The following is a 127,823-nucleotide window of genomic DNA, read 5'->3' as shown; positions in this document are numbered from 1 at the left end:
TCTGGGTCATCGTAGATTAAACCTAGAGCTCTGAAAAATTCATCTACCGACCAGAGGGACTGTGATCCAGTTGGCAATGAAAAAGCCCAAGACTGAGCGTCACCTTTAAGTAGCGAAATTAGTATACCCACTCTTTGACTCTCGTCCCCAGAAGAGTAAGAACGTAGTCTAAAATTTGCACAACTCCCTGAACCAAATAAAGTTGTCACTTCCCCTGGAAAATCTATCCGGGAGAGCGACCTCAGGTTCAGGGCAGGCCTGATTCCCGCTGCCGGAACCAGCCGCCTGTGGTCTCTGGATCTGTGAGACGATCGTGCAGAGATCAGCTACCTCCAAAGACAGCCCCTGCTGTTGCCTGGCCAGTGTAGAAATAGTATCCATCGCTGCACTGACACAAACAAAATGGCAGTTTTTCGGCGGTTGAAAATGTCACAAATGTGGATGAACGATGAACCCAGATGAACGAACCAGCGTCTCCCTGAGGCCTAGTAAACAACGAGCAAATGGGAACAACAAAATACAAAGAGAAGTATACCTATCTTTAATAGAAAATAGATGAGCAGGAAAGATGAGAACCACACACCAGCTCTTCCAACTCCAGGCAGATAATATCAACCGCATAGTAAGAAGTGTGAGTCCAGACTAAATAGAGGAGCAGTAATGACCACAAGTTACACCTGAGACAAGAGGTGTGGTCATTACCAACAACATTGCAACAAATGTCAGGTAACCTCACGTGCAGCCAGTCTCTCAGATCTTCTAACCTCTGTCACGGGAGGGATCGTGACAGCAATGTGTTGTGGCAACTAGAAAGTTAGAATTGGAACTAAACTGTTGGACACATCTGACAGGAAAGTGTCTATTTTCATATTTTCAAAGGCAACAAGCAAAATTTAGAAAGCATTTATATACTATTTATAAACTGAGAAAAGATCATGAAATAACTCAAAATTCCTACACCAAAAGAGCATTTGCAAAGCCATTACATTTTTGGCAGATCTAAACTAAACAATGTTGATAAAAGCAGAATGATGCTATGTAGTTACTAAATGCATAACATTTATCCATACATTATGTTTTTTGCATTTTTATAACTAAAATAGCATACCTTAACTAAATCTAGTTGCATGAATTGATCACTTAAATTTAGACTTCTTCTAAACCTGACTCATTTCCTTCTGTATATTGTTTGTGCCATATTTTTTGCATAAATCTGCAGAAAAAACTGCACAGTCTTTTCCTGCTTAGGGAAAAAGTCACTCTATAAACAGGAGGCTTAACATGAGAGTATCTGACCATACAGCTCAAGTTCTTGACTTTTTTGGGGAGTTTTAGACACATGACTCTATTAAAAAGTCAAAGGGCTAGTTACTAAGATTGCGGAACCTTCAATAACACAGTGATAGCCAGTCATAAACTGAAAGCTGGCATTCTGCCGCAAATGCCGTATAGATTAACATATTATTAAAACAAGTGTAAAACATGCTATTATGATGATTATATTGGAAAAAGGTTCCTTATGATGTAGGAAATAGAAGTGGAACAAGCTTTCCTGGTACATAAAGTAGGGGTTTCAACATGCTCCAATGTAACTGGTAATGGCATATGGACAAGGATAAGTTATGAGCTTTGACCCTTGGCATATGGACAAGGGTAGGCTATGAGCTTGGACCATTGTTGGAAATGTGTGACAAATCTCTGAGACATTCATAAAGGGTTTAGGTTCTTTAAAGCCCCATCGTCCCTTTCATTGGGAAATCAGTAGTGTTCGAGCTCAGGGTCACCAAATGATAACATTCAATGATGAATGATATCAGTAAACAAGGGATAACTGTTGGTTAGCTTGCAGGATTTTCTGCATACTTCCATATTCAGCTGTGATACGGCTGATGGAGCGGGGTTTATGCAAGAGGTTATTCAACTGCTTAACTGGGTGATTTTTTGTGATTATGTTTTTTACTATTTGCCTTCCCAGAGCAATAACGTTTTTATTTTTTCATTCTCATAGCCATATTAGGGTTTGTTTTTTGCAGGATAAGTGTTGTCATGGCTTGGAGGTAGTTTGCCAGGACACTTTCGCCGCGAATGCTTGTTGCTGGTGGCAACGTGTTGTTGTATTGCATGCGTGTGTGCTTTCCCTTTAAGGCTGTTGCTCTTCCTTTCTGGTGTGCACGGCGTTAAGGTGTGAGCAAGGTGGAGCTGGGTGTGGTCTCAGGTCTCTTCATATACTGTTGCTGTGAGATTGAGAGGATTGTTATGTCTGCCTTTGTATGAGAAGGAGCTTGCTCCTTTCTTGGATGCTGAGGGCCATCCTAGTTTGACATCGATGTCATCTGTGATATAATCCCCTTGTCTTCCCTTTGTTTCTATTCCTTTTCCTATCCTCACTTGTTGTTTTGAGTATGGTGTGCGATGTACAGGGTGTGTGTTGTATGTCATTTGGTGTTCCATGTCTGGTCTATTTGGTGTTTGTAGTACAGCATGGTTGTTTTACATTTCCCGTTTGTCTGAACCTCTGGAAGGGGTTCCCTGGTGTTTCCCAGAGGGGGAACTACAACTCAGTTAAGCAGTGCTGTCTGGGTCTGCCATGGATCTTGCCGCATGGTGGTCCAGGCAGTTACTACTGCTCCTGTGTTTGGTGTTGGTGTAGTGTCCCACTAGGTAAATGTGGGCACTACACAAGGGTCAATTGGGCCACCTTGTTCTCCACCTCCTGTGGAACAGTGGCATTGTATCTAACAGTCCATTTTAATGTACTTGTATATGTTTTATGTTCATTTCTCCCCTGTTAGCTGTGTATCAGGCCTGTTAGGGTGTAGTTCCTCCTCCTAGACATTAGAGGGAGCTAGGGAACCCCTAGTATAAATAGTCAGGTCTTGTTCAGGGAAGTTAGTCTGTGTGGTCAGGAGTCTGTGTAGAGACAGAAGTGAGAGTGCACCTTAGCCAGAGAGAAGCTGAGGGCCACCTCCTGACATCGAGCCAGAGTTAGCTCAGAAGATAGTCACCAGGAGAAGAGTTGCCTCCTGAGAGAAACCTGAAGTTCCCATAACCAGAGAGCAGAGCAGAGCAGAAGTGTTTTCCAGCTAACCTGAGAGGAGCTGAAGGGCAGAAGGATCTTAGTGAAAGCAAGGATAAATATATACCTGAGGAAGTTTTTGGTGACCAAGGATAAAGCCAGCATTAGAGCATACAGGCCTTGGGATCAAGACAGACATGAGTTCTGAGGAATAGTGTACAGGATTTCTGAGGAAAAGGTGCAGCCTGGTCTGTAAGTGTTTTTACCCTCTGAGTATCTTGCAAAGAACAGTGTAGCTGCCATTGTTGTGAAAGCCTGCTTATAACTGCTGCTGCCATGTGGAACTGAACTTAGTCTGTACAAAGTTGATGTTTCCAGTAAAGGAAGTTTTGGTTCACCACAACATCGTGTTCCTCAATTATTCCTATCTTCAATCGGTGTGCCACTGTTACAGGCACTGGTGTCCCGAATCTTAAAGGGACCTTGCCCCCTGCATATTAAACACCTGCAAAATCCAGGGCACCTCATCTACCATCAGGCCTGGTCCCTATACACTGAGACTAAGTAACCGTGACCTCACTATCGCAATACCCTGCAGGGCTGCATACTGCATTGGTACCAAGTCCAGATTTGTGTGTTTGGGCTTCAGTGCTTCTCACAGGATCCAGTGGTTATGATACGGACGACTCGTTCCTTTTAGTGTTTGTGGGCAGCTAAGTGTCCTGTAGTCTGTTGTCATTCTGCCACAGGACACTTACCTGTCGAGTTTGTCCTCTGCTTACTGTCTGCTCCGCCTCCAATTCCACCCAAATTTTATGGGTTTAGTTTTCACTGAGTTTCTTTATGCAGCGCACTGACCTGTTACCTTCATTCTCTGGGTCAGTCTGATTACAGTTATACCACAGTTATTAAAATACGAGAAAAACTATATACTTAAAAAAAATTGAAACTTTGGAAAAAATGTTTTATTTTTCATGGTCATATTCTGACCCCCATAACTTTTTTATAATTATGTTTATGGAACTGTCAGGGCAAATTTTTTGCAGAGTGATTTTTCTTTTGTTCCGTTATGCTGGTGATCGTAGGGGATAAATGTTGATCGTATGGTTGTTTTTTGATGTGGCGGTGCCTATGATGACTATTTTTTTATTGTAAATTTATGCAGAAAGGAGGATGATTTAAGTGTTTTTTTTTTTGGGGGGGGGGGAGTTTTCACTTAAGTCCACCTAGGAAACTTTAACATGTGATCATCCAATTGCTTCTTTAATAGACTGCAATGATTTAACATTGCAGTATATGGGAGATTTGCTATGTTCCTATGGAGCCCTGTCACAGTGACTCTAGAATAGCTTAAGGCTACCACAAAGGAGGAACAGCTCATCCGATTGTCTGCTGTGTAAAATAGCAGTAACCTGGAACCATGTTTAAAGACCCTACTGCCGATGTATATAATGATGTGGTAGTAGGGAAGTGGTTAATAATATCTATGGCTTATCGCTGCAGCCTCTTTAGGTTACAACACGTAACAGATTTTTCTGCATTAAATCCATAGTTGAAAGGAAATCTGAAGCAGCAAATCTGCATCATAACATGAGTTTACATAAAAAATGTATGTATCTAATGGATGAGATTTCTACAATTCTCATTCACTTTGATGGTACTGAAATCCACTGTTACAGTTTTCCCGGCGCTGCTGCCTCCGTGTGGCCGGCCGCTGCTGCCTCCATGTGGCAGCAGTATCCAGTTGCCAGAGTAACCAGGGCAACATCGGAGCTCCAGGCCAATGAGGCGGCATGCCGGGGCTCTAGAGCGTCAGGATGTACTGCTGGCAGCTCTATCCGGCTCACCTCACTCAGCATAAAAGGCCGGTGCAGGCAAATTTTGGGTCCTCTAGTTCCCCCTGCTGTTCCCTTGTGGTACTGAAGACTCCTTTGGCTTTGGATTTCTGGATTGGTATTGTGACTGCTTTTTTTGGCTTCTGGTGCTTTGTTATTGATCTCCTGGTTCTGACTTTTTGTCATGATGGGTTTCTTGCTTGTCTCTGGCATTTTTGTACTTCATTGTCTGACTGGCGTTTGACCCTTTTCCGTACAACTACTCTTTCTGTTTGTTGTTCCCTGTTTTTGTGTCGCCCTCACATTTATTCCAGCATAGGGACTGCTGCCCAATTATGGGGTCACTGCCTAGGGTGGCTAGATGTGATAACTCACCAAGTGTGTGTGTTACCTCTTGTAGAAATTCTTGTAGCTCTCCCTTACTAGTCCCTGCATAAGGAGTGCTGTTCCGTTTGTCTGCCCGTGCACCAACCTCTGCCTTATTCCTGACTCTTACTTTTTACCACCTGCACTGACCTCGGACCTGTTTCACGGATTCAAGCAAAATCTGCTTGCCCTAACCTCGCCAAAGGCCAGATTCCTGTATTAGAAATTAAAAGATGAATACCAGGGGACTGTCAGGATAACGCCTTTAAGTTTAGCCCAAAGTCAAACTGATCAAACTCTAATACCTGCCTTTCCTTAATGTGGTCTATAAAACCTCCTAATAACTATAATCACAAAAATACTAGTGTTGTAAGGGGTTTAGCCACAGAGATATTATATAGCTAACAGATATATCCCTTCGCTTCTTAGACCAGCCAAATTGATAACTCAGTTTAGTCTCTCCACCCTTTCTCCCTAATAACTGTTGAAATCATATGGCCATGCCTACGCATTTCTACTTCAGATAGCAGTATCTTCCCATTGCATAATACATTATACGCCTTTTTATTCTGCATACTCACTATTTGCTTTGTGGAAATGCTTTAATTCTTTGACATTTATTTTCTTCGTTTATAAAATGGATTCACCCTCCTTTCACTGTTTCATGCCTTTTTGCCGGACAACCTTGAAACATCTGTATCCCTACTGACACTAATATGACTTTATTTCTGTAACATATACTGTATAAAACACTTTGCAAACCTCATGAGATATGTCTCTGATACAGTTCTAATGCTGGCCATACACATCTCCCCCATGACGATGCATGTTTGGAGCATGGATGTTTCTATAAAAATTTTCAACTACATGAGATCTGCAGTCACAAGCCAATCCATTTCTCTTTGGTGACACCTACGTTTAAGGGTATTTCATTTTTATAAAATTAAAGTTACTCTTTTTATTGCAACCTTATACAAATTTCCATTATACAAGTTGTGCTCATAAGTTTACATACCCTTGCAGAATTTATGATTTCTTAACCATTGTTCAGAGAATATGAATGATAACACAAACACCTCTCTTTCACTCATGGTTGGGGGTTGGCTGAAGCCATTTATTGTCAAACAACTGTGGTTACTCTTTTTAAATCATAATTACAACACAAACTACCCAAATGACCCTGATCAAACGTTTACATACCCTGGTGATTTGGCCTGATAACATGCACACAACTTGACACAAAAGGGTTGCAATAGCTATTAGAAGGTAACCATCTTCACCTGTGATCTGTTTGCTTGTAATTAGTGGGTGTGTATAAAAGGTCAATGACTTTCTTGACTCCTGACAGACCCTTGCATCTTTCATCCAGTGTTGCACTGATGTTGTTTGGATTCTAAGTAATGGGGAAAGCAAAAGAATTATCAAAGGCTCTGCGGGAAAAGGTAGTTGAACTCTATAAAACAGGAAAGGGATATAAGAAAATATCAAAGGACTTGAGAATGCCAATCAGCAGTGTTCACACTCTAATTAAGAAGTGGAAAATAAGGGGTTCTGTTGAAACCAAACCATGGTCAGGTAGACAAACTAAACTTTCAGCCACAACTGCTAGAAAAATTGTTTAGGATGCAAGGAAAACCCCACAAATAACTTCAGGTGAAATACAGATGAAGTACAGGACTCTCTGAAACAATTTGGTGTGGCTGTTTCAAGTTACTTGCAGAAAAATGGGCTGCATAGTCGAGTTCCCAGAAGAAAGCCATTACTACGCAAATGCTACAAAGTATCCCGCTTATAATATGCCAAACAGCACAAAGACAAGCCTTAAACCTTCTGGCACAAAGTCATTTGGAGTGATGAGACTAAAATTGAACTGTTTGGACACAACCATAAACACTACATTTGGAGAGGAGTCAACAAGGCCTATGATGAAAGGTAGACCATTCTTACTGTGAAACATGGTGGTGGATAGCTGATGTTTTGGGGATGTATGAGCTACAAAGGCACAGGAAATTTGGTCAGAATTGATGGCAATATGAATGCAGTAATGTATCAACAAATACTGGAGGAAAATTTGCACTCATTATCCCGGAAGCTGCGCATGGGACATACTTGGACATTCCAACATGACAATGATCCAAAACACAAGGCCAAGTCGACCTGTCATTGGCTATAACAAACTAAAGTGAAGGTTCTGGAGTGGCCACTTGGACATTCCAACATGACAATGATCCAAAACACAAGGCCAAGTCGACCTGTCATTGGCTATAACAAACTAAAGTGAAGGTTCTGGAGTGGCCATCTCAGTCTCCAGACCTCAATATCATTGAGCCCTTCTAGGGAGACCTCAAACGTGCAGTTCATGCAAGACAGCCCAAGAACTTAGGGGAACTGGAGGCTTTTTACCAGGAAGAATTGGCAGCTTTACCATCTGAGAAGAAAAAGAGCCTCACCCACAACTACCACAAAATACATCAAGCTGTCATTGATGTTAAAGGGGGCAATACATGGCATTTGATCAGGGTCATTTGGGTAGTTTGTGTTGCGATTATGATTTAACCCCTTCCTGACTAGCGTCGTAATAGTATGGCACAGCGGGACGTGACTTGCCGCTCAGCGCCATACTATCATGGCGGGCTGATCGGGAGGGGTGCAGGAGCTGCGCCCGCCCGATCGGTGGCAGGGGTCCGGCAGTGACTGATAGCTGGACCCCTGCTGTATGCCCCGGCATCCGTGAAAACACAGATGCCGAAGCATGTATGGTGAGGGAGGGGGCAGCCATCGGGTCCCTGCACTGCTGTGACGGGGACCCGATGGCAGGGAAGGCAGCTCAATGCCTTACTTAGGCATCGTGGCTGCCTTCCATGAGAGACTGTGAGAGCCAGCCCCCTGGATTTCACAGGCAAGCAGGCTGTAAGTGTATTACACTGGTAATACACTTACAGCCAATGCATCACAATACAGAAGTATTGTGATGCATTGCAAAGATCAGACCCCCAAAACTTGAAGTCCCAGAGTGGGACAAAAAATAAAGTGAAAAAAAAGTTTTACAAAAAAATTAAAAGTAAAAAACAAACAAACAAATAAAAACAACGCCCTTTTCCCAAAATAAAGTAAAAAAAAAAAAAATTGGGAAAAAAAAACAGCAGACATATTAGGTATCGTCGCGTCCGTATCGACCGGCACTATAAAAATATCACATGACCTAACCCCTCAGGTGAACACCGTAAAAAATAAAAATAAAAACAGCGTCCATAAAAGTCATTTTTTGTCACCTTACATCACAAAAAGTGTAATAGCAAGCGAAAAAAGTCATATGCACCCCAAAATAGTGCCAATCAAACAGTCATCTCATACTGCAAAAATTATACCCTACCTAAGACAATCGCCCAAAAACTGAAAAAACTATGGCTCTCAGACTATGGAGACATTAAAACATGATTTTTTTTTGTTTAAAAAATATCATCGTGTAAAACTTACATAAATAAAAAAGTAGACATATTAGGTATCGCCACATCCGTAACGACCTGCTCTATAAAAATATCACATGACCTAACCTCTCAGGTGAACATCGTAAAAAAAAAAAAAATATAAAATTGTGTCAAAAAAGCAATTTTTTGTCACCTTACATCACAAAAAGTGGAATACTAAGTGAACAAAATGTCATACGCACCCTAAAATATTACCAATAAACAGTCATCTTACACCGAAAAAAATAAGCCCCTACAAAAGACATTTGCCCAAAAAATACAAAAAAACTATGGTTTTCAGAATATGGAGACACTAAAAAATATTTTTTTTCAAAAATGCTTTATGTAAAACTAAAACAAACAAGCAAAAAAAGTAGCCATTGTCGCATCCGCAACAACCTGCTCTAACCTGTCAGATGAACATTGTAAATAACAAAAAATAAAAACTGTGCCAAAACAGCTATTTTTTGTTACCTTGCCTCACAAAGTGCAATATAGAGCAAGCAAAAATCATATGTACCCTAAAATAGTACCAACAAAACTGCCACCTTATCCCATAGTTTCTAAACTGGGGTCTTTTTTGGGGGAGTTTCTACTCTAGGGGGTCTTCAAATGTGATATGGCAGCTTAAAATTATCCCAGTGAAATCTGCTTTCCAAAAACCATATGGCGTTCCTTTTCTTCTGCGCAATGCCGAGTGCCAGTACAGCAGTTTACGACCACATCGTTTCTGTAAATTACGGAATCAGAACAATAAATATTGACTTTTGTTTGGCTGTTAACCCTTGCTTTGTAAGTGGAAAAAAAACTAATTAAAATGGAAAATCTGCCAAAAAAGTGAAATTCTGAAATTTCATCTCCATTTTCTATTAATTCTTGTGGAACAGCTAAAGGGTTAACAACGTTTGTAAAATCATTTTTGAATACCTTGAGGGATGTAGTTTCTAAAATGGGGTTATTGTTGGGTGGTTTCTATTATGTAAGCCTCAGAAAGTGACTTCAGACCTGAACTGGTCCTTAAAAAGTGGGTTTTGAAAATTTTCTGAAAAATTTAAAGATTTGCTTCTAAACTTCTAAGCCCTCTAAATTCCCCCAAAAATTAAATGACATTCACAAAATTATCCAAAACATGAAGTAGACATATGGGGAATGTAAAGTAATAACTATTTCTGGAGTTATTACTATCTATTATAAAAGTAGAGAAATGGAAATTTGGAAATTTGGAAATTTTTCCAAATTTGTTGTAAATTTGGTATTTTTTTTATAAATGAAAATGAAATATTTTGACCAGTGTGATGAAGTATAAGTTTACCAGTGTGATGAAGTACAATGTGTCATGAGAAAACAATCTCAGAATGGCTTGGATAAGTAAAAGCGTTTTAAAGTTATTCACATAAAGCAAAAAATGGCCTGGTCAGGAACGTGAAAACTGGCCCGGGGTTGAAAGGGCTAAAAAGAGTAAACACAGTTGTTTGACAATAAATGGCTTCAGCCAACCCCTAACCATGAGTGAAAGAAAAGTGTTTGTGTTATCATTCATATTCTCTGAACAATGGTTAAGAAATCATAAATTTTGCAAGGGTATGAGCACAACTGTACCTTCAGTATCAACTCCCCACCGTTCTTAAGATTCCTTAGGGAACTTTAACTGTTTGCTTTCAGGGGATAGAAGTTGTAAAAAAAACGATTACCTGTGTGTCCATCACATGAGCAGGACAGATTTGTATATTCTAAGGGTAAAAAATGTGAGTTCCTAGTAAATTACTGCAAGCAGAGATCTTGAGAGTTCTGCAGCTAGCCTTAGGGCCCTTTTACACGGGCAGATTCACAGGGTAATTATCAGGAATTAACTGTTTGTTCCCAATCATTGAGCCACAGTAAAGCCGCATTTATGTGCAGCAATCATCCCCAGTCGTATGGGGACGAATGATCGCTACTGCATGTATTACTGTGCTACAGCGATCATTGGTCACCATACAGATTCAATGAATGTCACCGGCACAACCTTGTTCACACAGGATGATGTGCCACCCACAAAGGAAAGATGCGATCAACCAACTAATAGATATATCTTACAATCCAAGGCCAAAGTGGGTCTGTCAGGGTATGAAGGATTGTTTCTAGGATTGGACATCTAATTGGATGAACTAGCACTCTGCTGACACCTATCACATTCACACAACATGGTTACATAGATTTTTTTTTGTTATAGAGCTTCTTAATAAAATTTAAAATGCGCCAGTTGTGCTACTATTTTGTAAAAATAGCAAAAATACCTGTAACATGAGTGAGGTTGTCAGGGGTTGTCTGAGATTTTGATATAGATGGCCTATCCTCAGGAGAGGTCATCAGTATCAGATTGGTGGGAACCCCTGCCGATCAGCTGTTTGAAGAAGCAGTGGTGTTCTGGTGAGCGCTGCAGCTTCTTCCTAGGTCAGTGATGTCACTGTCATTAGTCACGTGGCCTAAGCGCAGCTCAGTACCATTCAAGTGAATAGAGCGGAGCTCCAATACCTATCGAAGCCACTGTCCAAAGGTTGGTGCTGTGCTTGGTAAGCCGCAAAGAGGCCGCCACGGCCTCCTCAAACAGTAGATTGGCGGATTGTACACCTGTCGATCTGATAGTGATGACCATCCTGAGGATAGATCAATAATAATGGGTGCCAGAAATCTACATGATGTAAGAGTCTGTGGATCCATGAGTTACAGTTGGTAACTTGAAGGCTGTTCTAGAGGCATCAGAGCTATCTCTGCTACCATGAAATCACACATGAATAATGCAACCAGTGACATCACCAGCTCCTGTCTGGGAATCAATGTATTAGAAAGTGTGCTCTTAGCTTCCTCCTATTATTAAGCAACATCTCTATGTGTTCAGCTGCCATGTCATACCTTGTACTCTGCACCATATCCAGCTTACAAAACTGTTACCGAGAATTTCGCTTCCGTCTAGTAAGAGTTGATAACATTTAAGGTGGAATGGAGAATGCAGAGAATTGGAACCTTTTCAATGGACAGTATATCTCTAATGTATGGAGAACATCTGCAGGTTTTTGATCTATGTATAATAACAGAAATTAAAATAATGGCACAATTCTTACTAAAAAAAGATTGCAGGTTCATACAATGGTACACATTTATCAGACTACATATTAAAATTAGAATAGGGTCTAAACAAGTAAAAATGGAGGTGGTGTAAGGCTCCCTTCACGTACATCCGGTGATCTGCTCCGGTTCCCCTCTGGCAAAGAGCAGAAAATGCTGGAGGGGAACCGAAGACAGAACTGATCCCATAATTTTCTATAGGATCGTTCTCATGTTTCCGATGCATTCGTTGTGATACCGGATGTCAAATTGTGCCAGACTGGTGCACTGAAGTGCAGTACACATATATCAGTTGTGTCCGGTTTCAGCGTGAAACAACTGGCTGGGCACAAATTATATATACAGTACAGACCAAAAGTTTGGACACACCTTCTCATTCAAAGAGTTTTCTTTATTTTCATGACTATGAAAATTGTAGATTCACACTGAAGGCATCAAGGAAAGGAAGACCAAGAGTCACCTCTGCTGCGGAGGATACGTTCATCCGAGTCACCAGCCTTAGAAATCGCAGATTAACAGCAGCTAAGATTAGAGACCAAGTCAATGCCACACAGAGTTCTAGCAGCAGACACATCTCTAGAACAACTGTTAAGAGGAGACTGTGTGAATCAGGCCTTCATGGTAAAATATCTGCTAGGAAACCACTGCTAAGGACAGGCAACAAGCAGAAGAGACTTGTTTGGGCTAAAGAACACAAGGAATGGACATTAGACCAGTGGAAATCTGTGCTTTGGTCTGATGAGTCTAAATTTGAGATCTTTGGTTCCAACCACCGTGTGTTTGTGCGACGCAGAAAAGGTGAACGGATGGACTCTACATGCCTGGTTCCCACCGTGAAGCATGGAGGAGGAGGTGTGATGGTGTGGGGGTGCTTTGCTGGTGACACTGTTGGGGATTTATTCAAAATTGAAGGCATACTGAACCAGCATGGCTACCACAGATATCTTGCAGCGGCATGCTATTCCATCCGGTTTGCGTTTAGTTGGACCATCATTTATTTTTCAACAGGACAATGACCCCAAACACACCTCCAGGCTGTGTAAGGGCTATTTGACCATGAAGGAGAGTGATGGGGTGCTGTGCCAGATGACCTGGCCTCCACAGTCACCGGACCTGAACCCAATCGAGATGGTTTGGGGTGGGGTGGACCGCAGAGTGAAGACAAAAGGGCCAACAAGTGCTAAGCATCTCTGGGAACTCCTTCAAGACTGTTGGAAGACCATTTCAGGTGACTACCTCTTGAAGCTCATCAAGAGAATGCCAAGAGTGTGCAAAGCAGTAATCAAAGCAAAAGGTGGCTACTTTGAAGAACCTAGAATATGACATATTTTCAGTTGTTTCACACTTTTTTGTTATGTATATAATTCCACATGTGTTAATTCATAGTTTTGATGCCTTCAGTGTGAATCTACAATTTTCATAGTCATGAAAATAAAGAAAACTCTTTGAATGAGAAGGTGTGTCCAAATTTTTGGTCTGTACTGTATGTGAAGCAGTCCTCAAAATGAAATGTGCAACCAGTATGCCAGGTATTCACCAGAATCTATCATGCATGGGCAGGTTGGAAACTTAAAGGGTTGTCTCACTTCAGCAAATGGCATATATCATGAAGATAAAGTTAATACAAGGCACTTACTAATGTATTGTGATTGTCCATATTGCTTCCTTTGCTGGCTTGATTCATTTTTCCATCATATTATACACTGCTCATTTCCATGGTTATGAAAACTCTGTAATCCAGCAGTGGTGATCGTGCTTGCACACTACAGGAAAAAGTGTCGGCCTCTCTGGTGGCTGGGGCGGTGGGAGCGGACATAGGCTAGTGCTTTTTTCTATGGTGTGCAAGCACGGTCACCGCTGATGGATTGCAGGGTGGCCGTAACCATGGAAACGGGCAGTGCATAATGTGATGGAAAAATGTCTTAAGCCAGCAAAGGCATTATGGACAATCACAATACATTAGTAAGTATTAACTTTCCCTACATAATAAATGCCATTTGCAGGAGTGAGACAGCCCTTAAAAAAATGGCCACATGTTGTAGGCGTATTCAAATTGACAGAAGGTGGGACAACAGAAGTAGGCAGGACCAGCTATATTGTAGTGCAGAACAAAATACCACAGTGCAGGACAAAATACTGCCCCAGCAGAACAAAATACCACAGTGCAGGACAAAATACTGCCCCAGCAGAACCAGATACCACAGTGCAGGACCAAATACTGCCCCAGCAGAACCAAATAAAACAATGCAGCACAAAATACTGCCCCAGCAGAACCAGATACCACAGTGCAGCACAAAATACTGCCCCAGCAGAACCAGATACCACAGTGTAACACAAAATACTGCCCCAGCTGAACCAAATAAAACAATGCAGCACAAAATACTGCCCCAGCAGAACCAGATACCACAGTGCAGCACAAAATACTGCCCCAGCAGAACCAGATACCACAGTGCAACACAAAATACTGCCCTAGCAGACCCAGATACCACAGTACAACACAAAATATGGCCCCAGCAGAACCGGATACTACAGTGCAGCACGAAATACGGCCCTAGCAGAACCAGATGCCACAGTGCAGCACAAAATACTGCCCTAGCAGAACCATATACCACATTGCAGCACAAAATACTGCCCTAGCAGAACCAGATACCACAGTGCAGCACAACATACTGCCCTAGCAGACCCAGATATCACAGTGCAACACAAAATACTGCCTCAGCAGAACCAGATACTACAATGCAGCACGAAATACGGCCCTAGCAGAACCAGATGCCACAATGCAGCAAAAAATACTGCCCCAGCAGAACCAAATACCACATTGCAGCACAAAATACTGTCCTAGCAGAACCAGATAGCACAGTGCAGGACAAAATACCGCCCCAGCAGAACCAAATACCACAGTGCAGCACAAAATACCGCCCCAGAAGAGCCAGATACTGCCACCCGCACCACAGTATGAAACTGTACCTTTGTCCTTAGGATGGCAGTTAAATTTAGGAGGGCACCTGACACTCCTACATTAATTAATTAATGCTGAAGGCATCCGATCTTTATGTACCTAGCTGGCATCAAGAGGAAGGATTGCGAGGACCTCTAGACATCAGCCATCACCAGGAAATTTCCCTGTAGGGTCAATGGCCATTCTGCCCATGCTATCATGTAGCATGAGTCATTTTTATAAATTTGGCACAATTGCACCAGTTTACAACATGCTCTCCCACTGAAGTGCGTCATTCTTACATCTACTGATAAATGTGCCAACTAATGTACATACTGTAATCTTCATATAAAGAGGAGCAAATGTAAATCTTGCCAGAAGACTGCACTAATGGAAGTCTGTTTCCTTAAATTCCCATGGAGTCTCCAATCCAAGCAGTTGTGGAGCTTTGTAAAGTGCTCAACATCTTGGCAAAACGAAATGCTAACAGAGACTTATTCTGAATCTTTTTCCACAAAGTTCATCCTGCTTTCTAACTGTTTGCTTGTACATTGGGCAGTATTTTCAGTGTTACCAGTTCAATTTGAAGGGGTATTTGGGCTAAAATGTTATCTTCTGTCCACATGATAGTGGATAACTGTTAGACGGGTGCAGGTCTGACCTATGGGGCCCCTACCAGTTCCAAGAATGTGGGTCCTGTACCCTTTTCCAAATGGAGGAGCAAGTCTGGCATGAATGCTGAAGATCAGTTCATTTTGTATGGGACTTCTAAAGCACTTGGCTATCTCCAGCAGTCACAAAGAGAATAAATAAAGTGGCAGAAAGTATGGTCAGAATCTTACTGATCTAAGGACAGCCATACACATTCAACACAACTATTCCGACAGCTACAGTTGCAAGAAAAAGTATGTGAACCCTTTGGAATGATATGGATTTCTGCACAAATTGGTCATAAAATGTGATCTGATCTTCATCTTAGTCACAACAATAGACAATCACAGTCTGCTTAAACTAATAACACACAGAATTAAATGTTACCATGTTTTTATTGAACACACCATGTAAATATTCACAGTGCAGGTGGAAAAATTATGTGAACCCTTGGATTTAATAACTGGTTGAACCTCCTTTGGCAGCAATAACTTCAACCAAACGTTTCCTGTAGTTGCAGATCAGACGTGCACAGCGGTCAGGAGTAATTCTTGACCATTCCTCTTTACAGAACTGTTTCAGTTCAGCAATATTCTTGGGATGTCTGGTGTGAATTGCTTTCTTGAGGTCATGCCACAGCATTTCAATCGGGTTGAGGTCAGGACTCTGACTGGGCCACTCCAGAAGGCTTATTTTCTCTTTTTTTTAAGCCATTCTGTTGTTGATTTACTTCTATGCTTTGGGTCATTGTCCTGTTGCAACACCCATCTTCTGTTGAGCTTCAGCTGGTGGACAGATGGCCTTAAGTTCTCTTGCAAAATGTCTTGATAAACTTGGGAATTCATTTTTCCTTCGATGATAGCAATCTGTCCAGGCCCTGAAGCAGCAAAGCAGCCCCAAACCATGATGCCCCCACTACCATACTTCACAGTTGGGATGAGGTTTTGATGTTGAATATTTTGCCAGTACTGCTGTGGAACATCCAGGTGCTCTTGTGCAAACTGTAAACGTGCAGCAATGGTTTTTTTGGACAGCAGTGGCTTCCTCTGTGGTATCCTCCCATGAAATCCATTCTTGTTTAGTGCTTTACGTATCGTAGATTCGCTAACAGGGATGTTAGCATATGCCAGAGACTTTTGTAAGTCTTTAGATTACACTATAGGATTTTTCTTCACCTCATTGAGCAGTCTGCGCTGTGCTCTTGCTGTCATCTTTACAGGACGGCCACTCCTAGGGAGAGTAGCAGCAGTGCTGAACTTTCTCCATTTATAGACAGTTTGTCTTACCGTGGACTGATGAACAGCAAAGCTATTGGAGATACTTTTATAACCCTTTCCAGCTTTATGCAAGTCAACAATTCTTAATCGTAAGTCTTCTGAGAGCTCTTTTGTGCGAGGCATCATTCACATCAGGCAATGCTTCTTGTGAAAAGCAAACCCAGAACTGGTGTGTGTGTGTGTTTATAGGGCAGGGCAGCTGTAACCAACACCTCCAATCTCATCTCATTGATTGGACTCCCGTTGGCTGACACCTCACTCCAATTAGCTCTTGCAAATGTCATTAGTCTAGGGGTTCACATACTTTTTCCACCTGCACTGTGAATGCTTACATGGTATGTTCAATAAAAACATGGTAACATTTAATTCTTTGTGTGTTATTAGTTTAAGCAGACTGTGATTGTCTATTGTTGTGACATAGATGAAGATCAGATCACATTTTATGACCAATTTGTGCAGAAATCCATATCATTCCAAAGGGTTCACGTGCTTTTTCTTGCAACTGTATTTCTCCTGACTCCCCCATAAACATACCCATTCTGTTTGGCTGAACGTGTATATGTTTTCAATGTTGAGGGGGTCAGAAAGCTGCTACCAGATACCTCCTGGAAGAACAAAAGGATTGGGCAAAATATTCATGAGCTCCCCACACACATTAGACTGTTGGCCGAACCCGCTGTGAATCGGAGCCTTGCTGCAGTAACCAGCATTGACTACTATAGTGGTTGAAGCAGTCTAGGTCCGGTGCAAGAGCTACTGCAGAATAGCTGGGTATAGTTCGGAGGATAGGCCATCCTGGATAACCCCTTTCCAACTGCCCCATGTAAATTTATGTTGGCAGTCGGGAATTAAAAAATAGCTGCCGGACACAGTAGACACCCGGAACTAATGTATGCGATTGACGATGACATCGATCACATACAATTAACCCCTCAGATGCCATGGTCAAATGTGACCACAGCATCTAGGGGGTTAAAGAGCGGGAGTGCGCACTCACGGCTGTGTACTGGCTCCCCCCACTGAAGATCGGTGAAGCCGGATGTAGTGTGTGCGTCAGCCTCTGTAGTCAGGCGTGGAACAGGGCTTCCGCACATTAGTTGCTATTGAGAGCCTGCCTGTGGCAGGGCTCCATAGAAACACAGTGTAAGGGCTCATGCACGTGACCGTATGTATTTTGCGGTCCGCAAAAAGCGGATCCGCGTGCATTCTGTATTTTGCGGAACGGAAGAGCTGGCCCCTAATAGAACAGTACTATCCTTGTCTGTAATGCGGACAATAATAGGACATGTTCTATTTTTTTGCGGAATGGAAATACGGACATATAGAAACAGAATGCACACGGAGTAACCTCCGTTTTTTGCAGACCCATTGAAGTGAATGGTTCCGCATACGGTCCGCAAACGGACCTAACGGACACGGAAAGAAAATACGTTCGTGCGCATGAGCCCTAATTCTCATAAACTTCAATGCTAACGCATTGGAGTCTATGAGCAAAGCAATCTGATGATTGCTTGTTATAGTTCCCTATGTAAACTATTAAAAAGAGTAAATCAAAATATACTTAAAAAAATACATAAAAAAATTAACATCATGGGCATTGCCGTGTGTGAAAACAACTATTAATTTTTTTAAATATTTATCCCATATGCCAACCAGCAAAATGGAAAAAAAAGCCAAAATGGCAGATTCACCTTTTTTAGTCACTTCACCTCCCAACAAAAATGGTATCAATGAAAAGTACAGATCATCCTAAAAAAATTAGCCGTACACATAAAAATAAAAAAGTTATGGTGGTCAGAATATGGCAATGCAAAGAACAAATTATTTTTTTCCAAAGTTTTCTATTTTTTTTCAGTATTAAAATGGAAGAAAAACTATACATATGTGGTATCATTGTAATCGTACTGATCCGGAGAATAAACGTAACAGGTCAGTTTTACCGTATAGGAAATGGTGCAAAAGAAAAACAAAAAAGTGGCAGAATGGTGTTTATTACACTCCATTTGGAATTTCTTTCCTGCTTCCCACCACATTGTATACAACTGTAAATGGTGCCATTAGAAAGTACATCTTGTCCTGCAAAAAACAAACCCCATACGGCTGTGTGAATGAAACAAATTTAAAAGTTCTGGCTTTGGGAGGGCTGGGAGGAACAAAAGAAAACAGGAAATCACCCGGTCCTGAAAGGGTTAAAGCCTTCTTCTCAGCCATTTGATAACTCCTAAATACCTTTAGTAAAAAGGATGACGTGTTTTAGACCACAGCTTTATAAATTAGAGCAGAACGTCTTTTGAAGTAGATGCAGAGTAGACAATGGAACTTGCATCTACACCATATTTATAAAGCGTTGGAGCCCAATATTTTTGCATGTTTTCCTGGCAGCTGGCATTTCCTTCATCTGCTGTAATCATGCACAACATATACAAAGTACATCGGATATTTTCCACATCAAAAAGCTGTCAACCAGCCAGCACCAGGTCACACCCTATTAATTCCATTTTATAGCCAAATGAAAGGACATTTTGTGACACATCAACTGCATATGTGTTATTGTCAACCCTAATAATAAATATAGAAACTCCAGCGATTGTATTGCAAGAAAATGATTTTTTTATTGGTATTGCGGCTGTATACAATGCGACATTTCGGCCACACATTGGCCTTCATCAGACTTGTTCCGCTAAGTTAAATGAGTGTCCAAGTGGGCGTCAGGATAGGAGTGCAATAGCACTGGATAGGAAGCTATTGCACACCTATCCTGACCCCTGCAACTTGGACACTCATTTAACTTAGCGGCACAAGTCTGATGAAGGCCAATGTGTGGCCGAAATGTCACATTGTATACAGCCGCAATACCAATTAAAAAATCCTTTTCTTGCAATACAATCGCTGGAGTTTCTGTATTTATTATAAGACGGGGTGGGAACCCGACTTCCAGCAACAAACAGACGGCAGAGTGCTACGAAGTTTTGCTTATTGTCAACCCTGTGATGGACTTCAACCTCATGGATGAGATCCAGCTGAACTGATTTCCTCCAACACATCATTTCAGTGTGGTATCTGGCTTCCACAGCTAGTCATCGAGCATACCTAGCTGCCATTGATGTATCATATCAAGGCATAATTCTAGGAGCACCCACTTAATAATGATAATCTTTATTTATATAGCACCAACATACATAAAACAACAAGAGCCAGGTACCCAGACAGTATCTGTGTATAGATAGACTTGTCTAAAAAGGTGTCTTTTTAGGGCACATTTAAAATCAAGGATGTTGAAAAATAACCTGATTGCATGAGGAGTTGCATTCCCAATGCACTGGTGCAGCATGAGAAAAGTTTTAATGACAGAGGAGGGAGGTTGCGATTATGGAGGATCATCATGGACCATGGAGTTCACATGCGGAACACAGAGCACAGGTAGCATGGTAGAGATGAGGAAGGTAATGTTCGAGGTGCAGCACTGATAGTGGTTGGACAGAAGGATGAGCCTGGCTAATGTATTCAGGATAGACAAGAAAGAGGAGAGTTTAGTGAAGGGAAGATTTGAAATGGCTTACAGTATTCAAGGTAGATTCTAGAGATGTTTTTAGGCATGACATGAGTGAGCAAGTGACAGAAAATAGGGAATGAAGTCCCACAAGACAGCGGGCGTCCTGCCTAGGAGTCATGGTAGTGCCACACACTTATATGGAAAAACATCAGTTATAGGTAGATCAGTAGACGATGAGAATGTAAAAAGTTCAGTTTTTAACAGATTGAATGTTACATAAAAAGAGAGGACATAGAAGACAAATAATCACTAGTGTTTTGTAGTAGTGTAGGGGTGATGTAATGGGATGAGGTATAGAATTGGGTTTCATCTGTGTGGAGATGCTTCTGAAAGCCAAAAACAGAGGAGAGGAACTAAGGCTTATCGCTGAGGAACTCAAACAGGGAGAGGAAGTAGAGTCATAATATTATACAATGAATGAGCGATGAGAGAGTTAGGAAGAAAACCAAGAGAGGGGAGTGTCCTTAAATGGTCACTAACTTTTCAAACAACTTATTCTCAGTGGACACTTTAGTTAAACATGAACAAATCTGCAAATTACTTTGATTTAAAGTTTTAATGTTATTCACCCTAAACACCTTTTTGAAATCCCTGTTACTAGGGGGTCTCCCTTCTAGGTATTTTGCAGTCAACTCACCGTTGCTATGTTAATCGTGTCCATATCAAAAAGGAGACCTAGACGAATTGCAGGAAGTGAGGAGGAGCGTTTCATCACAGGCTTCCTCCTGAGCTCAGTGCAGAGGCCCTTCCTCATCTAGAACTCAGTAATGGAAAGCCTTAAAACCCCTAAGCATCCCCCTCATTCTCCTGTGCTCTGTAGCATTATCCTGCCTGTGCTGTCATTATCATCCTTCTTCTGTGCTCTGTATCCGTCTCCTGCCTGTGTTGTCATCATCATTTTTCTGTGCTCTCTATCAAAAGGGGGATACTTTCTTCTCCTTATCCCAACTTTGAAAGGCAGTGAAGTAAAGCAACTTTATTTAGGATCCATGTGTGCAGATGATCAGGAGGAGTCTATCACTTGGTTACAGTACATTGCCCGAAGCATGTAATCAGCCTGAGCCAGCTCTAAGGGAAAAGGGTGGGGAATATAACAGGGCTTTCCACTGATTGCCAATGCCCCGTGAGCTCTCCTGAATGAGCAGCACAGCAGAATGGGAAGTCTGGAAATGGAAGTCTTGACCAGTAAAGCACTGGCAGACTGCACAAATGTGGACATGCCACCAAGATCTGAAAGAACAGCAGAATGTGGTTGTTGAACAGCAAGGCAATTAGCAGACAAGAACATGGAGCCCGAGTGCTTGAGGAAGCTTGAGTATGCTCCAAACCATGTCATCAAGCAGAACACTCTTTTTTTGAGGAACTGTTGAAAAATCAGTTACCTGTAGTACTCCAGACTTGGGGGGAGGAGGGGGGTACTGCAAATTGTAGATTGTTGTGTATTATGTATTTTACTTCTGACAGTAGCTACCAGCAAGGAAATGATGGAAAATGTTGTTAGGAACAGGGTTAACCACCTTGTTCCTCCCCTCTTGGTAGGAGTGGGCTACTCCTGCTCCCTGCCAAGAGGGGAAGTTCCTGTCTAGAGACAGAGAGGAGAGGAAGCAACCTGCAAAGCTCCTGCTCCTGTTACAGAGCCTTAATAATGAGCACATATTCTTCAGCCTTAAGTAAAATCTTGAGAAGCTTGACAGCAGAATGAGCAACTCAAACCAGCATCTACAGACACTGCTGTAAGGTGAGGGTCTACTGCTAAACACCAATCACCCATAACGTTACAATGCCAGTATGACCTCAGTGTTTAACTGCAACGATCCAACCTGCCTCCAGAATCCTTCCTGTTACCAGAGAGAATTGCACTTGGAAATTGCTGTTATTGAATGTATTTGAAGTTCCATGTTGCACGTAGTATAAAAGCCTTAGTTAGGTTTAACTCTGGCATTCTTCTTCAGTTCTATAATTACTCTGCACCGATCCCAGGGAGCAACGGTTCTGAGGGAGTAAACCGTGACACAACACTTCATCAGCGCCAGAACCATTCCTATCCTCTACACCAGCTCCTCAGGGGGTTGCTGTATACCCTTTAAGACCAACAGTTTGAAGCATACAGAGTAGGAGCTGGTGGTCTACTCTACAGTGTTGAACGCTGCAGAGAGATGCAGTAGAATCAATAGAAACTAGCTGATGTTACATTTAGCCATCAGATCATTTGAGACTTTTGTAAGGGCAGTTACTGTAGCATTTAGATTGCAAAATCTAAATTGTAGGAAGTTGAAGAGAGAGTTGGCAGAGAGACAGCTGACAGGCGACACTACACCCAGCATCTCAGGAGTTTAGAGATAAAGTGGAGGTTACAGAAAAGTCAGTATTTGGCCACACAGCATCAGGGTCAGGAGATATTATTTTTCAGTCATAGGATAGTAACAAAATGTTTAAAATAGGAGGGAAAATACCAAAAGAAAGAGAAGCTACAGCATGTAATCCAGTTAGGTAACTGCTGACCGGCGAGAATAGAGACTGAACAAGATGAGGGATAATATGCTCCCCAATACAGGTCGCAGGGCAAGAAAAAAAGGACTGAAACATGTCTGATATGGTTCTTTTTAAATTTGAAATAAGTGGCTGCTGATGGAGGGTGCTCACTCAGTCTCCTCTATTCAAATACACTGAATCTACCATCTGCACTGTTGGGGGTTTAGTGTGTTTGAATGGAGGAGACTGAGCGATATGTCTGGTCATATAACCCTCTCTCAGTGGCCATCTTATGGACAGGACCACTATGCGGACAGCTCAATAGATTTGCCCAACAAGGGGACATGGCATATGAAATATAACAGATGGCACATTATATCAACAAAGACTAAATTAGTAGGCATTATATAGTCATCTTGCATACACATTGGTCAACAGTAGCCAGAAAGTGGCCAACCCCTTTAAGTGATAATTCATATATGCAACATTTCAGGTAATTAACCTTTCATGAGGCATTTGCTGGGTCTCCCCTGAAGACAAACTAAAGGTATTTGAGAACATCATGTTCCAGGAGGGACCTGTAAAGGTTGCTAAACACTTTCAATAGCTATCGGCGGAAAGATCATTTGGCAACAGCTATCTCCCCTGTCCCCCCACACACAATACACATATCAGTTCAGCTGGAGATGTATGTGCCGTCAATGGGTAGAAAGCCAAATATTCACTTCGCCCAATCCTTCTCACTCCTGACATCATCTGTCGAGGAAGAATTGGGATTTCCCTATGCACATCAGACTGTCAGCCATACAGCCAACAATGCACTGTGTATGGGGGCCGTATGAAATGAATATTGGTGTAGACTGAATGGGATCCATATGCAAATTCTTATAGGACCCTGCTAGGACATGATCTTCTTTGATGCCTCTAGATGTTGTCCCCAATTGAGGCCTTGCATCTGAAATGTTAAATAAAGCTCCCATTATCAAAAAGCAGTGTACCTGAGAGATCTGAAGCAAATGGCGAGAGAATGGCACGTAAAGCAAGACAAGACTCGTGTGTGGTTCTACTTCTTTTCTTGGATACTGATAGGATGAGAGTGGTCAGTCCCCCTTTTGAATGTGCACCCTACCTCGAAATCCATACCTGACCTACAGTCATGCTAACCTACTGTATGTAAGTTAAAAAGAATTAGGGGCAAATGGAATGGACTTTGAATACAGGATCAGACTACGGGGTCTGTTTGTAGTCTGTAACCATGGATACACACAGGTGTGTCTAGTGAAGAAACAGCTCAGTACCACATATAATCCAAAAGAAAGACCTACACCCACACTGGATTAACATGGATTTACTCCAACTTCAAACAGCATCAACATAATAATCATTATACATTTTGACTCCCACTGAGCGCTTTTGAAATGTTTGAAAAGGGCTTAGTGTTAGTGTGAGCCAAAACGCATCCCGATTCCTATGTTTATGCCGTATGAAGTTGGAACAAACCTTTCTTCTGGATTGCCTGGGAGCTGCTCACACATAACAGTGGTGTACTTTCAATCAAGACTATTTACAATTTGCAAAGTTATTCCGCTTTTTATTATATATGGTTTAGAGTCATAAATAATAGTTTCAAATAAAGCGAATAATGTACAGTCGTGGCCAAAAGTTTTGAGACATACATTTAGTTTTCAAAAAAACTTTGCTGCTTCAGTGTTTTAGATGTTTTTATCAGATGTTTCTATGGTGTACTGAAGTACGATTCTAAGCATTTCAGAAGGTTTTTTTTTAAACTTTTATTGACAAATGCATCAAGTTTATGCAAAAACTCAATATTTCCAGTGCTGACCTTTCTTTTATCAATAAGAAGCTTGCTCAGGAATGGCACCAGCAGGTGTGAGTGCTGTACAGGGAGGTGAAGGCTTTTGGAGGATGGCCTGGTGTCAAGAAGAGCAGCAAAAAAGGCACTTCTTTCAAAGAAAAAAAAAATCTAAGACAGACTGACATATTGCAGGAAGTACAGAGATTGGACCGCTGGGGTAAAGCTATTTTCTCCGATAAAGCCCCTTCAGATTGTTTGGGAAATCTGGAAAAAATAATTGTCCAGAGAAGAAAAGGCGAGTCCTGTGTCATGCCAACAGTAAAGCATCCTGAGGCTGTTCATGTGTGGGGTTAGGGTACTTTCACACTTGCGGCAGAGTGATCTGGCAAGCAGTTCCATCGCTGGAACTGCCTGCCGGATCCGTCAAAACATATGCCAACTGATGGCATTTGTAAGACTGATCAGGATCCTGATCCGTCTTACAAATGCATTGAAATGCTGGATCTGTCTTTCCGGAAAAACGGATCCGGCATTTATTTTTTTCACCTTTTTTTCAGTCTGCGCATGCGCAGACCCGAAGGACGGGTCTGGCATTCCGGTATTTTGAATGCTGGATCCAGCACTAATACATTCCTATAGAAAAAAATGCCGGATCCGGCATTCAGACAAGTCTTCCGTTTTTGGGCCGGAGATAAAACCGTAGCATGCTGCGGTTTTCTCACTGTATTTCTCACTGTATTTCTCACTGTATTAGACATCCTGATGCATCCTGAACGGATTGCTCTCCATTCAGAATGCATGGGGATAAAACTGATCAGCTCTTTTCCGATATTGAGCCCCTAGGACGGAACTCTATGCCGGAAAAGAAAAACGCTAGTGTGAAAGTAGCCTAACTTCTCATCCAATGGAGTATGCTCACTTAGAACACTGCCATGAATAAAGAATGGGATCAAAACATCAAAGTTAAAAACTGAAATGCTTATAGTGTACTTCAGTACACCATAGAAACATCTGACAAAAAGATCTAAAATCACTAAAGCAGCAAGTTTTCTGAAAACCAGAATTTGTGTCAGTCTCAAAACTTGGCAGCAGCTGTATAATACACTTTAGAATACATACCTCACCTGCTGCAGAACTTCTTCTTGAATAGAATGTAAGAGGTTGAACGTTTTCCCACAAATAATTTTCATACCATAAAGGAAGTCAGCAGATTTGTACCTATAAAACTGTCTGACCTGTTACATGTGCACTTGGCAGCTGAAGACATCTGTGTTGGTCCCATGTTCATACGTGCCCACATTGCTGAGAAGAATTAATTTGTAATATATGCAAATGAGCCTCTAGGAGCAACAGGGGCGTTGTCGTTACACCTAGAGGCTCTGCAACTGCCGCGTCCTCTGCACTGATTGACGGGGCCAGGCAGTGTATACGTGATCACGCCTGGCCCTGTCAAGTAAAGTGCAGTGGCCACAGCAGTTGCAGAGATAGCAGAGACTCTAGGTGTAACAGTAATGCCCCTGTTGCTCCTATAGGCTTATTTGCATATATGAAAACATACATTTTCTCAGCAATGCGGGCACATATGAACATGGGACCAACACAGATACCTTCAGCTGCCAAGCGCACATGTAACAGGTCTGTCAGTTTCATAGGGACAAATCTGTCAGCTGACAGATGCCCTTTAAAGGGGATATTCAGAATAGGTCATCGATATGACATCAGAGCCCATGATGGTACCCACGCCAATCAGTTGTTTGAGGAAGCCACTGAGATCACTGGAGCTCCAGTGGGCACCTCGGCCTCCTCGTAGCTTACCAAGCACAGCACCGTACATTGTACAGTGTCCGTGCTTGGTATCACAGTTCTTGAATGGGAACTGCGCCTAGGTCATGTGACTGATGAAGGTAACATCACATGGTCTAGGAAGAGTCTTAAGCGCTCACAGAGTGCCGCGACCTCGTCATACAGGTGATTGGGAGTTTGACTCCTGCAGATATCGTATTGATGACCTATCATGAGAATAGGCAAACAATATGAAAATCCTGGAAAACTGCTTTAATAGCGGTTTTACAGTCATTTGCAGTGTTTACAGCTCAAAGATGTTGCTTCCATGTGTCTCCCTTGGTAATGCTGCTAATCTCTGCCCTAGACCAATTCAGTCTCCTTCCTGCTCTTTCAGCTGACAATATACTGCTACTTACCACCCCTGCAGAAGGAGTCTTCTCAGATATACTGAGATACACTGCCATGCTACTACAGGGGCGATTCTCTGAGTTCTGGCTGTAAGGAGAGTGAACGTGCACATTGCTATATACTTTGAACACCAGGTGGCGTCATACTAAATAAGTAAAGTTAGGTGACAGCATGCAATGTAAAGTCCTTAAAAAGCCAATATGCTTTATTTTTGTGATTTACTCAGTGCTTGGACAACCCCTTTAACGACAAGCACTGACTCAATGACATGAAAAGATTCTTCAGACCAAGGGTCTACATGGCAGCTAAAGTGAAACCCAATACAGCTCCAGCGATATAGTGTCAGTGTGCACCTCATATAGTACTGAATGCAGTGTCCCACATTTACTAGTGTGATTGCATCTGAAATGAGGTGTAAAATGCGCCAATTTTGGCACATCTGTGGTACAAAATGTTGGAACAGTTTTTAGACATATTAAAGGGATTGTGCAGTGGTGTAAAACTGATGACCTATCCTCAGGACAGGTCCTCAATATTAGATCGGCATGGCCTCAACTCCCAGCACACACAGATAAGTGACAATATCTCCACACAGGCACATATAAGTGACACTATACCGCCTACACACACGCAGAGATAAGTGACACTATACCGCCTACACACACGCAGAGATAAGTGACACTATACCGTCTCCACGCACACAGATGTGATGCTTCACCATCTTCACACACAGATAAGTGATGCTACACAGTCTCCACGCACAGACATAAGTGACGCTATACCATCTCCACATAGAAGTGATGCTATATCGTCTTCACACACACACAGAGATAAGTGACGCTGTACCATCTCCACACAGAAGTGATGCTATATCGTCTTCACATACACAGAGAAAAATGATGCTATACAGTCTTCAGACATGCAGAGATAAGTGACACTATACCGTCTCCACACACACACAGAGATAAGTGACGCTGTACTCACTCCATACAAGCAGGGATGACTGATACTATGCAGTCTTCACACACAGAGATAAAGTGACGCTATACCATCTCCATTCTCCACACACACAAAGATAAGTGACGCTATACTGTCTTCATGTCCACAGAGATAGGTGATGCTATACTGCCTGTACACACGCAAAGATAAGTGACGCCATACCATCTCCATTCTCCACACACACAAAGATAAGTGACGCTATACTGTCTCATGTCCACAGAGATAGGTGATGCTATACTGCCTGTACACACGCAAAGATAAGTGACGCCATACCATCTTCATAAACCAGAGATAAGTTATACTATACCATCTCTACAGAGATAAGTGACACTATACCATGTTCACACATACAGAGATTCGGGACGCTATACTGTTTTTACTGACACACAGATAAGCGACTGTATACCGTCTTCATGTCCACAGAGATAGGCAACGCTATACCGCCTGTACACACGTAAAGATAAGAGACGCTATACCATCTCCACACATGCTGAGATAAGTGATGCTATACTGTCTTCACACACACACATAAGTGACACTGTACCGTCTCCACATATGCAGAGGTAAGTGATGCTATACCATCTCCACACATACAGAGATAAGTGACGCTATACCATCTCCACAAACAGAGATAAGTGACGCTATACCGTCTCCCCACACAGAGATAAGTGATGGCATACCATCTTCATGTCCACAGAGATAAGTGACACCATACTGTCTCTACACATGCTAAGATAAATGATGCCATACCGTCTTCACACACCAGGGATAGATGACACTATACTGCCTGTACACACGCAAAGATATGTGACGCTATACCATCTACACACATGCAGAGATAAGTGATGCTATACTGTCTTCACACACACATAAGTGACACTGTACCGTCTCCACATATGCAGAGGTAAGTGATGCTATACCATCTCCACATGCTGAGATAAGTGATGCTATACCATCTCCCCACACAGAGATAAGTTACGGTATACCATCTTCATGTCCACAGAGATAAGTGACACCATACTGTCTCTACACATGCTAAGATAAGTGATGCCATACCGCCTTCACACACCAGGGATAGGTGACACTATACTGCCTCTACACACACAGTGGCTATACTGTCTACACACATGCAGAGATAAATAAAGCAGTACAATCTCCACACACGTAGAAATAAGTGATGCTATACCGTCTCCACACATGTAGATAAGGGCTCATTCAGACGGCTGTAGTGTTTTGCGGTCCATAAATTGAGGTTCTGCAAAACACGGATACCTGCATGTGTGCGTTCCACAATTTGCGGGCAGCACATGGCCAGCACTATGATAGAAATGCCTATTCTCGTCCACCGACAAGAATAGGACATTTTCTATCTTTTTGCGCAGAATGGAACTACAGATGCGGCAGCAGACCTTCAAATGAATGGGTCCACACCCATTTATATGGTCGTCCGAATGAGCCCTAACCGTAAATGACGTCATACTATCTCCACACAGCTGTGCCATCTCAGATAAGTGACGCTATACTGTCTCCATGCATCAGAACAGGATGGAGCAGTTGTAATCACACTGAACGCTTCTACAAATAAGGCGACATGCCGGGAAACTTTGAAGAGGAAACAACACTCACACGAGCGCTGCACCCCTTTCAAACAGCTGATCGGCGGGGGAGCTGGGAGCGGACCCGCACCAATTTGATATTACACCACTCTACAACCCCTTTAATGAAATAAATGCACCAAAAAGAATACTCTACAGTGCCTCATTTAAAGGGCATGGCTTAGCAGGAGAGGGTTGTAACTGACTGAAAAACAGTAGGAGACAGACTGAGAGCGGATTCGGAGCAGATTTTTATGTGGAAAACATGGCAAAATCTGCAATGTGAACATGGCCTAAGTTTGGCGGCAAGTTTCCCTGCAATCCCAATTTTGATGAATGGTATAGACATGCCACAAATGGAGACAGTATAGCGTCACTTATCTCTGCATATGTAGAGATGGTATAGCTTCACTTATCTGTGTGTGTGTGGAGATGATATAGAGTCACTTATCTGTATGTGTGAAGATGGTATAGCATCACTTATCTATGTGTGTGGAGACGGTAAAGCGTCACTTTTCTATGTGTGTGGAGACGGTAAAGCGTAACTTATCTGTGTGTGTGGAGACGGTAAAGCGTTACTTATCTGTATGTGTGAAGATGGTATAGCGTCACTTATTTGTGTGTGTGTGTGTGTGTGTGTGTGTGTGGAGATGATATAGAGTCCCTTATCTCTGCATGTTGGAGATGGTAGATCATCACCTATGTGTGTGGAAATGGTGTAGAGTCACTTATCTGTGTGTGTGGAGACGCTAAAGCGTCACTTATCTGTGTGTGTGGAGATGGTAAAGCGTTATTTATCTGTATGTGTGGAGACGGTATAGCGTCACTTATCCGTGTGTGTGGAGACGGTAAAGAGTTACTTATCTGTGTGTTCGGAAACTGTATAGCGTCACTTATTTGTGTGTGTGGAGACGGTATAACGTCACTTATCTGTGTGTGTGGAGACGGTATAGCGTCACTTATCTGTGTGTGTGGAGACGGTATAGTGTCACTTATTTGTGTGTGGAGACGGTAAAGCGTTACTTATCTGTGTGTGTGGAGACGGTATAGCGTCACTTATCTGTGTGTGTGGAGACGGTATAGTGTCACTTATTTGTGTGTGGAGACAGTAAAGCGTTACTTATCCTTGTGTGTAGAGATGGAAAAGCATCACTTATTTGTGTGTGGAGTCGGTAAAGCGTTATTTATCTGTGTGTGTGGAAACGGTATAGCATCACTTATTTGTGTGTGGAGACGGTAAAGCATTATTTATATGTCTGTGTGGAGATGGTAAAGCGTTACTTATCTGTGTGTGTGGAGACAGTATAGCATCACTTATCTGTGTGTGGAGACAGTATAGCATCACTTATTTGTGTGTGGATACTGTAAAGCGTTACTTATCTGTGTGTGTGGAGATGGTATAGAATCACTTATTTGTGTGTGGAGACGGTATAGCATCACTTATTTGTGTGTGGAGACAGTATAGCGTCACTTATTTGTGTGTGTGGAATTGGTAAAGCGTTACTTATCTGTGTGTGGAGACGGTAAAGCATTAATTATCTGTGTGTGTGGAGACAGTATAGCATCACTTATTTGTGTGTGTGGAAACGGTAAAGCGTTACTTACAGTACAGACCTTCTCATTCAAAGAGTTTTCTTTATTTTCATGACTATGAAAATTGTAGATTCACACTGAAGGCATCAAAACTATAAATTAACACATATGGAATTATATACATAACAAAAAAGTGTGAAACAACTGAAAATATGTCATATTCTAGGTTCTTCAAAGTAGCCACCTTTTGCTTTGATTACTGCTTTGCACACTCTTGGCATTCTCTTGATGAGCTTCAAGAGATAGTCACCTGAAATGGTTTTCACTTCACAGGTGTGCCCTGTCAGGTTTACTAAGTGGGATTTCTTGCCTTATAAATGGGGTTGGGACCATCAGTTGCGTTGTGGAGAAGTCAAGTGGATACAGAGCTGATAGTCCTACTGAATAGACTGTTAGAATTTGTATTATGGCAAGAAAAAAGCAGCTAAGAGACGGTAAAGCGTTACTTATCTGTGTGTGTGGATACGGTATAGCATCACTTATTTGTATGTGGAGATGGTATAGCGTCACTTATTTGTGTGTGGAGACAGTATAGCGTCACTTATTTGTGTGTGGAGACGGTATAGCGTCACTTATTTGTGTGTGGAGGCGGTATAGCGTCACTTATTTGTGTGTGGAGACGATATAGCGTCACTTATTTGTGTGTGGAGACGGTAAAGCGTTACTTATCTGTGTGTGTGGAGACGGTAAAGCGTTACTTATCTGTGTGTGTGTGGGGACGGTAAAGTCTTACTTATCTGTGTGTGTGGAGATGGTAAATCGTTACTTATCTGTGTGAGTGGAGACGGTATAGTGTCATTGATCTCTGTGTGTGTCACAGGTAACAGATAAAAGGGTGTGCGTCACAGAAAAAGATTATGTCACTGCCTGTATAGACGCTAAAACAAAATAATGAATCTTTATTTCTAAATATCTACTAAAATAGGAAAGGTACCCAGTAAAAACTTCACAACTAATCCTCTAGGTGCTTGCAGGGTAGGGTAGCACCCTAAATTGGGTATTTTTTTTAATTTTTTTTTTAAGATAGAAATCTACAATCTTCTAATTCAATATCAAAAGCAGTATAATACAATACATCATAATCTCATCTTATACTAAATCTCCCTCTTATTTTTTTACCCTCCCACCCCCCTTTTTCCGCAGAGCTACCGTCGTCACACCTAGTGTTATCATTTCCAATTTCCCCAAATCCGCAGCCAGGCTACTTTCTTTTCCGCTGTTTGGGCAAGAATGTGTTCATACTGCTTTACCCTATTCATACCCGCTATCCATTCCTGAAAATTGGGATATTTCTTGGACCCCCAATATTTAACTATTGTTATTTTGGCCAAGGCGATGCCCCGAAGCCAAAGTAGTTGCTCAGTTTTATTTTTATCTGTCTCTGGGAAAATACCCAGAATCGCATAGTCAATACATGCTTCATATTTCATAGGGGAGCTATTCTGCAGTTTCCGAAATATTTTGATCCAGTAATCTTTTATCCCCGGGCATTCCCACAACAGGTGTTTGTAATCTCCTCTGTCTTTGTTACATTTTTAACAGTTCTGTTCTCTGTCTTTATAGATAGTATGCAATAATACTGGTGTGTAATAGAGACGGTGTATAATTTTTAAAAGAATCCACGTATGGGCTAGGGAGATCGCAGACCTTTTAATATTTCTATAGACAATGTTCCACGAAATGGGTTCCACATTCTGCAGGTCTTTTTCCCATTTAGCCTCACCTCTAAATGTGATCGGTTTCGTGTATTCATATTTTAACTTTGCATAGATGTGTGATATAGCGGAAGTGTTTAATGTCATGTCGTGACAGAAATCTAGAAAAGTGTTCCATACAATATTTAAATAGTTTTTGTTTTCCGTATAGTGTATAGCGTGTCGTAGCTGTTCATATCGGAATTTATCAATAAATCTTAATGTAGTGTCAGAGAGGATTTCGTTTAAAGGCTTAATCTGTCCTTTATGAAAAACTTGTGCAATTAAGTGTATCCCGTGTTTTTCCCAGTATTCAACATCACCCAGTTGCCTAACTTGTGGTAAGTGTGCATTCCCCTTCACAGGGGGGTGTACTGAACCGCTTGGGATACTCCAACCATAAGTCTAACTTGTTGCCAAATGTTACGATAAATACAAAATAGTTTAAGACGCACAGGTCTGAATAACCACCAAACGGGGTGCCCACAGTCGAGTAGTAACACCCCACTACTCAAAAAGTGAAAATCGTATAAATTAAAAAGAGACTGGGCACACCTCCAGATATTTGGCCACTGTTTTTAATAATTAAAATGGTTAAAAGTAATTTAAACAGACAATAATAGAGATAATGTTCAGACTGACATTTGTATAATCGGACAAGTAATGATCATAAAATTTTCAATAGATGGTGAGCACTATTATATAAAATCCTAGATAATAGATGACACTAAAATACTGACTCATAAAACTTAAAACACATGAAAGGCTTAAGTCACTTGAAATACCAAATCATTTGCGGTGATTTAAAAATGGAGTTCGATAGCAGTCATTAAAGTGGCATATGTATAGCCTAATTGCGGAGAATAGCTAGCACTGGTCTGGGAGAGTTCCTTGGGAGTTATCGTAAAAGGCTCCGTGTCTCATAGGCGGCTTTGTACTGCCTAATAGCGCATGCAGTGAGAGCAAGGAGAAGTTGAGCAAACAGCGGCGTCCCGCTGTATGTGCGCTAAAACAGTAGTGTCCTGTTAGATTGTGGGTATAATGACCTATAGGTCGGAATGGTCTTACCCTCTTGATGCGACTCCAGCCGTCCTGCGCAGATCTAGTATACTTGCGTTATCTTTTCCTCCAAAGAGTCTTACCCTGACGTAGACTTATACACGTGGGTCCGCCGGTTTGGCTTCGGATCCAATTCGGTGTAGTTTTCTACGTGGGTTTTTCCATGGACGCTGGGTAAAAGTCTTTATCCTTATGGGTAGTGCACTACTCCTTTGGTTGATAGGGGGACCCCCCTATCAACCAAAGGAGTAGTGCACTACCCATAAGGATAAAGACTTTTACCCAGCGTCCATGGAAAAACCCACGTAGAAAACTACACCGAATTGGATCCGAAGCCAAACCGGCGGACCCACGTGTATAAGTCTACGTCAGGGTAAGACTCTTTGGAGGAAAAGATAACGCAAGTATACTAGATCTGCGCAGGACGGCTGGAGTCGCATCAAGAGGGTAAGACCATTCCGACCTATAGGTCATTATACCCACAATCTAACAGGACACTACTGTTTTAGCGCACATACAGCGGGACGCCGCTGTTTGCTCAACTTCTCCTTGCTCTCACTGCATGCGCTATTAGGCAGTACAAAGCCGCTTATGAGACACGGAGCCTTTTACGATAACTCCCAAGGAACTCTCCCAGACCAGTGCTAGCTATTCTCCGCAATTAGGCTATACATATGCCACTTTAATGACTGCTATCGAACTCCATTTTTAAATCACCGCAAATGATTTGGTATTTCAAGTGACTTAAGCCTTTCATGTGTTTTAAGTTTTATGAGTCAGTATTTTAGTGTCATCTATTATCTAGGATTTTATATAATAGTGCTCACCATCTATTGAAAATTTTATGATCATTACTTGTCCGATTATACAAATGTCAGTCTGAACATTATCTCTATTATTGTCTGTTTAAATTACTTTTAACCATTTTAATTATTAAAAACAGTGGCCAAATATCTGGAGGTGTGCCCAGTCTCTTTTTAATTTATTGTTGCCAAATGTACCCAAGCATTCCACTAAACGGGTTTGTTGTTTTCTTCTCAATAGGGCCAGTTTCGAGAATGTGGAAAAGATCCTCCCAGGGTCTACAGTGCTCCCCAAAAATAAGCCGTATACATTTATTCTTTCGATTCCTCACACACCATCTCAACTGTGCAGCCACATAATATCCTTTTAGGAAAGGGACAGAGATTCCACCCTCTTCTTTATACAAGTATTGTATTTTAATTCTAACTCGTTTGCGCCCCCATATTAATTCATTGAAAAGGGTCTCTAGTTTATTAAAAAACATGTCTTCTATCGTTATTGGGCTTGCATTAAGTACATATAATAGCATTGGTAGTAATGTCATTTTTATAAGGGCTATGCGTTTAATTTGTGACAGGGGGAGTTTTAACCATGTTCAAATTTTTTCCTTAACTTTATCTATTATTGGGAGTATATTCAGCTTCGTATAATATTCCAATTTGGTCCCTATAAGGATGCCTAGATATAGTAAAGAGTCTGATGGAGTCAATATGCTAATCCGGAAATTGCAACCCGGTGGAACTGGGCGTCTTAATGCGAGAAATTTCGATTTTTCCCAGTTAATCTCATATCCAGATAAACATCCAAATTCGTCCACGCTTTCCATAACCCTGGGCAAGTTCATATACCCTCTCCCCAAAAAGAGTAGAGTATCGTCCGCATATAGACTTATTTTGTCGACTTCTCCCTCGTACCCGAAGCCCTGTATTTCCTCATCTGCTCTAATTTTACATGCCATTGGCTCCAGGAACCACGAAAAGAGCAAGAGGGAGAGGGGGCATCCCTGACGCGTTCCTTGGGTCAGGGGAGAGGGGGCGGAATATTCCCCATTAACTCGGACTCTGGATATCGGGTTTTGATACAGAATGCGAACCGATCTGGAGAAATATTAACCTATCTTCACCCGTGACATCACTCTCCAGAGGAAGGGCCACTCCACCCTGTCGAAAGCCTTAGCCGTGTCCAAAGACAGGATGGAGCAGTCCTCCCCATCCCCCATCTGGATATTCAAGAAGGCCCTCCTGACATTATCCTGTATATTTCTTTTGGGAATGAACCCAGTTTGGTCCGCGTGGACGACTTTGTGAATAACAGTTTTTAATCTGTTGGCTAACAGTTTGGCAAGGATTTTATAATCTGTGTTCAACAGAGAGATGGGACGGTAAGATGTGACTGACAGCGGGTCTTTCCCCTTTTTGGGGATTAATGTAATGGTTGCTTCCATCCATGAGGGGGGTAGAGAGCCTAATATCCATGATTGGTTTAATACTTCCAACATTTGGGGAAGGATAATTCCCTCATGTTTTCAGTATACTTCGAATGGGAAGCCATCCAACCCTGGAGACGTATTGCCCTTGATGGATTTCAGCGTGGTTTGTAACTCGGTCAATTGGATCGGTCTATTCAGCCAATCAATATCTTGTTTGTCAAATTCCGGAATATTAATGTTGTCTAGGTATTGATCTACTTTTCCTCCCTGATCTATGGGCCCAGCCTGGTATAGCATGGAGAAATATCGAGTGAATGCCCTTAGGATATCATCAGGGTCTCGTAAAATGTTTCCTGCCTCTGTCCTAATTCCCACGATATTATTACTCCAAATTGGGTATGTTTGCCATACTAGCGCCGGGCGCCAAGTCACACACTACCAGTTGTGGCCATATTCATCTGGTGTCTCTACTTTAATTATCTGCTCCTGATGATACTTGAATCAAGTTGAAACGCGTCGAGCAATACCCAAGCGTCTCTGAGCACTTCTAATCGTGCTACTGTGTGGCATATATTATCAAAACGCCAAGTGGTACACCTGAATGCTACTTAGTGCCATTGTAGCACTAGCATAGCATGGGTCAGTAAAGCCGCTGCATACGACCTTCAATGTTACTAGCTACATTTGTAGAGAATTGTTAGTGCAATGTTTCATGCACCTTGTGCTTACAGCATAGACAGGACTGATTGCAACATTATATCTAATCGCAATCAGAGAGTGTCAGTAAATAAAAAGTAGAGCTGGGATGTGATAACCATACTAATAGCTCATACTTCTTAGGGTCCATTCACAAGTCCGTGGTGTATTGCAGATCCGCAAAACACTAGGCCAGCACCCCTATAGAACTGCCTATTCTTGTCCGCTATCGCAAACATATCCAATTTAGGTGCACTATACCTAGAGGATTAGTGAACAGTGATTTTTTGGCCTGTTACTGGGTGCCTTTCCTATTTTTGTAGATATTTAGAAATAAAGATTTATCATTTTGTTTTAGCATCTATACAGGCGGTGACATCATAATTGGCTTCTGGGTGGAATTTCAGGATGAACCTAAAATGCACTCTGCCCTATAATGTAACCTTCTCTAAACTTTTGAATGCACATCTCAAACTGTACAATGTTTCAGTGCTTTTTGCACAACTTGCTGTTCTCTACAAGGAGCTTAACGGCCTTGTTTCTCAGTGGGCGTCTCCTTCTCCCTGGCTGTGACGCTCTCTGCTGTGATTGGACCGTGCTACAGCCAGGGAGAAGAAGACACTGGGAGGGAAACCCACACCGAACGTAGGAGGGAAAGGGTTTAGGGGAAAAGGAGCAGGTCATCTCCTAGAGAAACCCTAATCAAAGTCCTGACTGACTGCAAGTATGGACTGACCCCAGAGGTAGGTAAATTCATACACAGGAACCTAAAGTCCAAACTCACCCTGTAGGACCCTGGTACTAATGTCAGGACAAACGGTAGAAGCCCAACAATAAACAACAAAGGAAGGAGACACTTAACTTCAAATGGCTATGGAAGCACAGGAACTCCGCCAAGATCCAAACACCAGCAATCCACAACAAGACTGAAGCTATAAACCGCACAGCATGGTGGGAGAAGCCACAATAAATAGGGAAGGTTAACCCCTTACTGACCTATGACGTACTACTACATCATGGAAACCACTGCGTTCCCGCAATTTGACATAATAGTACGTCATAGTGATCGCGCGGGCACCGGAGCGGTGTGCACGCGATTACTGCAGGGGCCCGGCAGTCCGTGGTAGCCGGGGCCCTGCTGTATCCACCGGCATCGCTGTAAAAGCCGATGTCGGCGGATTAACTCCTTCTTTGCCGCGGTCAGTGCTGACCGCGACATAGAATGGGTTTGTGTCGGATGAGTGATCACATCGAGTCCCCGCGCTGCTGTGGCAGGGACCCGATGTGACACAAGACAGCCCGATGCCGTGCAGGGGCTGCCCAATGCCTTGCACGGCATCGGGAACTGCCTTCTACGGGTGCCGAGGAGATCCAGCCTCAAGCTGGGTCTTCTAGGCAACCTGTTAGTGTATGACTCAGTGTCATGCACTAACAGGCAATGCAATACAATACAGATGTATTGTAATGCATTGCAGAGGGGATTAGACCCCCCAAAGTGAACATCATAAATAAAGTAAAGAAAAGAAAAAGTAAAAAAAAGTGTTTTTAATCAAATTAATAAAGTATAATACATATTAGGTATAATTAATAAAATTAATACAAACTGAAATGACGTGGTATTAGACAGGCAGGTCCCGAGTTACTTGAGAAACCTTGGCGCGGTGCTCAGGCTCAGACATGTTGGCTAATCTCTCAATTTTAAAGGGAACCTGTCACCGGGATTTTGTGTATAGAGCCAAGGACATGGGTTGCTAGATGGCCACTAGCACATCCGCAATACCCAGTCCCCATAGCTCTGTGTGCTTTTATTGTGTAACAAAAAACAATTTGATACATATGCAAATTAACCTGAGATGAGTCCTGTCCCTGACTCATCTCACGTACAGGACTCATCTCAGGTTATTTGCATATGTATCAAATCTGTTTTTTTTACACAATAAAAGCACACAGAGCTATGGGGACTGGGTATTGCGGACGTGCTAGCGGCCATCTAACAACCCATGTCCTCAGCTCTATACACAGAATCCCAGTGACAGGTTCCCTTTAAAATCAGTTTGAGGGTTTAGTAAAACCACAGAGTGCACCTGTCTTTGCTATTATTTTGTTATATTGTTATATTGATTATCACATCCACACAATTGCTTCTTGTGTAAGATGTCTATTGTGGTACTTGTGGTTCGCTGCGGGCATCCTCCACTGTATGCATTTTTGCTGGGGATCGTCATTAGCAACAGGCCACAAGTGCAGGATTTGCTCCCCTGTATATATATGCACAACTACATGTGGGTTTGAGTATTTCCTGCCTGTCTAATACCACGCCATTCTTTTCAGGTTGTAAATATAGATATGTCTGGAGGTGTATAAACTCCAATTTAAATGTGCCTGCTTTCCATCTACAGGCTACATTTGGGTGCACCTGGGCCATATCAGCCAGTCTTGAGTGGGACTCGCAGACTCCTCCCTCCTCCCATTGCTAGCATGGTTACATGCTGGAGGTACCGTAACTGGTGAGTTGTTTGTGAGTCGGCCTCATGCTCCTGTAATTTGCCCACTGACCCCTGGTATTGCCCACATGGCACAGGTAGGAGAGTGTTAGGTCCCGAGCTACTTGAGAAACCTTGGCGCGGTGCTCGGGCTCAGACATGTCCTACACCGTAGGACATGTTGGCTAATCTATCAATTTTAAAATCAGTTTGAGGGTTTAGTAAGACCGCAGAGTGCACCTGTCTTTGCTATTATTTTGTTATATTGTTATATTAATAAAATTAATAAAGTAAAAAAGAAAAAAAACGCCCCTTTCCCCTTATTTTATAATAAAAAACTGAAAAACAAAACCCACACATATTAGGTATCGCCACGCCCATAATGACCGGCTCTATAAATATATCACATGACCCACCCTGTCCGATAAACACTATAAAAAAAAAACGGTGTAAATAAAAGCTATTTTTGTCACCTTACATCACAAAAAGTGCAACACCAAGCGATCAAAAAGGCATATGTCCCACAAAATGGTATCAATAAAACCGTCACCTCATACCGCAAAAAATGAGCCCCTACCTAAGACAATCGCCCAAAAAATTAAAAAACTATAGCTCTCAGAACATGGAGACACTAAAACATCATTTTTTTATTCAAAACTGCTATTATTGTGCTAAATTAAAATACATAAAAAAAATATATACATATTAGGTATCGCCACGTCCGTAACAACTAGCTCTATAAAAATATCACATGACCTAACACTTCAGGTTAATACCGTAAAAAAATAAAAATAAAAAGAAACTGTGTGAAAAAGAAAGCAATTGCTAGAGCAAGTGATCAAAAAGGCGTATGCCCCCCAAAATAGTACCAATCAGACCGTCACCTCATCCCGAAAAAAATGAGACCCTTCCTAAGAGAATCGGTCAAAAAATAAAAAAGCTTTGGCTCTCATGGAGACACTAAAATATCATTACTTCGGTTTTTAAAAATGCTATTATTGTGTAAAACTTAAATAAATAAGAAAAAGTTGACATATGCTCGATCGTCACATGACCTAATCCCTTAGGTAAACACTGTAAAAATAAAAAATTAAAACGGTGCCAAAACATACATTTTTTGGTTACCTTGCCTCACAAAAAACTTAATATAGAGCAATAAAAAATCATATGTACCCCAAAATAGTACCAATAAAACTGGCACCTTATCCCGTAGTTTCCAAAATGTGGTCACTTTTTTGAGTTTCTACTGTAGGGGTGCATCAGGGGGGCTTCAAATGGGACATGGCATCTAAAAACCAGTTCAGCTAAATTTGCCTTCCAAAAACCATATGGCGTTCCTTTCCTACTGCGCCCTGCCGTGTGCCCGTACAGCAGTTTACGATCACATGTGGGGTGTTTTTGTAAACCGCAGATTCAGGGTAATAAATATTGAGTTTTATTTGGCTGCTAAACCTTGCTTTGCTACTGGAAAAAATGGATTAAAATTTAAAATCTGCCAAAAAAGTGAGAATTCTAAACTTTCATCTCCATTTTCCATTAATTCTTGTGGAACACCTAAATGGTTAACAAAGTTTGTAAAATCTGTTTTGTATACCTTGAGGGATCTTCACCAATTAATTGACCAAAATGATAATATGAAAATAAGTAACACCTTTATTAATACATATAATGACATAAGGATTGGCGATAAAATACACAGGGCAAAAACATAGGGACCCAATAATCAAAGAAAATATTTATAAGATAAAGCTGCTATCCTCCTACATGCATGTTCAAACAAGTACTATTGCCACCCCATAAGCGACCACGTCGCAGTAGTAGAGTGTAACATATTATCATTTTTGTTGTGCACAATTAATTGGTGAGGCTCATATTATAGCATTGTGCATGTTCTAGCTTTACAAAACTATATCTCATAGGTGTAGGATACCTTGAGGGATGTAGTTTCTAAAATGGGGTCATTTTTGGGTGGTTTTTATTATGTAAGCCTCACAAAGTGACTTCAGACCTGAACTAGTCCTTAAAAAGTTGTTTTTTGAAAAGTTCTGAGAAATTTCAAGATTTACTTCTAAACTTTTAAGCCTTGTAAAATGTAATTCCCAAAATGATCCAAACATGAAGTAGTCATATGGGAAATGTAAAGTAATAACTATTTTTTTTAGGTATGAATATGTATTGTAGAAGTAGAGAAATTGAAACTTGGAAATGTGCAAATTTTTAAAAATATTTGGCAAATTTTGTATTTTTTTTTATAAATAAAAATGAATTTTATTGACTCCATTTTACCAGTGTCATGAAGTACAGTATGTGACAAATAAACAGTCTCAGAATGGCCTGGATAAGTCAAAGTGTTTTAAAGTTATCACCACTTAAAGTGACACTGGTCAGATTTGCAAAAAATGGCCTGGTCCTGAAGGTGAAATAAGGCTGTGTCCTTAAAGGGAACCTGTCACCTGGATTTTGGGTATAGAGCTGAGGACATGGGCTGCTAGTTGGCCACTAGCACATCCGCAATATCCAGTCCCCATAGCTCTGTGTGCTTTCATTGTGTAAAAAAAAAATGATTTGCTACATATGCAAATTAACATAAAAGAGTCATATCTTACTTGTGTGACCAGAGAAGAGTCATATTTTTAAGCTCTGACTCATCTCAGGGTAATTTGCATATGTATCAAATCGGGTTTTTTTACACAATAAAAGCACACAGAGCTATGGGGACTGGATATTGTGGATGTGCTAGCGGCCATCTAGCAGCCCATGTCCTCAGCTCTATACACAAAATCCAGGTGACAGGTTCCCTTTAAGGGGTTAAAAAGTAGGTTTTGGAAATTTTCCGAAAAATTTCAAGATTTGCTTCTAAACTTCTAAGCCTTCTAACGTCCCCAGAAAATAAAATGTAATTTTTAAAATGATGCAAACATGAAGTAGACATATGGGGAATGTAAAGTAATTAATATTTTTAGAGGTATTATTATCTATTATAAAAGTAGATAAATTGAAATTTGCCAATTTTTCCAAATTTTTGGTATTTTTTATGAATAAAAAAGATTTATTGTTTTTTACTCATTTTGTACCAGTGTCATGATATGTGACGAGAAAACAATCTCAGAATGACCTGGATAAGTAAAAGCGTTTTAAAGTTATCACCAAATAAAGTGACACATGTCAGATTTGCAAAAAATGGCCTGGGCAGGAAGGTGAAAACAGGCCCGGGGTTGAAGGGGTTAAATGACCACATAAGCAACACCTAAGGCAAGGGGTATGGCCATTACCAGAAACAACACAGACACAAAATGATCCACAAGGAACCTGTCAGATCAAACCACGTGTTGCCAGTCTCACTGATCTCCTGGCACCAGTCACGGGAACGTCCGTGACAGACGCCCTTTGAGAAACAGGGCCGTCTCCTCCTCCCTGTACCGATACTATTCATTAGCATACCACCTGGGAAAAGTGATCGGGGGGCACAGCGGGCGAACGGAGTGACGCCCAGACAAACTAATAAGCAATATTACATCCGTGCACAGTGCCCTACATAACCTGATAGTTATTTCATAATGTCTGGACCCATGAAGTCCTCTTTAAGGGAGGTGAGAGGCCCCCAAGTGTCACGTCAGACCATTCGCACTGTTTACATCAGCGTGGTCTGGGTGCTAGACGACCTGCAAAGGTACCTGACCACAGGCGTCATCGTCTTGCATTGGCCAGGGAGCATCAACACTGGACAAGGGACCAGTGGGCCTTAGTGCTGTTCACTGAAGAAAGTCGATTCACGCTGAGCAGAAATGATGGCCGCCAACCATGTTATAGAACTGCCTACACTTTGTGAATGGTCCAGGACAAGCTTGAATAACATCATTAATCCAGTCAATGTGCCTCTGCATGAACAACACAGGCCTATTTTCATCTTCATGGACGACAATGCCCCAGCTCATCGAGGTCGCATCACTAGGGAACGGCTGCTGGAGACTGGGGTACCTTAAATGGAGTGGCCTGCACTTTCTCCAGACCTGAATCCCTTTGAAAACCTATGGGATCAGCTGAGTTAGGCCTCATGCACACGACCGTTGTGTGCATCCGTGGCCGTTTGTGCCCACTGACTTTAAATGGGTCCGTGGAAAAATCGGAAAATGCTCCGTTTTGCAGCCGAGACCGTGATCCGTGTATCCTGTCCGTCAAAAAAATATGACCTGTCTTATTTTTTTGACGGACAACGGTTCACGGACCCATTCAAGTCAATGGGTCCGTGAAAGAACACGGATGCACACAAGATTGGCATCCGTGTCCGTGATCCATGGCCGTAGGTTACTTTCATACAGACGGATCTGAAGATCCGCCTGCATAAAAGCTTTTTCATAGCTGAGTTTTCACTTCGTGAAAACTCAGATCCGACAGTATACAGTCATGTGAAAAAATTAGGACACCCTTTGAAAGCATGTGGTTTTTTGTAACATTTTTAATAAAAGGTTATTTCATCTCCGTTTCAACAATACAGAGAGATTAAAGTAATCCAACTAAACAAAGAAAACTGAAGAAAAGTCTTTTCAAGATCTTCTGTAAATGTCATTCTACAAAAATGCCTATTCTAACTGAGGAAAAAGATAGGACACCCTCACATGTATTCCCTCTTAAATTGGCTCAGATCTCACACAGGTATATCACACCAGGTGCACATAATTAGTAGATCGTTACTCTGCATGTTGAATGAGGCTTGCCCTATTTAAACCTCAGACATTTAGTTTGGTGTGCTCCTGACTGTTGAAGTGAGAGTGAGCACCATGGTGAGAGCAAAAGAGCTGTCAGAGGACTTCAGAAAAAAGATTGTAGCAGCCTATGAGTCTGGGAAGGGATTTAAAAAGATCTCAAAAGATTTTGAAATCAGCCATTCCACTGTCCAGAAGATAGTCTACAAGTGGAGGGCTTTCAAAACAACTGCCAACATGCCCAGGACTGGTCGCCCCAGCAAGTTCACCCCAAGAGCAGACCGCAAGATGCTAAAAGAGGTCTCCAAAAACCCTAAAGTGTCATCTCGAGAACTACAGCAGGCTCTGGCTACTGTTGATGTAGAAGTACATGCCTCTACAATCAGAAAGAGACTGTACAAGTTTAACTTGCATGGGAGGTGTGCAAGGAGGAAACCTTTGCTTTCCAAGAGAAACATCGAGGCCAGACTGACATTTGCCAGAGATAAAGTTGACAAAGACCAGGACTTCTGGAATAATGTTCTTTGGACAGATGAGTCCAAAATTGAATTATTTGGACACAACAGCAGAGGACATGTTTGGCGTAAACCAAACACAGCATTCCAAGAAAAGAACCTCATACCAACTGTGAAGCATGGAGGTGGAAGTGTCATGGTTTGGGGCTGCTTTGCTGCAGCAGGACCTGGTCAGCTCACCATCATAGAATCCACGATGAATTCTACTGTGTATCAGAAGGTGCTTGAAGAACATGTGAGACCATCAGTTAGAAAATTAAAGCTGAAGCGGAACTGGACCATGCAACATGACAATGACCCAAAACATACTAGTAAATCAACCAAAGATTGGCTGAAAAAGAAGAAATGGAGAGTCCTGGAATGGCCAAGTCAAAGTCCAGATTTGAATCCCATTGAGATGCTGTGGGGTGACTTGAAAAGGGCTGTACGTGCAAGAAACCCCTCAAACATCTCACAGCTGAAAAAGTTCTGCATTGAGGAGTGGGGTAAAATTTCCTCAGACCGATGTCGAAGACTGGTAGATGGCTACAAGAACCGTCTCACTGCAGTTATTTCAGCCAAAGGAGGTAACACTCGCTATTAGGGGCAAGGGTGTCCTATCTTTTTCCTCAGTTAGAATAGGCATTTTTGTAGAATGACATTTACAGAAGATCTTGAAAAGACTTTTCTTCAGTTTTCTTTGTTTAGTTGGATTACTTTAATCTCTCTGTATTGTTGAAACGGAGATGAAATAACCTTTTATTAAAAATGTTACAAAAAACCACATGCTTTCAAAGGGTGTCCTAATTTTTTCACATGACTGTATTCTAACACAGAGGCGTTCCCATGGTGATGGGGATGCTTCTAGTTAGAATATACAACGAACTGTGTACATGACTGCCCCCTGCTGCCTGGCAGCACCCGATCTCTTACAGGGGGCCGTGATCCGTACAATTAACCCCTCAGGTGCTGCACCTGAAGGGGTTAATTGTGCTATCATAGCCCCCTGCAAGAAATCCGGGCTGCCAGGCAGCAGGGGGCAGACCCCCCTCCCTCCCCAGTTTAAATTTCATTGGTGGCCAGTGCGCCCCCCCTCCCTCCCTCTATTGTAATAATAGCATTGGTGGCACAGTGTGCGGCCCCCCCTCCCTCCCTCTATTGCATTAACATTGGTAGCAGTGTGCGCCCCCCCCCCCCTTCCTCCCTCTATTCTTTTAATACATTGGTGGTCAGTGTGCGGCCTCCCCTCTCCCCCCCCCAGATCATTGGTGGCAGCGGAGTTCCGATCGGAGTCCCAGTTTAACCATGGCAACGAGGACGCTACTGCAGTCCTGGTTGCCATGGTTACTTAGCCTTAGCAATAGTAGAAGATTCATATTTACCTGCTGGCTGCTGCGATGTCTGCGTCCGGCCGGGAGCTCCTCCTACTGGTAAGTGACAGCAATGCGCCGCACAGACCTGTCACTTACCAGTAGGAGGAGCTCCCGGCCGGACACAGAGATCGCAGCAGCCAGCAGCCAGGTAAGTATGATGCTTCTACTTCGCTGCCACCAATAATCCAATGATCGGGGGGGGCGCACACTGCCACCAATGCTATTATAATACAGGGAGGGAGGGGGGGCGCACACTGCCACCAATGCTAATATTACAATAGAGGGAGGGAGGGGGTGGGGGGGGCGCACACTGCCACCAATGCTATTACAATAGAGGGAGGGCGGGGGGGCGCACACTGCCACCAATGCTATTATTACAATAGAGGGAAAGAAGGGGGGCGGGGGCACACTGCCACCAATGCTATTATTACAATACAGGAAGGGAAGGGGGGGTATGCGCACACTGCCACCAAGGAGTTAACTACAGGGGAGGGAGGGGGGGGCCCACTGGCCACCAATGAGTTAAAAACGGGGGGGGGGGGGGGTAGTCATGTACACAGTTTTTTTTGTATATTCTAACCTGAAGCGTCCCCATCACCATAGGAACGCCTCTGTGTTAGAATATGCTGTCGGATCTGAGTTTCACGATGTAGCTCATATCCGACAGTATATTCTAACATAGAGACGTTCCCATGGTGATGGGGACGCTTCAAGTTAAAATATACCATCGGATTGGAGAAAACTCCAATCCGATGGTATAAAAGAACTCCAGACTTTACATTGAAAGTCAATGGGGACGGATCCGTTTGAAATGGCACCATATTGTGTCAACGTCAAACGGATCCGTCCCCATTGACTTGCATTGTAATTCAGGACGGATCCGTTTGGCTCCGCACGGCCAGGCGGACACCAAAACGACTTTTTTTTCATGTCCGTGGATCCTCCAAAAATCAAGGAAGACCCACGGACGAAAAAACGGTCACGGATCACGGACCTATGGACCCCGTTTTTGCGGACTGTGAAAAAAAACTGTCGTGTGCATGAGGCCTTACCGTGTAGCGGCTCGTAACTCTGCACCCCAGAGCCTCAATGACCTGAGGGCTGCCCTTCAAGAAGAGTGGGATGCCATGCCTCAGCAGACAATAAGTCGATTTGTGATCATCATGAGACGTCGTTGTCAAGCTGATGCCCAAGGCCACATGACACTGACATTTTGTGGGGGTATACCCAGCACTGGTGTCGGCTTTTGTTTCAATAGTTTGAGATGAGGAAATCACCATCTCTGCTTCTACTTAAATGCCCTGGTATAGCGTCACTTATCTGTGCGTGTGTGTAGGCGGTATAGTGTCACTTATCTGTGCGTTTGTGTAGGCCGGTATAGTGTCACTTATCTGTGCGTGTGGAGACAGTATAGTGTCACTTATCTCTGTGCGTGTGTGTAGGCGGTATAGTGTCACTTATCTGTGCGTGTGTGTAGGCGGTATAGTGTCACTTATCTGTGCATGTGTGTAGGCGGTATAGTGTCACTTATCTGTGCGTGTGTGTAGGCAGTATAGTGTCACTTATCTCTGCGTGTGTGGAGACGGTATAGTGTCACTTATCTGTGCGTGTGTGTAGGCGGAATAGTGTCACTTATCTGTGCGTGTGTGTAGGCGGTATAGTGTCACTTATCTGTGCGTGTGGAGACAGTATAGTGTCACTTATCTCTGCGTGTGTGTAGGCGGTATAGTGTCACTTATCTGTGCGTGTGTGGAGACAGTATAGTGTCACTTATCTGTGCGTGTGTGTAGGCAGTATAGTGTCACTTATCTATGCGTGTGTGGAGACGGTATAGTGTCACTTATCTCTGCGTGTGTGTAGGCGGTATAGTGTCACTTATCTGTGCGTGTGTGGAGACAGTATAGTGTCACTTATCTGTGCGTGTGTGTAGGCGGTATAGTGTCACTTATCTATGCGTGTGTGGAGACGGTATAGTGTCACTTATCTGTGCGTGTGGAGACAGTATAGTGTCACTTATCTGTGCGTGTGGAGACAGTATAGTGTCACTTATCTCTGCGTGTGTGTAGGCGGTATAGTGTCACTTATCTGTGCATGTGTGGAGACGGTATAGTGTCACTTATCTTTGCGTGTGTGGAGACGGTATTGCGTCACTTATCTCTGCGTGTGTGTAGGCGGTATAGTGTCACTTATCTCTGCATGTGTGTAGGCGGTATAGTGTCACTTATCTGTGCATGTGTGGAGACGGTATAGTGTCACTTATCTCTGCGTGTGTGGAGACGGTATTGCGTCACTTATCTCTGCGTGTGTGGAGACGGTATATGGTCACTTATCTCTGCGTGTGTGTAGGCGGTATAGCGTCACTTATCTGTGTGTGTGGAAACAGTGTAGAGTCACTTACATGAGTGTGTGGAGACGGAATAGTGTCACTTATCTGTGTGTGTGTGTAGGCGGTATAGTGTCACTTATCTCTGCATGTGTGGAGACGGTATTGCGTCACTTATCTGTGTGTGTGTGTGTAGACGGTATAGTGTCACATTTTTGGGTGTGTATAGACGGTATAGTGCAGTGGTGGTGAACCTATGGCATGGGTACCAGAGGCGGCACTCAGAGCCCTCTCTGTGGGCACCCACACCCTGAAAAAAGTCTGTGGTGTACCAATATGCCTTAGGCCTCATGCACACGACTGTTCTGCAAACTGCAGATCGGCAAAAAACAGAAACCACCCGTGTGCCTTCTGCAATTTGTAGAACGGTATGGGCGCCCCATTGTAGAAATGCCTATTCTTGATCGCAAAACAGACAAGAATAGGACAGGTTTTATTTTTTTTTGCAGACGGTGGGGTGACCGGGGTGAGCTGGCAGACGGTGGGGTGACCGGGGTGAGCTGGGCAGAGGGGTGACCGGGGTGAGCTGGCAGACGGTGGGGTGACAAGGTGAGCTCGGCACAGTGGGCAGAGGGGTGACCGGGGTGAGCTGGCAGACGGTGGGGTGACGGGGTGAGCTGGGCACAGTGGGCAGAGGGGTGACCGGGGTGAGCTGGCAGACGGTGGGGTGACTGGGGCGCTCTCAGATGAGCTCCACACACCGTGTCTCCTCTCATATTCCAGCCCACCTTAAATTCCTGGAATGTGACTGCGGCTCTCAGTCCTCCCCCACCATACTCTGCCTCTTCCCCCGCACTCCTCCCGGTACACACTCTCCATCCTCGGCTCCGGGTACACACACCAGCTAGTACCACCTTAACAACACCCGGTGCTCTGCGGACAGCGGTCACATGACACTGCGCCGCCATTTTGTCTTAGGAGTGAAGTGTGAGGTAAAAAGAGAGAAGGGAGAGAAACCGGAAAGGAAGAGAGGGCAGGAAGATACGGAGAGCCGTGTGAGGGCAAGGACTCCTGCTGCTGCCATTCCGTCTGTCAAGACCACCTGTCAGGGCAGCCTCCGGGCACGGTGACCCAGAAGCGGGTGAGCTGAGAACGGAGGAGCCGGCAGTGACGGGATCCCTGAATCTATAGGCCCGGAGTGTCAGCGCGGAGAATGTCGGGTCAGTCCATCACAGACCGGATCACGGCGGCCCAGCACAGCGTCACCGGCTCGGCCCTGGCTAAAGCCGTGTGCAAGGCGACCACCCATGAGGTGATGGGGCCCAAGAAGAAGCACCTAGACTGTAAGTGAGCACCACCATGACACCTCCATGTACTCATCTGTATGTGCCCTGCATGTACCCGGTGTATGATATACTGTGTCTGCGTATACAGCTATATATATACTGTATGTGCCATGTGCCCGGTGTATGATATACTGTATACAGCCTTATATATACTGTATGTGCCATGTACCCGGTGTATGATATACTGTATACAGCCTTATATATACTGTATGTGCCATGTACCCGGTGTATGATATACTGTGTCTGTGTATACAGCCTTATATATACTGTATGTCCCGTATGATATACTGTATACAGCTTTATATATACTGTATGTGCCATGTACCCGGTGTATGATATACTGTGTCTGTGTATACAGCCTTATATATACTGTATGTGCCATGTACTCAGTGTATGATATACTGTATACAGCTTTATATATACTGTATGTACTGTGTACTCAGTGTATGATATACTGTGTCTGTGTATACAGCCTTATATATACTGCATGTACCCGGTGTATGATATACTGTATACAGCTTTATAATACTGTATGTACTGTGTACTCAGTGTATGATATACTGTGTCTGTGTATACAGCCTTATATATACTGCATGTACCCGGTGTATGATATACTGTATACAGCTTTATATATACTGTATGTGCCATGTACTCAGTGTATGATATACTGTGTCTGTGTATACAGCCTTATATATACTGCATGTACCCGGTGTATGATATACTGTATACAGCTTTATATATACTGTATGTACTGTGTACTCAGTGTATGATATACTGTGTCTGTGTATACAGCCTTATATATACTGCATGTACCCGGTGTATGATATACTGTATACAGCTTTATATATACTGTATGTGCCATGTACTCAGTGTATGATATACTGTGTCTGTGTATACAGCCTTATATATACTGCATGTACCCGGTGTATGATATACTGTATACAGCTTTATATATACTGTATGTACTGTGTACTCAGTGTATGATATACTGTGTCTGTGTATACAGCCTTATATATACTGCATGTACCCGGTGTATGATATACTGTATACAGCTTTATATATACTGTATGTGCCATGTACTCAGTGTATGATATACTGTGTCTGTGTATACAGCCTTATATATACTGCATGTACCCGGTGTATGATATACTGTATCTATACAGCCTTATATATATTGTATGTATGTGCCATGTACTCAGTGTATGATATACTGTATACAGCTTTATATATACTGTATGTACCGTGTACTCAGTGTATGATATACTGTATACAGTCTTATATACACTGTAACATGTACTGTGATACTGTATACAGCCTTATATACTGTATGTACTGTGTACCCAGTGTATGATATACTGTGTCTGTGAATACAGTCTTATATATACTGTATGTGCCATGTACTCAGTGTATGATATACTGTACCTATGTATGCTATATACTGTATGTGCCATGTACTCAGTCTATGATCTATTGTACCTGTGTATACTGTATACAGCCTTATATACACTGTACCATGTACTCAGTGTATACAGCCTTATATACACTGTATGTACCATGTACTCGGTGTATAATATACTGTATACAGCTCTATATATATATATATATATATATATACACACACTGTATGTACCATGTACTCAGTGTGATATACTGTATACAGCCTTATATATACACTATATGTACCATGTACTCAGTGTATGATATACTGTACCTGTGTATACTGTATACAGCTTTATATATACTGTATGTGCCATGTACGCAGTGTATGATATATTGTATACAGCCTTTATATATATATATATATATATATATATATATATATATACATACACTCTCTGTATGTACCATGTACTCAGTGTATGATATACTGTATACAGCCTTACATATATTGTATGTATGTGCCATGTACTCAGTGTATGATATGCTGTATACAGCCTTATATACACTATGTACCATGTACTGTACCTGTGTATACAGCCTTATATACACTGTATGTACTGTGTACTCAGTGTATGATATACTGTACGTGTATACAGTCTTATATATTGTATGTATGTATGTACCATGTACTGTACCTGTGTATTTTATGTACACACTGACAAACGTGCAATTTGTGACTTTTTGAATGCCACAAAATTGGTGTATTTTTAATAATTCTTCCTCTGGTCCCAGCCCTGCTGTACAGACAGTGTGTGGGTTTCTGCCTGTAGTTGTACGTCCTAAATCCATTCAGGATGCATCAGTTCAGTCCCTCTTACGTTTTTTTGGACAGAGAAAATTCCGCAGCATGCTGCAGTTTTATCTCTGGCTAAAAATCCTGAACACTTGCTGGAATGCCGGATCTGGCATTAATTTTCATTGAAATGCATTAATGCCGGATCCGGCCCTAAGTGTTCTGGCAAAATCGATCCAGTTTTGCGGTCTGTGCATGCGCAGACCTTTTAAAAATGAGGAAAAAAATAAATACCGGATCCGTTTTTCCGGATGACAACCGGAAAGACGGATCCGGTATTGCAATGCATCTGTGAGACGGATCTGGATCCATCTCACAAATGTGTCCGGATTGCCGGAATCCTCTGCCGCAAGTGTGAAAGTAGCCTTACCTGTGTATAAAGTGATATAGATAGTTTATCAGAATCTACAAAGATTGGGGGGGAACCTGCCCGCCCTGGTGCCTGAAATATAGGCCGACGTCTGTGTGTGGCTGGTTGTGTCACCCATTATCAGAGCATGGTCCGGTTCACTGACACTGTCCAGCTCTGTGTCACCTGACAGGGGATAGCAGCCCTATGTACAACTGCAGTCTGGATAGAATGGAAGCTACAAGCATCCGAATAGAGAGTTCATAGTGGGAAATTAGGAGGCACTGCCTGTGACTACTGGTCTGACATGGGGGGGGGGGGGGTCACTGATGTGGGAGATTTGCTGGTCTTCGTGCACTGGAACGCAGGGTTTCAGAAGTCCACCTAAAAATATCATTTATTGCCTTTTTTTTTTCCCCCCTTAGGAGGCATAGTCTGGTGTAAATGCTTTCTCTAAGGCCTCATGCACACAACAGTGTTTTTTCACTGTCAGTGATTTGGCTTCAGTGGTCTGTGTCCGATTTTGCTTCAGTTGTGTTTCCTTGCGTCTTCCTTTTTTTTTTGTCTGATAGGGGAAAAAAAAGGAAGGTTAATGGAAAGTGTAATTTTATTGCACCAAGGTCTTGTAGAGAAAAACGGACGCGGACACGGATGACATAACAGTTGTGCATCTGTTTTTTTTTTTGACGGACTCTGACTTCAATGTGTCCGTCCTCCGTTTCCACTGACAAGAATAGGATAGGTTATATTTTTTTGACGTACTGGAATCACGGATCACGGACGAGGACTTTCAGGTTTTTTTTCACAGCTCCATAGAAATGAATGGGACCTCCTCTAAACTGTGAAAAATGACGGAACAGACGCGGATGCACACAACGGTCGTGTGCATGAGGCCTAATTCACATGATTTGTAATTTGCTCCTAAAATTTTACACTTGGGAGTCAAAGGTTTCCTATTGATTAAAATTAAATTAGAAGAAAAAAATCTGTGTGGAGCCCTAATGTGGCTGCAGGTGGGGGAAGGGACACTGCTATGGTTAGGGCTTCAAGATGGCGGCGGGTACTGGTGTGACTACTGGGGAGTATGACACTGCAGTGTAAGGTGTCCTGCCTAATACTCCACCAGTACAGGGGCGTCTGTAACATTATGTTTGTGGAGTGTAAATATCCCTCATTTGGGGGGTTACACACATACTTTCTGACGGGTTCCCTTATAAATAAAAATAAGGTTACCTCCTTGCCGCATCCGGAAATCATATGCAACCGGATATCATTTGTAGGCGGATCCATCTGACCAATGCATTGAAACGCTGGATCCATCTCTCCGGTGTCATCCGGAAAAACGGATCCGGTATTTTATTATTTTCACTTTTAAAAAGGTCTGTGCAGTGTTCCGGAATTTTGGACGGAAATAATATTTTCTCCGGCCAAATACCATAAGGCTGGGATCAGACCTGAGCGTTTTACAGCGCGTTCCTACGCGCTGTAAAACGCTCAACAGGCAAGAACCAATGATTCCTTATGGGAATGGTTCTCACCTGAGCGTTTTACAGCGCGTACAATCGCGCTGTAAAATGCCCGACGCCCCAAGAAGTACGTGAGCTTCTTTAGGGGGGGTTTTGTCGCGCGTTCCTGTACATAGACTTCAGCGGGAACGCGCGACAATGGGCGTTCGCTTGTCTCTGTATGCGCGATTGCAAACGCCCGTACAATCGCGCATACAGAGTGTACGTTCAAGTACGCTCAGGTCTGAACCCAGCGTAAGGGGGACTGAACTGATGCATCCTGAACAGATTGCTCTCCATTCAGAATGCATGGGGATAAAACTGATCAGTTCTTTTCCGGTATAGAGCCCCTAGGACGGAACTCAATGCCGGAAAACAAAAATGCCAGTGTGAAAGTAGCCTAAGGCTGGGTTTAGACCTGAGCGTACTTGAATGTACGCTCTGTATGAGCGATTGTACGGGCGTTTGCAATCGCGCATACAGAGACAAGCGAACGACCATTGTCGCGCGTTCCCGGAAGTCTATGTACGGGAACGCGCGACAAGACGCCCCAAAGAAGCTCATGTACTTCTTGGGGCGTCGGGCGTTTTACAGCACGATCGTACGCGCTGTAAAACGCTCAGATGAGAACCATTCCCATAGGGAATCATTGGTTCTTGCCTGTTGAGCGTTTTACAGCGCATAGGAACGTGCTGTAAAACGCTCAGGTCTGAACCCAGCCTAAGTGCCAGAGTTGCTGATTTTGGTCACCCACTTCCAAAAATATGGAATAAAATTGAACAAAATGTTGTATGTGCCGGAAAAAAAGTGACAATAAAAACTACAGCTTAACCTGCAAAAAAAAACAAGCTCTCGCTCTGCCCCAGGGATGGATAAATAATAAAAAATAGTTATGGCGACTAAGGCTACTTTCACATTAGCGTTTTCAATTCCGCTATTGAGATCCATCATAGGATCTCAATAGCGGATGAAAACGCGTCAGTTGTTCCCATTCATTGTCAATAGGGACAAAACTAAACTGAATGAAATGGAGTACACCAGAATGCATTCCGTTCCATTTGGTTGCGCTCCCATCACGGACAGAATAACGCTGCAAGCAGCGGTTTTCTGTGCGCGATGTGGTGCGGAGCAAGATGGATCAGTCCTGACACACAATGTAAGTCAATGGGGACGGATCCGTTTTCTCTGACACAGAAGAAAATAGATCCGTCCCCCATTGACTCATGGCTATAGAAGACATAATACAACTGGATCCGTTTATGACGTTGTATAATTGTAACAGAAGCGTTTTTGCAAATCCATGACAGATCCACAAGAAACGCTAATGTGAAAGTAGCCTAATAGGCAAATTGAATTTAATTAAACATGTCTTTATAAAAAAAAATATAATACAAAAATGTGGTATCCCAGTAATGTGACTGGGCTGCAGAATAAAGATGATGTGTTTTCCAGAGGAGCTGTCGCCTCTCCTGAAATGTCTGTTTTAGTAACTATCTGCTTTCCCCATGGAATACGAATTCTGGAGCATCTATTTACTTATGTGGTTCCATTCCTGTATTATTCCTGCTAGAATTCTACAAACAAATTGCCAGCAGTCTGTAGTAAAGGTACTGCTGGGTGTTACCAGTAGTGTGTGCGTCTGACTGTCCAGTTAGTGCTGCTGTGTTGGACTGTGCAGGGACACACCCCAACCTGTAACGCCTTTACTGCAAGCTGCTGGTAATTGATTCATAACTTCTAGTAGAAATAACAGGAACGGCACAGCATAGAGCCCTAAGAATAGATGCTCCAGAATTGTTTTTACATGGGGGGAAACAAGTGGCTACTGAGAGAAGAAGTGATGGGTCCTCCTCAATTATGCTGCTTGGAATTGCTGCTTTTTTCCATACCTTAAGGCCTCATGCACACGGACGTTTTTTTTTGCGGTCCGCAAAAACGGTTTCCGTTGTTCCGTGATCCGTGTCCGTTTTTTCTTCCGTGGGTCTTCCTTGATTTTTGGAGGATCCACGGACATGAAAAATTAATAAAAAATCTAAGTCAAATTTGCCTTTGAAATGATAGGAAAAAACGGACACGGATCACGGACACGGATGACAATCTTGTGTGCATCCGTGATTTTTCACGGACCCATTGACTTGAATGGGTCCGTGAACCGTTGTCCGTGAAAAAAATAGGGCAGGTCATATTTTTTTCACGGACGCGGATGCCAAACGGTGCTTTTTCCGATTTTTCCACTGACCCATTGAAATCCCCTAGCTTGCCGATGTTGGTATGTGGCCCCAGTTCAGAGAAATAAACCTTCGTGGTTTATACAAAGGTGCAGCGAAGGCACATAAAGGGACAGGCAATGCAGAGGCAATTACCCCTGGCCCTGAAATCGGCACAGTACAGGGCAGCTGCTTAGTGCAGATTAGATCTCCAACCCTATACATCGCACCTGCCAGATCTCGGGGCCAGGCTTTATTGCGCCTACCGTATCTGGCCCCATCATTTAAAACTGACTGGAGCTTCGGGTGCAATAGCAACGCCCCCATTGCACTTAGGGGCTCATTTGCATATACTACAAAGGCTTATTTCTCTGAATTGAGGCCAGATATCAACATGGAACCAAGTGCGTTTCTTTCAACTGGCAAGCGCTCATCTGCACTGTCAAAATGGTTTTATTTGCAGGTATGAGGTGACCGATTCCCTTTAACAGTCCATCCTGTATTCTGTTATAATCAGTATCTGGGGGCAGAGTTTTTGCGAGCTCTGGCATAAAACGGCAAAAGAATCTGGATTCTCACAAGTTCACCAAAGACTAAGTGGAGGGAACCATTTCTAAGAATCCTCTTATTAGGATAAAGCAGGCAGCGATGGGATGGTTTGACATCTGCGTTTTATTGTCTTTCTGCAGGCTCTCGTCCCTTACAAGGAAATTATAGCTGCACTATTTATTCTGGGTTACTGGACGGCCATTGCAGAGAAATGTTCAGTGTATCGCACTGGTGCGCCTTAAAGGGCATCTGTCAGCAGATTTGTACCCATGACACTGGCTGACCTGTTACATGTGCACTTGGCAGCTGAAGACGTCTGTGTTGGTCCCATGTTCAAATGTGCCCGCATTGCTAAGAAAAATGATGTTTTAATATATGCAAATTAGCCTGTAGGAGCAATGGGCTCGGCTCTCTCTGCATTGATAACGTTCCCGTTGCTCTTTGAGCCTCATTTGCATATTTGCAACTTTATTTTTCTGAGCAATGCAGGCAGATATGAACATGGGACCAACGCAGATGTCTTCAGCTGCCAAGTGCACATGGAACAGATTGGCCAGTCTCATAGTTACAGATCTGCTGACACATGCCCTTTATTTGTTGTAATTTACTATTGTGTTTTTTTTTTTGTTTTTTTTTATCAGATCTTATCCAATGTACAAACGAAATGAATGTTAACATCCCGCAGCTCGCTGACACCCTCTTTGAACGCACTGCTAATGGTAGCTGGGTTGTAGTATTCAAAGCCCTTATCACAACACATCACCTTATGATGTACGGTAATGAGGTAGGTTTCTTATTTTGCTATAAATAATAACCGCCCTGCCCTAAAGGAATGATCAATTCTGTGCCATTATCAATGTTATAGTATATCTGTATTGTAGTGCAAATGCATTTTGGGTATTATGGGGTCCTTTCGGCCTGACCATTCCATGTTTCTGGACCTGCGGTGGAAAGCATACTTACATGCTCAGCATTGCTGAGTTGTGATCTGGCTCCTTCAGCACCCCCGCTGCTTCAGTCTTGCGTGTCGACACCTAGTTTGATGGGGGTCACGGTGCCCCACTTCTGCCAATTGGATGCAGTGGTGATGTATCCCCAATTTGTCACGTCAACAGGTCATGTGGGACATGTTACCACTGCAGCCAGTCATTGGCTGCAGAGGCACACGTGAGCCCTGATGTTGACATGTGGGACTGCAGGACCAAAGGACCCAGAATTCAGTGTCAGGGACAGGCAAGTATGCTTCCTTTCACAGGTCCAGCCTCACAGTAAGGTCAGGTAGAAAGTCCACTTTAAAGGGAACCTGTCATCAACGTTATGCTGACCTCACTGGGGGCAGCATAAATTAGTGACAGAAATGCAGATTTTTAGCGGTGTGTCACTTATGAGCTAAAAGTAAATAGTTGCTGAGAAACAGCATCATAATCATTGCAGACTGGGCCTTGAAAAGAATCACATCTACTTGGGAAGAGTCCTGGTTATTCATAATCTCCGGCTCTCTCGCCCATCTGCTAATGATTGGCAGTTCTCTCCTAGACAGAAAGGGAGGGAACTAGGTAGTAGCCGGTCAGTCATCAGCAGGAATAACCAGGACTCTTCTCAGGTGGCCGGGCCTCTTTTCCAGGCCTAGTCTGCAATGATTGTGATGTTGGTTCTCGGCAACCACTTACCTTTTTTTTTTTTTTTTTTTTTTTTTTTTTTTTTTTTTTTTATCAAATCATTTTTATTGATCAAATAAAGTTACTTATTTTATGACCGTACATTGTCTCCTCATTCACAAATGCAGAGAGTCAGAATAACGCAGTAGAATATGACAAAAACAGGAGATATTCATCATACAGCTGCATACAATGTACGCAAATCAAAAGCAGCTATTGCACATTACATGCCCAGAACATAGCATACCTCCACCCCCCTATAATCCAGAGCGCGAATACCTCCAAAATATCCTATATTACGACATGAGTATGAGACAACCATTCATTCCACAATTTCTCAAACTTCTGAGGACATCCTCTCCTTGCAAACACACCCCTTTCCATCGTCAACATGTCATGCACCCTCCGCACAAACTCATCCAATGTTGGCGGACTCCCCTGGATCCACCGCTGCACCACCAACTTCCTAGCCACATACAGCAGCCTCCCCATTGCCACCTTTACCAGCTCGCTCCCTCCAATATCCGCCATATAACCCAACACACATACCTTAGGGTCCTTTTGCAACCTCAGCTCCAAGTTGCGATTAATCAAAGTCAGCACTCCATCCCAGTAACTACCTATCACTGGATAAGACGAAAGAATATACAACAGGTCCGCTCCTTCCTCCATACACTTCGGACATTTTTCATCGGTTCTAACACCAACTTTCCGTAAAAATACCGTTTTATATACTCTGTGGATGATGGATAATTATGACAACTTGCCCTGTTCACTTAGGGACACTCTGGGAACTACCTCCAGTATATCTTCCCACTGATCTTTAGAAATGTCCCCCAGATCACCCTCCCATTTCTTCATCCTTGTAAGCGGGAACCCTTCCAGAAATGTGTCCAGTAATGGAGTATATACCTGCGATATCAATCCTCTCTTCCCCCCCCTATCGGGAGAACAAGTTTATGAACCACATCCATTTTAGCTATAATACAACCTTTCCTCATCGTGACCTCAAAGACATGCCTCAATTGAAGATATTGATAGAACCAAACCTTGGGGATATTAAATTCCTGCTGCAAACCCTGAAATGATTTGAACATATTACTCTCCATCAGTTGACCTATCCTCATTACTTTATGAGATTCCCAGTTCCGGAGTCCTGACAGAGACATAAATTCTGGCAACAGGTTGTTGTTCCATATTGGGGAAAGCTCACAGACTCCACCCACACCTCTAAGCTGTTTCACCTTCGCCCAAACTTTCTTCATAAGTTCAATAAGCAAGACCTTCTCTCTCCCCGCATGCATTCCCGCTCCCTTCAGTATACACATAAGGTCACGATTGCCCAACCAGTGTTGCAGTATCCTTCCCGTCACATCCGGCGACTGGAAATCAATCCAGCCCTTAAAGTGCTGACACTGTGAGGCCAAGAAATAGATCCAGGCATTATGAAGAGCCAAACCTCCTTCTGTCTTAGGGTATTGCAACATCTCCAGCTTAATCCTAGCTTGACCGTACTTCCAAATAAGATCTCTGAACATAGAATGTATTTTCCTAAACCTATCCACAGGAATCCACACGGGGGCATTATTCAATACATAAAGCAGCTGGGGCATCATTACCATCTTTAAAAGGTTCACTCTACCCACTACCGATAAAAAGAGCCTACACCATGTCCTCACCTTTAGCCTAAAAGTAGCTAGCAACGGGGTCAAATTAAATTCTTCTAAATCCAACAGTCTAGGTGTTATATACAACCCTAGATATTTAAATTTATCTACCCAGGGTACCGTACTATTGACTCGCCCACCTGACAGGGCCTGCCCATCCACCGGCATCAAAGCAGACTTCTGCCAATTTATCTGAAGCCCAGAGAAGCTCCCAAATCTATCTATAAGGCTGGGTTCACACTTGAGCGTTGCGCAAACGCGCGTTTTACGCGCGTTTTTGACGCGCATTTTTATGCGCGTTTTTGTAATAGTAAACGCGCGTTTGACGCGCGTTTGTGTGATTCACTACAGTGTCCTATGGCCACAAACGCCCCAAAAGTCGCTCATGTACTTTTTGGAGCGTCGGGCGTTTTACAGCGCGATCGTACGCGCTGTAAAACGCCCAAGTGTGAACCATTCCCATAGGGAATCATTGGTTTCTCCTTGTTGAGCGTTTTACAGCGCGTAGGAACGCGCTGTAAAACGCTCAGGTGTGAACCCAGCCTTAGAGCCATGGCCGCATCCAGAGATGTCCCAGTATCGCCCAAGAATAACAAAGTGTCATTGGCGTACATAGCCACTTTATTTTGCACCGCACCGTACCTAAACCCTGCAATATGAGGTGACAGGCGAATAAGGGCCGCGAGTGGCTCAATTGCTAGAGCAAACAACAAGGGCGACAGTGGGCACCCCTGTCTGGTGCCTCTGGCCAAAGCAAAGCTATCCGACAGCCCCCCATTAGCTCTAATTCTCGCCCTGGGACTCGAGTACAGCACCCTTACCCACTGAATGAACCGCGCCCAAAAGCCCATGGCCCTCAAGATCCCCCACAGGTAGTTCCACTCAACACTATCAAACGCCTTGGCGGCGTCAAGAGCAAGTAAGGCCCTGTCCCCACAATTATCTGCCGGAATGTTCAAACTAGCATATAATCGTCGGATATTTATAGCAGTCGATTTCCCAGGCATAAAGCCCGTCTGATCCGGGTGCACAATGATCACTCTGGACAACCTGTTCGCCAACACCTTTGCTAGGAGCTTTACATCTGCTGTTAAAAGCAAAATAGGCCTATAAGAATCAGGGAATTTGGGATCCTTCCCAGGCTTAGCAATAACTACAATGATAGCTTCCTGCATAGAATGTGGTCGCGAACCCGCCTCCAGCGAATGTTCAAGAACTTTGAGCAACTCTGGGAGGAGTACCCCCTGTGATTTCTTATATACCTCCACTGGTAGGCCATGTGCCCCCGGAGCCTTGCCATTCGCCATATCCCCAAGTGCGGCCTCCAGCTCCTCAAGTGAGATCGGCTCTTCTAATCTCAACCACTTAACTTTTAACTTAGAAATGACAGACCGCTGAAATCAACTCGCCTGTCTCTACTTTATTCTGCTGTTAGTATGGGCAGCATAAAGTTGATGACAGGTTCCCTTTAAGGGGTTGTCACAAAATTAAAGTTTCTCTCCTATCCACCTAAATGTTTGATCCCAAAAATCACAAATAAGGGGTCTTGTGTCCCCCCATGTGAGTGGTTCGGCAGTTGAGCAGGCGCGCTAGCACTACATTCATCTCTATGGGACTGCTTGAGATTTCAGAGTACAGCGCTCCTACATATGGCAGTTCCATAGAGCTGAATGTTGAAGCAGCCTGCATGCTTGACCACGCCATTCATATACAAGGCAACACATGACCCCGGCTCTTGTAATCAGTCCGGGTTCCAGCTCTTGGACCCCCACTTATCAGACACTTATTTACGATCCTGTTAGGGGATAAGTATAAATCATTGAAAAACGCCATTAAAGCAGCAAACCAATAAACATGTTTATTCTCTGGCCTGTTAGAAAGGTACATGATGTAAACTGTACTGAAGAAGATCTTTTTACCAGAGGTTGCAGTTGTGAGTTATCCCCTCACTCCTGGTCCTCAGCAGTGTCATGTGACCGATACTGACTCTCCATTGACACAGTGTCTTATGTGTGGACAGGAAGTCAGTTTCCTAATATTCATTCCTACGAAAGCCTCAATGTCAGTCTCATAGGAATTGACTTCCTGTCCGCACATAGAACAGTTGAAGCTTCGGAGTATAGGTCACATGACATGGCTGAGGACCAGGAGGGAGGGGATAACTCACAGCTACTCAAAACAAGATAATTATTGCGGTCTGCTTACTGGACACATTGACTCAGTCATTGGGAAAGTCAGTGATACTGAATGGAAAAAGTAAAAAATGGCAAAAATAGAAAGAAGGTTCCACGGTGCTCAACATGTATTAGTCCAAAAGTGCCCTGTACGGGGTGTGCCAGATGTGTAGTGTACTACTGGACTAATAAATAGGTTTTATAAAGATCGGGGAGTGCTGTGAAGCTTTCTTTCTATTTTTGCTAACTCACAACTATAACCACTGGTAAAAAGACTTTCTTCACTACGGTTTATATTATGTGCCTGTCAACCATAAGAATTTTTAGTAAGTGCTTTTTCTCGCCCATTTTCCTTGGGGGACACAGACCTTGGGTATAGCTCAGCTCCCTAGGAGGCGTGACACTAAGTAAAACTGTTAAGCCCCTCCTCCATCAGCTATACCCTCAGCCTGGAGATAGAGGCTACCAGTTTTAGCTTAGTGTCCAAGGAGGCAAGACACTCCCTGCTACTGCAGGGCTGTTTTCTCCTTGTTATTTTTACTTTTTCTTCTAATTTTGTTATTTTATTTTTTCCTAGGGATACCAGAGACGCATTAGACCTCTCTGCTCTCCCGGGGTTGAGCTGCGCCAGTGCCAACTTATCTGCACTGCTGCCTCCCCCACAGAAGCAATAGGAGGATCTGGGCAGCAATGGCTCCCCTACATCCCGCCAGCTAGGGGGTCGCCCGCACGCCAAGCCCCTCTTCCAGCTTCCTGCCACTGCGGTGCCAGTGGCTGAAGGGGCGACCCTGCTGGAAAGGACTGAGGGTGAAGACGTCGGACGGTGAGATGGCTATTCCAGCCCATACCCCGTCCCTATCTGCAGCATCTACCCCTCTGGGTAAGGGGGGCACCCGTGGTCGCTCATTCTGAGCGCTCATCTGCAGGACAATGCAGCACAGCAGCATCCTCAGCACCCCCACGCCGTTCCCCCCCACGCTGCTATCTTTCTCCCCCCCCCTCCCCCTCATTCGGGGCTGACAACATTTTTCTCTTCTCTCTCTCCCCCTTCCCGCCGAGAACGGGGGGCGGGGCTTAGCGGTCCCGGCAGGGGGCGGGGCTTACGCGCGCGTCATTTTGGGGGCGGAGCTACGTTCTCCTTCACAGGAGACATTTCAAGCACTGGAGGGGGCGGAGCTTGTTCCCCGCGCTTTCTGCTGAGGTTTCCCGCGCTTCCTCACTCCTGACAGGAAGCTGGGACACGGTGGGGGACTCTAACCTCCTGTGTACATCGCTCGGCTTCTGTGGGCGCTCTCTGCTGCTCACTGCTGTTCACTGCTTCTCTGCTGCTGCTGATCTGGGCCATCTCCTGACGTTCTTCTGAGGCACTGGTAGGACAGTTAACCCTCTCCTAACCCTCCTGGTCATAGCTGCTATAACCCTTTGTGGTCTCTATATTAGAGTACAACCACACTTCAGCATGTCAGATCCCACAGGTGCCCCCACACGTCTCTCCGACGGGTGTCGGAGTTAGCGGCTCTTTCTTGCTCCGAACCTTTCCTGATCTTCCACCAGGATAAGGTTGTGCTTCGGTCTGTCCCGACTTTCCTGCCAAAGGTGGTCTCCGCCTTTCACATCAATGAGGACATCGTCCTTCCGTCGCTCTGTCCCTCTCCTTCCCACCCCAGAGAACGGGAACTGCACCGTCTGGATGTGGTCAGGGCGTTGAGGATTTACTTGGAGGTCACCGGGTCCTTTCGGCGCACGGACTCCCTGTTTGTGGTTCCGGAGGGTTCGCGCAAAGGGTTGGCGGTCTCCAAGGTGGCTATTGCCCGTTTCATTAAACTGGCGGTGTCTGAGGCTTATCGAGCCAAGGGCAGACCTCCGCCTTTCGGCGTCACTGCTCATTCCACCAGAGCAGTCGGAGCTTCCTGGGCGCAGAGGCATCGGGCCTCGGCTGAACAGTTGTGCAAAGCAGCCACTTGGTCCTCTCTGCACACTTTCACAAAGTTCTATAGGGTGCATACGCATGCATCAGCGGATGCTGCTTTGGGCCGCCTGGTTTTGCAGGCAGCGGTTTCCTGATGCTCTGGTGGTGTTCCGCCTTGGGTTTGTGGTCCCTCCCTTCTTGGACTGCTCTTGAACGTCCCAAGGTCTGTGTCCCCCAAGGAAAATGGGCGAGAAAAGGAGATTTTTGTATAACTTACCAGTTAAATCTCTTTCTCGCTCTTCCTTGGGGGACACAGCACCCACCCTTCTGTGTTTGGTTACAGGGTTATGGTCTGGCGCCCCGTTGGGTTGCTGGCTGGTTGTTTCCGTTATTGGTTGTTATCCTTTCACTACTTGGACACGCAACTGGTAGCCTCTATCTCCAGGCTGAGGGTATAGCTGATGGAGGAGGGGCTTAACAGTTTTACTTAGTGTCACGCCTCCTAGGGAGCTGAGCTATACCCAAGGTCTGTGTCCCCCAAGGAAGAGCGAGAAAGAGATTTAACTGGTAAGTTATACAAAAATCTCCTTTTTTTTAAAGCAAGAACATCAGAAGAAAGAAATATGTCAATCTGGCATCAGCTAAAATAGAAAAAATACATGCTTGGAAAACGAGCATTTGTTGTATTTATTTATTTCCATTTTTGCCAGAGCTTTGCCTTTTTTTTTTTTTTTTTATTGCATTTATTACTGTTTGGAATGACTTTTATCACTATTCTCTTTCCTTTTAAGCGATTCATCCAATATCTTGCTTCCAGAAATACGTTGTTCAATCTCAACAACTTTTTGGATAAAGGTGCTATGCAAGGTAAATATACTTTATTGTGGATGCATTCTAAGTAATTTCTCACCATTTGCAGCAAAGGTTCCCCCTTTGTAAACTGTAAACAACAGATATTTAATGTTGCACATCCCATTTTAAAGCGGCACATCCACAAAGAAATGCTCAGATATTGATTACTTCCAGGCCATGTACCCCCTTCCTGGCCAAGCCTAATTTTACAAATCTGAAATGCCACTTTTGATATTATTATTATTTTTTTGTGACACATTGTGCATCATTGTTAAGGTGGTGGTGGTGGTGGTGGTGGTGGTGGGGGGGGGGGGGTTGTTAATTATAACACGTTAACCCCTCAACGCCTGGGCTCCTCATATAGATTATACTTACCCTACTCCCCAGCACCCACGTAACTCCTGATCCCCACACAGCCGCCGCTGCATCTCCCCGTCTAGCAGAACAAAACATCTGACGATGGGGGAGCAGCCAGTAGCAAGCTGTGACAAGGACGAACCTCCCTAGCATTGCAGGAGCAACGTTGGTGCCGGGGAGCGGGGTAAGTATAATCTATATGAGGGGCCCTGGCACTGGGAAGGGGGGGATGTTTTAGACATTGGATAACCCCTTTAATGGTAAATTTGATTTAAAGGGGTTCTGCAGTTCTTTTATACTGAAGATCTATCCTCTGGATAAACCGTCAGCATCTGATCGGCGGGGGTCCGACACCCGGTACCCCCGCTGATCAGCTGTTTGAGAAGGCAGTGGCGCTGGCAGTAGTGCCGCAGCCTTCTCGCTGTTTACAGCAGGCCCAGTGACGTCACCACTAGTATCACTGGCCTGGGTGCGGCTAAGCCCCGCAAATCAGATGCTGATCTATCCAGAGGATAAATCATCAGTTTAAAAGAACTGCAGAACCCCTTTAATATGTTTTACCTTTTATATAAAAAAAAAATCAAAAATTGGGATAAATGTACTATTTTCTAAATTTTAATTTCTCTGCTTTTAAGACAGATAGTGCTACCCCATAAAAATACTTATTAATTAACATTCACTATATGTCTACTTTATGTTGGTGTAATTTTGGTAATGTTATTATATTTCTTTATGACATTAGAAGGTTTACAATTTTAGAAGCAATTTTTGACATTTACACCATTTAAGAAACTGCACCTCTCAAACTATTCAAAACACATTTTAGAAATGTTGTTAACACTTTAGATATTCCACAGGCATTAAAGCAAAATGGAGGTAAAATTTCAAAATGTATTGTATTTTAAATTTTTTATGAATTTTTTTATATTTATTTTTTGCAGTTTTTAATTTACCGGTAATCTATTTTTTTCCGGTAACACATCAAGGGTTAACAACAAAATAAATCTCACTAGTTATTACCCAGATTCTGCAAATAAATAAATATATACAGTATAGTGTAAAATATATAACAATATTACAGTAATTTAAGTTCAAAATAATATCATTAAGTACATGGTAAGATTTGTATATTCTTGAAGTTTTAAGACCTATTTTATACCATTTTCTAGGCTATGATATGTCAACCTTCATTAGGCGCTACAGCAGATATTTGAATGAAAAAGCACTTTCCTACAGACTTGTGGCGGTGGACTTCACCAAAATGAAGAGAGGGTATGTAAAGCAGGGACATGGATCAGGTGCTTAAGAGTTTTTTCTATTTATTTATTTTTACAGTTTTTCTAAACCTATTTCTGTCCATATTTTAGGATAGACGGTGTGATGAGGACAATGGCGACAGAAAAGTTATTGAAAACTCTTCCTATCATTCAGAATCAGCTAGATGCTCTGCTAGATTTTGATGTAGGTACATCATTACCTGGTGACTGGACTGTTTAGTGTCTGTTTTTGCATTAACTGATTTGTATATATCTTTATTTTAGGCAAACCCAAATGAATTAACTAATGGTGTTATAAATACTGGTTTCATGCTGCTATTCAAAGACTCCATTCGATTATTCGCTGCCTACAATGAAGGAGTTATTAATTTGTTAGGTATGTCACTCTGTCCATTGTTCATTTTAATTTCAGTACTTTATTAGTTATTGCAGACTAGGATCGCACAGCTTTGTAGGTTCATTCAACTCCTGTGTTGTATGCCACCTGTACAGAGCTCCCTGCACTGTCAGGCACGCTATTAGGCACAGCCTAATAGGGCATATACACAGGGCATCCCTTTGGTCCTTCAATGGACCCCTGTCTGCCGTGTAAGACATCAACACACTGCCATCCCATTCGCGAGACTGCCATTGGCGGATAGAGGGAGGCCCCTCCCCATGAACCACACTAACATCCCACTATCACTATTGACCATGGCATCAACAGGGTTCAAGTGCTGGGATCAGCACTTCTGCCCATCGGGGCTGTTAGAGCAGTAGCCCGGCTGTCATACAAGAGCCAAGCTTCTACTTTCCTCTGCACAGGTGACCAGTGCAGCGCTTATACTAGGCGGCCTAGAATAAGGCCTTTTAATGATCGATATAAAAAGGCACAACAGTGGTCATTAAGGGGTTAAAATGGTCTTACACGCTAGATGAATGTTGGCTGGTTCAGTGGCACTCAGTGACCATCTAATGTGTATGATAGTGTCTTCCCTGTTGCCACCTTTAAATGCAGTGGACAGCTTTGCATCAAATTATTTTTTTTTTTTTTACATTGCATCTATTTAAGTATTTTTGGAATCGGTTTTGATGAAAGATTCATAAGCATTTGTGTCCTTCATGTATTCAGATACAATGCAGTATGCAAAGTCCCTTTAACAGTGATATACTGCTTGTCTTACGGCTCACTCTGTAGCTCCTTACTCTCTTTCCTCAGTGATCTTATTTTAGGCTAGTCTCATACTAGCGTTACTGAGATCCTGAGGGGTCTCTCTGGATCCAGCATTGCCGGAAACTGCCATCTGGCAGTGCCAAATCCAAACCAGCCTCACTAATGTGAGTGTGAAACTAGCCTTACCTGGCGGTAAAGAGACTGTTGGGAGGGGATAGAATTGCTTCTAAAAGGTAATAATCCACCCTCTTCAGTAAACTTTTATCTGTGTGAGCAAGAGATGCAGAGAGACTATGGCTGGCCTGTACACATTACATTTATGTTGGCTGAACCCACCAATTGTGCCGAGACCACCCGACCATGTAACGTGCTTGGGAGGCCTTCCATCTTTGTCCCACAAACAGACCTCAGGGGTGAGAGAAAGTGGGCTAGATTTAATCATACACAATCCTTTTGTTCCGAGGCAAAATAAGCCACTGCTAGAAGCGCCTGGGATCGGCTTAGGGCTGTATTACACTGGCCGAGGGTCGGCCAGATCATTGCTAACAAGTGTTTGTAGCAATGATCTGCCTGTGTAAGGGCTGTTTCACACGAGCGGATGCCGTGCGTGACCTCCGCTGCGTGAATGACAGCCAAGACCCGACGCGGACAGCAGAAGCACGGAGCATTAACATGATTCATAATGCTCCGTGCCTCTCTGTGATCTCTTTAGTACGAAATCACAGTAAGATCATGTTACTGCTCCGTGCTTCTGCTGTCCGCATCAGGTCTTGGCTGTCATTCACGCAGCGGATGTCACGCTCGGCATCCGCTCGTGTGAAACAGCCCTAAAGGTGTCGCCGATTACCTGATCGGGTGATCCTAGAAATAATTGTTTGCTGGCAGCAGATCATGCCATCTAATCGCGCTCTGTTGCCGGCAAATAATGATTCAGCATGGGGGTGAGAGAAGGCCTTAGTGATCGCTACTCCCTATACTGTAGAGAAGATAGCTGCATATAATAGCAGCGGTCTCCGCCACTGACGATCAGGCGATTGTCGGGAAGAAACGCTTCCCTCCCGACAATCGTCCGTCTCATCTGCCAGTATAATACAGCCCTTACTCTCCTTTCCTCATTGAGAATGTGTGTGGGGTCAGCAGAGATAGCTGTAACGTGTATAGCAGTCTATGATTTAATAAAGTTTCAATTAGATATTTAGTCGCTCGTAAATAAAGATGTGATGCTTTACAGGTCAGTAGAATTTCTTTATTTTCTCTTCTGTAGAAAAATACTTTGATATGAAGAAGAACCAGTGTAAAGAAGCCTTGGATATCTATAAGAAATTTCTTGCTCGGATGACCAAATTGGCAGAATTCCTCAAGGTGGCAGAGGTCAGTATCATTCCTGCACTCGGGGGGCCTTATGTAGCTCTTGGCACTGGTACAGTAGCATGTGTCCTGCATGATACACATTGAATGCGCTTAAGATGCCAATGGTTAATGAATGCAAATACAATAGTCTACAGCTAATGCATTATTGCTTGATGCCATTCTCGCTTCAGGTTTTGTCTTGTAACCAACAGCGACTTGCACGTTTTTACCCTTTGCTATTTTTACACGTGCACATTATTCCTTGCCTGATGGCATGACTACTTTAAGCTTGATCCACATTTGAACTTTTAACATTTGCATTTTGAATTGCACTGACAACAACTGCATGATCTTGACACATTCTCGCAGGTAAATTGCTTTGTTCTTGTATCTTTGCTTTGTACTTAGCAAGTGCCACTGTACCAGTCCATTAAGTTAATAAAGGCCCTTTACCTTCATACTGTGTGTGTGCATGCATCAGTATCCACAGCACTCTCCATTGCCGCTGCATGAAGTAATGTACACTTTTCTTTCCCCCCCTTTTTTTTGTGAATTCAGCAAGTTGGAATTGATCAGGGTGACATTCCAGATCTTACTCAGGTCAGTGTGCATTTCACATTCATTTAATTTGTTTCATTTCACATTCCTTCCAGGTCTCTGTGTGCTTTTTTTATTGCTTTATCCATAAACCATAATCCTGAGAAGTGTTCTCTTCCATATACATCTTATATGGAAAAACATTCCTGTGAACTGGTGTCTTCAGATATTTGTCTTCATTAACAAAGTATGCCTTCCATAAATCCAAGATGTAACCATTTTAATACGGCACCACCTTGGTCTCTCCTTAAAATAATGGAGACCGTATCTAATGTGTGCTGTTTTATATGAAGCTTGATTTCTGTGGTAACTTGCTGCTGTAATGGTACACACTTTCACACTTGCGTTTTTCTTTTCGGTATTGAGTTCCGTCATAGGGGCTCAATAACGGGGAAAAAAAACGCTTCAGTTTTGTTCCAATGCATTCTGAATGGAAAGCATTCCGTTCGGGATGCATCAGAATGTCTTCAGTTCAGTCCCTGCAGTATTTTCTCTGTCCAAAATTCTGGAACATTTGCCGGAATGTGTGCTTTTATTATGTAAAAAGAAAAACGATTTGATACATATGCAAATTAACCTGAGATGAGTCCTGTCCCTGACCCATCTCATATGTATCAACATTTTTTTTTAATTTTTTTTGTACATAATGAAAGCACACAGAGCTATGGGGACTGGATATTGCGGATGTGCTAGCGGCGATCTAGCAGCACATGTCCTCAGCTCTATACACAAAATCCTGGTGACAGGTTCCCTTTTAATGCTGTATCCGGTAACAAGTGTTCCGGAAAAATGGATCTGGTTTCCTGGTCTGCACATGCGCAGACCTTTTTAAATCTGTGAAAAAGATAAATACCGCATCCGGTTTTCCAGATGACACCGGAGAAACGGATCCGGTATTGCAATGCATTTGTTAGATGGATCCGGAAACAAATGATATCTGTTTGCATACGGATTTTCGCATCCGGCAGGCAGTTCTAGAAACTGAACTGCCTGCCGGATTCTTCTAACGCTAGTGTGAAAGTACCCTAAGTAGTGCAAACGTAATTGTTGCAGTGACTTGATAATGTTGACATTAAAAAGGTAATCCACTATAAGAAGTTATTGCCTATCTACATGGTAGGGGATAACTATTAGGTAACAATCAAGAGAAGAGGGGCCTTATACCCTGAAATGACTGGAGCTGCTGGTCTAACATGCTCCCTGCCACTCCATTCATACTCTTTGGAACTGCAGGGCAGAGTACAGCACTCATCTATCTCCAGCACTGTCTTGGCGCATGCTCAACCAGCCATCTATGCATTTCACGGTAGGAAGCCCTCATTTTCCTGATTGGTCCCAGTGGTCGGACTCCTACCAATATAATAGTTTTCTCAACTGATCTAATAGTTATCGTCTTTCCAATGGTTGGAGGACAACTTTGTTTATACCCAGAACACCTCTTTAAAGTTAGCATAATATTACAGCCCTGCGTGATCCACACATGTGTATAAAATGATGCATTAAAGGGGTTGTCCAAGTTATATTTATTGATGACCTATCCTCAGGATAGGTCATCAATATCAGATCGGTGGGGGTCCGACACCCGGCACCCCCTCCGATCAGCTGTTTGAAGAGAAGGCGTGCGCGGTGTCAGAGCTGCCTCCTCTTCACTGTTTACCTTCTAGCCGTTGCATCTGCAGTGGTGAGCAGGTGTAATTGCACCCAAGCCTTCCTATTGAAATGAATAGGACAGCTTTGGTGTAATTACACCTGCTCACCACTGCAGATGCAACGGTTAGAAGGTAAACAGTGAAGAGGAGGCAGCGCTGACACCGCGCACGCCTTCTCTTCAAACAGCTGATCGGAGGGGGTGTCGGACCCCCGCCAATCTGATCTTGATGACCTATCCTGAGGATAGGTCATCAATAAATATAACTTGGACAACCCCTTTAAGCTCATTGTGCACTTTTGAAGTGTGCTTCTGAATTTACGCTTCAGACGTGTGCTACTGTATCCGCAAACAGTTGCATATGCCTTCTGTTAATGTCTGTTCACACTCTTTGTAACGGAGCCTCCAAAGTGAAGGCGAGTGCACCACTCATGTGCCGCATGCTCTTTATTCACTTCTATGCTAGCTCAAGAAAGAGCCAAGCAAGCGTGCTCGGCTATTTCCCAAACTCCCAAAGAAGTAAATGGAGAGTGCATAGTGCAAGGGTGGCCAACTCTTCATCCGCCTCTATGGGAGATCTGGGAATAGTCGAGTCAGCGCACGGCTTAAAGAAGCACTCCCACAAAAAAATCTTTTTTTCCTTACCTGTTAGAAAGGTATGTGATGTAAACTGTAGTGAATGTAATCATCTTACCAGTGACTATATTTGCCAGTTATAACCTCCCTTCTGATCCTTAGCTTTGTTATGTGACCATCACTCTGCCTCTCCATCTGACACAGGACAGGAAGTCAGTTCCTTCTCTATTCATTCCTATGAGACTGACATTGCTCCCATAGGAATACATATAGAATCTATCTTCTTACCCCCATATAATATTTGGAAAGTCTGAGTGCTGGTCACATGACACAGCTGAGGATCAGGAGGGAGGAGATGACTCACAAATGCAGGCACTGGTAAGAAGATTACATTCACTACAGATTACATCAGGTACCATTCTACAGGTCAGAGAATAATTATTATTATTTTTATTTATTTTTTATGAGAGAGCTTCTTTAAGCCACTTGAATGGGACTGAGCTGCACCCAGGCCACGTGAATGATGGTTGTGGCATCACTGGCCTAGGGTAAGCAGAGAGAAGGTCGCAGTACTCACAGGAGCTCTGGGTCTTCTCAAACAGCCGATCGGGGTCCCGGCTGTGAGACCACCAGTCTCATAATTTACAAATACATGTGTGACGTTAAATGCAGGTGATTTTGTCTTCTACAACTTTGCATTGACTTCTCTCAGAAAGGAGATCTAATTAATGACTATTCATCTGCAGGCACCCAGCAGTTTGCTGGAAGCACTTGAACAGCACTTGGCATCCCTTGAAGGGAAAAAAACAAAGGAGCTCTCAGCTGCTAGTCGGTGAGTTGCACAAAGTGTCCTTCTGTTGCCAAGTGTACTTCTTCTTTTTGTTAGATTCTTAATTGAAGGGCATAATCTAAACTCAGTTTATTGCTAATTTTTTTGTTGATTTTAAGTGTTTCACACTTAAAGGATCCATCTCTCAAGTGAAAGGAGGGGTGGAGTACATGAATTTCTTGTTTAATGTTGAATTTGACCATGTTTAATCTTGTTTTGTTACTTTTATTTATTGTAGAGCTAGCACCTTGTCCAGTGCGGTATCTTCTCTTGCCACAACTGGTTTGTCTTTTTCAAAAATGGATGAAAAAGAGCGACTACAGGCTCTGGAAGAGGAACAAGCAAGGCTTCAAGCACTTAAGGTATTGTTCAAAAAGAATTCACATACCCAGCCTAAAGAGACATGTTTCTTAAATACGAAGGGAAGCATACTTTCTTGCTTCCCACCTCTGGGTCACAGCTCTTTTGAGTCACTTGCTCTCTTGTGCAGTCCTCCGGTCCCTGCATGTAAACTTCTGGCATGGTCAAAGTCATGTGAGCCACTGCAGCCAATGACTGGCCTTAGTGGTGATGTGCCCCCAAGCGGTACATGACCCAGCAGTGAGGAGAGCTAGGGACCCACAGAGTCAGAATCAATCAGAAGGTGCGGGGGAAAAATGCTTCCTTTGATAGGTCTAGCTGTAAAAGAACATGTCAGCGATGGACAATCCTCTTTAAAGGGTTTTCCTTTATGAGGTTGTCCATATGCCCTGTGGGATAGGGGTGACAATTTGCCTATCTGGTTGCTTTTCATAAAGCCTAGAAAATGTTTTCATTTAAATAATGTATCTTGCCTCTTACTGTTATTGTACATAAACTTGATAAACTTCTTCTTTTTTTTTTTTTTTTTTTCTTAATTTAACTTTGGCTTAACTTTCAGGAACAGCGTCTTAGGGAAATTTCTGTAGTACCAAGTTCCACACCTGGATCAACCTCACCAAGTACTTTATCTGGAAAAAGTGTTAATGCCACCTCAGCTGTTGATTTGTTCTCAACACCTGCACCAACAACTAATAGGTGGGCCTATGAATGTATACAGTGATCAGTCAATAATGATCCACAATGCCCTATATTCACACACGTTGGAATTGGAAATTGTTTCAACTATTAGTCTATTCCATTCTTCTGAATGGGGTTGTGTTTCCAGCATTGATTTCTACAAGCACTGTTCAGATCAGTAGATCACAGGAATCTCTGCTGCAAATCTGCCATGTGTGAGGTTCAAGTAGCAAAGCTGCAACAAGATTGTTTCAACTGTTTAGAAATGAACTTTGTTTTATACAATTCATAGATTGAGAAAAGCCTAAAAAAAGCATGTTAATTCTTTACTTGTGCAAAGTTGTTGAAATTCTTAAAGTATCAATGAACTTTCAAAAAGCTTTTCATATGTCATAGCGACATATTAAGGATTTTGATCTATGGTGGTCTGAGTGTTGAGACCCCCATGATCCTTAGACTGAAGAGAGAGACGCATTCACATATCGCTCTCTCTCTCTTCGCTGCAGGAGAATAATTTGAGACAGACCCGTGGACTTTTTATTGAGCCCGTCTCCTGCAGCGAGAAGATAGAGCGTGCTATGTGGGTGCTTCTCTCTCCTTGTTCTAGCAATCGTATCGAAGGCTTTTTGAAAGTTCAATGACACTCTAACATTGCTAAAAACGTGCAATAGTTGATCTTTCACTATATAAAGCTGACCTTTTTTAACCCCTCCAGACATCCACCGTACATGTACAGCAGATATTGGGGCTTTAAAGATGGTGCTCGCTCCGGAGTAGAGGGAGCACCATAGCCACCAGGTACCAGCTGTTTCAGGTGGAGATCGGGAAGGCATTCATTCATAGTAATGAACCGGAGCCTGTACTAGGCTTCCAGGCTCATTACTTGTATATTACAGTTCAGGCCAGCAGGTGGCAGCACTGAACTCTAATATATCGATTTCTGTATAGACTAATGGAGCAAATTCCATTGTTCTATACAAATTGCATTCTGATGATTGCAAATTGGGGACCTAACAAAAAAAAACAAAAAAAAATATCAAATCACCCCCCCCCCCCCCCCAAAATAAAAATACACAGTTAAAAAAAAAAAAAATCATGGGCGGATGCCAAATGCCCGTACTATTAAAAATGTATTTAAAAAAAATGTATTTAAAAAAAAATCCCATGCGGTGAATGGCATAATGGGGGGGGGGATGGCTGCTTCGCAAAAACAAGCCCTCATACGGCTATGTAAGTGGGGGGAAAAAAAGTGTGGCTCCGGGAATGCAGGGAGGGAAAAAGAAAACACAAACTCAAAATTGCTGCTTCAGGAAAGCGGCAATTTGTAGGCATTTTTTTTATGATTGTATTTTACTCATGTTGGACTAAAAATCATTTTTTTAAATCTGTCTTTATTAAAAATATTGAACTGTTCTGTCACAAAGGGTTAACTGTTTGTCTAGCTGTGTGAATCTACTTTTTACTTTTACTTTGTGCAGGTCATCTAATAAACCTTATCTCTAATTTACTAAGAGGTCATAAACGCTCATTTAAGCCACATTCTTATCGGTAAGATAAGACCTGAGTTATAATGAGTGGTTATAATGTCAGAGATCAGCGATAAGGAGGCTTCGGGAGCAGAGAGAAAATTCAAAGCATCTCAGCCCTGTACAGAAAAAAGGGTTCCATATTTGTAATGAAGACCAGTTTTAAAAAAGATTTTTAGCTCAAAATGAATACAATGGAATAATTTCAAAAAATTGCACCGAAAGCCTGTACGCAGCCTTTAAGGAAGCATATAAATAAACCAGGTTCATTAGGCTGGTGTGACAAACACCATTTTCTTCTACCCTCCTGGCCAATGACAGACAGCTGCTGATGTTTAATCCTGTATGTAGTGGATGCCAACCCCTTAACAGGAAGTCAGGCAAGGGCAGCGTACTGATAACTGTCTTAAGAGGGTCTGAGGTAGGCATACTGCAGAGCCATAGTAACACCAGGATTGTGGCCACAGTCCAAGCGCAGCTCTAGTGACCTGATCATAGTGATGTTGTTAGTTTGGATCATTACACCAGTGGCCAGGCTAGAATATGCAGTCTAAATAGGTTTAGTCTGAATCTTACATTGTTTCACTAGATGCTCACACTTTTAGGCAAAAGCGCAGGTTCCCTAGGAAGGCAGTATTTGCAGTGGTAATTTGAATTACAGCTAGGTTACAATAATAAGACAAGCAATTAAAGGGATTTTCCAAGTTGTTAGTAAAAAAAAAAAAAAAAAAAATTGCTCATGTCAGGAGATATCATGAAATGTAAAAAAAAAGCTGTTCCAATGCTGCCGCTGTGGTCTTTGTTTACTTGCCTGTAGTGGTGATGTGCCTTCATTCTCTCACATGACCATGGCAGCGGTTACATGGATGAGTGAATCGACTTTGGCTGAAACATCCAAAGTCGATTCGTTCTAATATATCTGTTTGGAGCAAGAGCTCTGTACAGTATTACAATGTATTAGCTCCGATGAGCTGAAGTTATTGCTGCAGCCATGTGAACTCAGATCCGGCAGAGACCCCCGGAGTGGCGATTCTGGAATGGCAGGGGGTATTAACTGGTGTTCTTTTAATATTTTATTGCTTTCCTTGATCCCCTCTGTCCACTTGCTCAAAATTTGAACAGCTCTAAGAACCTTTAAACCAGGGGTGCACAACCTGCAGCCCGGGGGCCACATGCGACCCTCGATACCAGATGGTTGGGGGCCTCAAAGAATGGTAACAGATTTGTATGCCTATGTCTAGTGTCTGCTCACATGTATCTTTCATGTATTTTCCTATTAGATGGGAGTACTAGAAGTGTAACCAGACATTAATGATATATACTGTATGTTTAATATGCCATAAATACAGTATTTCAGTTGGTAATACCTCCTTTAAGTTATATTTTCGGCCCTTGGAATTGGTTCAGGCTGACAATGTGGCCTCCAACCAGAAAAGGTTGGGCACCCCTGCTTTAAACCATCAGTGCAGAAAATATGATTTTCAGGTAATTGCCACACATGCTCCAAATAGTACATTAAACATTCAGAAGATTGTTTTCTGCTTTTAATGCAATTACCTTTTTGTTTTTTGGTTATTGTCCTTAAATTTTATTTAAAATTATAAACTTTTTGTTCTTTGCAGCATGCCCAACCTTACGAGTGATCTATTCGACCTGCAGCCAGCATTTGTACCAACAGTACAAAGCACTCCTGCTATAGCGACATCTACAAACAGCACATGGGGAGGTGAGTCCAGTATTATCTTTGAAGTAATAGGATTAGAAGTGACTGCCTTGAGGATATTACTTTCTCCTTGCGTGTTAAAATGGTTGTTTCAGCAAAGACATAGGTGGCATATTGCTAGGATATGCCACTAGTGTCCAGTTTAGTAGAGTCTGACCACACTGATAGTCACTGACTAACCATACAGCTACCCAAAATGGAATGGAGCTGACGGCAGATTAAGGCCCCTTTCAAACGGGCGAGTATTCCGCGGGTGCGATGCGTGAGTTGAACGCATTGCACCCGCACTGAATCCGGACCCATTCATTTCTATGGGGCTATTCACATTCTATGGGGCTGTTTTTTTTTTTTTTTTTTGTTTTTTTTACCCTCAATTGATCACCTACTAAGCATTCTGTATTCAGAATGCTATTATTTTCCCTTATAACCATGTTATAAGGGAAAATAATACAATCTTCAGAACATCAATCCCAGGCAGTTCGGGTTTGGGTACCAAACATGCGTGATTTTTATCACGCGCGTGCAAAACGCATTACAATGTTTTGCACTCGCGCAGAAAAATCGTGCGTGTTCCTGCAACGCACCCTGCCTCTTATACGGGCCAAAAATATGACGCCCGTGTGAAAGAGGCCTAGGTGGTGTAGCGGCTTTCTACAAACTGGTGGGGATCGGAGCCCTTTCAATTACTCATTGGCTGTTAATCCAACTTTTAAGGCCAGATTTATCATTAGCTCAAGTCAAAATAATGGAGTGAAAAAGTCGCAATTTTTTTTCGCAATCGCTAAAACTGCGAATTTTATTTTCTGAAAGTGGGAGTGTTTTCTTATGTAAATGAATCTCTAGACAGATTTACTATTGCGTCAATTTAAAAAGTCGCTAAAAATTGCGCAATTTCACTCCAGTGAGGACCATGCTTATCTTATGCAACTTTTTAATAGAACATGTGACTTTTGTAAAGCCGCTTACTAAAGTATAAACAGCTACCGTCAAACCACATTTATCACAGTATTAAAGGACCATTAATAAATCTGACTTGGCCAAAAGTGACTTTGGACATATGTAAAAGTGGAGTAAGATCTAAGAGTAATGATAAATCTGGCCCTTCGTATTTGATGAAACAGCCCCATTAAAGGGTTCTGCAATGCTACTATATTGATGACCTATCCGCAGGATCGCTCATCAGTATGAGATTGGCAGGGGCCCGCTACCTGACATCCCCGCCAATCAGCTGTTTGAACAAATAGCAGCGCTCCTGCAGTTGCTGTTTCCTCTTCATATTACCTTCTCGTTCTCTCCTTATAGAGCTGAAACAATGTAATTACAACTGCTTGTGCTATTCAGATGACTGGTGCGAGAAACTGTAATTACACTGCGCTGCTGCTGCAAAGGAGACGACACACAGATCATTTTGAAGAATCTGATCGCATGAACCTATCTTGAGGATAGGGCATCAGTATTGTAGCAGTGCACAGACATTTTTTTAGGTGCATTGAAATTACTATAGAAAAGGTAACGGTAACATGTATTTATTTTTTTTTACAGGGCTACAAAACACCAAATAATGATTAGGTTACTCAAAAAAATAACAGTTGAAAACATTTAATTGAAAGGGCTTTACATCCTGGAGGTGCATCAGGGTGCCACACCACTACCATAACTTAAAACTGTATGTTCCTATGCACACTTGTCTTACAGTTTTACAGTATTGGTTACTTTTTGTTTCTTCACAGGGCCCTTCTCATCTTCAAATGGAGTTAGTTCCCCACCACACCTGGACATTTTTGACATGCAACCAGTTGAAGAGGTTGTGAAGTCTACCCCTGCTTATAGCACTGCTTCATTTCCTTCAAAACCAACAATGGGACTTGTTAGTGGTAAATCTAGTTTTTAATATTTAATTTGTAAGGTCAGCTGGAGATGCAACTAGCACTAGTATTTTTGCTGCAATGATTAAGGGACATCAATGAGACAGAAGAAGCTATAAAAAGGCTTTTTCACGTATATTAAAACAGGATTTTTTATTTTATTTTTTATGCCGAGATATAATTGTTTAAAGTAGCAGCCTGAAGAGAGATTCTGATGTCCCATCCCTGTCTGATACATGCAGGTGCCATGTTGCATCTAAAACCCTATGGTCCCTTTTTACACAAGCAAGTTTTATGTCCGTATGCGATCCGCGTTAGACAGACAGCATCTGGACTGAATCGCGACCCATTCATTTCAATGGGTCTGTGCACATCTTTTGTTAATGTAAAAAAAGAAAATCCGATATTCTATATAGTATGCGATTTGTCTTTTTAGAACACACTTATAACCAGCCCTGTACTGCACATGGACCCAGAGATCTCCCCATTCATTGCTTCAATTGGTCTGCTTGATTTTATTTCAAGCTGCCAGCTTAGGAGGCTTGTCCTTTCTCAGGGGACGTGTCCTGTCTGCTGCAGCTGGTAGCAGTTGTACTAGTGGCTATACAATTTTTTTTTATTTGCATGCAATTTCAAAAGTATTGAGATCCAGGTCCTGGTTTATAAAATATAGAATATTTTTCATGGGAGATGACACTCATATATAAGTCAGTCCCATATGTGTAACTTAGGGCTTGTTCACATGAATGTATAGGTACCGTTCAGTGCATTGGGGCCGCAATTTGTGGTTGGCAATGCACGGAGAACATTCGTGAGGCCTCCGGGATGGAACCAGACCCATTCAACTTGAATGTGTCTGCATACCTCCGTTCCGCAAAAAGATAGGACATGTTCTATCTTTGTGCAGAACTGAATCCCACGGAAGCACTCCGTAGTGCTTCCGTGGGTTTGGGTTCCGTTCTGCCTCGTTCCGCATCTCCAGATTTGCTGACCTATTCAAGTGAATGGGTCCACATCTGTGATGCTGTCCGTTGTCCGTTTATTTTGGTACCCATACGTTCGTGTGTGAAGACCTTATCCAGTGATGAAGTTGTCTCATTTTTCTGTGTTTCCAACATTGATTGGGCAGGGAAGTTTAACTAAGGCTACTTTCACATTAGCGTTCGGGTGTCCGCTTGTGAGCTCCGTTTGAAGGGGCTCACAAGCGGACCCGAACGCTTCCGTCCAGCACTAATGCATTCTGAGTGGACGCGGATCTGCTCAGAATGCATCAGTCTGGCAGCGTTCAGCCTCCACTCCGCTCAGCAGGTGGACACTTGAATGCTGCTTGCAGCGTTCGGGTGTCCGCCTAGCCGTGCAGGAGGTGTGCGGATCCGTCCAGACTTACAATGTAAAGTCAATGGGGACGGATCCGTTTGAAGATGACACACTATGGCTCAATCTTCAAACGGATCCGTCCCCCATTGACTTTACATTGAAAGTCTGGACGGATCCGCCTGAGGCTATTTTCACACTTAGAAATATTTTAACAATATAATGCAGACAGATCCGTTCTGAACGGAGCCACCGTCTGCATTATATGAGCGGATCTTGGAATAACCACATATCTATACATTTGAATTTAGCTTATTATTTCAGTACTGTTTTTAAAGAAGTTGCCAGGTTGTACATCTTTCTATGCTGGGCAGTCCTTCTTGGTGTTTGACCATTATCTCTATGCACAGTCATGTACGGAAGGCTATGAGTCACTGAGTGACACTACCCAATGGACTCCTAAGACTGTCTATGCACATTATAGCTGGCCAGGACTTGAAAGATGTCGCCGATTGCTAACTTTTAACACTTCAGATGCCATAGTAAAGTGTGACTATGGAATCTGGACACGCTAAAACAGGCATTGGGGGAGCCGGAGTGTGTGCGGCAGCCCTGGTCTTCCTGTGTGACAGGAGGCTGCTGCACATTAGTTCCTATTGAAGCCCTTCCTGTGGCAGGGCTCCTTAGGGACACAATATAATTCCCATAAAAATACACATCATGGGCATTATAGTAAAATATCAAAATATTATTCTCGTTAATGTCATTGGCCTAGACACTAGGCTAATCAGCTTTTAGTCTAGTATTCCTAGGAGGCGGACACGACCTGCCCTTCTCCTGCAGGTCTTGCTGCTACTTTTTTTGCTTTTTTATTTATTTTTATTTATTTTTTTCTCTCCACTTTACAGGTGCAGGTTTTATCCTGCAGCAGGGGGTCTTCATCGTGGAGGTCCACTTTAGTAGCACCCCCTGCGAGCGCGTACCTCGCCGGTCCCCCGTTACTGCATCCGCAGTGGAGTACAGGTAATCCCACTCTAGTGCGAGTTTACCGAAGGGGTGACCCTGCGGCGTCCGAAGACGCCAGATGGTGAGTATGCTCCCTACGCTAGTTAGGAACTCTTTCCCTCCCATCCATCTGTAATCCATCGGGGTTCCCTCTCCCCTTGCCGTCCTTCCCTTCCTTCTAATTAGGCCTCATGAACACGGCCGTGTTCCGCGTCCAAGAGCGGTCCGTGGTAACAACGCCTGGATTCCTGTTGAGAGCAGGAGCGCACGGCGTCATTGGTTGCTATGACGCTGTGCACTTCATGCCGCCGCTGCACTACAGTAATACATTCGTATAGTGTATTACTGTAGTGCAGCGGCGGCATCAATCGCACAGCGTCATAGCAACCAATGATGCTGTGCGCTCCTGCTCTCAACAGGAATCCAGGCCGTGTTACCACGGACCGCTCTCGGCCTCGGAACACTGCAGCGTGCATGAGGCCTTACTCTAATCCCCAGCTTGTGCCTGGACTAGGCTGCGTATGGGGGGTTGCTATGTCCGCCCTCAGGGCATTCCTTCTTCCCCTCCCCAGGTCCTGCTACGTCCGCCTGTTTAGGGTGCTTTAGTTTTCGGCTGCCGCATCTATTTTCTCCCCCCGGCTCCGACTGTGACAATGTTGCATCTGTTTTCTGATTTTTCGCTGCCATCCAGGGGTACTATTGGGTCACTTTTCTCACCAATGGGGGTCGCTTTGACCCCCTTTCCGTGCATACCCTTATTTGTAGCCTTTTGGAGCTTTTTTTTTCCCGCTTTCCAGCACCCTACAGCATCAGTCCGCCGGGGATGCCTAATTTTTGGCTACACTGCCTACTCTAGCCCCCGGCTTGTGCCGGGACTAGGCCAAACTCTTTCCCGACATTTTTTTTCTGACTTCCATATTTTTTATTTTTTTTTCTAGGGGTGTTGCCTCCCTCATGGCCTTCTAGAGTTCTCTGCACGGAATTTCTGGAGGGAGGATGAGATGTCCTTCTTCCCAGAGGGTGCTTTTCCAATCTTCACAGTGCCCCCCGCCTGCATGTAGCGTCATTGGTGGGATGTATTATCTTGGGCCCCTGTTCTTTGGTTCATGTTGTGGCAGGTCCCCTTGCCCTCCATCCCTCCCCCTAGGTTGCATCTGCTCATGCGGTGGCTGGGGGTTGCTGTGCTATCTGCCTGGCTGGCCTGCATGCGGTGACTGGATGCTGGGCTCAGTCGGATTACCCTAAACTCTGTTCAGGGGTCACCTTGTGCCCACATGGGTACCTCACCTTCACCGTAGCCTGCGCCCATTCTCAGCTATGATGATGTTATGGCTCCCTTCCTTGCCCTCATCGCCCCTTCCCCCGGAGTCCTTTGCTTCCTGCCTCGTTCCATATCAGGGGGCAGAGTTCAATAGCGGCCTTGCGTCTCCCGTCATAGGTCCTGCTCTTCACCTGCACCCTGGTTTCCTCCCAGGACAGGACTAGCACTAAGGGAAACGCCTCAGGTTTATTCTGCCTCATCGGGGGACTCCTCTGCACAGATTCTGACTCGGAACAGAGCATCAGGCGATCCTCCACCATACAGAATCTCTATGGGTGGTCAAAGACTAATGTCCAATGAGAAACATCTTCTCTCCAGGGTTGGTATCCCCTTTAGTGGATTTTCAGATGGCACTCCCCTGGTTGCACAGGTAATTATCCACACAGGTAAGTCAGCTTGCTGCCTCTCCAGTAGGTGGTGCTTTACCCGCCACTGTGTTTAGCATGCCAACACACCTATGTGGTGTCATAGGTATGTACGCCTTCCCCTTCACGGGGGTACTTGTACCACTGCCAAATGCTGTACCTGGCATACTTTCCTGGTTCCATTGTATCTCCTTTTCAGCTGGAGTAATTTCACTATTCTCAGGGGCTATATTCAACACACACCTCCTAGTGACGCTGTAGCCAAAAACACCCTCCTGGTGCTAATGTGCACCATGCAACCATATTACCCCCTTATTAAGCAAAGTACCTGTACCATCTTCAGATACTATAGCCATTTCACCTGTCTGGTTCTAATACGCCCCATGCCCCATATTACTCCATTATTGGGTGGAGTACCTGTACCATCTCCAGAGGCTGTAGCAATTATACCTGTCTGGTTCTAGTGTGCACCATGGAGCCGTATTTCTTCCTTATCAGACGAAGTACAGATGCCATCTTCAGATGCTGTAGCCATTGCACCTGTCTAGTTCTAGTGTGCACCATGCAGCCACATTGCTCCTTTTTTAGCTGGAGTACCTGTACCATCTCCAAATACTGTAGCCATTACACCTTCTAGTGTGCATCACGTAGTCATATTACTCCTTTATCAAGCAAGCGGAGTACCTATCTCATTTCCAGATGCTGTAGCCATGTCTCAGGCGGAGTATTTGTAGTATCTCCAAGCACTGTGCCCTATTGGTACAATCTGTGGCTCATACTGCTCCTGCATTACCCTTTCCTGTCTCTAATGTGTGCTCGGCAATCGTGTGGCCCCTCTTCATGCGGAGTGATGGTACCATCCCCAGACGCTGTATTCATCACTCTTTTCTGGTTCTAGTTTGCATTTGGCACCTCATTGCTGTCGTCCTCGGCGGTGTACTTGTACTATCTAAAGGTGCTGTAGCCGACAAACCATCCTGGTTGTAGTATATACCTTGCAATTGTTATATCCAGTATATGGCTGGCCTGTTCACATCTGACACCCAGTGCAGTACCTCCTGAACCAGGCCCTCTGAGTGCACCAAGTCTTCTCATTTCCCCTGTACAAGGCATGATTTTTACTTTATTGCTTGATGCACTATTTAACAAGATTTCTAAGTCCTGTTATGCACCAGACAGCCACACTCTCTCCGCCATGGGCAGGTTATTGGCTATCATGCTAGGTTTGTTCTTTATCAGCCCTATAAAGTACTACTGTCTTCCGCACAACCGCGTTACCCCATTTCATGGATTGAGTACTCGTGTTGTTGTTACTGCCTCTCTGCTTTGTTTTCAGAGTTACATGGCCCAGTCCTGACAGAGTACCTGGATTACCACTGGATGTTCTATCCTGCAGGGATACAAAGCATTGTTAGCACCAACCGCTACTGCAGTTTTCAGGTCATCATTGCACATCCTCTCTGATATGGCTGTGACAGGACTAGTGAGTGCCACACACCTACCGCTCACTCTGATATCGGACATGGTCCCGTAGTTCTTCCATGGTCTAGGCGTTCTTGGTACTCCCTTATGCTCTTTGATTAGTGGTGCTACATGACAGAAGTTCCATTCGCTTGGGCCTTGTCATTGTCGTCTGCACCTGTCATTTTCTTCCCCCTTCCTTGGGGGTTTCGTTGTGCTCTGCTCTCTGCTAGTAGCTGGTTTCTACATGTCGGTGTAGTCTCTCCCGGCTTCCCCTGATGAATTCTGCATCTTTTTCTGATATATGGATGTCTGGCGATTCTTTTACAAAATCCATGGTGCTGTACTTGCCCCCTTCCGGGGCAGTGTTATACAGTATGCTAGTCACTACACTTGGGATGGTTGGTTCACCAGGGCTGATATATATTTTTTTCCCCTATGGTTGCTACATTTAATTTTTGTTTTGATAATCTGGCTATTATTGTCCTCATGTGGTCCAGTTCTGTGGACCCTACTTGAGCTTCTGACTGGGTAATCCTGCTTGGAGTCCCTGCCCCAATGATTCTTAGACCATCTAGATGTCCGGTTCCCTTTTGGGAAAGGTACTCTTGTCATCTCTGACCGCACATGCTCTGTATGATAACCGGTTTGGTTCTTTCCCTCCTGGGTCCCCACATGCTTGTTTCCCACTTAAGATTATAACCTCTCTTCCCATCTCCCCAGGTTCAGGTCCTGTTTTTTTTTTTTTTTTTTTGTTGGCTTGATTCTCGCCTCCTTTGTATGGGAAGCATGACTTTACGTTCCCTTCTCCTGGTCATTACCAAGGATCTCCTTCTCCCCAAGGGGTTGGCTTCTTTCTCTGGCAGGATTGGGTTTCCACCTTCTCATAGGATGTTTCTCTTTTCCCACCTGCCTTGCAGTGAAGGATCCTTTGCTATTCTTTCTCTCAAGCGTTAAGCCGCCAGTGCTTCTTTGTTTCCTCTCTACCATTGGCCTTCACATGGTGTTTGCCACAGACAGGCCATGTTTTTGGTCTCAGACAATTAAGAGTTTATTTTTTCCTTGCCGGGTTCTCTTACTGGTCAGGTTCTTTTGCTTCCAGGACTTATGAAATCGCCTTCCTTTTGCCGAGGGGCAGTCCACAGGGTCTTCCTTTAGCTTGTCTTCAGAAAGTTTTTTCCTTGGTTCAGGACTGCTCCTGTTCTTTTCCCAGTGAATTTCTCTCCTGCCAGGTTCCCTCATGGTCTAATTTTTCTTGTTGGGTCTATCCTTTTGGAGCATCCTTCTATATGCAGAGCCTAGGTCATTACCAACAGACGCCTTCCGGTTGTGCTGCTCTCCTGTTTCTTCAGGGGGAGCCCTGGTTCTTCCAGATCCTTCCTCTGGCTCTCTAGTGCGCACTTGTTTAACTCTCGGTTCTTGCGCAGGACATCTAGCCCTGCTCCCTATCCTCTAGCTTTGTTATTTTTCCCACCTTGGGTGGAGCTGGTTGTTTCCCTTTGTTACTTTTTTGCATATGGCCTTTTTTCCAAGGCACTTGTCCTTGGGATCCTGGTGGTCTCCCACAACTTTTTTTTCTTTGGACTCTTCCTGGTCCTGGAGCCTCTCGGCTCACTTCCTTGGTTTTCTATCTACCATTTCATGCTATGGTCTCGCTTGGTCCTGTAGGGTCACATGTTTCTCCTGCACCTGTGCACCCAACCTTTTGCATGAGATTTTCTTCCCACCCTCTGGGACTGATTTGGGCCGTCCTATGGTGCTGTGTCCCCCCAATGACATTAAAGAGAAAATTGGATTTTTGTACTTGCCGTAAAATCCATTTCTTATTCAATTCATTGGGGGACACAGATCCCACCCTTTGTTTTCATTTCTCTTTCTGTCACCAGGCTGCTGTGCTTCTTTTCTTCCCTGGTCCAGGAGATGTTGGTTCTTTGCTTTTGTTTCTCTCTCCTACTGCTATTGGTACAAACTGATTAGCCTAATGTCTGTGGAGAGGGTATATCCCACCTGGGCGAAACCAACCTTTTTTCTATCTAGTGTAGCCTCCTAGTGGTAGCTGGGTGTATTCCCATGTTGCTGTGTACCCCAATGAATTGTACGAGAAAGGGATTTTACAGCAAGTACAAAAATCCAATTATCCCTTATGGATAACGGTCAAACTAGGGGGAAATTTATTTTCTAAATGGTCGATCTGAAGCTATACAAAAAGCTATACACACCAAAATGGTAACATTGAAAAATATAGATCGCTCCCCGCAAAAAAAAAGAGCCCTCACACGGCTCCATACACATAACTACAAAAAAAGTTATAGGAATCAGAATATGGTATAAAAACACAAGAAAAACTATACATCTGTGGTATCACCATAATCGTACTGACTTGAGGAATTAAAGTAAGTGGTCAGTTTTACTGTGTAGTTAGTAAAAACAAAACCAATAAAACTGTTGTGAAACTTTATTTTTTATTTATATTTTTTCAATTTCCCCCTATTTGAAATTTTTGTCCAGCTCCCCAGTGTATCGTATGCTATATTAAATGGTGGAATTAGAAAGTGCAACAACAAGCCCTCATACGGCTATCCTGAATGGAAAAAAAAAAGTTATGGCTCCAGAAAATTGGGGAGTTATAATGAATGTTTTCCCACCAAATTTATATATTAATCTGCTGTGCTCCTTCTGCTCTATACCATGTTTTTCTACAAATGAATCATGTTTAACATGACCAGTTCCCTTTCAGTGTCATAAAAGTTAGATATTGGCTTCCTATCTGGCACCCGATACTGAAATAATACAACCAGTTGCCAGTTGGTAAGCATTACCCAACTCCAGATGTTGAGAAACTACAATTTCCAGCATGCACCATTTATTTCTGAGAGAGTATGCGTGCTGGGAGTTGTAGTTTCACAATAGCTGGGGTTCCACAGGCTTGCCCACCCTGTGCCAGTTATTGTGTGTTGCTTCTAGAACTTTTCTGGTGTGTTTTTTGTTGCATCATCGGACACTAACAGTGCATTTAATCGGTTTAAGGTTTCCAACTTCAGCCCAGTGTACAGAACGCTTCCACAGCAATGAATGTGGATTTTGATGCTGTGTTTGGGGCAAAGTCGTCTTCTGTACATGGAGGTAATGAAACACCAGGTACCGATATGTTGACCAGTATTACCTTGTTTAGCAGTTTTAAGCATCCATAGGGATTCCTGATTGTGATTGAGAGAAAAAAAATGTATTCCTTACGTGCTCCAAAAATTGTCTTGCACCCCCTCCCCCCAGCTTAGGTGCATGTGTAATTAGTCACTGACTGAGATGGCTGTGCAGAGTAGGGCCTCACTCAGACGACTGTATCTGTATCGGATATCGGCCTTGTGCATTTCACATTTTGCAAAAGGCCAGCCCTATGATAAAAACATGTCCTATTCTTGTCTGCAATTGCTGACAAGAATAGGCATTTTCTATCTTTTTGCGGGGCCACGGAACGGAAGTACCATGTGCTGTCCGCATCTTTTGCAGCCCCATTTAAATGAATGAATCCACATCCGACCCACAATTTTAGAATGGATGTGGATCAAATATACAGTCGTGTGAATCGGCCCTAAATGAAATGTTGATCTTGTGTAGTAGATGAGGCATCACTAATAAATGCATGTATGTGATGACCTATGCATCGGTGCAGAAATGTTTTCATCATTCTTTGTTCACATAACATTTACCTGCAACAAAAGACTGCCTTGTATCCCCTAGGGACAGAGAAAAAAAATAGGGATTTAACAAAAAAATTAAAAGGAACCTGGTATAAGGTGTTTTTTGTATTTTTTTTTTTTTTTTTTTTTTTTTGCTATATGTACTTTTACACTAGCATTTTGGTTTTCTGGTATTGAGTTTCGTCACAGGAGCTCAATACCGGAAAAAAACTGATCAGTTTTATCCTAATGCATTCTGAATGGAGAGCATTCCAGTCCCTCTTAAGTTTTTTGGACGGAGAAAATGCCGCAGCATGCTGCAGTTTTCTCTCCAGCCAAAAATACTGATCACTTGCCGGATCCGGCATTAATTTACATTGAAGTGTATTAGTGCCGGATCCGGCAATGCGCAGAGCTTTAAAAATGCCCAAAAAAATATTATATCGGATCCGTTTTTCCGGATGACAAATGCCATCAGTTTGCGTCCGGATTGCCGGAACTGCCTGCCAGAATCCTCTGCCGCAAGTGTGAAAGTAACCTAACTTTTGTTTGAAATCGCATAGTCAAGTATGCTGTTCTGTACTGCAAATAAAGGCTTGCCAGCCCAACAGAGGCCAAACGGAGATTATCTTGGCCTCCCATCAGGTCCATGTTTTTTTTTTTTTGTCCACCCAATTTGCTTGCATTGTTCTGCACTGTGGCTTTTTATTGCATTGACCTTTTTATGTAGATTTTTTTTTTTTTATGCAAAATGCGTACTGAAAATCTGCAACAAATTTACTATAGCTGGATGGGACCTTTAGAGAATAGGACCTCCTTGAATACTATATGTTTAAAGGATTATGGCCCTTTGTTAGGTGGCAGTCCAACCTTTGGGATCCCCACGATTCTGAAAACTACAGGGCTTCAGACCACCCGGCTGTGCAGGGAGCTACAGCCGGCCCAGTAACGGCTATGCAAGGGAACACAGTACTAAATTATCACTGCAGCCCCTTCACTATCAGGATAAACGAGTCCTAGAGCTCGCACCCCACCATTTATTTAAGTGATGACATATTGTGCATAATGGTGATAACCCTCTAATGTGGAAACAAAGCCGAGAAATGTTCTTCCAATGCGTGAGTTTCCTCAATACTATATTCATAGGGACTCTTCATACAAAAAGCATGCATACTTGACATCAGACGTGATAAACTCTGTGTAATAAAAAGATAAAGGATATGATTGATCATTGTCACTTTTTAGCACCAATATGATATGACCATTATTATGGCTATATCCACATTTAATTTTGAAGTTGCCTTGGGAATGTTGAAGTCTGTGTCCTTCCCTTAAAAAACTAATCTTGTTTTCTCATTTTATTGCATGCATTCTCGTGCTCACTTGGCCATCTCACTGGTGAGTTATTAGATATTGTTTTTTTTATTTCTGAATAAGGCTCAGTGCAGATCTGCAGCACAGACGAATACCACTATTTTCCGGCATATGCCGGACACCTCCTGAGCCTAATCCCATTCATTACTAATGGAGTCCTTCAGGTTTTTACCATGAACAGAATACCACTGCTTGCACCGTTATTTCATCATTTTTCCCCCCGAAATCTGCAGTGGAAGCTCCTGTTTGTGAACCTCTGCCGCAGATATGAATCGCCTAGCCTTGGGGCAAAAATTATCAAATGGTTTGTTATTATAGAGCAGGGATCAGCAACCTCCTGCACTCCAGCTGCTAGTGAAACTACAGCTCCCAGCATGCACACTTACTCAGCTATTCTTGTAACTCCTGCAGAAGTGAAAGGAGGATTCTGGGAGCTGTAGTTGCAGAACAGCCAGTGTGCTAAACCCTGTCATAGAGTTACACCACTTTTCTGTATAACTAAAATTCATCTCCAGCTGAAGCTCAGTTTATTGAGGTGCGATGCTTTTCCCTGCTGACAATGGAGCTGTGTGCTTCTGCGGACCACAGATCCTCAAAACGCGGACACGTGTCGTGTTGCGGACCCAGTGACTTCAATGGGTATACTATCTGCAAGTCAAGTCATGTCCTATCTTCTGCGGCACAGACCCAGAGGCACACAGAAGCTTTTTCATAGGTGACCACCACTATGATTGCATAAAATGAAATAAAAAGAAATTCCGCAGCACTTCCAAGGCGTAAAATGAAGAAAAGTTTTTTATTTACCAGACAGCAACGTATTTGCCAGAGAGAAGGATCGAAACGTTGCTGTCTGGTAAATAAAAAACTTTTCTTCATTTTACGCCTTGGAAGTGCTGCGGAATTTCTTTTTATTATATGCTTTGAAGGGGGACCGCCTTCACAGCCGCTGGCACTCCGCTTACATTTGTTTTCGCAGTGCGGCTCCTGTTGCCTTTTTTTCTGCATAAAATGAAAACATAACATAACTAATCTGTTGGCTGCTGCTCACAAGGACATTACATTTTTGGTGGAAGTCTCCTTTTAATGTATATCATAAATTTGTACCTGATGCAAGTGGAAGTGGAAAATCATTGGGGGAGCAATTCCTCAGTTGTGACGTTTCTTGGAGCAGTGTGTAATGAATTGACGTTTCAGAACACACACGTGTTAAAGACCTTTATCTTGAGGCATACTGCATTTTAAAAACATTTCATAGGCACTGCTTAAATTTATAATGTGCCCCTCTTTGTTTTGAAGGGATCAAATGCAATGCAGTGTGAAACAGTAGCTGCCATCTTATTTATTTCACACATTTCTTCTTTGCCACTTTAGTTGCCTACTTTACAGATGATGTATTGCAACCAACTATCTCACAGCAAAATCAAAGATCTGTTGCAGCAGCCACACAGAGTGGAAAATTTTTGCCAAATGACCTTGATTCCTCACTTGCAAACCTGGTTGGAAGTAAGTGGTAATGTGCCCTTTTGTCTTTTAAGGATTTTTTATTTTTATTTTTTATTTTTTCTGATGCTTTTCCTCACAACATTTTGTCTTGTTTTTCAGATCTTGGTTTTGGAGGAACACCATCAAAAAGGTAGGTGGGATCATTTTGTACTTCATACCCCCTAATCCATAGCACTGATATCTGAGCACTGTAGTTTGTGTTTTTTTATTGAGGGCTTTTTAGATTCAAGATCAGACTTTGCCAGTGAGATCTTGTAGCAGTGTGATCTAGCAGATTACCTTTTTGACTGGGTTTCTCCGTTTCAAGGGGCAGAGGAAGTAAAGTTAAAGGGGTATTCCCATCTCGGCCACTGATGTAAAATTGCTAGGATATACCATCAATGTTTGGTAAATACGGCCCCCACCTCTGGGACCTGCACCTATCTCCAGGACGGCCCCCAAAAGGGAAGGGAGAGCCACCGAGCGTGCGCCGCAACCTCAGTTAACCGCTATAGTTCTAGACCAGGGATCAGCAAAACTTCAGCACTTCCTTTGCTGTGAAACTACAACTCCCAGCATGCACCCTTCACTGTTCTTGTAACACCCAGACTAGTGAAAGGAGTATTCTGGGAGTTGTAGTTTCAGAACAGCTGAAGTGCCGGAGGTTGCTGATCCCTGTTCTAGACTTTTGTGCCCATGTCTGTTTTCTGGGACCCCAATTATTTGGGATTCGGTGCTTTTAAGCAATGTATGCTATATTGCTGAAGTATTGTCTGTTGTCTGTGTCCACCTAGGTCTGATATGCAGTGGAATCAGCCTACAGAGAAAAGACTGACTGGTGGCACAAACTGGCAAGCAAGAACAAGCACTTCAACCACCTGGAATCCTACACCTGTAGCATCTGTACCTCAAATGGTGGGTATACAGTTTTGTATTGGTTGAGGGAGACAATACTCAAACCGTTTAACAGAGTATCCTCTTTTTCATGCTCCTGAGACTTGCATATTAAAGGGGTTGTCCAGATTTTTGGACTTTCACTTTCAACCCCAGCCTGTTGTAGCTGTTGAAAATCCATACTCATCTGCTCCCCGTTGCTGTGTTTTGGCATACTTTTACAGGCTTCGAGTCCACGTCCTGTAAACTTCAAGACAGACTGGGTATAAGTGTTGCTGCAGCCAATGATTGACCTCAGCATTGACATGTCCCCAAGCAGTACATGACCTAGCAGTTGGGACACATGACCACTGAGGCCCGTAATTGGCTACAGCGGTGCACGTCACCCTGTCCATGTAGAAGTTTACATATGACTGGTGCCGGAAGGGAGCTGGAACAGAGCTGTGAGGAGTCGGTATCAATTTTTCAACAGCTACAACAGGATGGGCTTGACAGTTAATGTCCCCAAAGCTGGACAACCCCTTTAACCCCTTAAGGACTCAGCCCTATTTCACCTTAAGGACTTGGCCATTTTTTGCAAATCTGACTAGTGTCACTTTAAGTGCTGATAAATTTAAAATGCTTTGACTTATCCAGGCCATTCTGAGATTGTTTTTTCGTTACATATTGTACTTCATGACACTGCTAAAATTGGGTCAAAAAAGTAAATCTTTTTGCATAAAAAAATAAAATTTTTACCCAAATTTTTGAAAAATTAGCAAATTTCAAAGTTTCAGTTTCTCTACTTCTGTAATACATAGTAATACCCCCCCCCAAATTTTGATGACTTTACATTCCCCATATGTCTACTTCATGTTTGTAGCATTTTGGGAATGATATTTTATTTTTTGGGGATGTTAGAAGGCTTAGAAGTTTTAGAAGAAAATTTTGCAATTTTTCAGAAATCTTCAAAATCCCACTTTTTATGGACCAGTTCAGGTTTGAAGTCACTTTGTGAGGCTTACATAATAGAAACCACCCAAAAATGACCCCATTCTAGAAACTACACCCCTCAAGGTTTTCAAAACAGTTTTTACAAACTTTGTTAACCCTTTAGGTCTTCCACAAGACTTCATGGCAAATGGACATACATTTTATGAATTTTGATTTTGTTAGAATTTTTTTTCCAATATAATTAATTTTTTTCTGGAAAAAAACAAGGGTGATCTGCCAAACAAAACTTAATTCTGTAGTTTGCCCTGATTCTGTAGTTTGCAGAGACACCCCATATGTGGTCGTAAACTACTGTTTGGCCAAACGGGAGGACATAGAAGGAGGGGAACACCATATGGGTTTTGCAAGGCAGATTTTGCAGGACTGGTTTTGTTTATACCATGTCCCATTTGAAGCCCCCTGTTGCACCCCTAGAATAGAAATTTCAAAAAAGTGACTCCATCTAAGAAAGTACACCCCTCAAGGTATTCAAAACTGGGTTTACAAACTTTGTTAACCCTTTAGGTGTTCTACAGGAGTTAATGGCAGATGGAGAAACAATTTAGAAATTTCTATTTCTCGCCCAATTCCTTGGGGGACACAGGAACTCTTGGGTATAGCTTATCTCCATAGGAGGCGTGACACTAAGTAAAAGACTGTTAAGCCCCTCCTCCAGCAGCTATACCCTCAGCCTGGAGAGAGAGACTTCCAGTTTTTTGCTTAGTGTCAAGGAGGCAAGACACTCTCTGCACTGCAGAGTTGTCTTTGAGAAGATTTTAATTTTTTACTTTTTTATTTTATTTTTTTCACTTGATTTTTTTCCACAGGGACAACAGAGTCGCAGTAGACTTCTCTGTTTTCCCGGGGTTGAGCTGCGCCAGGGCCGGTTATCCGCCCTGCTGCCTCCCCCACAGAAGAAAAGGAGGACCAGGGCAGCTCATGCTCCCCTGCATCCCGCCAGCACTGGGTCGCCCACCTGCAAGCCCCTCTCCAGCTACTGTCACTTCTGTGCCAGTGGCTGAAGGGGCGTCCCCAGCTGGATGGACAAGAGGGTGAAGACATCGCATGGTGAGGTGGCTAGTGCAGCCATTCCGCTCCCCCCTCTCCCTCCCTCCTTCCTTGTGACCTGGTAGGACTTCCTCCCCTCCGTTCCGTCTGTGCTCCCCCGTTTTCTGCTGGCCTCGTTGCTCCGATTCGGGGGCGGCCTGGCGCCCTGTCAGTACTGAGCGGCGCTCATGGGGGAGGGTTGTTAGGAGCGGCCGGGTATATGCGACCGCCGTTCGCGCAGGGCCGTTGTTCTTACAGGACGCCTACCCCTGTCCTCCTTTCGGCTCCTACCTTTCGCTTCCGCTGCGGCGTGGGACATGTGGTGGTTTGGATGCGGGATTGAATCGCGCGCGCGAAATTGTGTTCGGCGGGGGGCGGAGTTTTCGTTGCCGCGTCCTGGTTGCCGCGTCCTGCTGGTCTTCAGTCAGGGGCCGGACGTCCTTCTTCCCGCGCCTCACTAGTCCCGCCTCCTCTCGTGCCTGCGTGCTTCTGTGATCCTCACTGCAGGACGGACCATTGCTTTGCCGCCGCTGTTCTTCTGCTGCTGCTGCTGCTGCCGTTCTGCTCCTCTGTGACCTGGTAGGACTGTTGACCCTTTCCTCCACTGCAGCCCCCTGGCCTGGACGCAGTTTTTTCCTACCAACATGTCTGACCCCTTAGTGCCTGTGGGACCTTGGTATCATACCTGCACCGCATGTAAGGCGCCCCTTCCTCAAGGGCAGTCTGACCCGCATTGTTCGCTTTGCAAAGACCCATCGCAGGGTCCGCCGTCTGTTGTGTCACCCCCTGGCCTGTTGGATCCCCCTGACTGGGCTAGATCCCTCTCCCAGGCTGTGGTTAGTCTCACTAGCGTTGTGGGCCGACTTGCAGATGTGTTGCCCTTGTCGCAGCCGGATGATTCCCCTGCTGGGCCCTCCGGGTCCGCTGTCCTGGCCGACCCGTCTGAGTCTCTCTCTGCAGGCGATTCCTCCAGAGCCCGCCAATCCCAGAAGCGGTCTAGGGCGGATCACCGGTCATCCTCGGATGCTTCGGTATCCCCCCCAAGGGTGCGTTCTCAGTCGGGCCCTTCCTCCTTGCAGGATTTGCCCTCTGAAGGGGAGCTGGTTGATTCCGATTGGGATATGGATTCGGCGCTGCCTTCAAAGCTGGCTTCCGCTGTGGGCCACCTTATAAACAGTATCCGTGATACCTTTAAAATTCGCGATGATCCTCCTGATCCTGAGAAAACCAGTGTTTCCTTTTTTCGCCAGAAGCAGGCTTCTGCGGTTTTTCCCCTCCATGCTGACTTTTCGTCAGTGGTTTCTAAGGCCTGGGCCCGTCCTGATGCACGGTTTACCCCGCCAAAAAAGTTAGATGTTTGTTATCCGTTTCCGGCGGATTGCATCACAAACTGGGCGTCTCCTCCTAAGGTCGACCCCCCTGTGGCCCGTTTGTCCAAGAGCACGGCTATTCCCGTCGCAGATGGTTCTTCCTTACAATCCACTGAAGATCGCCGTATAGAGGCCCTTACAAAGGGTATCTTTTCGGCCTCCGGATCCGCGCTTAGGCCAGTCTTTGCCTCCGCTTGGGCGGGTAAAGCGGTTTCAGAATGGGCGTCTCAGCTGGATCTGGAGCTTGAATCCGACGTCCCTATTCAAGACCTCCGTGCCCTGGCTCAACTTATCGTTCAGGCTGGAAAATTTGTATGTGAAGCATCCCTGGATGCAGGGGCTCTTATTGCCCGTTCGTCTGCTCTGGCCGTGTCGGCTAGGAGGGAGCTTTGGTTAAAGGTTTGGTCGGCGGACGCCGCGTCAAAGCGGTCTCTTACTAGCCTTCCTTTCTCTGGTGCTCGTTTGTTCGGAACCCGTTTGGATGAAATCATCTCTGAAGCCACGGGGGGGAAGAGTACCCATCTTCCCCAATCCAAGGCTAGGAGCTCCACTCGTGGTCGTCCCACCTTCTCCCGTTTCAGGTCTTCTCGTAGGGCTTCCGCTCCTCGCTCCGCCTCTGGTCCGTCCGCTAACCCTGTCCAGGACAGGCGTAAGAAACCCTTTTTTCGGACCCAGCCCTCCTGGCGCAAATCTCAACCTGCTCGCGCTCCCGCGACCAAGCAGGCCCCCGCCTGAAGGTGCGCCCCCACCCACCCGGGTGGGGGGACGTCTCCTCCTGTTCAGGGACTTCTGGCAGGCGCACGTCTCCGACGCCTGGGCTCTCGAGGTTGTGTCTTCCGGGTACAAACTCGAGCTTGCGTCCCTTCCCCCAGTTCGGTTCTTTCGCTCTCGGGTTCCCCGGGATTCCCGAGGGGCGGCCGATTTCTTTGCTGCCGTTCAGACTCTTCTAGACAAAGGAGTCATCACCCCGGTTCCTATGGGAGACAGGTTCAAGGGGTTCTATTCGAACCTTTTTGTGGTCCCCAAGAAGGAGGGTTCGGTGCGACCCATTCTGGATCTAAAACGGCTGAACCGCTTCCTTCGTCTTCAGCGTTTCCGGATGGAGTCTCTCAGGTCGGTGGTGGCCTCTCTGGAACAGGGGGAGTTCCTGGCCTCCATCGACATCCAAGACGCCTACCTTCACATTCCAATCGCACGGTGTCATCAGTGCTTTCTGCGTTTTGCAGTGGGGTCCGAACACTACCAGTTCGTTGCCCTTCCCTTCGGGCTGGCGACGGCCCCTCGTGTTTTCACGAAGGTCCTGGCCCCGGTCCTCGCCTTACTTCGTTCCAGGGGAGTTTTTCTGCTTCCATATCTAGACGACCTCCTAATCAAGGCGCCTTCTCTGTCACTGACTTCAGCCAGCGTGGATCTCTCGCTGCAGACCTTGCGCCGGTTCGGTTGGGTTATCAACCTACCCAAATCCTCTCTTGTTCCTTCCCGGCAATTGGTCTTTCTGGGGATGCTGCTGGATACCGATTCAGCGGTGGTTCGACTTCCGTTGGAAAAGCGTCTGCTCCTCCATCGGTCGGTTCAGAGCCTTCTGTCCCACCGCCGTCCTTCTTTCCGGTTCAGCATGCGGGTCCTGGGTCAGATGGTGTCCTGCTTCGAGGCGATTCCTTACGCACAGTACCACTCCCGCACCTTTCAGACGGCCATTCTGTCCGCTTGGGACAAGTCCCAGGAGAGTCTGGATCGGCATTTTCCCCTTTCCCCCCAGGTTCGTTCCTCTCTCCTCTGGTGGCTGCGGACCCCTCTTCAGGGGAAGTCTTTCCTGCCAATGACTTGGCTGGTGATTACCACCGATGCCAGTCTGCGGGGTTGGGGGGGAGTGTTTCCTCCTCGGTCCGTCCAGGGCACTTGGTCTCCGTCGGAGTCCAGACTGCCGATCAATGTTCTGGAGCTGAGGGCCATCCTCTTCTCGCTCCGACACTGGACTTCGTTGCTTCAGGGTCGCCCTGTTCGGGTCCAGTCGGACAATGCCACGGCTGTGGCGTACATAAATCACCAGGGGGGCACTCGCAGCGCGGCGGCGATGAGGGAGGTGTCTCTGATCCTTCGCTGGGCGGAGGTTCATGTTCCGGCCCTTTCGGCCATTTACATTCCGGGGGTGGACAATTGGGCGGCGGATTTCCTCAGTCGGACGACGATCGACCTGGGGGAGTGGTCTCTGCACCCCGACGTCTTCGAGTCTCTTTGTCTCCGTTGGGGTCGTCCGGACGTGGATCTCATGGCCTCCAGATTCAACTACAAACTTCCCATCTACGTGGCCAGGGCCAAAGATCCGGACGCTTACGGCGCGGACGCGCTCGTCCTCCCCTGGACGGAGTTTTCGCTCCTCTACGTGTTTCCGCCCCTGCCTCTTCTTCCGCGTGTCCTTCGGAAGATTGCGGCGGAGGGCACGCCAGCAATCCTAATCGCCCCGGACTGGCCGCGTCGTCCGTGGTACGCCGACCTTATGTTGCTTCTGGCAGACGCTCCCTTGCCTCTGCCTCTCAGAGAAGACCTCCTCTCTCAGGGGCCGATCTTCCACCAGCATTTAGGGTCGCTACGTTTGACGGCGTGGCTATTGAAACCGCGGTCCTGACGCGGCGGGGATTTTCGGCTGACGTGGTCCGTACCATGATTCGTGCACGAAAACCGGCCTCGGCCAGGATTTATTATCGTACCTGGCGGGCCTATTTGGCTTTCTGTGAGGCCTTGGGGACTCCCCCTCTGAGGTTTTCCCTTCCTACGGTTTTATCCTTTTTGCAATCTGGTCTGGTTCTGGGCTTGGGTCTCAGTACCCTGAAGGGTCAGATTTCGGCTCTTTCGGTCCTTTTTCAGCGTCCGCTGGCTCCGCTCGGTCCGGTTAAGACCTTTCTTCAGGGGGTTGCTCACTGTGCTCCCCCCTATCGCCCTCCTGTTCCTGCTTGGGATCTTAACGTTGTGTTGGCGGCTTTCCAATCTTCCCCTTTCGAGCCTCTGCGCAAGGTTTCCCCTCGCTTGTTGTCTTGCAAAGTTTTCTTTCTCGTCGCCATCACGTCTCTTCGACGTGTGTCTGAGTTGGCGGCTCTTTCTTGCGTGGAGCCCTTCTTGGTTTTTCACCAGGACAAGGTGGTTCTCCGCCCTGTTCCGGAATTTCTTCCGAAGGTGGTGTCCGCCTTTCACCTGAATGAGGATATTGTCCTTCCTTCTCTGTGTCCGTCCCCGTCGCATCCCCGGGAGCGGGAGCTTCACCGTCTGGATGTTGTTCGGGCTCTCAGGATCTACCTGGATGTGACCAGACCCTTTCGACGCTCGGATTCTCTGTTTGTGATTCCGGAGGGTCCGCGCAGGGGGCTGGCGGCGTCTAAGGTGGTTGTTGCCCGCTTCCTCAAGATGGCTATCCTTGAGGCTTACCGTGCTCGGGGCAGGGATCCGCCCTTTGGTGTTACCGCTCATTCTACCAGAGCGGTCGGGGCTTCCTGGGCTCAGCGTAATCGTGCCTCGGCTGAACAACTGTGCAAGGCGGCCACCTGGTCTTCTTTGCACACGTTCACCAAGTTTTACAGGGTGAACACTTATGCCTCGGCGGATGCTGCTTTGGGCCGCTTGGTCTTACAGGCGGCGGTGCCTTAATGTTTACGGTGCCTGGTTCGCTTTTGATTGTGGTCCCTCCCTGTTTGTGGACTGCTTTTGAACGTCCCAAGAGTTCCTGTGTCCCCCAAGGAATTGGGCGAGAAAACGAGATTTTGTATAACTTACCAGTAAAATCTCTTTCTCGCTCTTCCTTGGGGGACACAGCGCCCGCCCATTGTTTTTTTGTTGGCCTTCGGGTGTTTTTTTCTGACTTGTTGGTATTGGTTTGGTTACTCCTTGCCTTGTCTTGCACTACTTGGGCACATAACTGGAAGTCTCTCTCTCCAGGCTGAGGGTATAGCTGCTGGAGGAGGGGCTTAACAGTCTTTTACTTAGTGTCACGCCTCCTATGGAGATAAGCTATACCCAAGAGTTCCTGTGTCCCCCAAGGAAGAGCGAGAAAGAGATTTTACTGGTAAGTTATACAAAATCTCGTTTTTTTGGGGGGAAATTTTCCATTTTAACCCTTACTTTATTACTGGAAAAAATGGGTTAACAGCCAAACAAAACTCAAAATGGGTTGCCCTGATTCTGTAGTTTGCAGAAACACCCCATTTGTGGTCGTAAACTACTATTTGGCTAAACGGCAGGACAAGAAGGGGAACGTCATATGGTTTTTGGAAGGCAGATTTTGCTGGACTGGTTTATTTACACCATGTACCCTTTCAAGCCCCCTGATGCACCCCTAGAGTAGAAACTCCATCAAAGTGACCCCATCTAGGAAACTACGGGATAAGGTGGTTGTTGTTTTGGGACTATTTGAGGGGTAAATATGATTTTTGGTTGCTCTATATTACTCTTTTTTTTTTTTGAGGCAAGGTAACAAAAAATGTAAATTCTAAAATTGATTCTACATTCGCTATTTAGTTTTGTGGAACACCTAAAGGGTTAACATAGTTTGTAAAGTAACTTTTGAATACCTTGAGGGGTGTAGTTTCTTAGATGGGATCACTTTTTTGGAGTTTCTAGTCTAGGCTACATCAGGGGGGGCTTCTAATGGGACATGGTGTCAAAAAAACCCAAAAAAACAGTCCATCAAAATCTGCCTTCCAGAAACCGTATGGAGTTTCCTTCGTTCTATGCCCTGCCATGCGGCTATATAGCCATTTACGACCACATATGGGGTGTTTCTGCAAACTACAGAATCAGGGCAATAAATATTTAGTTTTGTTTGGCTGTTAACCCTTGCTTTGTTACCGGCAAACAATATTTAAATGGAAATTTTGCCCAAAAATTGGTGTTTTGGCACCGTTTTTATTTTATATTTTTAACACCGTTCATCCGAGGGGTTTGGTCAAAAGTTATTTTTATAGCGACTTTTACGCACGCGACAATGCCCAATATGTATGGCTCTCAGACTTTGGAGACACTAAGCAGGCATCCTAAAACTGCAGCCCTCCAGATGTTGTAAAACTGCAATTCCCACCATGCCCTGCTGATGGCTGTAGGTTGTCTGGGCATGCTGGGAGTTAGTTTTACAACATCTGGAGGGCCGCAGTTTGAGGATGCCTGCACTCAAACTAATATTTTTTGGGGAAAAAAAACTTTGTTTCCGTGTCTCCAAAGTCTGAGAGACATAGTTTTTTTATGTTCTCTAGTGGACTGTTGGGACTGTTGGGGATTATAAAAATGTAGTACTCCATGGAAGTGTGATACTCCCTGAAGCAATCGATAACGCAGAGGCCCGGATGATCGGGGCACGTGTCGCATTGAGTGGTGGTGTCCTTCCGTATCCCCTTCCTGTGACACACTCTGCACTTTTTTGGGGTTCGTCCCTTCTTTCCAGTATGGGGGACCACACTTGGAAAGTGTTGGCCAGGGACGATCCGGGCGCCTACAGTTCCCGAGGTACTCTGGCCTGCTCTTTCCCGGTCCGAAAAGATCAGGGCCTTGAGGACTGCCTCATAGAACTGGAGGAATGTCCCTGTGCTGCCAGCGCTTCGGGATAGTACAAAAGAGTTGTACATGGCAACCTGTACCAAGTAGACCGCAACTTTTTTGTACCATGCCCGGGTTTTGCGCATGGCGTTATATGGCTTGAGGACTTGATCAGAGAGATCAACTCCTCCCATATACCGATTGGGCTTGAGGACCGTTGCCGCGGTACCTCGCACAGAGACGCGGGTGGTGCTGTTACCGTGGATTGTGGACAGCATAAGGACATCCCTCTTGTCCTTATACCTGACCAGCAACAGGTTTCCACTGGTAAGGGCACGGGTCTCACCCCTGGGGATAGGTACCTGGAGGGGGTAGGCAGGGAGGCCGCGTTGATTTTTCCGCACAGTCCCAAAAGCGAACGTGGATCTGGCGGCAAGGGACCTAAACAAGGGAATGCTGGTATAAAAGTTATCCACGTACAAGTGGAAACCGTTATCCAGCAGTGGGTACATAAGGTCCCACATGAGTTTCCCGCTAACACCCAGAGTAGGGGGGACATTCTGGGGGTTGAATACGGGAATCTCTCCCCTCGTACACACAAAATTTGTAAGTGTACCCTGAGATACTCTCACAAATTTTGTATAGCTTCACGCCATACCTCGCCCGCTTTGTGGGAATATATTGGCGGAAACTGAGTCTCCCCTTGAACGCAACGAGAGACTCATCAACCGCGACCTCCCTTCCAGGTACGTAGGCCTCCATGAATTTGGCCCCAAAGTGATCGATGACCGGCCGTATCTTATACAGACGGTCATAAGCAGGATCACCTCGAGGGGGGACATGCTGCATTATTAGAATAATGCAGACATTTCCGGATAGCCTCAAACCGGGGACGTGTCATGACCATACTGTACAGTGGGGTCTGGTATAGGACGTCCCCACTCTAGTATTGCCTGACACTGGGTTTTTGGACTAGACCCATATGCAGCACGAGGCCCCAAAATGTCCTCAACTCGGCTGCACTGACCGGCGTCCAGCCACCGGGTCTAGCCAAAAATGAGCCCGGGTTTTGAGCGACGAACTGTTGGGCGTACAGATTCGTCTGCTCCACCATCAGATTTACCAGTGGGTTACTGAAAAAACAAAAAAAAAGTCAATTTCAGTAAACCCCACTGTGGGAATCTGGATTCCAGGATTGCCAGCAAAATCCGGAATCTCAGGCTCAAAGTCCACTGGGGGACACCTACTAAGTTCATCGGCAGAGGGCTTTGGTGGGCCGGGAAACCAGTACGAACCCCAGGGTGGCTTGTACTGGGGGGGGGGGGGGGGGTCTGGGGTCTGAAAGATGGAACACAGAAAGTTTAAGATAATTTTTTATTTTATTTTTAAAAAATTTCCTAACTAACTTTCCCCTTCTTTCCCTGCCTAACGGTGCCGCTCCCTCACTGACCCTAACCTACCTGGATGGCGATGGGTGCAGGAGGGTGATGGATGGCGATTAGGGGGACGCAGGAGCTGGTGCTGGACGATGCTGCCGGGTGCTCGTGCAGAACAGGAAGAGGAGGGGAGAGAGGAGCGCAGGAAGTATGAATCTCGCGCCTCTCTCCCCTGCACCAATCAGCACCCTGGACAGCGGCGTTCAGCACCAGGGCCAGCACCGCCTCTTCAAATGCACGGACTGTGATTGGTGGTGTGTAATCACGCCACCGATCAGTCTTTTTCGGTTCATCGGGTCACCGGATACCTGAATGTACCGGAAACTGAATTGACCTGCGGTTTTCTGCGATCGCCGATGCGGGAGGGGGGGTCAAATGACCCCCCTGCGTTGTTACAGGATGCCGGCTGAATGATTTCACGTTCCGGTTAACCACCGCGGCGCCGGAATCCCGATTTAAAGTTAGGACGTAACGGTACGCCCTTAGTCCTTAAGGACTCGGGAAATAGGGCGTACCGATACGTCCTTAAGGGGTTAAAGGGAACCTGTCATCAACTTTATGCTGACCTCACTGAGGGCAACATAAATTAGTGACAGAAATGCTGATTTCAGCGGTGTGTCACTTATGAGCTAAAAGTGATTGGTTGCTGAGAACCAGTATCATAATAATTGCAGCCCAGGCCTCGAAAAGAGTCACGGTCACCTAAGAAAAGTTATGGTTATTCATAATCTCCTGCTTTCTCACCCATCTGCGGATGATTGGCAGTTCTCTCCTAGAGCGAAAGGGAGAAAACTAGGTAGAAGACTGTCAGCCATCAGCAGGCGAGCAGGAATTCATGGATAACCAGGACTCTTCTCAGGTAGTCGGGACTCTTTTCCAGGCCCAGTCTTCAATGATTGGGATGTTGGTTCTCGACAACCACTTACCTTTTTATAAATTACAGACTCCTGAAATCAACTCACCTGTCTCTACTTTATGCTTCCATTAGTAGGGGCAGCATAAAGTTGATGACAGGTTCCCTTTAAGTTGTTTCCATGACACAAACATTTTATTTGCAGGACTGTGCCAGTATAGTGTTTGTTTTCCAGAAAGGTAGAAAAGTGTCCCTATACAGTGAAATTCATTTAATCCAGCACCCGATGGAAATTAAAATAATGTGGCTTGAGAGTATTTTTTGCTACTGGGAAAGGTGCCTGTGGGTGATGACAGGTACAGGTAGGATTTTCTTGTCCTATAGTGGGACCATGTGACTCTTTATTTTACGGCTCAGGCCCATACATTTAATCCACATGAGGCCTACCTACATAGACGGTTTATGTGTTTTAGGCTACTTTCACACTTGCGGCAGGACGGATCCGACAGGCTGCTCACCATGTCGGATCTGTCCTGCGGCTATTTCGCCGTACCGCTGCTCCGTCCCCATTGACTATAATGGGGGCGGAGCTCCGGCGCAGCACGGTGGTGCACGGCGAAAGCCGCCGGACTAAAAAGCCTGACGTGCAGTAATTTTAGTCCGGCGGCCTTCCGGCATGCTGCGCCAGAGCTCCGCCCCCGTCCCCATTATAGTCAATGGGGACGGAGCGGCGGCACGGCGAAATAGCCGCAGGACGGATCAGACATGGTGAACAGCCTGTCGGATCCGTCCTGCCGCAAGTGTGAAAGTAGCCTTACAAGGTTGTACAGTAAGTTACACTAGACCAACATCCTTCAGAAAGGACTTGCTGTGTATCTTTTTTTTTATGTATACTCTTTTATATATACTCAGAATTTTAGATAATCCGGCAGATCATAATGTATCCTGTGCCAATAAGGTGTGCTGTGTTAAATGCGGTCACTGTCAGTGCTTTTTCAGTTTTTGAGATTGTAATAATTTTGGTTTTATTAACCATGCTATCCCAGAATGGAGTCCATTACTCTACTGGATATGTAAGTGCTCTTTTCTGTAATTTATTTTGGTTAGAAGTGAAATGTTTTGTTCACTTGAAGGTTTTGCCTTCTGCTTTCTTGCACATTGCTCTTCTTAAATTAAAGAAGTTATACATTGATATCAGTGTATACCTGTATGTTTGATGTGGTTTTTATACCCAATTTCTTTGGATATTGCTTTGTTTTTGCATCTGTTCAATAAAACTAGTTTAAAATTTTTTAAGAAGTAATACATATTTAATTCATGGTGCACAAGAGAAGTGTCTGAGCATTGCACGTCTGCTCTGCCATGTACAGCTGCGGCCGAATTCACCATGAATTTGCAGTGTCGGTTTGACATGTTTCCCAGATAGCACAGCGAGATATCTCGGTGATGGCTAACCTCTGGCACTCCAGCTATGGTGAAACTACGACTCCCAGCATGCCCCATTCATTTCTATGGAGTTCTGAGAACAGCCAAGCAAGTGTACATCTTGGGAGTTGTAGTTTTACCACAGCTGGGATGCCGGAGGTTAGCCATCACAGTCATAGAACTTATAGAAAGATATAAAATATATGTTTCTCGTACTTTTTTCCATTGGGGGGCACAGACCATGGGTATAGCTTAGAGGTATTAGTAGGAGGGACACTATGCAAATATAAAAGAGAGCTCCTCCTCCTCGGGCTATACCCCCAGGCTCCACCAGGAGGAACTCAGTCTTTGCTTAGTGTCTGGTGAAGGAGGATGACACTTTTTTTTATTCTTCTCCTTTTTGTTATTTACTTCTAGATGGGGATACAGGTCGGCATAGCGCCTTCCTGGTCCCCGTGGAGGGCCCGCCGCCGTCTTCGGACGCTGCCTGGCGGCCTCCATTTGTCCCCCAAGAAGACAAGTGGATCCGGGCTCGACCTGTTAGCTCCGGTATCCCACCAGCCCCTGGGTCACCTGCTGCTGCCCTCCATCCAGAGCACTTAACTCAGGTGAGTCAGATGTCTGAAGAGGTGAGCCCTGCTGGTATCGATCTGAGGGAGAAGTCTTCAGGAGCAGATAAGTATACTACAAGACTCCCTGCTTCTCCCTCCCTCCCCACCCTGCCATGATACCTGTGGGCCGTCTGGGTGAATAGGGAATTGGGTGTATCTGTCTGGGGCTTCTGGAGGCACTTCTTTAGGACTTCTACCTCATACTGGGTCTCATAACCACTAGCATGAGCAGCTCGCACTTTTCCAGGCGGCATCTTTGTTCTCAGAGCGGTGCCGGCGCCGCTTTCTACTACCGCGGCCGCACACACCAGCGGCGGATCTCCCGCTTTATTCGGGGGGCCTCCGACTCCTCTGCAGGGGGTGCTGTGCCTTTTTTAACCCCCGCTACGGGGGCCATTTTTTCATATAACACAGGCATTGAAGCGCACGATCTTTTCGCGCTTCTATGACGCGTCTTGGGGGCGGAGCCTAGCGCTGTGCTCCGGCACCCTCCTCCGCCTGCTGACAAGCTTCTCACGCCGTGTGGCTGCTCCTCTCTGGCGTTTTTTTTCCTAGCTGTTGCCTGGGTGGTAGGAACTTTCCGTTTTCTAGCTGCGGCTAGAAAAAATGTTTTGTGGGTTGCCATCATGCCTAAGACTGTTAAGACCTCTTCTCAGACCCCAATAGGGTCCTGTATGGAGTGTCTGCTTCCACTTTCAGTCACTGGTACTTCTGCCTCCTGCCCTGTCCCTGGACGGGATCACCCTTCTCCCCCTTCTCTTGTCAAGACCAGCCCTCCCCTGGTCCCTGCAGAGTCTGCGGCTCCCGCTTGGGCATCCGCCATGTCCAGCGCGGCCGCTGATTTGGCCTCAGTTGCCAAGGCAGCCATGTCCTTTATGGAACGTATGGCAGTTTCCAACCCTGTGGCGCCTACCACTCCGTCTCCCCGCAGTGATTCCTGCAGAGGATGCCTAACTACTAAGAGGCAGCGTGAGCAGCAGCATCCCTCTTCGGATGACTCCGCTTCTCTCCCCCCCCCCCATCTACAGGCGTGTTCGGACGACTCTCCACCCCCATAGGGAGCGCAGGTCTGAAGGGGAATTGTCCAGCTCAGACGAGGTCATGGAGTGGGACCCTCCGCCTAAGCTCTCCACCATGGTGGCTGACTTAGTAGCGGCTGTCCGTGACACCTTTAATCTTCAAGGAGATTCTCCCCCTTCCACTAGGAGGGAGTTCGCCCTTTTTCCACTCAAAATAAATGGAGGCTGCTGTCTTTCCGGTCCATGCGGAATTTTCCGCGGTCATATCCAAGGCATGGGACCGTCCTTGTAAAAAGTTTTCTGCCGCCAAACGCATGGATACTCTTTTTATCCTTTTCCGGCAGACAGTGTGGAGAAGTGGTCTTCTCCCCCTAAGGTGGATCCACCGGTGGCCAGGTTAGCCAAAAACACGGCCCTCCCTGTCCTTGACGGCTCCTCTCTGCAGGACACTGTGGACAGGCGACTAGATTCTTTTTCCAAATCAATCTTCTTTCTGGCGGGCACGTCCCTGCGACCTGCCTTTGCCTCGGCATGGGTGGCCAGAGCTCTTTCGGTGTGGTTGCAGCGCCACCACCAAGACCTGGTGGAATAAAATACGTCGGCTGACACATTGGATTTAGTTCTCCAGATGTCTCAGGCTTCCATGGACATTGGTTACCTCTTTGCCCGCATTTCAGCCCTCTCGGTCATTCAGCGCAGAGAGGTCTGGTTGAAGGTATGGGACGCCGACGCTTCCTTCAAGTGTTCCCTTGCTAACCTCTCGTTTGAGGGTTCCAGACTTTTTGGGGCTCAACTGGACGAGTTCATCTCTGCCGCTACTGGGGGCAAGAGCACTCATCTTCCCCAACCTAGGTCCAAACGCCCCTTTCAGACCAGGTCTACTGGTTCCTGGTACCAGTGCTTTCGCCGCTTCTCTTCTAGCAGGACGTCGTCTGCTTCTTCCGCTGGGGGGGGGTCACAGGATTCCCGCAAGAAGCCCTCCTTCATACCACAACCGTCCTGGCGCCCGAGGACGCAGTCGGCCTGACCTGCTGCTCCCAAGCAGTCTTCCGCATGAAGGGGCGCACCCACCCCTCGTGGTGGGGGGCTGCCTGCTCTCTTATCAGCAGGCTTGGAGGGCTCATGTTCAGGACACCTGGACTCTGGAAGTTGTAACGTCGGGTTACAAGATAGAGTTCGCGTCCAGGCCGTCGGAACGTTTTTTCCCTTCTTGCGTTCCGGGGGATCCGGCCCGTACCTCGGATCTCTTGATGGCAGTTTCTTCCGTTCGGGACCGGGGGGGGGGGTTATTACCTCACTTCCCCCAGGGGAACAGGGTTCTATTCAAACCTGTTTGTGGTCCCAAAGAAGGAGGGATCGGTGTGTCCTATTCTGGATCTGAAGCTGCTCAACAAGTTTCTGCGGGTGCGGAGGTTTCAAATGGAATCCCTCCGCTCCGTTATTGCTTCTCTTCTTCCAGGGGAGTTCCTCGCGTCCGTGGACATCCAGGACGCCTATCTGCACGTCCCTATTTCACCATTGGTGGCCGGCACTATCAGTTTGTCGCCCTTCCTTTCGGGTTAGCGACCTCCCCTCGGGTCTTTACGAAGATTCTAGCGCCACTCATGGCGCTTCTTCAGGGGCATTCCTGTGCTGCCTTACCTGAACAACATCCTGATAAAGGCCCCCTCGCTTCCGCAGGCAGAGGACAACGTCCGGATCACTGTTCAGACTCTGGAACAGTTCGGTTGGCTGATCAATTTCCCAAAATCGTGCGGGTCCTGGGTCTTATGGTAGCCTCTTTCGAGGCCGTACCAAATGCCCAGTTTCACACTCGTTTGCTACAACAGGAGATCCTTTCCCTTTGGGGCAAGACCTCTCGTGGTCTGGACCATCGCATCTGCCTGTCTCATCAGGTTCGGGCAGCTCTCCCTTGGTGGCTGTTCCCAATGAACCTGAGATCGGGAAGGTCTTTCCTTCTGTTCTCCTGGACGATCGTCACCACCGATGCCAGTCTCCTGGGTTGGGGCGGCGTTCTCCAGTCTTGCGCGGTTCAGGGGGTTTGGTCGGCGGCGGAATCTCGCCTCCCGATCAACATTCTGGAGCTGAGGGCGGTTTTCCACTCCCTCTCCCATTGGTCCCCTCTCCTTGCGGGCCGCCCGGTGAGGATTCAGTCGGACAACGCCACGGCTGTGGCTTACATCAACCATCAGGGCGGAACCCGCAGCCGAATGGTGATGCAGGAGGTGACGAGAATTCTGCTGTGGGCAGAGTCGCACGTTCCGGTGTTGTCAGCGGTATACTTTCCAGGCGTAGACAACTGGACAGCGGACTTCCTAAGCCGCAACAAGGTGGATCCAGGCAAGTGGTCTCTGCATCCGGATGTATTCGAAGACGTCTGCCGCAGGTGGGGCCGTCCGGATGTGGACTTGATGGCGTCCAGGTTCAACAACAAGCTTCCGGTGTTCCTGGCTCGCGCCCGGGATCCGATGGCGTACAGGGTGGAAGCGCTGGTGTCTTCGTGGCAGGACTTCAGCCTCCTCTATGTCTTCCCTCTGCTGCCGCAGATTCTACGCAAGATCGAGGCGGAAGGGATTCCGACCATTCTCATCGCCCGGATTGGCCTCGCCGCGCATGGTTCTCGAATGTGGCTCGGATGCTGGCGGACGCCCCATGGCCTCTTCCCGTCAGAGAAGATCTACTGTCTCGGGGCCCGCTCTTCCACCGGAATTTACAGTCTCTTCGTTTAACGGCGTGGCTGTTGAAACCGCCACCCTGAAGAAGAAAGGGTTCTCGCATTCGGTGGTTAGAACCATGATCAGAGCGAGGAAGCCGGCTTCCTCCCGGATTTATTATCGTACCTGGAAGGCCTTCCTGACCTTTTATGAGAACTCTGGTTCCCCTCCCCTTAGTTTTTCCATCCCTCTGGTGCTCTCTTTTCTTCAGTCTGGACTCGAGATGGGACTGTCGCTGAGCTCCCTGAAGGGTCAAGTTTCTGCTCTGGCTGGCATTCGGTCCCTCCGTATGTCCCCCCCTTTGCTGCCTTGGGATCTCAATTTGGTCCTTCGCGCCCTTCAGACGGCCCCCTTCGAGCCTCTGAGGGAGGTCTCCCTGACTTTTCTCACCTGGAAAGTGTTTTTTTCACCAGGATAAGGTGGTGCTCCGTCCGGTTCCCTCCTTTTTGCCCAAGGTGGTCTCTCCTTTCCACCTTAACGAGGATCTGGTACTGCCCTCCTTTTGTCCTTCTCCGGCGAACCCCAAGGAACGCGCTCTCCATTCCCTGGATGTCGTCCGGGCCATGAAGGTGTATCTGATGGCTACAGCCTCCGTTTGCCGTTCAGACTCCCTCTTTGTGATTCCCGAGGGACCTCGTAAGGGTCTGGCGGCCTCCAAGGTCACTGTAGCACAATGGATCCGCTTTGCTATCTCCGCGGCTTATCGCGCTTGAGGTAGGGTTCCCCCGGCTCGGATTGCCGCTCACTCCACTAGGGCGGTGGGAGCTTCCTGGGCAAGACGCAATTGTGCCTGTGTCTCAACTGTGTAAGGCGGCCACCTGGTCGTCCTTACATACTTTTACAAAGTTTTATCAGTTGCATTCGCTGGCTTCGGCTGATGCTGTCCTTGGCCACAGGGTTTTGCAGGCTGTGGTTCCTGTTTGACCGATGGATGTTCCTCCTGGCGGTGTTGATGGTTTTTTTCCCACCCCATGGTCTGTGTCCCCCAATGGAAAAAAGTACGAGAAAAGGAGATTTTTTGTGAAACTCACCTGTAAAATCTTTTTCTTGTCTTTTCCATTGGGGGACACAGCTCCCACCCATGCTGCCTGTTGCAGGAGGGGTCTTCAGTTCTGTTTTGTGGTTGGACCTCATGGGCTTTGGTCCGATGGCTTCCATTATGTTTTATTGTTTCCTTCTCCTACTGCTTTTGCAACGCCTGAGTTCCTCTTGGTGGAGCCTGGAGGGTATAGCCCGAGGAGGAGGAGCTCTTTTATATTTGCATACTGTCCCTCCTACTAATACCTCTAAGCTATACCCATGGTCTGTGTCCCCCAATGGAAAAGACGAGAAAAAGATTTTACAGGTGAGTTTCACAAAAAATCTCCTTATTAAACCAATCCCTTAAATCATACACCCCACCCATGCCTTACCACGATTTTCTGTGGCAGCATGACAGGCGGTTCAGTCACAGTACACAAGCATTTTGACTTGGTCAGCACGGTGACTTGTGCTGCTTGCAGTCCTGTTTAAGCAGCATGCAATACTGGCAGTCGTGGGGCTTGTCTTCACTTATGAGCAGCGCTGCAGTGTCCTATGGTGTTGGGAGGTTTTGCCTGCATGCATGTGAAGCTGTGCTATGTATATTTGATTTGCTTTGTGGCAGCATTTCTCTCCATTGCCGTATCTAAAGCAGGAAAATACTTGTAATGTATTGTTTAACCCCTAAAGAACCCATGACATACATGTATGTCATTTCTGTCCGCGACTTAAAGACCTGTGACATACATGTATTTCATGGTGATCGGGCGGGTGCAGTAGCTGCGCCAGCCCAATCAGCGGCAAGGGTCTGGCAGTTACTGAAATCACAGATACTGGCGCATTAATCCTTTATGTGCTACGGTCAGCACTGACTCCGGCACGTGCGATGTTGGGCTGCCATCGGATCCCTGTGCTGCTGTTAAGGGGACCCGATGGCAGGGAAGTCGGCACGATGCATTCCTTAGGCATCGGGACTGCCTTCTGGGGGAGAGCCTGTAAGATCCAGCCCCCTGGATCTCACAGGCAGGAAGCTGTATGTGTAATACACACTGCTTTATACTTATAGCCAATGCATAATACAGAAGTATTGGAATGCATTGTAAAGGGGACAAAAAATAAATGGAAATAAAATTTGAAAAAATTAAGTCGTTCCCTCCCCCCAAAAAAAAATTAAGTTCTGTATCGACCGGCTCTATAAACATATCACATGACCTAACCCCTCAGATGAACACCGTCCTAAAAAAAAAACCCTTTTTTTTTTGTCACCTAAAAGTACAACACCAAGCGATCAAAAAGGCATATGCCCGCCAAAATAGTACTAATCCAACCGTCACCTCATCCCGCAAAAAATTAGCCCCTACCTAAGACAGTCGCCCAAAAAATAAAAATAAACTATGGCTCAGAACATGGAGACACTAAAACAGTTTTTTGGGGGTTTAAAAATGCTGTTATTGTGTATAACTTAAGTAAATAAATTGGGTATCGCCGCGTCCGTAAGAACCTGCTTTTTTTTTCTTTTTTTTTTTTTTGTCACCTTACTTCACAAAAATGCTTTATGTAAACATACAACAAGTAGTCATATTTGGTATTGTCACGTCCGTAACAACCTGCTCTATAAAAATACCACATGATCTAACCTGTCAGATGAGTGTTGTAAATAACAAAACCTAAAACTGTGCAGAAACAGCTATTTCTTGTTACCTTGCCTCACAAAAAGTGTAATACAGAGCAACCAAAAATCATATGTACCCTAAAATAGTGCCAACAAAACTGCCACCTTATCCCGTAGTTTCCAAAATGGGGCCACTTTTTGGGAGTTTCTACTCTAGGGGTGCATCAGGGGGCCTTCAAATGGGACATGGTGTCAAAAACACAGTCCAGCAAAATCTGCCTTCCAAAAACCGTATGGCGTTCCTTTCCTTCTGCGCAATGCCATGTAAACTACAGAATCGGGACCATAAATATTGAGTTTTGTTTTGGCTGTTAACCCTTGCTTTGTAACTGGAATAAAATGGATTCAAGTGGAAAATCTGCCCAAAAAGTTAAATTCAGAAATGTTATCTCTATTTTCCATTAATTCTTGTGGAACACCTAAAGGATTAACAAAGTTTGTAAAATCAGTTTTGAATACCTTGAGGGGTGTAGTTTGTAAAATGGAGTCATTTTTGGGTGGTTTTTATTATGTAAGCCTCACAAAGTGACTTCAGACCTGAACTGGTCCTGAAAAAGTGGGTTTTAGAAATTTTCTGAAAAATTTTCAAGATTTGCTTCTAAGCTTTCTGACGTCTCCAAAAAATAAAATAGCATTTGCAAAATGATCCAAACATGAAGTAGACATATGGGGAATGTAAAATAATAACTATTTTTGGAGGTATTACTATCTATTATAAAAGTAGAGAAATTTGAAATTTGCAAATTTTTCCCAATTTTGGGTAAATTTGGCTTTTTTTATAAATAAAAATTATAATTTTTTTATTTTTATATTATATATAATTCTCATATATTAAACTATCATACATACCATTTTTAACCTTGTCAGAGGTTGCATCACAGAAAAAGAAGTATCTGCTGATATGCTAATGGAGGTCCATAGCACGGCAAGAGGTCAGGCCTTTCTCCTAACCTAGCCCTGTTCCTCCCCCTTGCTCCTCATTGACATCTCACCCATCCCTGCTCTGAAATTGTGCCAGTGCAGTGTACATATAGGCCTTTCATTGCCAACTGAGGAGGTCAGGCTGTACACTAAGCCTGCATGAGACTTCTGAGCAAGGATGTGTGATGTTGGAGGAGAGGGAGATGTCAGTCAAGAGCAAGGGGAAATTGGGGCTCGGTTAGGTCTGGCCTGTAGCCGTACTGTGGACCTCCCAACTTAGCACTTGTGCTTTATTAGTATATTGGATCAAACTTATTTTTGTGGGGCAAAAGGAAAAAAAAAGATATTCCCTACAGGCAGGTTATATCATATTCCTCTCACAGCAGCAGTAAATTGACAGTGGATTACCTATCTTCATAAATTAATACAAGTTTTTTTTCTTTTGTGTTGACAATATCTAATATATAAAGCTGAGTGTATGTATGTCCGCTAAAGGAATCCGCACCGTCGCTTTTTACAATCACGGAATTTGTCTCAGTTCTCTAGGACATACTGTTCCTGAGATAGTCCCCAAAAATGCAAATATGGCTCCATCACATGACCTACATTAGCCAATAGAAGCCTCCAGATCTTTCACTCACATTCCAACTGCGTACACAGTCACATGACCATTATCAGCCAATGGAAGCTCGCAGTCTTAGTCTCCACTTACACACAGTTTTACACCAGGTTTCCATAACAACCCAGCCATTTTTCTGCACTGCTGTAGGTCCGCTTTAAAGGGGCAGGGTGCTGTGGATGACACTGTTAAGGGAGCAGAGTGTTGTGGAGGTCACAGTTAAGGGGACAGTCCGCTATGGAGGTCAGTAATAAGGGGCAGATTGCAGTAGAGGCCACTGTTAAGGAGGCAGGGTGTTGTGGAAATCACTGTTAAGGAGATGGGGTACTGTGGAGGTCACTGCTAAGGGGGCGGGCACTGTGGAGGTTACTGTTAAGCATGCAGAGCACTGTGGAGGTCCCTATTAAAGGGACAGCCGCTGTGGGGGTCACTTTTAAGGCAGCGGGTTACTGTAGCAGTCACTGTTAAAGGGGCGGGTGCTGTGGAGGTCTCTGTTAAGGGGGCAGGAAACGGTGAAGGTCACAGTTAAGGAGACGTTCCACTATGGAGGTCAGTGTTAAAGGGGCGTGGTGCTGTAGAGGTCACTCACCGTTAATGGGGTGGGATGTTGTGGAAGTCACATTTTAAGGAAACAGAGCTCTGTGGAGGTCACTGTTAAGGGGCAAGGTATTGTGGAAATCCCTGTTAACGAGATGGGGTACTGTGAAGGTCACAAATAAAGGGCCAGCTGCTGTGGAGGTTACTGTTAAGGGGGAAGACTGCATTGGAGGTCGCTGTTAAGGCAGCAGGGAACTGTGGAGGCCACTTTTTCAAGGGGCAGTGGGGTACTGTGAGGTCACTGTTAAGGGAGTGGGGTACTGTGGCAGTCATTGTTAAAGGGGAAGTTGTTGTGGAGATCTCTGTTAAGGGGACCGGGAATGGTGGAGGTCACAGGGGTCTGTAACCTATGGTCAGTGTTTAAGGGGGTGAGCCCCTGTGGAGGTCATTGTCAAGGGGGTGGGGTGTTGTGGAGGTCCCATTTTATGAAGGGAGGTCAGTGTTAAGGGGTAGCGGGCTGTGGAGGTCACTGTTAAAGGGGATACTGTCCATATCTTTTAACGACACCTACAAACATTAAATGAAATGGATAAAATATACCGTGCGAAGCTGCGTCCTTCTGCTAGTTTTTATATCATTTCCAATTGTCTAGTACTGCCAAAAAGAAAAAACAATTCTGAAAAAAAAAAATACAATTTTTCTATGAATATTGATGAGTGTCCCTGGTGATTCCAGTTCAAAAAAGTTTTGCATGATCTGACAGAAAATGTATTAATGAGACTACCTCTTTAAAAATTATGTGACTCATTCTGATTTTGATGGGAAGTGTATTAGATGACATTGTGTATATAGAATTATGTGCTTTGTTTCCTTTTTTTAGGTTCCTGCACCACTGAACTATCCAGTTGCTACGCCTCAAGTGCCTGTGTATGGAATGGTAAGAAATCTATTCATCTTACTTTAAAAGTACACTTTAAAGTTTGCATAATGGCTGTGCTTCTTTGTACTAAGTGTGAGATATAATAAATACCTCACCGCATTCTAACAGTGTGCGTAGAAGCTCCTTTTACATGTTTATTGGGGATTCACCCCTCCTGTTATCCACTGCACCTCATATCAAGAAGAAAGGGTGTGCACAGTCCTCATTTTTTGTTTATAGTTATGATTGTACAAAGACAAAAGAACAGCTTCCCTAATGTTATTTTCAGCCATATTATTCCCTGTTTTAGCTGCACATCTAGGTGCATTTCTCTCAGAAGCAAGGAGTGTCTCCCTTTTTATGGGAGTCTGCCAGCACTGTACTGCTGTGACGTCCCTTTCCATTACTTCCCACTATGTTTGTTTTCATCTAGGGAGCGCACAGAACAGATATGGAAGGATAAATCACACTTGGGTACACAGGAGGCTCTTGAGATATTTGTAAAGAGTGTAGAAGCAGTTCATTTATCAGGCTCATATTCTCAGCTAGCTCTGATACGACCCCACTTCCTCTCTGCCGTCTTCTGTGTCTGTTACTAGGAACAGACAGTCAGTGGACTGCAACTTAGGTAGAAGTGGCCATGACTTTCAGCTTTTTTTCAGGTGGATACAGCCAGATTTTTAAATAGTGTTATAGAAATTTGCTAGTTACACCATTTTTTATTAAATGAAATGAAATGAAATGAAATTGTTTGAAAGTACAGGGACTCTTTAAAGAATGTTTGTCAGCAATTTTGACGACGCAGAACTGCTGACTGCACTAAATGTGTGCTAGAGATGAGCAGAAACAACATACCTTTTGCAGTGCATGCCAGATACTGATCCTGCAAGTGCACAGAACAGATGCTTCCCTGTGAAACACCATCTGAGCTGAGCTGCTTCACACCCCTCCCCTTTGTTATGAGTGACATTCAACCAGAAGACCACTTGCAATGGCCAGATTCACACTACTACTTATTAGGGTACTTTCACACAACCGTATATGTTTTGTGGATAGCGGTTCTGCAAAATGCACATACCGGCCGTGTGCGTTCCTCATTGTAGCGGACAGCACATGGCCAGACCTATGATAGAAATGCCTATTCTTGTCTGCAAATATGGACAACAATAGGACATGCTCTATCTTTTTTTGCGGTGTCGCAGAATGGAAGTATGGATGCGAACAGCACACAGTGTGCTGTCCGCATCTTTTGCGGCCCCGTTGAAATGAATGGGTCTGCATCCGTTCCGTAACATTGCAGGATGGATGCGGACCCATCAGTACAGTCTTCTGAATGTACCCTTAATAAAAGCTCCGTAAAATGTATGTTTCTACTGCTCTGCCTGGCCTCTACCTAGTGCTGTCAGTATGGTCAAACTGATGATTGACCCTTTACCCTCTTACGGACACAGGGTGTACCTGTACGCCCTGATGTCCTTTACTTAAGGACACAGGGCGTACAGGTACGCCCTGTGTAGTTCCGATCACCGGCGGGCGGTGATCGGAACAAGGTGCCTGCTCGAATCATTGAGCCCCCGTGTCGGCGATCGCAGCAAACTGCAGGTCAATTCAGACCTGCGGTTTGCTGCGTTTCCGGGTTATTCGGGTCTCTGGTGACCCGATAACCCGGAATAGGACTGTGATCGGTGGTGTGATAATACACCACCAATCACTGGAGCTCGGAGCTATTGCCGGAGCTCCTCTCCCCGCTCATACACGTCCGTGGAGCGGGGAGAGTGATGAGCTCCGGCTACAGTGTATTATTATAATTTTTTTTATGCCATCGGGCACAAATCGGCGTATTTGGGTGAGGTAGGCAGGGAGAGTTAGAGGGAAAAGTTTTTTTTTTTGTTTTGTTTTATGTTGTAGCACTGGATCTGGGGTCCACTGTTAGCCCACCCCATTGCTGATTAGCTTTGTACTGCTGATCAGAGCGTTTGAATCTTTTTATAATTTTTTTTACACTTTTTGGAAATTTCTATATTTTTTTTTGTTTGTTTTTTTGTTATATTATAATTTTTTTATGTTAGGTGTAGAGCAAAGTACACGAACACCCGTCCCCCACACACACGCACACTGAATAAAGTTTTCCACGCGCGCGCACACACACACTCCCCTATGGCCCGCCGGACGTTCTCGGCCGAGGATGCATACGCCCTAAATTTGCTGGCCAACTAGGAATCCAGATTCCCACAGTGGGCTTCACTGAATATGACTATTTTAGTCTTTTTTTCAGTGACCACTTTGTGAATCTGATGGTGGAGCAAGCGAACTTGTACGCCCAACAGTTCATTGCTAAACACCCGGGCTCCTTTTTGGCTAGGGCCGGTGGCTGGACTCCAGTGCAGCCGGGATGAGGATGTTTTGGGGCCTCGTGCTGCACATGAGCGTAGTAAAAAAAAAAAAAAAAAACTGTGTCGGCCTTTACTGGAGTGGGGACGTCCTCTACCAGACCCCACTTTACAGTACGGCCATGACACGTACCCGGTTTGAGGCCATTCGGAAATGCCTGCATTATGCAGATAATAATGCAGCATGTCCCCCCTTCCCCTCCCAAGGTGATCCTGCCTATGACTGCCTGTAAAAAATCAGGCCATCATCAATCACTTTGGGGCCAAATTTTGGGAGGCCTATGTACCCAGAAGGGAGGTTGCGGTTGATGAGTCTCTCATTGCTTTCAAGTGGAGACTCATTTTCCGCCAGTATGTTCCCTCTAAGCGGGCGAGGTATGGCGTGAAGCTGTACAAACTTTGTGAGAGTACCTCAGGGTACACTTACGAGTTTCGTGGGTATTGAACCCCCAGAATTTCCCCCCACTCTGGGTGTTAGGGGGAAACTTGTGTGGGACCTTATGCACCCACTGCTAGATAAGGGTTACCACCTGTATGTGGATAACTTTTATACCAGCATTCCCTTGTTCCAGTCCCTCGCAGCCAGATCCACGTCCGCTTGTGGGACCGTATGAAAAATCAACGCGGCCTCCCTACCGACCCCCTCCAGGTACCTATCCCCAGGGCTGAGACCCGTGCCCTTACCAGTGGAAACCTGTTGCTGGTCAGATATAAGGACAATAGGGATGTCCTTGTACTGTCCACAATTCACGGTAACGGCATCACACCTGTCCCTGTGCGAGGTACCTCAAGCCTGATTGTATCGTCGACTACAATCGGTATATAGGAGGAGTTGATCTCTCTGATCTAGTCCTCAAGCCATATAACGCCATGCGCAAAAAGTTGCGGTCTACTTGGTACAGGTTGCCTTGTACAACTCTTTTGTGGTGTCCCGGAGCGCTGGCAACAGAGGGAAATTCCTGCAGTTCTATGAGGCAGTCCTCCAGTCCCTGATATTTTCTGACCGGAGTACCTCGGCAACTGGAGGCGCCCGGGTCACCAACACTTTCCAGGTGTGGTCCCCCATACTGGAAAGAAGGGACGGTCCCCAAAAAAGTGCAGAGTGTGTCAAAGGAGGGGGATATGGAAGGCCACCACCACTCAGTGAGACACGTGCCCCGATCATCCGGGCCTCGGCATTGACGGTTGCTTCAGGGAGTACCACACTTCCATGAAGTACTAAATTTATAATCCCCTTCTTCAATTTTAATTCCATTTAGCCACTGACAATCGGAAAAAAACCTGGTTCTCAGACTTGAGACACTAAAACAAAAATATTTTTGGGTAAAACTAAAATAAATAAATAAAAAGTATACATATTGGGTGTCGCCGCGTCCGTAAGAATCTGCTCTATAAAAATAGACCATGACCTAACCCCTCAGATGAACATGGTCAAAAAAAAAACGGTGCAAAAAAGTGGGGGTTTTTTTTTGTCACCGTACATCACAAAAAGTGTAATAGCAAGCGATCAAAAAGTCATATGCCCCCCAAAATAGTGCCAATAAAACAGTTTCTTCTCATCCAGCAAAGAATTAGCACCTACCTAAGATGATCAACAACAAAAAAAAAAAATATGACTTTTAGACTATGGAGATACTAAAATGTTTTATTTTTTGTTTAAAACAGGATAATATAGTGTAAAACCTAAATACATTTAAAAAAAATACATATTAGGTATCGCCGTGTCCGTAAGAATCTGCTAAAAAAAAAATACCGCATGCCCTAACCCCTCAGATGAACACGATCAAAAAAATAAAATAAAAACTGTGCCAAAGCAGCTATTTTTGGGTAAATTTTCCATTTTAAAGGGGTTATCCCATCTTAGACAATGGGGGCATATCGCATATATGCCCCCATTGTCTGATAGGTGCGGGTCCCACCGCAGGGACCCGCACCTATAAGGAGAACGGAGCAGAGAAAGTGGAGGAGGGCGCACTGCGCATGCTCGGCTGCCCTCCGCTCATTTCTATGGAGCCGCCGAAAATAGCCGAGCGCTGGCTCGGCTATTTCCGTCGGCCCCATAGAAATGAATGGGAGCGTTGGTCACGCATGTGCGGTGCGCTCCCATTCACTTCAATGGGAGAGGCGGGGAGCTGTGCCTGGTGGTGGTCGGACCCTGGGAAACCCGGGGTCCTCCAGCCACAACTCTCCCCGGCTCTGTTCTCGTTATAGGTGCGGGTCCCAGAGGTGGGACCCGCACCTATCAGACAATGGGGGCATATCCTTGCGATATGCCCCCATTGTCTAAGATGGGATAACCCCTTTAATCAATTTTTTTCCTGTAACAAAGCTAAAACAAAGCCAAACAAAACTTAATATTTATGACCCCGATTCTGCAGTTTACAGAAACACCCCATATGTGTTCGTAAACTGCTGTATGACGAAATGGCAGGGTGCAGAAGGAAAGGAACGCCATATGGTTTCTGGAAGGCAGATTTTGATGGCTTTTTTTATTATTTATTTTTATGGCACCATGTCCCATTTGAAGAACCCCTGATGCACCCCTAGAGTAGAAACTCCATAATAGTGACCCCATCTAAGAAAATACACCCCTCAAGGTATTCAAAACTGATTTTACTAACTTTATTAACCCTTTAGGTGTTCCTCAAGAGTTTATGGCAAATGGAGATGAAATTTCAGAATTTCTATTTTTGGTAACCTTGCCTCACAAAAATGTAATATAGAGCAACCAAAAATCATATGTACCCTAAAAATAGTCCCAGCAAAACTGCCACCTTATCCCGTAGTTTCCAAAATGGGGTCACTTTTATGGAGTTTCTATTCTAGGGGTGCATCAGGGGGCTTCAAATGGGACATGGTGTAAATAAACCAGTCCAGCAAAATCTGCCTTCTAAAAACCACACAGCGCACCTTTCCCTCTACGCCCCCTACTGTGTGCCCGTACAGTAGTTTATGAGCACACATTGGGTGTTTCTGCAAACTGCAGAATCAGGGCAATAATTATTGAGTTTTGTTTGGCTGTTAACCCTTGCTTTGTTACTGGAAAAAATGGATTAAAATGGAAAATATGCCCAAAAATCTAAATTCTGAAATTTTATCTCTCTTGCCATTAACTTTTGTCGAACACCTAAAGGGTTAACAATGTTTGTAAAATCAGTTTTGAATACATTGAAAGGGTGTAGTTTCTAGAATGGTGTCATTTTTGGGTGTTTTTTATTATGTAAGCCTCGCAAAGTGACTTCAGACCTGAACTGGTCCTTTAAAAAGTGGGTTTTTGAACACTTCTGAAAAATTTCAAGATTTGCTTCTAAACTTCTAAGCCTTGTAACATCCCCAACAAATAAAATGGCATTCCCAAAATGATCCAAACATGAAGTAGAGATATGGGGAATGTAAAGTAATAACTATTTTTGGCTGCATTACTATGTGTTATAGAAATAGAGAAATTGAAACTTGGAAATTTGCAAATTTTTCCAAATTTTTGGTAAATTTGGTATTATCATCTATTTATTTATTTTTATAAATAAAAATGTTTGTTTTTTTAACTCCATTTTACCAGTGTCATGAAGTACAATATGTGACGAAAAAACTTTCTCAGAATGGCCAGGATAAGTAAAAGCGTTTTAAAGTTATTCGCACATAAAGTTACACTGGTCAGATTTGCAAAAAATTGCCTGGTCCTTTAAGGTGAAAATGAGCCCGGTCCATAAGGGGTTAAAGGGATTGGCCCTTCTGGGGCATTGATGGCATATATCTAGTATATGCTATCAGTGTCAGAAAGGTGTGGGTTGCACCTCTGGGACCTGCTGTTGTCTCCAGAAAGGGGCCCATGAAGTGAAGGAGAGCACAACACTCATATGCGAGGCTTGTTCTCCAAAATCATCTCTATAGGAGTCCTGGAAGTTCCATGTCAGTGAATGAAGAACACACAGCACATGCGCAGCCACCACTCCAGTCACCACTATGGCACGGCTGGGAAATAGCCGAGCCGGGCACTTTGCTATTTTCTGTACGCCTATAGTGTTAAGGGGGCCGCGCATTCCCAGCTTCTCTGTTTTACATTAGGGGCCCTGTTCCAGAGATTGGAGTAGGTCCCAGAGGCGGAACCCATAACTATCTGACATCAATGTCCCAGATAGCCCCACCCTATTAGGTACTTTGTAAGCTAATTTAAAGCGAACCTGTCACCTCATTTTCACTTTTTAAACTATCAACAGTACGTTATAGATTACCTTTAGTGTGTTGTTATCCATGTTAGGTGCGCTTTTCTGCGCTCTTTATTCATCCAGAAATCGGCTTATAAAGTTCAAATTTTGTGCTGTAACAGTCAAGCAACAAGTCAAGGGGGTAGCCCTTTCCTCTCCTCTGGCCGTACCGCCCCTGCCCTAACGCCGCCTCTATGCCATGTAATTGACAGCAGGCTCACTCGCAGCGACGGCGCTTCTGAATCCTGCGCATGCGCCGTCCTCCTCATTCGCCGCTCGCTCCCGTCTTTCTTACGGACACAAGCGCGACCATGTAAGAGAATAGCGCATGCGCCATACGCGATTCCTGCCTGCTTCTCTACCTCCCGTGCGCAGCGCTCCACTATCTTCATGCTCCAAGTGCCCCACGTGATCACTGTAGACTTGTAACCAGATTGCAAGCCAGTGATCATCGGGAGCGGAGCTTGTGTCCGCAAGAAAGACGGGAGCGAGCAGCGAATGAGGAGGACGGCGCATGCGCAGGATTCAGAAGCGCCGTCCCTGCGAGTGAGCCTGCTGTCAATTACATGGCATAGAGGCGGCGTTAGGGCAGGGGCGGTACTGGCCAGAGGAGATGAAAGGGCTACCCCCTTGACTTGTTGCTTGACTGTTACAGCACAAAATTTGAACTTTATAAGCCGATTTCTGGATGAATAAAGAGCGCAGAAAAGCGCACCTAACATGGATAACAACACACTAAAGGTAATCTATAACGTACTGTTGATAGTTTAAAAAGTGAAAATGAGGTGACAGGTTCGCTTTAACTCTGTTGATGCTAAAATGTTATAAATATATATTGCGTTTCATTTTCAGGTTCCTACACAGATTGGTGCAAATCCTCTCATGGTTTCTCAGCCGATGATTTATACACAGCCAGGAATAAGACCCACCAATCCATTTGCACCTGTTTCTGGAGCACAGGTAAGATTGTCACTCTTACGAAAACGAAATGTTCACCTGCATGTTATATACCAACCTGTCTATTTGTAGTTAAATAAACTGCTTGCTGAGGACACTGCAAGATTTTAGGATAGCTTTAGTTCTACCAAATAAATTAGAGCCGATTTAACCCGGTGGTTAAAAATGGTCCTGGTCAGCAATAAATGCAGCGTAATACTAGATTTCCTTAAGGATTAAGCGGTCAAACCTGCATTGGTGACAGAATATCACCTCCTCAATATTTTACATCATAAAGGGGCTCCCCTGCTTAAAACGGTGGATGTCATATTAAAGAAGTTGATTGTCAAGGTGGTGGTCACACCAAAAGGCAAAATTTGCCTTCTCCCTTGCGTGTGATACTGTTCATGCTTTGTTTTTGTTTTTTTTTATGACGCATGTAGCTTGTTTTTAAGATGTTAAACGTTCTAATTGCGATAACTGCGCCCTTCCTATGTGAGAGGTGCGCTGTGGAGGACTCATAGGATGTAATGACATGGCACACAGTTGTCATGATTTATACATAAAATAAAACAAGGTCCAGGCAAAATGTGTTACACACGTATACAGAAGCGTAGCCACTTTTTAAGATAACAGGAGGTTTCGTTCCTTACAAAGACCTTTTTTTAAACTGTGTACGACTGAAGTGGTCCGGCTAGTGGCCACACTTCATGTTTGTTCCGGACCCTGCTTTATTCTGTGTATGAAGTATTTAAAAAAATAAATAAAAATTATATCAGTTTCTCATTTTGCCTGAGCCGTGATTTGTGCAAAGATATTACTCAGATAATTTTTCTTTATTTTTTTTTTTTCCAAAGATGCAATTCATGTAAAGAAGCCAAAGCAGCAAGGAGGCATTGACAACCAAAAACTGGTGAAAAAAGGGATTTCCAGTCCTATGCTGGCATGGTCTTTACCAGGGCACCCGTGTGTTTCCAGTTTATTAAAGTCCCCTTCACTTGAGCTGCAGTGCTTCAGAGGTTGTTGGATAGAACTGTCCTCCTGCCATGGAACCTGCTCGGACTGTGCAAAAGCTGCTCCAAGGAAACCTCCTATCTTCTTTTTTACTACACTGGTGGTAGGCAAAATCGAATCTAAAACCTTTCTAAATGTGAACATTGAGGTGCCTTTGTCCAACAACACGAAAGGGGTTTTGTATTTTTTTTTTTTTTTTTTTTTTTTTTTTTTTTTAATCCTATCCCCTCTCCTCAGTTCATTCTCAAATAGCAGAAATTAACATCCATCTTACCCTGACAATTCATGTAGCTTTTCTGAAGATTTTGCTCAGCTGAAAGTGAGCAGCCGGCTTGTCAGGTTTCGTGCTGAAAGAAGCACATTCCCTATGGTGTACCATGAGGACCAGGTTCAAACTTCATGGGAAGTCCACGTCAGGAACGTCAATATTTTATATGGAGAAAAGTAGAGCCGATGGCCATGCAATAAGATGTCTTGATTGTCACATCAGAAATTTGTGCTTTAATGTGGGTCCGAGGTCATTTTGTAAAGTCAGAACTTCTGTTATATGAATAGTATCTTTTGCTCCTTGTTGCCATCAACATTTGTTATTTTTTTCTGTATATTTCACAGATAACAGGATTTTTTTTCTTTATTTTGCCATTGCATAAAAGGGATGTGCACCATTGGGACGCGGTGGGAATTTGGCATACTTACCTGCTTCCTGGTGTTGGCTCCCAGCATCTTTGCTCTCTGGCCTCAACTGCTCCGCTGGGCTTCATGGATGTAAACCTCCTGTTTAACGCTGCCGCAGCCACTCACTGGCTGCAGAGGTGACCTCCTCACCTTGTGTCACGTGGGAGATGTTACTTTTGTGACAGCATCAAACAGAAAGTTGACATCCATGGAGGCCAGCGGAGCAGTCAAGGCCAGGGAGCAAAGATGGCGAGAGCCAGCACCTGGTATCAGGCAAGTATGCTTCCCTTTTGCAGGTCTGTGCAGGAGGGGGAGTTTGCCAAAAAAGCCCCCAAATGTGCACAACCTCTTTTACAGAAAATTATCCTTTGTAACCAATAAGCTGGGGCAGCGTACCTCCTGCTGTTTGTGCCACTTTACTTTAAATACAGTAAGTACATTTTTTATTGTGTAAATATATATTATATATATATATATATATATATCCTGAATTAATAATTTCTTTAATGCTGACGCATCCATATCCTTAAGTATATTTCTCCAAGCAAGTCCTTTTAAAAAGGATCTTGAAAATGTGCAGATTATTATTGAATATGATTAGTTGATGCCAAATTAGCTCAGTAGATGACATGGATCACTCTATATTTATTTAATTGCCACGAAAACATCAGAATATTCCCGAGATATTTTCACTCATTGCCATTATAGCCACTTTCAGCGATGGAAGTAAAGGACATCGAAGTCAAGGTTTACTGTGCCCATCTACGACAAGAATGTGGATCTCAGAGTGTGGTATTACAATACGATATCTCCAGTTCCGATTTCAAACAACTGAAATTGATTAATGTTATAATAAAATGGTATGTGAACTTTGTTGTCTGATTGTGTTTTTGCTTTAGTTTGTCGCTCTCATTAATAGAAACAAAATGTAGGAAAACAAGGTCTAAAAAAAAAAACTGAAACAAAACTAAACTTTGCAAGACTAAAAAAAAAAAACGCCACCCCCAGAAAACATATGAAACACAAACAGAGCCCAGTAGGACACCACAGCCTCCTCGAGCAGCTGATCGGTGGGGGTCCCAGATGTCTGACCCTCACTGATCCTGAGGATAGCTCATCAATATCAGAATCTCTGAGAACCCTTTAAACTAGCCTTGATGTGTGGGTTTCCACTGCGTTTAGCAGACTGTTTTTATTCTCTTGGTGTGGATTTCTTATCTCTCAGATCTCGGTCCTGTAATATTCCCATAGATTTTTGCGGGGCAGTTCAGATATTAAGGGCTCATGCACATAAGCGTAACTTGCACAGTGCCCATGCTGCAGACTGAAAATGAGCACCGGTCATGTGTACATCGTTTGCGGATGTGGACCCTTTGACTTGAAAGGGTTCGTGATCCGCAAGATACTGTCCGCACCGCAAAATAGAACATGTTCTATTTTTTTGCAGTACAGAGGCACGGACCGAAATCCCATGGAAGCACTTTGTAGTGCTTCTGTGGGCTTCCGATCTGGGCCTCCGCTTTGGTCTGCTTCGTATCTGGCAGACCACGAACCGCAATATGGGAATGGACGGCCTACGCTCGTCTGCATGAACCCTAAGGCTGATTCACACATCCATGCACAGTCCAGGAAATGAGGTCCCTGTGTTGGCTGCATCTCCAAGACCTAACCATCATGTGAGTACACTACAATAGACCCACGATCAGATAGGAACTGACTGCATCATAAAACACTATGCTGCAGTCAGTTAAGGGTAAAGAGAGCCGCAGTCGGTGCAAGAGATGTGTCTGACACATGGTCCATGAATCCCGGACAGAGGACAGTCTTGTAAACCAGCCCTAAAGGGTACATTCACATACAGTTTTTTCCTTGTGGGACACATGACCGTGGGTATAGTTTCTGCTGCCGCTATGAGGCGACACTAGGTTAAAAAGTGTTAGCTCCACCCGCCAGCTATATCCCCTCCAGCCTAGAGAGAGCATATCAGTTTTTTTATCTTGGTGTCGTAGAAGGCAGACCTCCCTGCTCTGCAGGTTTAATTCTGCAATAAATAAATAAAATGTTAGGGCTTTTTCTTTTCAGGCTGGGGGACCATGGCCTGGGTCGGCTTCCCTCCCAGTCTAGCTCCCCCAAGAAGAAAAAGGACCAGGGCAACCTCGCTCACCTGCTTTCCGCCAGCCAAGGGATCACAGATCCGGCCCTCCCTCCTTGCCAGCTTTCTACCACATTTGGTGCCAGCAGCTGAAGAGGTGACCCTGCTGGCCAATCGAGGGAGGGTGAACAAAAGAGGGGAAAGATGGGGTGAGTAGGCCAGATTGGGTGAGTATTCTCCACTGCCTGCTCCCCTCCTTCCCTTTTTTCCGTCCCTGGGGTCCAAATGTCCTCCCTGGAGGTTTGGCCCTGGCAGGGGCTCTTGGGGTGCCATCTCCTTCTGGCGGCGGCCCGGAAGCGTCTTTCCGGCCACCCGCCCCTCTAATTTAGGCCCCAGTCTCTATTTGGGCCTACCCCGGTCGGCAGTCTTCCCAGTCCCTGGTGTGCGCCCTCTCTCCCGGCAGCACCCGCTTCGCGGCTGCCCTCCGCAACTAATTTAGCCTCTGGCTTCTTTTGCTGCCTACCCCGGTTTGCAGGCGTCCCGGCCCCCGCATGCTTATGACTTGTTTTTTCCTCCTCTGGTGGGGTCTCCGGTTTGCACCCTTTCTTCCGGGCAGCCTCCACTCCTCCAGTTCCGGTTTTCAGAGACTGAAAGTGCGTCTCAGCCAGCCGCCGCAAATAATTCAGCTCCTGGTCTCTGGGTCTACGAGGCATAATTTTCTCTGGACCCCCTATGCTCCTATGAGAGCGGGGTTGCATCCTTTTCCCGTGCTGGCCCTAGGAGAAGCTGGCATTCGTCTCCCTTTTCACCTCGGTCGGTCGGCAGGTAGATTAATTGAGGGAGATTAGGACCTGGTTCTACCTGCAGCTTTTCTGGTAGGACAACCTTATATCCCTCCAGCTCTTAGAGCCATGTCCAAACCCACATCTGACGCTCCGCCTGCCACCAGCCCCCTCCCACTACGCGTGCGCTAAATGTGAGTTCAAGTTTCCTTACGCCCAGTCGGACTCCCTGTGTACCGCATGCCGTGCGCCCCGACTGGCCCAAGTCATCGCTCCCGAACAGCCGCACTGCCCCCTGACCTTGTGGAACCGGATTGGGCCTGCGCCCTGTCCCGGGCAGTAGAGGGCCTATCAAAAGTTTCCCAATCCACCCTTTCTCTCATAGGTCGATATGTTGACCAGTCCTCGCCTGCGCATCCCGCACCTTTCTCGGGCGACCAGAATAGGGGCAGAACTTCTCACAAGCAGCCCAGAACAGGACACTTCCTCTTCTGATGCCTCAGTGTCTCCACCTCCCCCGAGGCCATGCTCGGACATGTCCTACCTTCCAGGCGAGACACTGTCCGAAGGCTCTGGATCAGGAACAATCTTCTAAGCTTGCTTCCATGGTAGATAGCCTGGTCGTGGCTGTCCGTGACACCTCTTAGGTTCAGGACAACTCTCCTTCATCTAGCTGCCAGGAAGTTTCGTTTCTCCGCTCGAGACAAGCCCCTAAGGCCTTTCCCTTGCATGATGACCTTTTTGGGCGTCATTGCCAAGGCATGGGACCATCCTGATAGTCGTTTCAGTGCTTCTAAGCGCCTCGATCTGTTATAACCCTTTCTGCCAGACCTGGTCGCGAAATAATCGTCTCGCCCATGGCGCGTCTCGCTAAGCATACCGCTATCCCTGTGGAGGATGGCACGTCCCTTCAGGACCCCGTGGATGGCCGCCTGGAGTCTTTTACGAAGTCTGCCTTTGCGGCGGCTGGCTCCGCGTTTTATCCCATTTTTTTGCCTCAGCGTGGGTGGCTAAGGCAGTCTGTGAATGGGCCCTTCGCCTGCACCAGGACATCGTGGCTGACCTTCCCCCGGTGGACCTCCAGATCTCTGACAGGGAAGTACCTCTGCTAGGCCTCTTTGGATGCGGGCGCTCTTGTTGACCGCTCATCTGCTTTCAGGGTCGCCTTACGGCACGAGGTGTGGCTTAAAGTCTGGACTGCAGACTCTTTATCAAAGCGTTCTCTTGCGGGGCTTCCCTTTTCGGGTTCTCGTCTGTTCCGTACTAGTTTGAACGAGATCATCTCTGAGTTTTCTCCAGGTCCTCAAACTCCCATTTGTGCTCCTTTCGCCTATTCTCTGGCAAATGCCCGTTGGCAGGCACGCCTCCCAGGGTTTTTTCTTAATTAAGAGCAGAAGAGAAAACCGTCCTTCAAACTCCAACCAGCCAGGCGCTCACGGGCACAACCTGCCCAGGCCAATAGACAGTCTTCAGTATTAAGGGACGCCAACGCCCTCTCAGGTGGGGGGCCGAGTCCTCTTTTTTTCAGGAAGTTTGACGGTCCCACACTTCCTATGAATGGGTACTCGAGATAGTAACCTCGGGTTACAAGATCAAGTTGGCCTCCGGACCGATTCTTCCTTTCCCAGCCGCCTAGAGACGGAGCTCAGGGCGCCACCTTTTTTCAGGCATTACAGTCCCCTGTTCCGCTTTATCCCCAAGAAAGTGGGATCTGTTTGTCCAGTAATAGACCTCAAGTTGCTGAACCGGTTTGTCGGGGTCGAGCACTTCAGGATGGAGTCGCTCCGCTCCGTGGTTGCCTCACTGGAACGCGGCAAGTTCTTTTCGCCGGTAGACATTCAGGACACGTACCTTTTTACATT

The 127,823-nt window shown here is 44.8% G+C and overlaps 1 protein-coding gene across 5 annotated transcripts; it reads left to right on the top strand.

The window, feature by feature from the left end:
- The first annotated feature begins 48,653 nt into the window (after positions 1-48,653).
- LOC122946013 (phosphatidylinositol-binding clathrin assembly protein-like) lies at positions 48,654-123,956 on the top strand. Of its 5 annotated transcripts, none has more exons than XM_044305292.1 (20): positions 48,654-49,277; positions 56,765-56,907; positions 64,323-64,398; positions 65,910-66,012; positions 66,108-66,201; positions 66,282-66,393; positions 68,435-68,541; positions 69,079-69,120; positions 72,088-72,173; positions 72,409-72,532; positions 73,096-73,226; positions 76,357-76,460; positions 78,188-78,331; positions 86,816-86,926; positions 90,211-90,342; positions 90,442-90,472; positions 91,116-91,236; positions 113,829-113,885; positions 121,315-121,422; positions 122,256-123,956. In XM_044305292.1, exons 1-20 carry the CDS (start codon positions 49,148-49,150, stop codon positions 122,268-122,270), a joined length of 1,971 nt encoding a protein of 656 aa, XP_044161227.1. In that variant the 5' UTR covers positions 48,654-49,147; the 3' UTR covers positions 122,271-123,956. The 5 variants fall into 5 exon arrangements, with proteins under 5 accessions (XP_044161227.1, XP_044161229.1, XP_044161226.1 ...); XM_044305294.1 differs by having other exon boundaries at positions 48,660-49,277; positions 73,090-73,226; positions 86,816-86,911; XM_044305291.1 differs by having other exon boundaries at positions 48,660-49,277; positions 73,090-73,226.
- The last annotated feature ends 3,867 nt before the right edge of the window (positions 123,957-127,823 follow it).

This window comes from Bufo gargarizans, chromosome 9 (genome assembly GCF_014858855.1).
Source record: "Bufo gargarizans isolate SCDJY-AF-19 chromosome 9, ASM1485885v1, whole genome shotgun sequence".
Lineage (NCBI taxonomy): Eukaryota > Metazoa > Chordata > Amphibia > Anura > Bufonidae > Bufo > Bufo gargarizans.
The sequence above is the reverse complement of the archived record's forward strand: the minus strand, read 5'-3'. Positions and strand labels throughout refer to the sequence as shown.

Bases quoted from the DNA above. Each gene is read 5' to 3' on its own strand.
- LOC122946013 (XM_044305291.1), top strand. From the start codon at position 49,148: ATGTCGGGTCAGTCCATCACAGACCGGATCACGGCGGCCCAGCACAGC. The intron at 56,908-64,322 runs GTAGGTTTCTTA...TTTCCTTTTAAG, and splicing joins TTATGATGTACGGTAATGAG to CGATTCATCCAATATCTTGC. The intron at 78,332-86,815 runs GTAAATCTAGTT...AATCGGTTTAAG, and splicing joins AACAATGGGACTTGTTAGTG to GTTTCCAACTTCAGCCCAGT.